General features: G+C 43.4%; 4 protein-coding genes across 4 annotated transcripts; all 4 read left to right on the plus strand.

Moving 5' to 3' along the window:
* Window positions 1–1,632: 1,632 nt before the first annotated feature.
* Window positions 1,633–76,709, plus strand: bcr (BCR activator of RhoGEF and GTPase). The gene is given in 24 exon segments (XM_062412727.1): window positions 1,633–4,046; window positions 4,048–4,103; window positions 44,177–44,361; window positions 50,095–50,199; window positions 50,774–50,959; window positions 55,777–55,884; window positions 57,496–57,556; window positions 57,682–57,734; window positions 58,403–58,543; window positions 65,622–65,743; window positions 66,235–66,400; window positions 66,597–66,716; window positions 66,974–67,049; window positions 67,284–67,388; window positions 67,681–67,755; window positions 68,404–68,501; window positions 69,710–69,841; window positions 72,631–72,690; window positions 72,984–73,093; window positions 73,373–73,512; window positions 74,177–74,311; window positions 74,398–74,503; window positions 75,281–75,443; window positions 75,536–76,709. Coding segments are annotated over 24 exon segments (4,146 nt in total). The 5' UTR covers window positions 1,633–2,493; the 3' UTR covers window positions 75,626–76,709.
* A 6,549-nt stretch (window positions 76,710–83,258) lies between these two features.
* adora2ab (adenosine A2a receptor b) lies at window positions 83,259–87,851 on the plus strand. The gene is made up of 4 exons (XM_062412277.1): window positions 83,259–83,882; window positions 83,982–84,113; window positions 85,180–85,283; window positions 85,799–87,851. Exons 1-4 carry the CDS (start codon window positions 83,683–83,685, stop codon window positions 86,761–86,763), a joined length of 1,401 nt encoding a protein of 466 aa, XP_062268261.1. The 5' UTR covers window positions 83,259–83,682; the 3' UTR covers window positions 86,764–87,851.
* Window positions 87,852–88,586: 735 nt separating this feature from the next.
* snrpd3l (small nuclear ribonucleoprotein D3 polypeptide, like) lies at window positions 88,587–91,309 on the plus strand. The gene is made up of 4 exons (XM_062413561.1): window positions 88,587–88,742; window positions 89,507–89,647; window positions 90,246–90,438; window positions 91,097–91,309. The coding sequence occupies exons 2-4, from the start codon at window positions 89,522–89,524 to the stop codon at window positions 91,159–91,161; spliced, it is 384 nt and encodes a 127-aa protein (XP_062269545.1). The 5' UTR covers window positions 88,587–88,742; window positions 89,507–89,521; the 3' UTR covers window positions 91,162–91,309.
* Window positions 91,310–92,239: 930 nt separating this feature from the next.
* On the plus strand, window positions 92,240–107,492 carry LOC133975275 (calcium/calmodulin-dependent protein kinase kinase 2). The gene is made up of 17 exons (XM_062413184.1): window positions 92,240–92,508; window positions 96,097–96,371; window positions 96,619–96,960; window positions 98,514–98,561; window positions 99,514–99,567; window positions 100,810–100,861; window positions 100,963–101,096; window positions 101,562–101,598; window positions 101,820–101,841; window positions 101,977–102,065; window positions 102,938–103,137; window positions 103,249–103,302; window positions 103,741–103,814; window positions 103,956–104,043; window positions 104,215–104,346; window positions 104,531–104,634; window positions 105,929–107,492. Exons 2-17 carry the CDS (start codon window positions 96,150–96,152, stop codon window positions 105,999–106,001), a joined length of 1,725 nt encoding a protein of 574 aa, XP_062269168.1. The 5' UTR covers window positions 92,240–92,508; window positions 96,097–96,149; the 3' UTR covers window positions 106,002–107,492.
* The last annotated feature ends 7,513 nt before the right edge of the window (window positions 107,493–115,005 follow it).

Consider the following 115,005-nt stretch of genomic DNA (forward strand, 5'->3'; position numbering starts at 1 on the left):
TGAACTTGACTGTGCTCTACTTTAGTTTGAATATTTTCTTTCTTAATATTCCCCCCCCCCATCTCCTCTTTGTTAACTACTGTCGGCCGATCACTGAACCATTCACATAGATGAATAAGTCCTTTTCTGAATGGACGCTACAGACACTTTGATTCATTGGTAATCCTGCAATACAACAGTGTTTTCTTATTTCCTCTACATCATCATCATCACTATATATCTTTATCAACTGCTGTTAAACTGTGATCTAATGTGGGGGGGGCCTGTGCAGCTCCCTCAGCAACTCCTGGTCGAAGAACAATATTAACCATATGTAAAAAGACGATCATTATTAAAAGGTTAATAATGATTGTACATGCATTTCTGAGGTTGTGGTTTCAGGTAAATAAAACTATAGTATTTGATTCCTGTCTCTTTTGTTCTTTGTAGTTATGTCAATGATGCATCCTTGCATGGTCAATATTTAGTAACAGAGTAACATGTAATACACAAATACACATCTTAAAGATTTATTAATGGGTTTCAAGGGGACTGTGCACTTTTCTGCAGATCCGCATAAGAATCTGGAGTTTAAATATGGTTTTTATGAGGGGGCTATTGGGCCTCTAGTTATTGCAGCTATATTTATTAAGGGTTTTTAAGTGATGAACTTGGTTTAATCACAGGAAACAAAAAGCCACAAATGTAATAATACCCCAGTAGGTGGCAGCATTTGGCTAAATATACAGGACAGTCATATGATGCAATGACACACAGGTGTTTTTTAAAGTATACCAGAGGAATTAATATTGATTCTATTGATAGTTATTAGGAAAAATAGAATGTATCAGTGGAAACATGAAAATCATGAGAAATGGCAAATGGCGGCTTTTTCAAATAAATACTTTATTTGCCAGGGATGACTAACATTTGCTTGTATAATTAATAAGTGAATAATCAATTATAGCTGCTTTTCAATATGTATTATCTGGTGAATGAAAAGAAAGGATAGTGAAGAAAAGCAATGATAGTAAAATAATTAATATATAAGAATATGACAACTCAAAAGTACCAAAAAAGAATGAAGTTAGTCTGTTAGTTTAAGTGCATGAGCACTTGAACATACACGAACATGCAAATGGTATAACACATGTTGGCTACACATGTTCAGAAAAAAGGACAAAACAGCAACAAACCAACAACCATAACCAAAGGACTAAATTATGTATTAGTATTTATTTATATACTATACTATACTATAGTTACTAATATATTGAATCCACCAGATATTCCAGTTTGTAATTTATTTGTATACTGTTCACACTTAACTTCCATACAGTTGTTGATTGAAGCATAGTAACTATAAAGTAGGCAACTGCCTCTTTTGTAGGATACATGTTCCAGTTCACCCTCTGGACACGAATGCAGTTGGATGAGACGCACAGATCCATCACCGACATGGATAAAGAACAGACCTGAGATCTGCGGTCTTTTATTAAGAGCAGTTAAATCATCAGTTCATTGTCTTGACTGAAGAAGTTGATGGGGATGAATGGCTGCGTGTTTCAGGTGAGGGGGTGCGTGTGTCTCTTTAAACAGCGGACTCGCTGTCACGCTGGTCCCTCCCACTCCCTCACAGCCCCTCTGGCCGGAGATGGGAGCGCACACAGCGGCACCATCACGGCCGAAGACGCTGGAGAAACACAGAAAGGGAGAAAACCCAACCGGCACCACTAACACCAGTGCTGTGGAGGAACATGGGATAATGGAACAGATCGTCCCCCCCGCACCGGCTCCCTCCTCCGCGTGAAGACCCCGCGCCTCCGATGGTGTCGTCGCTCCGCGTTTTGCGCTTTTTCACGCGTCCTCCTTGAAGCGCTGCGGGTACAAAGGCGCCTTGGTCCCGAGGAGCAGCAGCGGCAGCGCCCGGGATTCATGGACAACATGGAGTGAAGCCTCCTCCTCCTCCTCCACCTTCACACGGGGACAGTGAGTCAACCAGGACTGATAGAAAAACACTTTCTCCTCTTTTCTCCCCCCCCCCCCCCCTGAGATCCACATCCCCCTGGTCACAAAGACACCAGCTGTCAAGAGATTTTCATTTAGATTTTTTTTTTTTTTACTCCTCCTCTGAAAGTGCCCTTTTTGTGGAATAATGCATGAGAAACACCAAGTTAGCTCCAGTTTGTTATTCCTCTGTCTGCGCCGCCCGTTCCCAGTGGTTCCAGTGACTGACCAGCCGGTTTCTCTTGTTCAGAATGGGATGTATTGTGGCGCCCGCGCAGCCCACGACAAGTGTCAGCGATTAGACAGTGTGTTGGTGGACGGGTTTCCTCAAGGCCTGCTCTGAACACGGCCCCTGCTCTGCTGCTGGAGCTGGACATTGTTATTGGGAAGGACTCAGTGTTGGACAGGGACAATCTGCGTGTGTCCTTGGCACCTTCCCTCCCTCCCTCCCTCCCCTTCTGCGTGAGTCGGGGGGGATCGTTCTCAGGAAGAGATTGGTGGAACAATATGGTGGAACCCGTTGGATTCATGGAGGCGTGGAAAGCACAGTTCCCAGAGTCAGAGCCCCCCAAGATGGAGCTGAGGTCAGTAGGGGGCATCGAGCAGGAGCTGGAGAGGTGCAAGGCGTCCATCAGGCGTCTGGAGCAGGAGGTGAACAAGGAGCGATTCCGCATGATCTACCTGCAGACCCTCCTGGCCAAAGAGAGGAAGAGCTACGACAAGCAGCGGTGGGGCTTCAGGAAGACGCCGCTGAGCGAGGGGATGGACCCCGCAGCCACACAGGGTGCGGAGTCCCAACAGCCACACATGCAGGAGACTGGTGGGGTTGGAATAGGAGTTGGTGGTGGATGTTATGGCGGCGGTGGTGGTGTTGTAGGTGGTGGTGGGTCCACCATGGAGAGGACTCGCTACCAGCCTCTTGGAGATGGTACAGGCAGGACCAAACCGAGACCTCCACCTGCCAGAAAGTCAGCGTCCCACGGAGACGGACTGGAGTCGGCGTTTGACGTGCCCCAGCAGGTTGAGTCCACATCCTGCGACAACCTGGACGGCCTCTCGCCCTCCAAGCAGAGAGGCGGCGTCTCGGTCTCTCCCCGCAGGCCCACCCTTCCACCCCCAGACAAAGATCTGCCCACTGATCCCAAGGACAAGCTTGGCATGGGTCTTGGTGTGGCAGCTCTTAGATCCAACTTTGAGAGGATCAAACGGGCCAACTCTCACTCTTCAGGGGATGTAGCGAAGGGTCAGGAGAAGCAACTACCGCCACCACCGCCGCCATTTTACACTAACATGGAATTCCACCACGAGAGGGGTCTGGTAAGGGTCAATGACCGTGAAGTCTCTGACAAGATCAGCTCCCTGGGCAGCCAGGCCATGCAGATGGAGCGAAAGAGATCTCTCCACTCCCTCCCAGGTAACCTGGCTACTGTAGCTGGGGAGCTCCGTGCGAGGCCTGTGTACAGAGGACGTTCCACTGAGAGCACCTGCGGCTACGACGCAGAATATGAAGATGGAGAGCCCAATCAGAGACAAAGGGCCAATGGGGGCAAACCTCCGCCCCCGCCTTGGCAGCCCTCTGACTTCCAGGCATACTCCAGTGTCTATGTTGGTGGGGTGATGATGGGCGAAGGTGGGGTTGGAGGTGGTACCGGGGTCACGATGAGAGACCATGGGGTAGGAGACGACCACCTCCTGACCTGGCCACGCCGCTCCTACTCCCCAGGTAGTTTTGAAGATGTCGGTGGAGGCGGCGGCTACACGCCGGACTGCAGCTCCAACGAGAACCTGACGTCCAGCGAGGAGGACTTCTCCTCTGGCCAGTCGAGCCACGTCTCACCCAGCCCCACCACGGCCTTCCGTCGGCCCTTCAGAGAGAAGAGCCGCTCGCCGTCCCAGAACTCCCAGAACTCCCAGCACTCGTTGGACAGCAGCAGCCCGCCGACGCCGCAGTCCCAGAAGCGGCATCACCGGCAGCAGGGAGGCCACGTGGTCATGTCTGAGGCCACTATTGTGAGTGTGCGCAAGACCGGTCAGATCTGGCCACCTGCTGCGCATCATGACCCTCCTGCCCCACGGCAGAACATCCCACGACAGCAGTTTCCATGGAGACCACCTAGGTGAGTGCTGCATCCCGTCTTTAATCTTTTTGCTGAGAGCAAGTGGGCCTGGAGCACAAAGGACGCTGCCGAGCCCACACAGAAAAAAAGAGTGTGCCTGGTTGTGTGTGTGTGGAGGAAGGAAAAATGAATGAAAGCTTGAGGGATGCTGGGACAAGTTTAATTTACTCATACAGGAATGATTTTGGTGTTGATTCTTTAGCATTTTTAGCCTCTTCCCTTTGAAAACCACAAAAAGACAAATGTTCTAGTGACTGATTCTGTGTGCATGAGTGTGTTTGTGAGTGTGCACATAGACGAGCAGCGCTGTGTGTCCTTTGGAAGGCCTCGCGTGGGAGACAGATGAAAGATCCTCCTCTGCTTATTCCTGGAATGTCAGTCGGGTGGGTGAACAATAAATGTGGTCAGGTTGAGTGGAAGCTGCAGGTCTAGCCTTTCTCAGACGACCCCTGTGGCTTCCGAGTGTGGAATTCAAATCACAGGTGGCGTCTTCCTGTCCGTCTCGAGTTCGACAAAGCAGAAGACGTCCGCCTGCACCTCGAGCCAAAACTATTAATTTGCTTATGTAACAGACCGGGACAAAGGAATCCCACTGTAATCTCTCCAACAATTACCTGCACTGTCCCTGACCACTAGATTGCAGCCTCTCAGCCACCTGTAATAGAACAGCAGCGACATTATCAGATAGATGTGTGCATACTGGGAGTTTGAGACATGGTCACTGGCTGCCCTGGCTGCCAGGCTCACTCACAACAACAGCGGAGTGTGTTGTGTTCAAGATCCACATAAGGAGGGCTTAGTTTACTGTAAAACCTCAGTGAAGTTTCCATTGTTGAGGCTTTGCCAGCTCACCAGAGCCAAAACTGCACATTGCTCGGGCGGTTCAGATATTTGACATTCTGTTTTTAGACATGGAATGATGTTTACCAAGATGCCGGTTTGCAGTGGTAATGCAGGTTTTGGTCGGTTTTCTTTCAGTGGTCTTAAGAAACACTTAAATTCAAATGACTTCTAAAACCTTCTTCTTCTGACTGTCTTTCACGATGTTATGATATTTAACGCTTTATTACTTTTGTGTTTCAACCCCTTCTCAGCACTTTAGCCAACTGCGGTTGTCTCACACGTGCTATATAGATAAACTTTGATTTGACTTGACTGGCTATGGAAGGGAGTAGAAGTGTTTTAGCGGCCCTGCTATACTGTAACAGATTTGGTGCTGGCGCCCTGCTTGAGCAGACAGGCAGCGGGGTGCTGGCATCACACACCTGCTCTGGTGCCAGGATGGACTGGAAAGGAGGGAAGAGGAAGTCAGAAAGGGGAGGGAAGAGGAAGTCAGAAGCAGAGAGAGAGAGAGAGAGAGAGAGAGAGAGAGAATTGGAGGATTAGAAGTAGAAACTCAAACATGAAAAATGGACAGAAAGAAAAAGGGGATCTGTTGATATGTTTTCACTCCGGACATATGTACCTGTAAAATGAAGTGACAGCTGACCTCAGGCCTTATTTCCACCCTGTACTGTTGGTATTACTGTCACCATTCTGGGCAGCATTACTTTCTGCAACCTGAAACCGCTCATTGCCTAAATATCCTGAGCAGCGGAGGTCTCTGCGCATCTATAATTCATTTATTTGACACGGTGGCCCTGGTGGAATCAGCTAAAATGCTTTTTCCAGACTGGACACTCTGGTGAAAGTGCAGCTTCTCATCCTGTCTGGAAAACCAACTCCTCTCTGCGGTGAATGCGAAAAGCCATCTTCCATTTTAATTACCATTCCCTTCCCCGGGAGGCAAACACCATCAGCCATCGCTAACATTCGTCGTGCTGACAACAAATAAGATTGTTCTGATGTGTGTGTGTGTGTGTACAGCAGCAGCGCGAGTCCCCAGGAAAATGGCTAGCTAATTCCCCAGCTGCTATGTTTAGGATTATCGCTGCACTGTCTGCTCTCTTTGTTTTAACATCTTTTCCACAACAATGAGCCCTGTGGGGAGCGAGGCGAGCCGGAAGAGCCGGGACAGAGATGGAGGATGGGGCTGGGGGGTGTAGAGAGGGATGCACTTAGTGGGATAATCTGGAATTTGAGCATAGGAAGTGAAAATGTTTCGACACCCTGCAGAGCGGGTCTTGTTTTGTAGTTGGGGTTTAAGCTGAGGGCAGATGGGTGCGATGCAGACAGTGAAAGTGATGATGATGATGATGATGAGTTGTTGTTTTGAAGCCCAGGTGGTTGGTGGTGTGTGTGTGTGTGTGTGTGTGTGTTTGTGCCAGCCAGCCAGCCGGAGGAGAGACAGACGAGGGATGGGGAGCCAAGAGTGTGTTTTTGCTGGGCGATCGAGGATGATGATGATAATAATGGAGAGTGGGTCGGTGTTGTGCGAGGGAGGCAGAGTGCAAGGCAGAGAGCTGTCGTTTCTCGCTTCACTGGTCAGGGACGCGGGGGCTGCGGAGAAGCACAGATGGGAAGAACTCTCCCGTTGCGTAACAGAAATGCACAGACGCACAAAGACACACACACACACACACAAAAACATACACATGCTTGAGTTTTGCTCGTATACCTGGAGGCTGCTTTACCTTCAGCGATAGTTGCGGGCGGATGGATGCTCGCGTTGTAGCTGGAGATGGGACGTTACAGCCGGGTGCAAGAAGGGAAATGTTTCATGCCATTTGTCGACCAGAGTCTGAAGACGCCTCTGGAGGAGTCACGCCATCTCCGGCTTCCAGGATCAGATGTTTCCCTTCTGAGATTATCAGGCCTTGTGTGACTGCGACAGAAGTACAGAATGACAAAATGAATGAAAGACTCAAATAAAGATGCCTCCAGTGACTTCAGTGGGAAAGCGGAGCCGCTCGGTGAGTTAAATCGAAACAGGTTTTGTAGGCGAGAAACCTTCAGCTGCCAACTTCCCGCTTTTGATCTGGATTGAAGAAACACGAGCGCGAGTATTTGATCACACGCGCCTAGACGACTGACAAGTCTGTCTCACATCTCCTCCTCGTCTTTCCTGCAAGTAAACCTCTGAATTTGTGTAGAAATAAAATGTAGAACATTGAAATTGATTCTTTTTAAAGAAGGGCAAAAGTTCACAGAGAATAAAACTCATCCTCTGAAGCTCATAGCGATGTTAGCAGAACTGCCCCGTGGCCACACACAAACTTGCTGAGAGTTTGAGTTGCGATCAGTCAGCTGAAGAAAGGCGGCTTTCACTGCCTTCTGAATGGAATTGGGTGGCAACCGAAAATGCCAAGTCTCTCCGTAATGCCGTTTCCATTGATTCATGTGAAGAGAAAACTGGTGAATACCTGTGGGTTTGTGTCTCAGAGGGCAGGGATGCCAGAGCAGGACAGGCCCGGGAAAGCTTCAATGGTTTGATTGTCCAAGACCTCCACCTCCTTAAGCTGGGACCCGTCAGCAGCTCTAATTTTAGACAAGTAAAAACTCCGTCACTCTCTGTCCGTCCTCTCTGGGCCTGGGGTTATTTATCTCTTCTTTTTCATAAATGAAGGATGTTTTAGTTTTAAAATATCATATAAATGCAGAATAGCTTTATTATCTCATCAGTAGTGTTGGTATTAAAAATACATAGTCATAGTTAGCCATGATTTCAGCGGCGTTTGAATTCATTTGAATTTATTTTAAGTAGCTGAGACAGTTGCAGCAGCATACGTTCACACTACGATACACTGAACTCTAATGGCTTTTACCTGGCAAACAAATTGTAAAGTAGGAATAGGTTGATACCAAGTAGGCTATATACACCTATATGCTAAGTGTAATCGCTGGCTAACGGAGCCAACTGTTAGCTAACATTAGCTTGCCAATAAAAACCCTGTTTAGTGCTAAAAGTAAAATACATAAGATGGAATGTGGCTGAAGTAAAGTAAGAAGATTTTAAATATAATTTCACAATAACATTAATATAACCAGTAGTAATAGTTAGCTTGGTTAGCATAATCTGACATTCTAAACAACATGAATACCATACTAACTCTGAAACTCGCATCCTTAATGATGGAACCTGCCTCATATTGAAATACGTTGTTGAAACAAAGGTTTTAAGCAACTTCAAAGTCTATAAACCAACATTTCTTTCAACTATATTCAGCCCACTTTTAACCCCTGTGTCTTTTGCCCTGAAAATCGTCAAATCAAAGCACGCTGGGAGGGCGTGCATGTGTCACTGTATGAATTATAGCATGTGTCGGAGAAGACAAACAACAGTCACTGTGAAAAGGGCTTGGTTCCCCTGAGGAACCTTTGCACATCAAATCTGATGATGATGATAATATCGCTGTGTGTTTTTCTAAATATATTTGTAGCCACGGAGGAAATCATTATCATTGAGTGTTTGTTAGTGGAGGTGACGGTCTGTACCAGGCTGTGTGTGTCTTGTTTCCCTCTGAGCCCTGTGTCAAACCCTGTGTGTCGTGTCCCTTGCCTTGAGTGATTCAGCGTGTATTTCCATGTGTGTTAATTTGTGCAGAGGATGAAGAGGAAGGATGGGTACAGCCCACGAGACACTGACACACATTTTGTTGTTGGTACCTCTGGCCACATGTTTTACAGTCGTTCGGCGTGGCACAATGACCCCATTTTCACACTGAGCGTGGGGGGGGGGGCTAAAAAGGCTCCTTCATACTGCGCTGTTCGAGTGAGTTTGCCGGGGAAAGCCTGGGTTACCTCAGCCGGCACACAGGAGCTGCAGGCTCATAGTCAGGCCCTGAATGGTGGAGAGGAGAGAAGGGGGGATAAGAAGAAGGGGTGAAAGGAGGAGAGAGAGGGGGGTGAGGGGGGTTGTGTCTGCCTTTTTCTTGCCAGCTGGGCGCTTGGCTTGGCCTTTCACTTGGCCGGTGTAACCTGCTCGGACCAATGACAAAACAATCCCTTTGCTCCTTGGATCAGTTATGGAGGAAGAAAAAGTTCCTGAGAATGTAAAAAGCCTGTTTACTAATTTAGTGGTTGAGCTATTTTCATTATATACACTCTATAATATATTACATCTCTAGTATGCAGGGGTTGGTCTTGAACATTCACAGTTCCTGCCGTCCTTTAGTTATTACTCAACCTTGTATAGTTGACCATAGTAGTTGACTTAACTAACAGTATAAACAATATAAAATGCTACTTGGATCGATCACATCTATTCACCAGGTCCATTATATTATATATGCAACACTAGAATAGAACTTAATAGAGCAAAAGACCCATTTAAATTCACTCCATCTGGATTTTGTATTTGGCAAGATGAGGGAGTTATTTTATTATTAGTTTTCTCAGAGCATCTCTGTGGTCCGATGCTTCTCTTGTTTCTGCAGTAGAGGTCCAACCTCTCACAACCTGCTGGTGTGGCAGCCCATGAATCTCAAACTGTCTCTCTTTAAAGACCGGACGGGATTATGTTTTATCCACTGTCCATTAGTTTGAGGCCTGGGGTCAGTTTTGGACACCAGGTGAACGGAAGCAGATTGGATGATCATTACTGGACCTTACTGGACCAGACAGACATTTATGGACATAAACATAAACACTCACGGCCTTCCTTAGGGTAATTTTACTCTTCCCTGCTTCTGTTTATTTCTTCTCCTTTTCTCTGTGTGTGTGCTTTTATGTTTCCTCTGCCAAGCACCCGGCCACAATCTTTCCTCTGGTGACCAACTGCTCTTGTTAAAATAAAACGACAAAAAATAAAAAAAGGTTGGAAAAATCCTGTACATAATTCTGGTGACTTGTCCCCCCTCACTGCTGTAACTTTGAAGAGCGGCCATCTTGGCTCTGTGCAGCGCGGTGCTCTGAGTTCGCCCTCTGGATTGGCTGCAGTGCACGGAAACTGTGCTAGTTAGCGTCCACAGCTAACCGCTCACCACAGGCCTTTGGCCCTGCAGTGTAAGTGCTTGCTGCTGTGTGTTCTCTGGTTTTCTACATGTTCTAGGTTAGATGATTGGGTTGTTAATCACAGCCAGCTCTCCAAGGGACTGGGTTAAAGTCAGGGGGTGGGGGGTGGAAAGAAAGACCTGGTTTCTGGTTAAGACCACAAGGAAATATGGCGTCTGTGATGATTAATGTCAACATGACACCACCCGGCACTTGGGGCTGTGCAGAGCTGCCTTCTGCTTCATTCGTCCAGATTCACTGACACTCGTGTCTGCACATTAGAGAGACACCACCTACTTTACATGTCATTTGACTAAATAAACAGGAAGCAGTATGCAGCCTGAACAGTTGTATGGTTTCTGTCCTTCTATCTAAGGAAATTAGTCAGGTGGTTTTGAACAGAAAGCCCTTGTTACAAGATGTTACATTTTTACAGATCTGAATATTAACCACATCCGACCGTGCATCGTGGGAAGTGTGGGATCCTGTTGGTTTTACTTCGTTTGACTTGTTAGCCCCTTAACTTATAGATGTGCAATAATTGAGTGCTCATTTATTACCAAAATAATATAAAAGATATAATATGACGTATTGCTGTTGTCTTAACAAGTCTAGAGATGTTCAGATACCATTTTACCTCTCAGATACTGATCATGTCATTTCTCGGGAAAAGAAAACTTTTTAATTGACTTTAAAGACCCAGCATTTTCTTTAGTATCACTGGAATTTCCATTGCCTGTATTAGAACATCGCTAATTAATATCTTGAATACAGTGTATCTAGAACACACAGGAAATAAACATTCACTGATATCCTAGTGAAAGCAAACAAGACTCTGGGTTGCAGTTTAGATTCAGGAGGCTCCGCTAATAATTCAACATTTCTTCTTCATGATTACCGTGCACTTGGAGGCTTATGGCATAAACGTATATAATTGAAAGCCTGGTGATATTTTTACAGGATTAAAAGGCATCACAAACCTGTCTAGTCATGCAAACATAAACAAGCCTTAATCTCCCCTCTTTCGTCTGGGAATTAAAAGCTGGCCAACAATCAGATTACCATTAGTGTTTTTTTTATTTTTATTCTCCCCCTCATGTAGCACAGCTCACATCCGACTGCACTCATTACTGCACTAATGCATGATGTCCTATATATTACACATTAGGATTATCATCACTCACGAACCAGCGCTGTCATGTGTGCATGTTCCACAGCGCGTTTGCACATGTGAGGTTGACAAAACAAAGGGTTGATCGGACGAGATTAGCTTTGATTGCACTAAATTGAGTTGATAAAAAAACAGGAAAATAACTTCCACTTCACTTCCTTCCTCCTCTTTTATCCCTCTCATCCTACTCTCTCCTATTTTCTTTCTTTCTCCGTCTTCTCCCTCTCCATTCAACTGCCCCATTCTTCCAGCTGCTTCCAGTTTCCCTTGCTTGCAGCCAATTAGAAGTCTTCACCTTTCCCTCTTTGTTTCCCCGGGTTTCCCTCCAAGCGAGGGGAAGAGATCAAAGTCCCAGCCCCCTTCCTCAAGCAGCCTCTCTCTCTGTAATTGTCCAATAGGGGTTTAACCGACGAATGCCTATAAAACAACACAATCGATGCCAAATGTCTCCTTGTTACAGAGCAGTGTAGAGCAGGTGCAGACTCGGCCGATTCTCTGAGAGTCTCTCCCATCTTTTAGTTTGCTCTCTCTCTCCCCCTCCAGCTGTTCCTGCAAGTCTGCATGCCTGTATTTCCTTCTCCTGTCCGTCCATATGTTCGGCCTGCGCAGATGTAGTGTTTGTGTGAGAAGACACCGACTGTTAAAAGCTTATAATTCTTCGGAAAATTGGTTTAGTTGACTATAATGGAGTTAACCTCAGCTTACTGTCAGTGCTGAGGATTGCGGCTCACTAGGGGTTAAGCTGCACGTAGGATGTAGTGTTGTTCTCTGTCCTTGACTTCATGAATGTCCTTGAAATCTTGTCTTCAGGCTTATAATGCAACGCTAAATGCTAAATGGACTGAATTTATATAGAGTTTTATCTTGTGTACTTCTCGGAGGGCTTTACAGTACAAGCTACATTCACCCATTCACATGCCCACACAATCTGGAGTTCAATCTGAACTGGAGGAACCAGGGATCCATCCACCAACCTTCTGGATAGTGGACGACCCGTGCTACCTCCTGCCCGGCGCAAATAATCTTATTCAAATCCCACGAAATTAACTGAATTCCAAAGCGTGAGATATCAAGAGGCAAAATTCTGAAAAATATAATCACCTGTACTGAGAGATGTAGGGTATTTGTTACAGAAAAAAACCCTGATTATTATGTTATATGCAATAATGTTGACTAAAAGTTGTTAAGGAGATTTATTTGGTGATAAATGTTAATAAAATTTCAAATTTGCATCCCCTGGATGTTAACTGGCTTCTAAATGGAAACCAGAGCTTTGTTGTGTGTCCATTCAACCCTAGTTGGCCATAGATTACAGACTAATACTAAATAAATCCAGATGATGATCAAACATTTCCTTGTTTAATACTTCTGAAATATCCAGTGTGGCTACTTCCTCTTGTTATTTTATTGTTGTGCCCTGCAGGAACACACTGCCTCCTGTGGGCTCATATACATGCTATGGGCTAATCAAATCTCTCTCTCTCATTTTCTTTCTCTCTATCTGATAGTGTGTGTGTCTGTCTCTGTGTGTGTATGATAGTGTGTGTCCGTTACCTTCCTTCCTTCAGGCTCTTTGTTATTGGACTGTGTCTGCACTGGGCAGCAGGGATAGGTTTCTCAATAAATGGCAGTTGTTAAGGGCTGCGCAGGCTATCAAAGGTAGAGGTGTGTGTGTACAGTATATAGTAGTGTAGATTCTATATAACTAGTGAGCTGCTGAATGAGGAAGCTATACTGTAAGAGAAACACACGCTCTAACTGTCCGCTGCAGTCTGGAGTGGAGGAGGAAGAAAAGCTCTAGTGATGGGTTAGACCCTGGTTTTGAGGAAGAGCGGAATCTGTAGAATTTGTTACACTGTCACCAGATGTTAAAAGAAGTTTGATTTCCATAATGCCTCTCTCTCCGGCTCGGGCTCCTTTTTATTGTCTGTTATTTGTTGAGCCGCTTGTTGCAGAGGGACTGGATAACCGTAGGCTCCTGGGGAATATCAGATTTCATGTTGCGATGGGCCTCCCCTCCCCTTCCTCCACTCTCCTCTCCTCCCTGCATGCCCTTCGGTAACGTCCCTCCTTCTGTGATATGTCTTTTATGTCACTTAATATCCTTTTCTCTATCCCCCTGACCATTTCCCTCTCTCTCTCGCTCGGTCTCTTCCTGCCTCTTTCACTCAGCAGTGTTCAGCCTGGAGCGCACTGTACAACATAAAGGCTGATTTTAAGCCCAATTTGGCCATGACAACTGATTTTCAAGTTTATGGAGAGACGACACTTGTCTAGAAAATATCAGACACATCACAGCGGATGGTCTCTCTCTCTCTCTCTCTCTCTCTCTCTCTCTCTCTCTCTCTCTCTCTCTCTCTCTCTCTGTCTCTCTCTCTCTCCGTTATCTCCAGGATTTTAATTTGCTGCCTCTCAGCTCGGGCACAATCACGATTAGTGAAACGTGGATGTGAGGGATGTGAATGGGAATTCAGCAATCTGCAAAAATCTGTCATTTAAACGTGAGATGCTGGCGCCTTTTCACGCTCAGTCGGAATTTTGAAAGCCTTTTGTCCGCAGCCGCATTGTCCCGCGCTGTCTTTCTGTTTCAGTCCATTGTTAGCCCTCTTTTCTTCTGACAGGCGGCAGAATCCAAGCCAGCAGCTCTTGGCCTGATTCTCCTCCTACGTACCTTCCCGGGAGCAAACAACAGAGACGAGAATTTTCACTGTCATTGCTTTTTTCCAGCTCAACCTGTAGCATTTAGCCAAGGGCTTAAAACACACCTTTTTTTTGTGCAAAAAATTATTTGCACAACTCTTACATGTAGCGGAGGCTCACTGGGCTTAAGAACCACTTTCAGAGTTATGCGGTTATCTGGTTAGTCCTGAAATCTCCAAGTCCTCATTGGAAACCTTGTGCAAACAGCCCTGACTGCAAGATAACAAAGCAATACTGAAGGCGTGTGATGTTTGCTGTGGGCTGATGTGAGCACATGTTTGTGTTATTAGCACTTAAAAAAACAAGACCAGGAGCGCTAGAAATGAACATTAAACCCTCGGCACAACAAAGTCTCCAACTGACTTTATTCAATATGTTTCTCTGTGTAAAAGAAAGAGAGATGAAGCTGTTTGGGAATGTAGGAGGAAGAGAACATGAAGTGATTCCACATGTGCTTCTTCTGTGGTGGGATTTCCTTCCTCTGTGGTGTCCACGTGGTCCAAATAGTCATATCTACCTACGATCTGCCTTCGCATTCCACGAATGTCTGTCTTTCTGTGGCTTGTATGTCTTGCACCCGGGGAAGGGCCGTGTTGAAATTGGAAATGTGATCATGATATAAACAGGTAAACAGCTCCTTGAAGTCGGTGGGGGGCGGGGCAGCCTGTAGGCCCAGTTAAACACATCGTCTTCTACATCCTCAACTGGTGTATTCAGAGCGATGATGACTGATTCTCCAGTTCTGGGATCCGTGTACTGTGTCAACCTTCTCTTAACTTTGAATAAACAGGTGAACAGCCTTTTGTGCAGCAGCGGCGACGCAGCCTCAGGCATCGATCGACCGAGTCCTGCAGCCGACCTTTACTCGCTGTGGCTCCATTACTGCAGGTCACTTTTTACAGTTTCAGACAGAAAGCTACAGCCACTGGTTTAAGAAGCTGTTTATCTGTTATCTCCCTCCTCCTCTCATTCTTTGTCAGCTCTGTTTTCTTTCTCCAGTGTTCCAATTCGACATTTCTCCCTGTGTCACTGTCGCTGCAGCTCTCTCGCTCTCTCTCTCTCTCTCTCTCTCTCTCTCTCTCTCTCTCTCTCTCTCTCTCTCTCTCTCTCTCTCTCTCTCTCTCTCTCTCTCTCGGCCCACTTTACAGACCTATAAATGGCAGAGCACGCTCAGAGCAAAGTGGCAGCGATTGGCTGGAAGTGACAACCCAAGAAGTACTTTCTCTTGTCACATCTGCGAGGAGGACGCACAGTAGCTTGCGGCGTTGAATTTCACTGCATGAGGACTTGTGAAGATTAAATTCCAAACTCCAGCCTCATTTCTTCTACACACACGTTTGAATAATGTCGACATTTCCCTAATTCCCTCTAAATACTGTGTGTCTCTGTTGTACACCACTTCTCCAGCTCTGCCTCTCCTACACAAACACACAGAAAATGCAAAAAGGGAGATTTATGAGTAAACTTAGCATCTCATACACACGCAGAGCTGAATATGTTCCCACTAATTGACTGTTGAATTTAGATAAAAGGGCACGTTTGCCTGCTTTGCACACACCACTCTGCCCCCCCGTCTAATCCCTGCCTCTGTCATCCATTATTGATGCTGCAGCCCACTTGTTGCAAAACTGGATCCTGACTGTCGTGACACGGGGCGTCATATTCCCCCACTCACATGAACACCATCACACAAACATGCACATGCAGGTACACACAGTGACACACACCCTATGTGATGTGTAAACCAATATCGGTATAGACTGATGGAATCATGGAGGCTTGTGTAGTAAGCTGAGAAGTCTTACTTCATGGCAGCTGTATTTCCTTATCTATGATCCATTTTTAAAACCTTTCCTTTATTTCCGCTGCGCCTCCGACCGCAGCTCTTTACAGATTTTAAATCAAGATGAATAATGAATTAAAGTTGAATTAAACTAAAGTAGAGTCAAGAGTTCTGATGTCAAAAGTCCTGCAACACAAGTATCTATATGGAATTTCACTCTGTACAGGTGCAGCCTCTCATGTGTGTTTACCATGCAAACACTGGATCCTGTTCCTCCACTTGGTGACTCAAGGATTTGTCATTTGCTCCCAAACAGCAAGAAAAATCTGCAGCATGTGAGCTTTGACTCTAAACACTGCAGCGCTAAGCCCATGCAGCAACTTTCATGAGTCACATAATCTCAAATATGTGAAACCCAGGTCTGACTAACTGTGTTTCTTTCACATCGCTATATATATATATATATATATGCATCTCTGATGGTGTTAAGAATTACCATTGCTTTTCCTACATTATTTGGTATTAGATTTCATGCAGAGACTGTTTGAACTCCAAACTGAAAATAGTCTTATGTGGAACCACTCCGCTCCTGAGAGTCATCATGAAAGCAGATGATGACCAGTATTCACAGCAGTGTAAACAACACTACAGTGGGTCGGGCTATAGGCTCAGTCACATGGCTCCGTCTGTCACATGTAATTCAGGTTAGTCACTTATCAAGTGGAATAGAAACAAATGACCATAAGCCTGAATATATCTGTTTTGCACAGACGGCCAATCCTGCTTTTGTCAGTTGGACCCTTTTGTAGCGTGACAAATCTCAATTAACTCTCAGGTTTTATTTTCTGATTAGATTTAATTGTGAGTGAAGATGGGCTTTTCATCTCATCTTTTTTTCATTGGAGGACAGTTTTGAATCGAATGTTTCCACCGACTACTGCAGTGTTCACATTCTAGTAGATAGTCAAGCCAAAGTAAACAAACTCGACCTGATCCTGAACAGCGTTTCAAAATGCTTGTCCGAACCCGGCTCAGCTCCGGTATCCGCCCTCTCCCACAGTGAGATATTGATTTAATGATACTGATTAAACATCTTGAAATAAGACAACGTGTGACCTGACGTCTGAAGAGAGCAGCACGGTCTCTATTTAAATAATCCTCCAGGGGATGAAGAGCAGCCGCAGTGCTACGACTCATGATTGACACGGCGTCAGGATTGGACAATGGCCAGAGGACAAGGTGTCTCAAGGAATCCCTGTGTGTCACCAGAGACGGCGTAACTCACACTCACACACAATCGCCACAGAAAACATCACACCCAGCGCTATTTACTCGACACACACTTCCCCCTGCTTCAGGCCTTGTCATTGGATCTTGCTGTTAATGCAGAGAAAGAGAAAACTGCACTTTACTAGTTCCGTACCAGTGCAAACACACTCAGTGTCAACAATAGATCTGACATCAGTGGAGATGCTGTCTTTGCTGTTTGAAAGCTGCTTCTCTCATTCCGCTCTGTGCTATAGGCCACAGAGGGACGCCACTCCCTGATGTTAATGTTGGTTCATATGTTGGTTGAAATGTGTTGTGTTTCCTGTGTGTGTGTGTGTCTGTGTGAGTGTGTGTGCGTGTGGTTTTGCCAGTTTTTCCTTGAGGGTGTGAACAGAGAAGCATTTATAAGGGGACCTGCGGTGACCACAGTCTGCTCCGCGGCAGACGAGAGTGAAATGATTTCATTATTCAGAGATATTCATAAATCTATTGATTACTTAAGTGGATCCTTGATGAGGTCGCCCCATCAGAAGACCTCCATAAATCTTTGAGCAGAAGATGGCTGAACCCCCCCCGAGGGAGATCCTGATGCTGCAGTGAGGCAGCCATGTTTGCGGTGGCGACTGAGACAAGGTGCTTTTTGCCTGGTGGACGTCCTTCCCTCACTGCTCCAGTGTTGCAGCTCTGCAACGAAAACAAAGCCGAGCAAGTAACTGGTGATAGTCAGCACCAGAGCCTGAAAGAAATAGAGTTGTGTTGGCCAATACTGATACAGACATAAGGGAGTAAAGAATATATATCAGCAGATAAATATAAAAAGGCAAAAAAACAAGATGTCATCATCCAGCCACGGAGAGGAGGCCTCCACAGAACCAAGCAGATGCCTCGACCCTGTGGGAACTCGTAGTGGGAAACTTCCAGTGTTTGTACGCTGACATAATTGACTGTAATAAATTGAATTATCCTGCCAGGTTAGAAATGGCTTCAGTGAGAAAACACCACGCGCTCTCACAGAGTAAGATTCACCTCTGGCAGACGCATCGTGGCATCTTCACGGCCTCACTTCTTCCACTGAGGGAAACAGATGTGTTTGTTTTATTGAAGTGTGTGTGTATTTGGGTGAGAACTCAAGTGAGAGTTTCTAAGTACTCGCATGTTTCCGAATCTGTCCAAAAGCTGCATGCAGCCGGGTGGCTGCTGAGAATCACAGAGGTGTCTCCCTGTCTGTCTCTCTGTGTGAAAAACTGGAGCCTTGTGACTGATAATTACACAACTTGACGCGGTTACGCTCTTAAAAGTCTGGGACACAGTGCGGCCTCTTGTCTTTCCTGGAGACCCAGATAAGTCACAGTCAGAAGGAAGTTAGCGTCTTCAGCCGCTGTGATGTGATGACACTGCAACGTGTTACCAGAGGGATTTAAATCAAATCCTTCACATTCGGTTGGATTGCTCGAAATAGCGCTCCAGAGCTTTAGCGAGATGTAGATGACTGTTCAGCCTCCGCCCACACCTCCCTGAACCCCAACTGGGATGAGTGGAAAAATGAATATATTAGAGTTTTAAACGCATTCTTCGGAAACATAAACACAAAGTTTGAGGCCGACACGCACCTCTTGCCATGACGCTGCACTGCCAGCCACTGCCACACAAAAACTGGTCCTGTATTTCCAGCTAATTTCCCCAGAAACCTTCCTCATGATTTCATGAAAAATTGGCCAGTGCTCAGCTGTAAATTACCAGCACATCTCCTGGAGAGGATGACGCAGATTGGTTTCAGCCCAGAGGCCTTTGTTGAAGATTCGATTAAGTTTCGGGCAAATATCAGCTAATTATTTTATGAAATCATGAGTCTTCAGGAAATTGGCTGCAAAATAAGGGACCTAAAGAAAACAGAATTTTTGAAATAACACAAGAGATGCAGAACAATTAGGACAGAGAGACACTGGGTTCAAACTTGGAAATCTTTCTTTCTTAGTTAAGGTTCATTCAGGATTGAAAGAATTCATAGAAATGCAACAGTCTACGTGCTATGACTTTTCATTTTGTTTTATCCTTTTATAAAGTCTATCCGTCATTGCATTGTGACACTTCCAGTTCCAACATGTTGCTGCTGTAACTGCACTGTTGACAAATGATGGCGCTCAGTGTTTTTCATAGAAAATTACAACCACTCCGCCATGAGGCTGTTCTCAAAGAAGTCCATAAAATGTGTGTGTGTGTGTGTGTGTGTGTGTGTGTGTGTGTGTGTGTGTGTGTGTGTGTGTGTGTGTGTGTGTGTGTGTGTGTGTGTGTGTGTGTGTGTGTGTGTGTGTGTGTGTGTGTGTGTGTGTGTGTGTGTGTGTGTGTGTGTGTGTGTGTGTGTGTGTGTGTGTGTGTGTGTGTGTGTGTGTGTGTGTGTGTGTGCAAGTCAGCGGCAGAGAATGCTTCTTGTTAGATGTGATTAGCTTCCATCGACCCCCCCCCCCCCCCAGTCAATGCTGTTTGCCCTGCTTTCGGTCGGCCCTGTCAGTCAGTCTGATCAAAGGCCCGGTAAAGAAAAGCAGTCATTGTGGATTGATTGTCAGTTGCACACACACAGACACACACAGAGACACACAAAACCTGCTGGAAACCACCGGGATGCCTCGGACGTGTTGAGAGTAAGTGCAAATCAGCCTGGCTCCGTCTTGGCTCGAGTTTCGAAACTAAAGTGGCGTGTTTCCAGAAATACTGCGGGAGAATTACATCCCTCCTCTGTCGGCTGGAGCGTTGATCACAGTTACTAAATCGCTGCCTCCCGTGACCGTGCCTGTGTGTGTTAGAGGCTGAGAGATGATTTGTGGGAGACGTCTTCAGAGCCCGTCTGAGAAATGCTCTGTGATACAAAAAAAAAAAAAAATTGGCCTGAAGCTAATTCGAATAGTTGCAACTGAGATTATGTTTTATGTCACGTTGATGTACTGTACTTTTTTTTTTTGATTTTTTTGGCTGAAAGACCAATTTAAAAAGCAGCGTCACTTGGAACAGACAATAATATATAGACTCCTTAATTTCCAGTTGCTTTCTCTGCCCCCTACCTGGAAGCTTCTCTGTGTTTCTTCTTTATAGTTCTCTGTCACTGTGCTTTTAAATTCATGTCCCAGTTGAGGCTCTTATGTAACTGAATTAGCTGGCGATGTAGCGTTTCATTTTTCATGTGCTGAGTCGGTGATCACAGACGAGCTGGCTTATGTCTCCTCTCTCCAGCCGAGCAGAAAGATCTCAGCATCAAACTGCAGAGAAGACCGGCCATTTTTCTGAAATTTCCCAGAGGGGCTGTGTGTGAGAAGGCAAATGTCCGAGTCAGTTGCTGAGTGAGCCCGTGTGTGTGTGTGTGTGTGTTGATGACGTCTCCTACATGTGACTAACGCGAAACTGGAATAATACACATATCTTAGGGCAATAATGGCCGACACTTATCTATACGTCATGTCCCGCCTCCTGCTGCTCTATCCAGATATCACCCCTCGTCTGGATGTTTCTGACATTTTCCAGTTCATGTGAACACTTCTGACCTGGAAAATCTCCTGCTGTGTTCTTCGTATGTTAAAAGCGAATCTCTTTCTTGACATTTTCTATCTGAAAAAAGCTTAACACACACCTAACTTCGCGTTTTCCTCCTTTCTTAATGCTCTACGTTCTATGACATCTCCATTCTATACGGTATAGGTCTATATTTAGCTTTCAGTGAAGAGTAATGTTGTCATCCTATCATCCGTGTGTGTGTGTGTGTGTGCATGCGTTAATGCATGGGACGTAATAAGACATGTTAGAGGTTTTGCAGAAGGTCTGAAAGACAAGACACTTTTAGCAGCACTTGTAAGAATGACACATCTGGAACATATCAATCCATCAGAGTAAATGGTAAAAGCTTTAGAGGTTAAAGTGAGTATAATCGTGGCCACATCCAGGTTAAAGTGTTTTCATATTCAGGTGGATAGATGGGTATTGACGCTGGGCCACTTTCTGTTGCCATTTTGGTTCCAAGGCCGGACCTATGGGGAGAAGGAGTGCCAGTAAAAATCCATTACCTCTCCAAAGAGAAAAGTGCCATCTCACTGCTTAGACTTATTTTTAACTGACTCAGATGTGGAAGCAGGGTGAAATGTGAGTGGAGATGATGAGCAGAAATTATTCAAGGCATCTGTGGTGAGAAAGGGTTTTTCAAACTAAAATATGACTGAAACAAACTCTGATTTAATATCGAAATGCTGACCACGTTTTCAGTATAACACAATGTGTATAACAATGTGTATAAAGGCAATAAAAGCAAATTAGCTGTGACGAAAACATTGACTTTATATTATCACCTGGTAAATTGGCTCAGTGAAGCTATTGTTCATAGTGTTCATTTCTATCTATAGTAGGAGAAAGGGAAGAAGACGCTCATCCATCTTTGTTTATACTGGTGCTGAGGGAATTTGCACAGTCATTCATCAAGACCCCTTCCAGACAAGGGAAGATAGACAACCTAGTAATTGTCCACAAGTAGATCCCCATGCCTATTTCTACTTTCTCTCTTTTGTTTTGTTTGGACTCCGGGACAAGTGTCGGAAATGTATTTGTAAATCTTTACGAGTCTGCCGCTGCTTGCTGCAATACAGTGTTGAGTGCAAAGTTAGCATGACCCATAACCAGAGGAGCCACAGTTATGAGAATAACACCCAGACTGACAAATACCACACGGACACTTTGCCACTGCTTCGGTCAATCTGAATTTATTTCAAAAATCTTGAAGTCATCACTCTGTTTAATTAGTGAACCGCAAGCATTTATTTTAATGTCTCCACTTTCAGATGGTTTTAAAGTGAAAAGCAGATTTGGTGCAGCGAATAACAACTCACAAACGTGACATCATTCTGAGGATTTAATGACTTTCATAGAATATAACGTCTTCTGAAGAAAGCTAAAGACTTTAGAGTCTGGCCAGTGATGGAGCATTAATGTGGATATTTTTATACGGCTGTTTATTTGTGGTGGAGGCTGGACGACAGCAGAGATGCTACTACTGCGTCTTTAAATCCAGCATATATATAGTTATATATATTTTGACACTGATATCCCAGTCGCTCCGTTTGTCAGCACAAAGCTCATTCATGGATGTTGGGCTGGAACATGTGAGCGAGGGGACAACAAGGGCTGGGATGTAACATATTAACTTGCGTGTGGGTGGGTGCATGACTTCATCTGTGTTCACTGGAATTAGAAGAAGTCCATTTTCAATATGTGTCATTCCAAGGCGTGGAACATCAGCTGACACACAGGAAAAAGAGGGCAAAGACGATTTTTAAATAAACTCACCGGGTGAGTAATGAAGAAATGGCCATAAAAGGCTCGCAGCCATACGAGCGACCGCCACAAGAACAAGTGCTCTGGAGTATTTTCAGGCTGGGCCACACAACAAGAGCACAGTTAATTTTGCTCTGGAGGCAAAGCCCTTTTCGAGCATATGTGAGGCATGTGCCCTTTTGGTGATTCACATGAAATGAGCCTGGGTCCCAGATGGCTGTTTCAGACAATCTGGATAATGCAGGTACTAATTTGGGTCTTAGTCACATCTGTTGGAGAGCGGCGGTGGCTCGTTTCATATTGCTCTGGATAGTTAGCTACACTCTGACGTGCACCCTCTAAAGTGCTGTTGTATGTGGGTTCAAGAGAACTGAAGTGTCCTCGTCTCAGAGAGAGAAACTGCAGCTGCGTATTTACCTAATCTTTATCTTAAGCCCTGCCTCCTCCATGTTAGCAGATGGGACATGGGCCAAGCTGAAAAGCCGAACCTTTCTGTCATTTTAGGCACGTCTTAAGTTCAAGATTTCCTGTTTTTGACAAGATTGGCTTTAATAAGTTGTTTGGTACTGACATTTTAAAGCGTGTGTATCAGCAGCACCTCAATACTGCAGCTCCACACCTCGATCACCACGACGCACACGAAAACGAGAAATGATGGCACCCTTATCCTGGATATTTTGGCTTCATTCTTTTTTGTACAATGGAAGAAAGGGTAGTCATGTCGTCCATCTTTATATACAGTCAATATGAGCTCAGACAACAACAGATTGGACAAAGTTATACATTTTACAGTGTGTGTGTGTGTGTGTATGGTTGTGTTGGTGTGTGCACAGGTATGATAAAAGAGACTTTGGGGGCCGCAGACAGGTTGTCAGGGCCCCCCCTGAAATCGCTGTGAGACCTGTGTGCCTGTGTTATTGATGACTTCAATTAGAGGCTGGATCACCCAGAGAAGAACGCTCACACTCTCACCCTGCCGCGCCCGTTTATTATTCCTGCACACCATCTCTCTCTCTCCGGGGTTAACACCGCCCTCAGGTCACACTCAGGCTGCACAGATAAATGCTGAATGTTGCTGAGGAGGCAGAAAACGACTGGGAGAAGAAATGTACACGATAAAAAGGGTCATCCGTTAACTTGTTACTGGTTTTGATTATCGACTATTGAATTTGCTGAAATAATTAGTTAAAATAACCAAGAAGAAAATCTAGGTGGTTTGAAAATGTCCCCTTGTGCTCTTCTCACATTTTTTGGGACATTTTATAGATGAAACTATAAATATCAAAATCAAATCAACAATTAATCAAAACAATGATCTGTATATCTGCCGATACTGGAGAACGATCATCAGTTGCAGTTGATGACCAATTGCTGTTGTAAGATCGACCGAAGCCGCAGTGATTGTAGAGCTGGAGAAGGTTGACAGGGCACATCTGAAATAGATTCAGAGATGCAGTGAGAGGTGAAGAAGAACTGAAGCACATGATGCTTTCCCACGCCCCTCCCCTATCTCTGCCGACATGCACATCTTCTCCTCCTCTCTCTCCCTCACACATACACACACACACACACACACACACACACACACACACACTTAAACACACACACACTTACACACTCACATGGTTACGGGTGACTTGCAGATCATTGCGGTGTGCAGTTGCAGTATCACCGGTCTACTCACAGTGAAAAGTGGGTCACTGGAGGGTCTTGTCCCGTTTTTTTTTTCGGGAGCCATTATTGGTTCTCACTCGAGTGTGGCGAGGCCCCACCGTCCTTTGTCTCCCGTCTCAATGGATAATGGTTTCTCTCTCTCTGTCTCTCTCTCTACCCCTCTCTCCCTCTCTCTGTGTCCGTCCTTGACCACTGGTTGACTCAGTATTGCCTCAGGCTCATTGCCAACAGCTCGCAGCTCCGTGCTAAAAGGTTACTTACTTTGGCCCATGCAGCTGAGGAGCGTGTGAGATGTTAGTGCACTGACAACAGTGTGTTAGATTGTGTGTGAGCCTATCGACTTACATGGGTTTATTTTCCAATTTGGCAGAGTTTTTGATATTATTGTTAATATAATTATTTGTTTTTTGTTGCGTATCTCTTCATACTTTTGTAAGTTTTTATTATTATTAAAGTATGAATAATGGCAGAGTTCTCATATTGAACGTGATAAAGTGGCAACTGAATACATAATAGAGCCATTTATCAAATGCAGCACTAATTGAGGTTGCATGTTAATTATGAAATATTGTCTTAAATGCATTAATTTAACTTAATGCAAAATAAAGTTTTCTTCTCTACTTTAAAGTAAATGTCAGTAGAAACTGCAGCTGCACAGTAGTAACTGAACGTCATGTGTTGTCATGTTGCCCACTGTGTCAGGCTGAAACTGTGCAGATGTAATTGACGGATTCTGATGATAACAGTGATGCCTGTGTAGTGACCTGGTGGGATGAAAGCTGTCATGGCTCAGTGATTTGTTATACTTCTATCCCTCCTTCTTTTATTCCTGCTCTGGAGTGGTGGAGCAGTGGACGTAGTTATAGCTTCTCTCTGAGACAGAAGTGTTACTCACAAAACCACAAGTATAAATACTGCATGTCCTTATACTTCTGTCACTAATTTGTGTTAACTGTTTCCAGGCACACAGCTGAGCGGCTGTTTTCCTACATGCATCCTCACACAGCCTGTCTGATAGGTCTAATGACACACAAACACACTCCCCTCACACTCTGACATGTGTGTTTGTGTGAGTTTAAGGGGCCCTGGTCTCTGTGTCGCGCTGCTATCTCAACAGTAGCACCATGTTATCTGCTTCTGCTCATTGTCAGTGAGACAGCTCTCCTGCGGTGCCATAATAAGGTTGAACTATAGGGGGTGTTTTTGTGGCTTCGGGCTCACAGACCTGCTCTCGGGTTGAATACTTCACTTCAAACTTGACACAAAACCCTTTTAGTTTTTTGGCTTCGATTCATGAAATATTCATGTGGAGCAGAGACACAGAGTCTGTCTGGCTTTGTGCTCCTCTGCCTGTAGTCGTCTGCCTCAATCATTGTCCAGTTTGTTTCTGTGTTGTGGTGTATAGTGATTAAGGTGCGTGTCTGTGGTCTTTCTGGGTGTGTGTGTTTCTTGTTTAATCTCTATGAACCAAGGGACTAGATTTTGCGATCCGAGGCTTTATTGTTTCCATTTTCCAGTTTGACCAATCACGTTTGAGCAGGCTGTGGTTGCCCGAAGGCAAACAGCCCGAGTGGAGGGTAAAATTAATTAATTTATCTCCATTCATTCGTTTGTAGATGGGTGTTAATACAAATGAGTCAAGAAACCGTTAACTTTAGTGGACTCGTCAGACTATGATCTTGGTTCTAATATCCATTGTCAAACACTGGAAAATCCTAAATTATTGGCGGTTGCCCCCAGAAGCAAATTCAGCTACAGACGATTTTAGTGTCGTTAAAAAAGCCTGGTTTCAAAAACCTCATGAGGTAATTTATCCCTATCTGCTGGCTTACTGTAGATTATTCAGACTCATAATAGGTTCTGCAGGAAATCTTCAAAGAAATGATGTAATAAAAAGGAAAATAAACACCAGACTCCAAATCTGATCCTTAAACCAAAACCAGAAAAGACAGAAATTTGACGAGGGCTTCATGAGACATGAAAATAATCATCCACACTTTAACATTTCAACACCTCTAGAGCAGACATCCTGTGGTGTTTTTTGTGGTTGGAGTTGTGTTTCTCTTCTTCTGTCTGCCTTGATATGTTTGTGTGTGTGTGTAATATTAGGTGTGTGTGTAATATTAACTCAAACAATGTGTGTTGTGACTCATTGTGTCTGCTGAGGGTTTGTCTTTCTCGCCCCAGCAGAGGGTAACAATATGGTTTAGTCAGCCACAGATGGAAGCTGCTGTTTATTTTTTAAAGGTCAAACTCCTGTTTTCTTTTTTCTATTTGCACCAGTTTGACGGTTATGATGGAAATACACAACGATACGAAGGTAATGCAGGAAGCTGTGGCTTGGGAGGTAGAGTGGGCCGTCCACCAATCGGGAGATGTGTGGTTTCCGCGTGTTGGAGTGTTCTTGGGCATCGGCGTGCGAGCGTGGGTGTAGAAGATCTGCTGCATGAATGTGACCTGTCGTGTAAAGCGCTTCGAGTGGTTGTTATATAAATCCACTCCATTTACCATTTGCATCGCATCACATGGAGCATATGTGAGACATTTAGAGCATCGCACAACCGTCAGGAGAAAGAGGTAAAACCACAAAAGGCTGAAGGGCAATGGTATGACGCCATCTTGGATCACTTGGTGGCTTCAGGATTAGACATTGAACTGTTCCGTTGACGTCTGATGCAGAAAACTGTGAAGAGTAAAACAAAATTTCACTCAGGATTGACCTTTTGGAACATTTGCATGTTCCTGCGTTGTCCAATCCCTTCCCTGTTTACTACACAGAGAGCCTCGTGTGTGTGTGGCTGTAAACGATGGCATTTGATCATTTGAACAGAACAACAGCTTCGATGTCAGTTCCATACTAACAACACATGTACAAAAACCAGAACATGCATATAAATAGGGGTGTAACAGAAATACACATATGCGTTCTTGTTCCTTCCTCGCTCCATCAGTCAGACGCTCTGGCGGACACATTAGCGCAGCACATGACGCCCACAGGGGAGTAGTTGTATTTTTGGCCCTGCAGAGTTGAGCTCAGGACCTTTGGGAGCCTTGTGCCTCAATTTGTTTTTGTTCTTATGAGGTCACAGCTCCACCTCCAGCCAACTCGGAAATTTGTTTAGATTTTCTACACCCAAATGAACGATCGCTGCAAGATGGCTTCCCTGTCTTTTCAAATTTCAGAATTCACAGACTTTGTTTTCAGACTCTTGCTTGACAGCGTCCATCCATCACTTGAGGGAGCTGTGATGGCCGGGTTAGGGGCAGGAAGGCCAAAATGTCAGAGTTGAGAAAAGGTCCAAACAAAAAGGAGCAGGCCCTGCGGTATTCACACCAGTCGATGTGCCTTTGCGCCTGGCGATTGAAGTGTGAATTCTGCATCAGACAAAATAAATGCAGGATGAATCGGACCCAGATATTCTATTCTGTTCAGAATCGGACTGTACACGGATCCCACTGTATCACCACCCATCCATCCAGCCGTCTGTTCATCGGCCCATCATCCGTTCTCCTCGGTGTCCTCTCGCTCCACTGCTGCTGAACACAACACGAGACTGAGCCCGAGTCCAGCTCCTCTCTAATTAACATCTGGCTGAGCTCATCATAATGATGTGATGCTGTGCTTGGGTTGCATAATGACTTTTCCATCATCATCATCATTATCATCCTCATCATCAACTCTTGTATTTACACGCACAAACACACCAGACAAGCAGGGCTGTCAGAAAACTATACTTGATTTAGTTTAGTTCCTCCTCAGTCTGTCATGTACTCAGTTGACCTGTCTCACTCTGAGTTTTATCGTCTGTTCTTCTCTGATGTACAAGGGAGCCGATGGATTAGAAGTTATCAGAAGTTCTAGAGGAAAATGAAGGATAAGTTTGTCGTAGTGAGATTGAAATGCTCCAGAGAATTTGAAAAACGGCGGTCATCATCAACGTCAAAATTCTGATGATTGGAATTAATGTGATCTGTGAGGAAACGTATGACAGAGGTGTTATTTCACACAGCAGCCATTGCATTGGAATGTGATAAGATCGGCCAGACCAGCTCCAGAGCGGCTCTGGTTCACATCACCAGCGAGATCTAGGCCTGGTTTAGTCCATGTTTATTTGAGTGACACATAATCAGATACGTTTATAGGTACGTCTTGCTAAAATAGTGTAACAGATCCCACCTTCATGAATGTTGACATAGACCTCACAGTTTGTGGTGTTGCAGTAAGTGTTTGGATTCCAGGACAGCAAGACGATGGGTTTTCAGTTAAGAAGCAGCATTTTCAGTTTGTTTCTGCTGCAATTTTGTTCTTCACTCCATGAGACCACACACACACACACACACACACACACACACACACACACACAGAGAGCGGTGAGCAGACTTGATTCATCATCAGATGCCTCCCAGGGATGATGACAAAATGACTCCTTTGTTCTTCCTCTGTACGTCCCTGTCTGTCTTCTTTTTTGGGTCATATGGAGTTTAATGTTTCTGTGTGTCTGTGTGTCGATGAGGAAGTTGGCATTTGAAATAGTCGGGCTGGTATAAAACATCTGGCCGGGGGGGGGGGGGGGGGGGGGGGGTGTGTGTGTGTGTGTGTGTGTGTGTGTGTGTGTGTGTGTGTGTGTGTGTGTGTGTGTGTGTGTGTGTGTGTGTGTGTGTGTGTGTGTGTGTGTGTGTGTGTGTGTGTGTGTGTGTGTGTGTCAAAGTGGCGCACACGTACGCATTAGACTTGATAGATCGCTGTCATGTGTCCTTGTGGTGCATATGAAGTCATGCTTGTGTGGGTACGTGCGTGTGTGTGTGTGTGTGTGTTTGTTTGTGTGTGTCCCTCCCTTGCCGTGTCCTTGCTATGTAATAAGCATGTGGGACGGCGGCCCTTTGCACATCTGTCTGGTGGTGGGCAAGAAACCGTGCAGTGCTGCTGTGCACCATTTCCACCACCTGCTGTCCCACCCCCCACCTCATCTGCACTCCCAGTCACTTTACACACACACACACACACGCAAAACATGCATGCATCAAAAGAGGTTGTGTCCACGCAGTTTGAAAAAACCAACACGCACATGTCAGAATGAGTACATGCTGTGCTTTCATTATGTTTCCTCTCACTGTATTTAGATTTATAATTTTTGATATTTTTTGATTTACCAATCCAGGCTTGATATATGATTTACCCAGAGTGGCAGAAATGTGATAGAGCACGGTTTTATTACTTTTGCAGCAGCTTATCATAAAATGCTTGTTATTGCATTATTTGACTCAGAACATTTGCTACATCAGAGCAAAACCAATATTATCTTTCTGATTTCCTGTAGGAATATAGAAGCTGTAAAAGTGCTTGTATTCCTTACCGGTGCACTACGGTGAAGTGTCGACTTGTGGGCGTGCGCGCGGCTCGACAACCTGTCCACGCTCTCCCCTCCCTGCTCGCAGCGCGGCTCCTGTTACATAAGCAGGCTAACATTACCCTCGCTGGGCCGCTGTAAACCGGCACCTCAATATCTGTTATCGCCCCAGAGAAATGAAAGGAGAGTGGAGGCAGGGGAAAGTAATGAAATGATTAGCGGAAAGATATCAGAGAAGGGGAGGTGTGAGCGATGGAGAGAGAGAAAGAATCAGAGGTGAAGATGGAGATTCAGCGAGGAAACGTGGCCTCCGTTCCTCCCGAGTATGATTCTTCTTTTTAGAAAACTGTTATGATAGTTTTGAATGACAGTCGGCTGCCTTCGTGGCCACGTCTGTAGTTTTTTCTGGTAGCCCCGATCGGGCTCCGTGAAAGGTCTCCTCTTGAATCTCTCAATTACCATCCAGCAGAGAAACACAGTAAAGGGATTAATCCTTCAATCTGTGTCTCCCGTGCGCACCAGGTCCATCGGAGTGTTTCCTTTCTAAACACATTCTTTTTAACCCAAATTGAATATATCATTCCTCCCTCGAGGCGCCAGAGAAGAAAGACTCTAATTCACACTGCCTCCCTCACTGTCTCTCTCTTAGTAGTTAATGCATGTGAGAAGCTGCTATCTCGTCTCATCTGTCTCCTCCCTGTTTTTTCTCTCGCTAACTTTCTATCAAACCACCTTTTCATTGCTGTCTGTCGCTTTTTCTGTTTTCGCAATTTAGGACCCGACAGATTCGCAGTGATTTCTGTGGACTTTTATTTATGTAGGCTCAAACTGCATGGTGCAAAGCTGTTCAAGATGCAAATACTACAAAACTAACCCCTTATAAAGATTTACTCTATACGTGATGAAACGTCATTCTTCTCTTGTTTACTTTTACTCTCTCACTGCAACTTTTCCGACATTTATCTGGATTACATACGTCTACGAGGTCTGGCTGTCAGCGTGGATGGGGAAAACTTTATGGGCGAGCAAATAAGAAAGGATGCAGCAAAGAGCGCATGTTATTAAAAGAAGTGTAAAGTTTTTTTTGGTTAATTATGAATATCTGGCAAGACAAATTCGAATTTACAGACCCCCACAGTCTAGATTGTTCTAATAATATAATGGGATATATACTGCTTTGACATATACGACCCAAGCAACCTTCAGCGATGAAATAACAAGATAAAGAGATAGGGTGGCCTGTGTGTCGCCTGAGGTGAAACCCAGGACAAGAAGTCCAGAAAGGACTTGCTGCTGCTCATTAAGCTTATTACTGGGAGAGCGACGTAATAAATTAGGAATCCAATTATCAAATCAACATTTTTACTCACACCTCTCGTGAAGTTAAAGTTGACAGGGGGATATCTGGTCTATATCTTATGGGAATTTGGCCCCTGGAACATTTGATGGATAAACAGGGAAATCAACTGATGGAGCAGTTATTCCTTTTTGTGCTCTCTTTTCCATTTAGATCTGAAGATGTGGTTAAGACGTGTTTACTGCTGACAGATTAATTCATCTTTATTTGAAACATTTAAACGGATTGATTTAGATTCATACTGATGTCTTGATTTGAGGAAATGGAAGGAGAGTTGATGGTTGGATAGAAACTGATGCTCTTCTCGAGATTTTTATTTGAAGATAAATGCATGTATATATGTACGTAGGGTAGCCTTTGCTTTGCTTTATCACACTGGCAGGATTGCAAACTGTGTTTTCCCAGGTGTCTATTTGTTTTCCTTTTTGAACATGTTACCTATGTGACTCTGTGTTTGTGTGTAGTTGTTAGGTAGCAGTGTGACATTGGGTTGTTGTTATGAGTCCTGTCCTTGTGACAGAGCCATAGAGGGCAGTGAGCTTGCATGTGTTTCCAGAGGGAAGCAGATAAAGGGCACACACACACTCACTGGTCCAGCCATAGTTTCCTGTGTATGTCTATGCAAGAGGAGGTCCTGTTGCCAAGGAGACCAGGCCAGGGCTGAAAGCATCCAATAAACACCTGGGAGGATTTAGGAGTGGAAGTGAGGGGCGGGGAGAGGTGGCTTGATTCAAACAACCCTGTTTATCGTATCATGTGCATCTAAGAAGAGATCATATTTAACATGAGGTAGGCCTGGCCACCTACCTGATGGTACATCACATGCGTCCTGTGAAATCCATCAAGAATCCTTTATCTTGAACAAGAACTGATCATTTGTACACCTCAGCACCAGTGACAGCTAGTGGTCAGAGGCATTATGTTTGCAGGTCGTCCATCTGTCCATTGTTGTGAACATGATATCTCAAGAACTCCTCAATGGAATCCTCTCAAACTTGGTACCGACGTTCACTTGGATTCACGGATGAACTGATTCGAATTTGGTGGTCAAAGGTCAGAGTCAGTGTGACCTCATGAACCCTTTTTTGGTGGAGGCCTACAACTGCAAGGTGTTGATTGTACAGTAGAAATTGTACAAATTGTTTTGCCTGGTTGACGATGCTGCAGGAAAGACAGGACAGAGATACAGCCACCCTTCAGGACAGTGGGGAGATCTAACATGGGATCCAATAACAATCTGGCTCCACATGACTAAGTCCCAGAGGAGGCTGTGGTGAGAACAGCCCATAACCTTCAAGAGACGGCAGCAGCCAGACAGCCAGAGGAATAGAGATAATTGAAATGACTGTCTGTCTGTGTAGGCACAGATTCTTTTCCTCTTTTTTCTTTTTCTAATCTGCCTAATTATTCAGTGTCCTCATTTTGTGAAGCGCGAGAGATTCATGTTCACATGGAGAGAGAGAGAGAGAGAAGCCGAGAGTCTCCGAAATGGTTTTGGATGTGCAGATAACTTCGATTATCTCACGAGTGTGTATTCAATCAGGCGCTCTGTGTGTGTGTGAGGGGGCGAGGCATATATTGTGTGTGTCTGTGTGTGTGTGTGTAGGTTTTAGAGTCATTATGGGAATATGTGAGTGGCTGGTTCAGGTAATTGATGCTGGGACGCTTGAAACTGGCAGACAGTCAGACTGGCCCAGTGCCAGTGTAAAGAGGCAGGAGGAGGAGGAGGAGGAGGAGAAGATTAGTGAAGAGCAGATACAGGCCACAGAAATTCCATGGCAACCAGATCGGGTGAGATATGCATTAAGAGGATTTTTTACCTTATGGTGGAATGTAGTCTCACATTTGTCTGTCCTCTTTTGTTGTCTGTTTTGAATGATGTATGTTCACGTTAACATTCACGGGTCAAGAGCTGATCTGATTCATATCAATAAACACACGGCGAGGCAGGAAGACGCAGGTTAGATCCTCGTGTGCTTAGGGAACCAGGTATGATGAGCATAAACCAAATATCAGTGTCAATGTGATCAACCATTCGTTAGACATTCACATTCATTCCTTCTGGTTGTATTTGTTGAGTAGCATGACTAAAAGCCTCTTCTGCATCGTGACAGGTTTTACCTAATCAAAAGTGAAATGCTCTTCCTGTTGGATGTGGGTAACCCAGGCAACAGTTCTCTCTATGGTCGGTTTAGTGCTGACTCGTGTCGCTCAGACTCGTGTCGCTCAGACTCGTGTCCCTCAGACTCGTGTCCCTCAGACTCGTGTCCCTCAGACTCGTGTCCCTCAGACTTGTGTCCCTCAGACTCCTGTCCCTCAGACTCCTGTCCCTCAGACTCATGTCCCTCAGACTCCTGTCCCTCAGACTCCTGTCCCTCAGACTCCTGTCCCTCAGACTCATGTCCCTCAGACTCCTGTCCCTCGGCCGGCTGCGGCACAAAGCAGCAGTTTATTGCCCTGAGCAGCGACGATATGTTTGACCAGAGATTAGGCCGGTTGTGGCCCTTTGTGCTCGCTTTGCTGTTTGTCGGTGATAAGCGCTGCTGCAGGCCGCGCTGATGTCTGCGCCGAGAGATGCGGGGAGAGGGGACGCAGTGAAGGTAAACTGAGCCACCCACTTTTTATCCTTCTACTAAATTTCATTGGAATCACTCACATAATCCTGCTAACAAGAAAACCATCACAGACAAAATCATAACCTCCTTGTCAGAAGTAATAAGATTTCATTGAGAAATTAATACAATATGTAAAATTCTCAGTTTGACTAATGATATCTCCTCACGTGCAGAATGTACATTTAGTTTCCCACTGCCTAGTCATAGCAATGATTGAGTGTCAAATGTATAAGAATCATTGGCTACTGCATTATTCTTATGGATCCAGAGTTTGGGAGACAGGTGTCAGACGCTCTGGTTTGTCAGAGACAAGCTCAGCAGCAGGAGCACAATATAACCTGTGTTACAGGAATCGGGGGATTGCACTAGAGGTGATGTAATGTGCCTCAGAGCCCCGAACACACATTCAGTGAATGTCAGGCGGCTGTGTGAAGGATATGAAATGATTGAAGAACATCTGAGCCGGTTGCTCTCTACTCTTGCTGAGGATTTTGAAGCGCACTGTCCTGCACTGGAGAGAAAAATGGCGTCACTTCACGCTGGTGCTGCTTTCGGAAAACCACTTCTTACTGGAGATGTAACCACTGTTCCTCAGCCTCCAGCTGGCTGATGGTAGCTGCTGCGCTGCCAGACGGTGTTTCCATTATGCATGACTCTTGGAGCTCTGAGCCGCCTAAACGGTACATACCATAATCCCATAAATACACAAGTCAAACCACTGCGCCTTATAGAAAGTGCTGCACAAAAACAACTCTGCATATGTAGAACGGCAGAATGAACAAATCATTTTTTAATCATATGGTCTTTAGTCGGATGCTCCGTAGGCTGGGAAATGTACAGAAAATTGGGTTTGCTTTTCACATGTGAAGAATGCAACAGGAGATTGTCCAAGTCAGACGAGTTCACAACAACAGGAACTTTCAGGCGAGGGGGGGTGGGCGGCTGGGTAGAGCAGCAGGAGGCAGGACATGACAGAAATTCCAACAGAGTCTCTTTACCCTCTTTACCCCTGTAACTTCAAACGTCTGTGTTGGCCCTTATTGCTAAAAGCTCTAGAATCTTTACTGGCGCTGACATCTTTGTCAGCGTCTTCTACGTGCGTGCTCCTCCTCTTCACCCTGAGTTATTCTCATTGTTCCATCATCATATCTGTGGGTGTGAATTTTCCGGACATTTAATTATAGGTCGCCTGCAGGAATAGTTTCAGAAAATGTCCTCGGAGCAACTTACTCAGACATTTGCATTTTCACACACAGCCCCTCTGGAGGATTCCAGGAAAGTGTGCAGACTTCTGTGTATGTCTGCAAACAGCTGTAGTGGAACCAGACGCTTTTTCCATTACTTGCTGTCACAGTTACAATCAAATTTACAGGAAACACTTATTGTTTTAGTAATTGTATTATTGCATGTGTGTGCAATTCTGAAGGTGATGAGGCACAAATAAAACTGAACGATAATCCATTTTGACCAAAAAGACTTGTCAATGGTGATTAGAACCCCTGCTGAACATATGTCTGTCAGTCAGACGGATAATTTACCTTTTATTTGTGGCCTGTCATTGATCATCACTCAATCCTTCATCTCTTTCAAATCTCACATCAGATCCAGGGGTTAAATTGGAAATAAGAAATCATTCAGTAAGTTTCAGTCCTTCTTTGAAAACTGTCGGTGTCGTTCACGGGCGAAGACAGAGATGAAACTTGAAGGGCGGTTATCCTGATGTGAGACGTCCAGGCTTCAGGGTTAAATCAATATTGAGATGACATTTAGAAAGTGTAATGCGTTGGAAATTAAAAGGGCACTATTTATAACAACTCTGCCATTAAGAAAAGTATTAACTGGCTTTTAGTTTGGTCGTCTGGAGGCTCTCATGGAAAACAAACAATCCCCAGCCGGGGGAGATCCGCCCCCTTCACGTCATATTCGTGCATCATAATCCTCCTCGGCAGCTCACGCCCACATTCGATCGCTCCCACAGAACTATTTTAATTTTAATTTAAAGACCTGCCCATATCGTTTGCAGCTGATGAGTTGTTTCAAGCCACGTCGTGATTTTAAGAGCTGATAATATAAGGAGAGGTATGTGTTGTCAATATCCTTTAGGAGCCGGTATGCATTTCTGTGGCCGGTGTTTTTTATTGATTGAAGCAGCAATACTGTTTGCTAATTGGATTTCAGCTCCCCTGCTCCAGGCGGATACACAAATGCACACACACACAGACACACAGTACCACCACACGATCTTTGCCTCCTCCAGTTCGCTCCTCCAATGCGTTAACCTCCGACCTCTGACCTCTGCCCCGCCCGCAGCCCGGACCGCCTCCAGCCACAGACACATGAAAACACTTCCCACCTGTGATTGGGTGTTAGCATGTTGTTGAACCTTTCGGTGTATTTTGTTTGTCATTTCATCAGGATTGAAATGTCGGTCCGATGAATCGTCCATCACTTTGTGTCAGACTCAAATGTCTCAGCAACTAAAACTGACAACCACTATTGCTCACATTAAATGGCCTCGCACCCAAATACCTCTCAGGCTTATTGACCTGGTTCGTGCCCTCTTGACTGTTAAGTTCAGCGGAGGGAGCAGTGCTGGTTACTCCCGGGTCTCACCTCGTAACCTCACTTTTGCTGTCAGCGCACCCACTTTATGGAAATCCTTTTCTCTAGCTGTGTCTTACTCCCTTTTCACAACTACTCTTTTTGTTGAAGGATTCACAAATGGCCTTGGTTTGTAACACACATTCTAAGCTTATTCTACAAAAATGATAAATTCTTCTCTTTGTTTGACAAAAGTTGTCATCGTGTTTGTTTACTGTCGCGGCAAGGTTTTCGATAACCAAAATATAACGGCACCCAGAAAGTTTATAACTCCACCAAGGCTAGCGCCAAGAAAGTGGAATGAAGTAGTCCTGAATCTGCCTGTTTATCTGGATGCACTAGATAATGGGTTCCTCCTCGGGTCACGCTCCACATCTGCACACAATCAGACAAACAAATTGCAATGAAAGCAAAACCTCCTCGTTGGAAAAAATAGGACTTTACGACATTATTCAAACTGTTCCTGTTCAGACTTGGGCCTGAAAGATGTTAACACATGCAATACTCCCAAGTTTAACTTCAAGTGATCCGCAGATAAATGATGAATGCATCCCTGTCGGCTACATTTGTTCTATTTATACTGAGCACGTTAGATCATTTAAAACCCACACATTACTGGTGATGAGCCTCTGAGTGTGTTGCCGTTATAACCATGGAGATCTAAGTGCCAGGCAGCGTCGGTGTGGATGAATTAATGAGGCTGCCCAGAAAGACACCCGACGGTTGCGGTGCTCCAGACGCATTAAAGAGAATGTCAGAGGGCTGCGGGTTCGGCTCTCAAGATTTACCGCTGCGGTGAGATCGCTGACCGACTCCTTTGAGAGGCCGGCAGACGGCTGCAGCAGAGGGAGGAGATGCTGAGGAAAGATAGTGCCGAGAAGATAAGAGAAGGAAACAAAGCTTCCGTGCACAATTTGAGGGGAACACAGTCTCCACTGAACACCATCCATCCCTCCTCCACTCCAAAATTCCATCGGTCTTATCGTTTGCTGACTTTTAACAACGTAAAAGCCGAGTAACCTTTCTATTTTTTTTGCATTTCCATCTACGCCTGTAGAAAACCACCGTCTAATGAGTGTCGGCCATGTTCCAGAGCGGAGCTGGTAATTTAGCATGCTGTATTATTAATCAGAGTCTCCGTGTGATTTTGCAGCAATTTGAACGCTGATTTCCCCCCATAATGCTTCAGGGGTCGGAGTAATGAGTCTCCTTCCTAATGACTTTAGCAGTTGACGGAGAAGACAGGACAGGCGCTTATGGAATCAAAGGTTTTTGTCTGGCAGGATGAGGGCACAGTGGCATGTTGTGTGTGTGTGTGTGTGTCTATTCAGTGTGTGTCCACATGCTCAACACACACTCTTGATCAAAAGAAGCAGAGAGAATGTGGAAGCCGTAGGGTGAGATCTAGAAAGCGGTGGGTACAGAGGGGGATGTAAAACACACACCACCCAGGGAAGCTGACAAAACCCACAGCATAAGGCTGCTCGTCATCCTGTCTGACAGACTTTGTGACCGTCCGTGTGATCGGTTGTGTAATCATCTCCTCGTCCACGTCTTCATTTTCTGCTGTAATTAAGCTTAAAGTCTGTGTGTGAATCAGTTCCCCCTGTATACATCCGCTACCTGCCTGTCAGCTTTCATCTTTCCCTCCGTCTCTTTTCATCTGTTTTTCCTTTTTACCAGACCGTCTGTCTTCCCTTGTTTTCCTAGTCTCCCACGTTTGAACGCTTCCCCACATTTTAAACCTAGAGAATGTGACAGTGATGCCGTGTCCGCTGGCAGAAAACTCCTGGAAACTTATCAGCATAAGACTCGAGCAACAAAGAAGTGAAACGCACTGAAATCAGTAGTTAAACAACTGGTCAGTCAGTCAACAGGAAATTTAATCTAGATTGACTCATCATCGGGTCCAGCTTCAAATGTCAGGGTATGTTGCTTTTCTCGGTGTTAGATTGTTTCAAACTGAACATCTCTGTGGATTTTTGCTTTATTTATCTGAAGATGTTGTGGTGAAAAGCAATATTATAGCAACAGTACCCTGCAAGTATTTTCAACATATACAAGTAAAGAGAAGATGGGGACCTCTGCTCACAACTACTTTATCAAAGCCCTGAAACAATGCAGATCCATCGTCAATTATAGAATTAGAACACGTTGAATCCAAACAGTGTTGTGAGAAAATCCACATGCTGTGTGATTGTAGCACCCGAGACGTTCACTTGATATCTCTCTAAGCAGCAGCAGCAGGCGGCCTGGCTGTCACATCACATACTTGTTTATTATTCCGTTGACAGATATTTATGACACAGAGAAACGTAGACAAACAGTTTGCATCTGTTCCCGTGGGCCGTTTAGGAAAACTCACCAAACCGTGCAACCACGACAATAGCTCATATCACGAGTGTGGGCATGGTGGAGCCACATGGTAAACACAGCGGCTCTGCAGGTACACATGTACACGTCCCTCTGATCGCCTCGCTGTTCCCTCCTCCTCCCATAGTGTGATTTCAGGCTGCGCTCCTTCCTGTGTCGCTTCTCTTTCTCTCATCCCTCCGTCCTTCAATGAAGAGATTACATCACTGCAGGGGGCGCTGTTTTTTTTCTTTTTTTTTCTTTTTAAAGGAACAGTATCTTTAAGTTGGCCTTCATCCCAGCTTTATAACTGAAACCCGCTGCTGCTGCTGGTTGTGGTGGTGCTGGGTCGAAATCCACAGAGAGTAGCTTTGCTGAGGCAAAGAGATTACCTCCAGGAAACAAATTGGTTTATTATGATTTCTCAGCTCCAGTATGTTAATAATGCCAGGAAGGGGGAGCAGGGAGTTTACCGGCAGATGGACGTCAGGCCGCTGTGATTGCTGGTTTGATCAGTAAGAGGAATATGTGATTAATGGAGTGCATTTGAAAAGGGAGATGATGAAAGTTGGTGTCATCATGCATGATGGTGTGTGTGTGTGTGTGTGTGGTCCATTTGGCTTTCAAATGCAAAGACACGTAAAAATTAACTCATAAAATAAAACTAGAGGAGAGCATATAACTCATCTCACCATTTTAAAAGCAGTTTTCGATTAATTAATTTCTGATTGCAGTTTTAATTGGGTTCCTCCTCGGGCCATGTCCCACCCCTCCATGAAATTCCATGGAAATTAGCTTAGAAGCTTTTGCGTAATCCTGCCAAGCTGTCAAACAAACGCAGATGAAAACGTAATCAACTAACGTCAGGGGACACATTTACCTCTGCAAGTGATTTGTGTGGCTAAACAAACACTTAGTTACATGAAGTCCAAGTTTTCATCTTCAGCAGTTGTGTGAAGAACACCTTCAGGATTAGTCTAAATCTCGTGAGAAGCATTAAGCTTTGGGATCTGGCGACACAGAATGGCTTCCGGGAGGGATGCACCACTGTGACCGCAAAGTAAAAGCCGAGCATCCATCTACCGGGACTGTCTCTGCAGTCTGAGACACGTCTGAGAGGGTGACAGCAGCCGCCCCTTCCTGATTTAAAATTGCAGATATGGAGGAATTTAAGAATAGCACCACCCGTGCTCTATGTGGCGCCGCCTCCGCCCCTCTAATGACAAAATGGCGACATTTATCAAATTAACTGGTGTCAAGTGCCTGCACGGTCGCTGGAGGATTATGGGAGGAAAGGCTGTGTTGAAGTTCATTTGATGGCATGTCTGACCCCCCCCCCCCCCCATCCCCAGCGATGCAGCGGCTGAGGCATCACTTTAATTTCCAGAGCTTTTTCCACTTTCACTTGCCTGCCAGCCCCCCCGCCCCCTGTCCCCTGTGCTAAATTGTCTCTAGATTGGATATTTAGGGGATGGGGGGAACTCAGGGGATGCTCTCTCTTCCCCTCGCAGCGACTCTCACCCCACTTCCCCCTCTTCATCCCGGTTTACACTTACAGTAACACACTGCATATAAATATGACACCATTTATTCGAAGGCCAGAAAAAATAAAGATTGCAGCATTATTCAAAGTAGAAAGCTCCAGCTTCTTTATCTGCACCATCCAGATTTGGCCTCCTCAGTACGATTAGCCTTCTCAAATCCACTGTGCCCCACTAGCCCTCTGTATGTGAGTCAGATTTATGGAGGGGGAGCTGGAGGAAGCCATTAAAAGGCACCGTTTCGATCTCTGATTACTTTCTCCTCTCTCTCTCTCTACAAATAGCTGGATTAAGAAAGAGGGCTCTGTTGTAGCGTAACATTAGCATCCTATGGGCTGGGTGGGGCTTTAAGGTAAAGGCGTGTGAATGCATTTGTAGGTGTGTATGTGTGTGGGTGTGTTTGTGTGTGTGTGTGTGTGTGTGTGTGAGGGAGGGAGAGAAAGCTAGAGGTTGGGTTATATTGGCAGTGTTAGGATGACAGGCCTCCACCCAGAGTCCAATAAAGGCGTCAGCAGCCTGGGCAGATTTATGGCGGCCGTGCTGAGTGGAGAGCATGATGGGGGATGGAGCGGCAGCGAGCTCACTATCGAGGATATCTTACACCTCCTTAGGGAGTCTCTCTCTCTCGCTCCCTCTCTCTCTCTAATTTCAGAGCTCTAATTCTGTCGCATTGTCTCTATTATCTCTCCCTCCATTGTAATTTATGATTTTCTTTATCATTGTCGACATTTTTCATAATTATTTCAGACTTAAATGTGAAATATTTTTTTTATCCCCTGTTTTTATAAAACAAATGTAACCCCTCCTTTCCTTCAGCACCACACAAAGCGATTCAGAGCTTTAGGAAACAGTTGTTTCCTTTGTCTGTTTTCCACCGAGCTCTTTATCTCAACTAAACTCAGACGAGCTGTGTTGAGTGTGTTGAATGGCCTTTTACAAACGGAACAAAGACTGAAGTGTAAAAACATTTTAGTTGTCACATCTGAAATGCCGAAAAAAGCCTGAACCAAGGTTCATGTCTTTGTTATGTTGTTAGGGAGCAGATTTAAGACTTACCTTTTTACCTTCCCTATACTCGACATTGATTGGTTTAATGACCAGTGGGCGTTTGAGGTGGCTATTGTGTTTGCGCTTTTTTAAATAAACTGCATAAAGAATGTTGTCTGTCAGTAGAGAAATCGAAAGAAGTAGTTTACATCGTCTTGGGCCGTTGATCCCAGGCTCCTTTCACATTATGTGTCTGTCTGACCCAAACAAAGCAGATGTGAAAGATCCCTCAGAGTAGTAAGCAGACAGGCAGAGGCTTAGTGGCTGTTTCCCTGAGCTCCCGGCTTTTATACTGGGAAAAGCAAACAGTTGCACTGGTCCAGCTTGTCAACAAAGAGTCGAGCGCTATCAATCCTCTAATTGAACCATCAGCAAGAAACTGAGTATTAAGCTTGTTGAACATTGTCGAAACAATACTTGAAACCTTTTGTATTCTGTTAAGTGGGACATCCCGTCAACAGATGAGCGTCACATGACACCCTGGCAGCCGCCCTCTACCCCGGCCTGTGATATTGTTTTGGAAAGACCCTTGTGTTGCCCTGGCAGCATCATGAGCAGCAGCTTTTCCCGGTACGATTGTAATTTTTCCACCTGCAGCAGGAAAAAAGGACCTGTCCCCTCCCAAACGCTGTTTCCATGTAACCACTTCACAGAAGTGTGCGTGTGTGTGTGTGTGCGTGTCTCTCGTATGTATGCATGAGGAAGAGGACGATGCTGATGTGTGAGCTGCATGAGGATGAGGAGGATGAGGCCACAAATCAACGAGCGAGCAGCAGCGTTCAAAGAAAGAATGTGAGAGGCAGACGGAGAGAGAGAGGCGACGTTAGAAGCGGCGTCTGGGCCGAGATGGGGTCAGGCGTGGACACACTGAAGCTCAGTGTTTGACGACCACAGGCTATAGTGACCCATTAACTTAACCTGTGACGCTCAGCCCCTCCCCCACTGGAAACTGCTGGTCATGCACAGACTCATGCTCAATATTGGCCTACATCCATAAAGTAATAGGATGGTTCAAAGATAAAGATGAGCACAATAGCAGGCAGGTCTATTTGCAGGTCACACCACTTATTGTGTATTAGTGTTTATATTAATCCCTAATTTGTTCATTCATTAGATTTCTCTTGTTTTATTTGTAAAAAGCAGACACACACCAAAGCTTTTTCAGCTTCTGGCTTTTGTGTGTTTTTGTTCCGTGGAGACATCAGTTCCCCAGAAGACGCTCGGTTTAGTCAGAGTCGGAGCTGTGGTGATTCATTTGGCATTTCACGCAGCCTCAGTTTATCTGCAGTTTATCATTATTATTCATGACAGTGTTTTTTTAGGCTTAGAACTCTGCCCCCCCCCCCAACCAGAAGACCGTTGCGTACTGAAAATTATTGTTTGGATGTTCAATATTTTTGTCCTAAAGGCTGTGTGTGGGCTTTAAAGGCATTTCACACACACATACACATACACACACACACACACACACACACACACACACACACACACACACAGATACACACATCTCCAGTGTGTTTGTGGTGACAGCATTTTTCCAAAGCAGGGTGGTATGACGATTACAGTCAGTCCTGTAGTTCTTGAATGAATCTTTGGAGGAGTTTTTAAACATGAGCTTGAGAGGGTGAATTCCGTTATGGAGGTGGGTTCAGGAATAGAAATAAAAAAAGGAAAAAGAAAAACACACGCCTGGATGGCACCCACTCGTTTCCCACTTGTGTTTTTCACATCGATTCCCTGGAAACTTTATAGATCATACATGTGACAAATGTGTTTTATTTTGTAAGCATGTTGCAACAAGCTATATCAATATTAGATTAGATTACTCTCCGGAGTCTAAGATGCAACAAAGAAGAGACTTGATAAATACAAGTGTTAATATTAACACAAGGGTCTGGAAATACCCCAAAATGTCAGCATATGTGCAAAATAACAGCAGCGTCACACGCTATGAATAAAAATGAATGGAGAATGTGTAGTACTCTACTCAGTTTGGTTTGCTGCAAGGTTTGGCATTGAGCTAGGACATTGTTTACACACACACAAACACACACACACACACACACACAAACACACACACACACTAACATGAAGAGAGCCCATGTTGGTCTTTGCCAGGCAGGTTGCCAACGGTCGGGCGGGCACAGTGGGCATCTCCCACCCACAGGCAGCAGCGAGTACACGGAGCAAGCAGTGGGTGGGCTGAAGGTCAGTTGGGGCCCGGACACACTGGCATTGTTCTCTCTCTCTCTCTCTCTCTCTCTCTCTCTCTCTCTCTCTCTCTCTCTCTCTCTCTCTCTCTCTCTCTCTCTCTCTCTCTCTCCCCCTTACCCCCTGACCTTTGACCTTAGGAGCATATGTCTGTGTGTGTGTGAGGGTGTCAACCAAATATGAATGAATGGATTTATGGATGCAATAGAGGCAGAAGAGATCCAGAACTGAAGTAGATGTCAGCTGAGCGTGTTTTAAAGTAAACTGGCGTGAACTGGACAGCGCTGGTTGGTGTGTGTGTGTTTGTGTTCATCTCTGGCATGTTATTGGTCTGAGTCAGCTTTGAGGAGGCCCGGCTCTCGTCTCTGTTGAATGTTGAAGTGGGGGGAGATGAGCAGAAAGCTCTTCTGTGACGTGCAGAGATTTTATGATGTCTTCCCCTCAGCTGTTGCACACCAGATTCCCAGAACCGCTGACTGCACCCTCTCCTCCCGGTAGCTGAACTGTTCTACTCGTCATGTTTAGCGGAAGTCACTGGTTGAACTTTGAACAAAATCGATTCAATCTGTTTCTCTCCACCTCCCGTTTTAATGAGCAGCCCTTGTAATCATAGTCTGGACCCCTCTGTGACAGTAGAGCTGCTGTTTCCCCACAGACACCGGGCCTGTCACAGAAGCAGGTCAGAGTGCGGTTTGCCGAAAATTTCCCTAGAGGTGCTGCACTCGGATCTGAAATGATTCGAACCTTGACCCAGTTTGTTGTCGGGCCTTTTCAAGTGCTCCCTCTCTTGTTGAGCGTTGTGTGAGTTTTTTTTTTGCTTATGAATGCATGAACAAAGATGCAGGGGGGAAACTCATTTGGTGTGCCCCAGTTTCCAGAGCTGCTTTAATTAGCCAAATTAATTCTGCAGCACGTGACGAACTTCTGTGCATGCAGCTTCACTGTGATCCTGCCCAGCGGTGCATCAGGATGTCAGGTTAAATCAGAATAAACTTAACACGAGCAAAAAATATGAAAATATGAAAAATGTCAGCAAATATCAGTATTACAGTATCTCACCTTTGTTAAAACTGAGTACAGCACAGAAAGCTTCACAATAAGCATGAATTTGGTGATTTGCAAGTTGAGTAAAGTCTAAATGAGTATCTGAACTTAATACAGTTGCTGTATATCGATGTACCTGATTCATGGACACTAACTGATGGTTTCTTCCTCTCTTCTCACAGATGGTCACTTCACCGGGACCCCCCCCTCATACGGTTACGATGCAGACCGCGCCGAGGAGCAGCGGCGGCACCACGACATCCTGCCGTACATCGATGACTCGCCGTCGTCTTCGCCGCACCTCAGCTCCAAGAGCCGCAGCAGCCGGGACACCCTCTCCTCGGGGTCGCTGGAGTCCTCCAAATCGGTCTGTATGACATCCCACCGCCCAGTGTATCATGTCAGTGATGTAAAGATGAAGCAAATCAGCTATTAAACGACTTAAAATCAATATATTGTTTTCCCTAAATAATAATATAATATGATATATTTCACATTTCTATGGCTGGTATCACTATTCACTGGCTTATACGTTGACCTCAAAACAGTCCAGGAAGTATGCTAATCTATTCTTACAGCAATCCTAAGCCATCAGAGGCTGTCAATTGATGAGAAATCAAATCTGCCATTAAAGAGGATTGATAAAGCACAATTTCTCCCGCCATTATAACCTCAGAACCAGTCGTCCGGGGAAGAAACTCATCCCCTGTAAGAGTCTGGCTTTCTCTCATCCAGGGTATTAGGCAGCATTACCTATCACCTCCATCACCCCTGTCACTGCCTTCATCCTCTTACCCTCCTTCCTTCGTTCTCTCTTGTCTGCAGAGGGAAAAGCGGTGATCTATGACGTCTGGCACACATACGCACGGCTGCACACATGCGCACATACAAACACTTGCACACACACACACACACACACACAACCCCAGAGTCAGCAAAGATGAGAATGGTCTTGAATGCTACAGCCAGGATCTATTTCACGCTACATACACGTATATGTATTATTTATACGTATGTATCCATCCATCCATTCACGTCTGCTTAGGCAAGATAGAATGGTGTTCCAGATTTCCCGGTCCCCAGCCTAGATTTTCAGCTCCTCCTGGGGGATCCTAAAGCGTTCCCAGTCCAGATGGGATTTGTAGTCCCTCCAGTGAGTTCTGGGTCTACCCCTGGGTCTTCTCCCACCTGGGTGTACCGAATAAAATTCCAAAACTCGTCCTGATAACACGCCTGAGCTACCTCACTTTGCCTTCAAATCTCCTTGCTCTACTTCTACGGCTGAGCTCAGGAACCCATTTCAGCTGCTTGTATTCACGCTCTCGTTCTGTAGGTCACCACCAAGAGCTCACAGCACAGCCCCCTCTCCACCACACCAGTGCGGTCCTTACCTATTTATTTTTTTTTACCATAAATCAGCCACATTTCTTTTTTATTTCTACAATTTCCCAGTTGCCCTCGTCGTTGAGTCATTATTTTCTGCCCCATAGACGTGTTTGCAGGTAGCTGCTGAACGTGCTCCAGCCATATGTTGGATTAGAATGGAGGGGTATCATGGGAGAATGTAATAAGCTAATACTGATCCTCTCCACTGTGCCCTTGGTGGAAGTAATCGCATCAGTGGTCACGAAGCGGTATCAGTTACTCAGCCCCCTCAGTCTCTGCTCTCTGTCTGAGCAGGAGAGCCAGCCAGCGCCTGTCAATCTGATGGATGGCTCGCATCTGCCAATAAACGATGAATCACTTGACTGCACCCCGACCTTTGACCTGTGAGCTCGGGAACTCTCACTGATTTTAATCTCTTTGCATGCATGTTAACACACACACACTGTCAGGATGTCATTTCTGCCTGAGTTTGCACAACCAGTGTCTTGTCTTGTGTTCATGTTTTTTTGTCAGGATGATGAATTTGTTGAAGAGGATTTGCTGAGTAAACTCAAGTTCTGAGGCAGAAACCACGAGGGGTGGGGGTGGGTGGGTGTGTGTGTGTGTGTGTGTGTGTGTGTGTGTGTGTGTGTGTGTGTGTGTGTGTGTGTGTGTGTGTGTGTGTGTGTGTGTGTGTGTGTGTGTGTGTGTGTGTGTCTGTGTGTCTGTGTGTCTGTGTGTGTGTGTGTGTGTGTGTGTGTCTGTGTGTCTGTGTTAAGGGTTGACAGAAGCAGCGCCGGACGATCCCAACAATGAATTCATCAGTGAATTCTCCAGGCAGCTAGACAGGCTTTCGATAACTGCCAAGAAAATGGAGTTACCGTCGTCCTTGATCTGCCCTTGGCCCGCCCCCTCATCCAACAGCGTCCCAGCCTGCCGCTCTAATTGATGAGTCAGAGACCAGACGGGCTCTGATTGGCTTAGAGGGAGCTGACGCTTCTATGACGTCACTTTGATGAGTCATCACCATCAGCGGGACTGCTGCTGATCTAATTTTCCTCAGCGGATCGTGTTCTCTCATAATAATCCGACTCCTTCCCGCACTGGGGGGGGTCGGTGATTGGAAGTCAGCTACTGTCGTGTGTGACGCCTGTGCTGTGATATGTTCTTTTATAACAATCTGTCAGACACACTGACCACATCTTTCACCAACACACGCTTTTCTATTCATAGTACATTTTGAGACGTATGGTACTTGAAGGCCACTCAAGGACAACCAGAGACCGCTCTATTTGTGTAATCACCAAGTAGAAGAAGAGGAGAGAGAAGAGAAACAACGTTAGGACTATCAGAACTTCCCTGTTTCTTTGGATAGTCCACGATAGTTTCACGACCAATGGCAGGAAGTTGAGACGACATTAAAAGTTAGAAAAAGAAGCAGGAGCGATTCGCAGGATTGTTTTTTGATTTGGCCTCGGATGATGTAATCTTGGAACAATGACGATGTTCATTTCACTGGTAATAAAACTAAAAAAGATTTTACAGTGGCGATGATATCAAGGAAGTGAACCGGATCAGTAATTTTCTCCATTCAATTGGAAAGTCTTTTTTTCTATGCACTTTCCTCAAAAACAGTAGTGAATACAACAGACAAGCCCTAACCCCCCACATCCACATGACCCCCCCCCCACCACCCTTACCGACATTAAGGCCACAACCAGAGGGAGGCAATTTCCTTTTCTACTAAGTCAGCACTAAACGTCCATCTGACCAACTTCACCGGATTAGGAGGCTCAGTGAGATGAAAATCTGCCTCGTTGTAATCTATCACGTCTGTAATGAAGCTTCGGTGCTTGCACAGCATGCTGTCTTATAATTAAAAGCGTGGCGTGATGCAGCATCGCAGGCAATCCGATATGTCGAGCACCTCAGGCAGACATGGCTCCGTCAACATGCAAGAATCAAACACCCGGAGGAAACCTGGTTTTCTCCTCTAGGATCATTCGGAAAAAGGCTCCTTTACGGTCGTGCTGAGTCGGGAAGCGATCTCGTTAGATATTTCACAAAGAGACGGGGGGGCAGAGCAGGCGGCTAAACAGATTAGAATTCACAAACTGAACATTTAAAAGGGTTAATAAAGTGTGGAACAAGCTCACTTCCATCCCCTCCAACCTGAGAGGAGGAAGGAGAGACGGCGATGGAGAATAATGTTGTTATTCTATCTCTGCCTCCTGAGCAACAACGGCAGGCTGTTCCAATAAACACTGTTTGTATTGATCCCCGTGAAACCTCCTGGAAACATCATCCGCGCATAAACAAATCAGAAGCAAACTGGATACACTAAACTGTGTTCCTCCGCTGAGGGGCTTTGTTGACGCCGAATGGGGTTTAAATGTGAAATACTAGATTTTATTATGCGAGGACAGAGACACACAAACCTAAATTCGACTAAATTCTACTTCGAGCAGGGAAATTGTGTTTTTGTTTTAACTTTTTTGATGACGGAGAAACAAATGCAGACAGACAAGCCTTCAGTGTGATCCCAGAGAGGGGCTCATTAGATGCAACGGCGATGAATAAAAGATGATATGTCTGGAGATGTGGGTCCTTCCTTGGGGAGTCGTCTGGGGGTCTGAGAGGATGAGTACACACTTTATGACTCCCGTCTCCCCTCCTGCAGCTCAGTAACATGCGGCCGTTTCCTCCTTTTCTTTTGTGATGCTTGAAATGGACGCTCATGTGTCTCATGTACTTCTAGTGAGGGTCAAAGTGACACATGCACATGCTGATACTTGTAGCTCAGTATTTTCCATTCATTTTTGATTCATTTACAAACATTCAGGGGGCTCCGTTCGCTCCCCGAGGCTTTCCTCTCTTTCGAAGTCAGCAGAGACAAACGGATTTAAAGCTGCTGCAATCCAACGTAACACATTTAAAAGCATTCATAAATCATAGAAATATGACTTTTTTACTCCCAGTGCCCTTTTTTTTGCAATACAGAAAACTTTGCTGCTCTGCCTCACCATAATACGCAAACCAAAGCATTTTTTAGAGAGGATACTGATGTTATTACCAGCGCAGATCCATAATGATGCATAATACACGTGTGTCACAATCAATCCCTTCATCCTTCACGTATGAAAGAAAAAGACAGAGGGAGAAAGAAAATGCAAATAGTTCATGTCTCTCAGTGAAGGGAACTATTTAAGATGAGGAAAGATAAAGAGGAGAATCCGCAAATCCCATTCCACTTTTGGTCTGTCTGATATCTTTAAATTTGTATTAATAAATCAAGTAATGTCTCGTTATTATCTTTGGCTGAGATGGTGAGAAAACTAGAGCCGAGTGCGGCGTCTATGAATTATGTTCCAGCTCTCTTTTACATGACTCCATTACGCAACCTGGTCCAAGCAGCACAGAGCTGCCATCGTAAAGGATTGATGGTTATTAAACTGTAATCACGACGTGTACAGTTTGAGTGCTGTTTGTAATTGTTCACAATATCTTCCGTCGAGTCGCTGGAATTAAATCTGAATTTATGACGTGCCGGCTCGCGTGAGGCTTTTAAATCATGTTTTTTGGCCAACAGGTTATTTAGTCGTTTGGCCCCGTGCAAACACTGAGGCCGTAAAAAACCCTGGACTGGGTTTCATAATCCTCGGGGCCAGAATCTGCTTATGCAGTGGCCTCGGAAACATTAACCTTCTCTCACTTAAATAAATGCATAAAACCCACAGGCATCCAGCCCGTAAAAAGACTGCCCATCTTTTTATGATGTGTATTTATAATATGTTGGAAACTCTGCAGAGTCCAGAGTCTCAAATATGGTAATTCTCTACTTTTATTATTTTTTTATTTATGTAACTTTTATTATAAAACAAGGTATTTGATGACATCACCTTTGGCTCAAGGGAATTGTCATTAGAATTTTTCACTTTTTGCGGCATTTTAAGACTGAGCCGAGCTTTTAATCTGAAAAATAAATAGAAAGTTCTCCATTTGACCTTTATCATATCGCCTTTGTTTTACCCCATCTCAATTCCAGACAGTCAAACACAGGCTGAATGAAGCCTGGCCCTCTACCTCTTCTTCATGTCTGCCCTCTTTCCACTCTTTATCCTCTCTTAATTATCCTTTATCTAATTTAAGTCTCAATCTTTTCCTCTCCTCCTCCTCACCCTTCCTCCCAATTTTCCTTCTCTCTTTCCTCCTCCTCATGGCCTGAGGGGCCGGATGCTTCAGCGTACCAACCCTGGACTCGGTGTGTGTCAGTGTACGAGTGTGTGTGCACCCTCACTTGGCACTGCCACATTCTCTCAGACACACACACACATATTTATAAGTCAACCCTGTTCCCACAGGAGACCCTGCCTGTTGGAGTTATTTCAGACTTGGTGGTTAAACAAGACAGCCCGAGGAATCTCTGTCTGTCTCTCTGTTTTCTTTCATGTCCGCACTCCTCCGTGAGCTTTGACTGGGCTGAGGGGAGGAAACCGGGGAGGATGACTAGCAGGTGCAATTGTTGCCGTTTGATTCTCCAGACTGCAGCGCTCACGAGCGGAAAAACCTGCAGGAGTTTCAAACAAGTCGTATTAGAGGTTCTTGAAATGAGCAGATTTAAGGGATAACGCGATGCTTTGAATGTTGTTTCATGTCGTGTTCCAGTTTGAAAACAGTTAACAATGTTCCTGGATGTTGTTGTAACGCTATGTGTTTTTCTGTGTGTTTGTTGCAGACTGAATGTGACCTGGAGAAAGGTTTGGAGATGAGGAAGTGGGTCCTGTCTGGGATCTTGAACACAGAGGAATCGTACCTCAGTCACCTGGAGGCTCTGCTGCTGGTGAGAACTCACACAAGCTGCTCTTTTACAGATATTCAATGTGAGAACGGAAATGTCAGAGTTGGTTGGTCCGGACATTTTCTGGAACTTTTCCAGAAATTTATGATTGCTCAAGGGTAGATCACTCACTTGTTTGTCTTTGGTGCCACTTGTCATATCTAGAAATATAATTGCTTCTGCCTCTGTGGCCACAAGTAGAAATAAATGCTAATGGCCCGTTTAATGTCCCTTTAGTTCTTGACTCAGTTGCTTCATAGATGCTGCCATCGTTATCTTTCTTCTGGCAACGGATTAAATGACTCGGTGGGATATTCATAGTTTCATGGCAAACAACTTTACTGTTTTGATTCTCCCACTAACAGGAACACAACTCAGAATAAACACAAATGGTTTAAATGTGTGCTTAAAAGCAACATGCTCACACCTGCAACTTCTTTTTGCTTTTGTGATCGAATCATTATTCTGTACTTGAAGCCTGAGTCATTCTGTAAAGGACTTAAAGTTCACCCACACTTGCACTGTATGCAAAGAGCCTGTGTCACATCTGTCGTCTCTACTGTTGGTTCTTCCCCAGCCCATGAAGCCTCTGAAGGCTGCAGCCACGACGTCGCAGCCCGTGCTCACCGTGGCCCAGATAGAAACCATCTTCTTCAAAGTGCCTGAGCTGTACGAGATCCACAAGGAGTTCTACGACGGACTCCTGCCCCGCGTGCAGCAGTGGAGCCACCACCAGAGAGTCGGGGACCTCTTCCAGAAACTGGTGAGGGGGGAACGGAGAGAGATGTGGGGTTTGGTTTTCGGGACATTTGAGGTTGTAATGGGAAGTTACCCCTGATACAAGTGACAAGGGGACACTCAAAACACACCTATCACATTAATGTCATTTCTAGAATCGGGAGGCTTTCCATCAGCTAATTCAATAAACCAATAAAAAAAATGTCGATTAGATTTTTGTAGTGATTCTTTTCCTTTATCATGTTAAATCCGGACAAATTAAATCTGAATTGTCGTTCTCTTCCCATTTCCCCCCCTCTTCTTTCTCTCGCTCTCTCTCCTTTCCTTTCTGGTCGTTTCTGCCAAACACGTCCGAGCCAAACGTACACTGGGTCTATTTAATCATTTTCACAATGGGTCAATTAACCCACAATGAATCATTTGTTAGTTCCGTCCTAAATATTCTCCCCCTCTCTCCCGCCAGCGTCTCCTTCACTCTCCCTCTCTCTCTTTTCTGTCTTTTTCCCCCTCAGATTCACATGTGCTCGAACACACACACACACACACACACACACACACACACACACACACACACACACACACACACACACACAGACACTTACACATAGAGGGAGGTGCATGCATGTTTCACAATGCCGCCTTTCTGAGTCCATCACTCCACTGTGTGCTTTGTGTCTTGAAGAAGCTGCTATAAATAGGAGCCTCTCTCTTTCACTCTCGCTCTCTTAGTAACGTATCCCATCAGCCTTTTCTTCCCTGGGGACTCACCTTGCAGTCCACCGGGCACAATATAAATTTGTGTTTTTTAAACAAATACTTTATTTAGATGCTCGTTTATATATTTTCTTTCTAAAAACTGCTCCTCGGTCACAATAAACTGCTCTTGGTTCCCGGGAAACAGATTTCATGGTTCTAATATGGGTGGTGAATAAATAGTGAGCAGAGTGGCTGGAGTCTGTGAACAGTGCATGAGAGCTATTGTTGTTGAAGCTTTATTTAGGAGATGGAGTGAAAATCGGCTTCGTCTGGTGCTCGGGTGAATGTACGAGAGCCCATTTCCTTTGTCTGCTTTTAGCCATTACGTCAGCCTGACAAAGACATGCCTTTTTTGTACCCGCTGTATTTACACTTTTTCTATCGGTATCAACAATCTGGCTGTGGTTGTCACTCCACACACACACACACACAATCACACAGACACACTAGTGCATCCCACAGTCTCTGTCCCATTTCTTCCCTCCAGACAGTAGATAATAAAAGCCTGGATGAGAAGACGCTGAACCTACACAAAAAAAAAGAAGCAAAATGTTCCACGTCAGTCTTTCTTTTAGGAGGTGGAGACGGAGGGAGGAAGAGATCGGAGCAGAGGAGGAGATACGGGCAAAGAATGGAGGGGGGGGTTTAGGCTGAAAGAGGATGAGAGGGTATCCGAGTAGATTTCGGCTGCTGTGACTCTGATAGAGCCGTCTCGCCGTGACGCTGAAGTCTGCGAGACAAGTTCTTTTAGGAATCGTGAGACATCAGAGCAGGAGACGAGAGTGGGAAAAGAGGAAGAGGCAAAGCGCTGGTGACGGGTTACGAGCGTGAGTGTCGGGGAGAATCGTTTGAAGGCTGGAAATTGTGCTAAATCAAACATGTGCGCCTGGTTCTCCTAAACACTTGGTACTCAGCGAAGAGGTGAAGGTTTTACACCTCAGAGACAGACGGAGATAAACTGACTGTTGCTCTGCAGAGATTAACGACCAAGGATGCTCGTGGATATGTGGAGGAAGAAGGAAACCTACTGATCCTTTGTTTGGCCTCACAACCATTTGCGCTGTATTTATTTAGTGTGTGTGTGTGTGTTGGAGGAAATACGAGTACTTGGATTATCTGTGTTCCGAAGCTTTAACATCAATGATCGGGAGAACACAGGATGTCTAAATCTAAGGCTAGACGTACACCGTACCACATACCACACCACCAAGTCACATTTTGGATAGAGATGCCTTCAATTCCTAATTCTGGATCTGTAACTCCTAGTTTCAGCTTCACCGTCTCTTTCTCTGCTTTCCAGGCAAAAAACGTCATAATGTATTTGCCAAGTATTTGAGAATGAATATCTGCTCGACTCATTCACAAAGCAAGCGGCTAAATTCATCCCCAGCCGTGGTGCGTCATGAGGCTGCTCTTCCTAATGTTGTTTTCCACACAGAGTCTCACTACAAGACAAATCCCCAACTGAGAAATCCAAACACCCCGACACGTTCTTTCATCACCTAAAGCCATTTTTTTGCTTTCTCACACATTGCAGCCGCAGCCGAACGCTCGGTAAAGCCTTCACGCCGTCTCGTGCCGCTCGGTGGACGCGGCTGGCAGACGCGCTCTCACACAGTCGAACTGTCACGCTCTGAATGGTGCAGATTGTGTGGCCCAGGGCGGGACACAGGATTGTGAAAATTTCTCCACTATTCTTTTTTTCCACCACTTTTTACCTCTCCCTGGAAGCACTTGATCCATTTTGAGACGATTTTGATGCATGAAATTCACAAGCCAATATTTTAGGGTGACCATTTCTGCTGTTTGTTTCTTTCTTATTTCAGATGTACGACACACACACATAGTCAAACTGCCGGCAGTAACACAATAAGTGCAAATGTTGTTTCGAAAACTTCAGGTCATGTAAGGAAGGTTAGGGTCTGCCTCAAAATAGTTAAGATAGGAATGAATGAGCTCAGTTGTGGATAGTTATAGTCATTGTTTTATAGATGTGGGCCATTAATGATAATAACAACAATGATATACTATTAATATTAATAGTAGAATTGTCGAATGCAAGGTTCAAAGGGAGGCAAAGAATCAAGGCAAAGAAATTCTGCAATAATGAGAGCAATAGAATTCTCAAACACAAATAGACATGATGATGAACTATATCAATGAGTTAAAAAAAAATAGTTAAAAATAAGTTTTACATAAAATATGAATTTACACAATTAAATTCACTAGATCCCTTTTTCATCAGATCTGCATGACATTTGAATACAATCATAAACATGCCTGATGTTAATCACCCTAAGAAATCCCCCCCCCCCCCCCCCCCCCCCCCCCCCCCCCCCATCTTGTTGAACAAAGTTGCAAAAAAATAAATCCTGGATCCGGACCAGAACTCAGATGGGCTCTTCTGGGGTCGTGGCCACCCCTCTCCACAAACTGTGATGAATATCGCTTTAGGCCCTTTTTGAGGAATTCCTGCAAACAAACCAATAAACGCCTACGAAAACACAATCTCCTCGCTCTGTGGGGTCATGATGGACTGAATTCCTGAGCTCCGCCAAAAAAATTATACCTTCACACTGGCTCATGGTTACCCTAAAAGGTCTGACGTGTTATTAGTAAGGTCACAGAGAGCTTTAAAGCTGGTAATTCGATGCACTCGTGTGTCCGCTACACTCAGGTGAGAGTTTCGGAGCTATTTCCTTTCAGAGGTTCGGGTGAAACTCCACATTACACACAAAGCCCACGTCTCCGCTGCTGCAGCCCCTCGTCCTCTGGCTTTTGTTCAGGAGGATTGACTGTCCTTTTGTTTGCCGTGGAGATGGATCTCAGCGCTGGCAGGCAGCGTTTGCCGGAATCTGACTCACCCGCGCAGCTTTCCAAAACGTGCTTTCATAGCCTCTGTTTCACCGATCATTAATTACTCACCCCGGCACAGTGCGGGTCCCCCTCGGTTTCCAAGGCGACGGGCCCAGCCGGCGAAGGGTACCGCGGTTCCTGTGCTGTTGTTGTTGTTGTTGTTGTTACAGCGATCTGTGTTGTGCTTCTGCTGGTGGTGTCGGCGGATCGTCTGGAGGTCACAGTTCCCCAGACGCAGCGCACTGGACTGAATCTTCTTTTTCCATCACGAAAAGACAAGGATTATTCATCTCGTATTGAAATTTGTGATAATCTTAAAGTTTGAGCTTCATATTGTCGATAGTTAAGATTCAGAAAACAACAAAACGTGCAGAAATAAAGTGCCTCACTCGTCAAAGAAGTTAAAAAGAAGCTTGAGGTGTTTGCACTAACTGAGTATGAAGAGAGGGCTGTGAATCCATCTGTCTGATTGTTACCTCTGTGGTCTCTCAGTTTCAGAGCAGGACTTTGATGGATTTCAAGTTTCGGTTTTTGAATGCTCTCACTCAAATAGCCCCTGCTGGTGTTTGGATTTGCTTGTGCTCAAGCTGTGTGCTCGCACTCTATTATATTTTGGTACCTGGGCAGATTTCTTTGCTTTGAGGCCTGTGTGAAGCGGTAGCGCTCGGATTTCTCTTCTGCACTTGGATTTTTCTCAAACAAATGAAATGCCAGGTGTAGTGATGACAAATGGCATCGTCCCGCCCCTCATTGTCAGTGCATTAGCTTTACTTCTTTAGGAAGGACTCATTAGGGCCGATACATTAAGCTGCTTCCTGCATTCCCCCCTTTAGAATAAAATGAATAATTATACTGATGATACTCTGAGTGCCCCTGAAGTCTCAAATACATTTATTTCACAATACTGTAAAGACTCATCACTGTTAAGAAAGCAAATATCTACAGCAGCATTAGTGTTGCAGTTGAGTAGTAAAGGGATGAAGAGGTGGAAGATAAGATTAGGAATAAGTGATGAAGGCTGTTTGAATTTGAAGTTTTTTTTTATTTATCTGTTAATATACAGAGACTGACTTTGACCATAATGAATAGAGAGTGATGGACAGGTCTGCTCTTTAATTTTTTAACTGGACCTCAGTCGAGGGTTGAATTTACCATCAAACATCTTAACATCTCCTGACTGTTCTTTACATTAACACCATGTCTCTGTTTCCCTGTCTCTCTCTCCATCAGGCCAGCCAACTCGGAGTTTACCGAGCGTTTGTGGACAACTACGAGCTGGCCGTGGAGACGGCGGAGAAGTGCTGCCAGGCGAACACACAGTTTGCAGAAATCTCCGAGGTAAGTCGGGCGGGAGGGAGAACACCAGAGAAAGCGGTGCCGAGCGGTGATAGTCACGTGTGTGTTTATTGAAAGCGATACCGTAAATGTGGGTGAAGGCATTAGACCGAAACTTAACGGTTCAGTGTTGTTGCAAAGTTGTCGCTCTGATCTCTTTGAGTTATGGGATCACTGTAGCACCGTGTCAAATCAGTCAGTCAGACACTTAACCCCTGCATACCGGCAAATTATCCAATCCACTTTCACCAGGGTTTCTTCTGTCTTTGATGTATGAAGCAATGCTGTGTCTAATTTAGATACAAGTTAAGTAGAGTTCACTTTAACATTCATCACAGGAGAATATTTGAACCAAATTTACCCCAAAATGTTGTTTAAAAGTATTTGATAGTTCTACACACTCATAAGAGAAACACACTGTTACCTAATCACACAAACACAGTGTTATATATGATAGAAGTATATAGGAACAGTTTCAGAGTTGTGCTGTATAGAGAGAGTCTCTTACAGCTCTTTTTACTTTGTACCTGATGTACTGTACTTTCAGAACACTATCCCATTATTCACCCACGCAGCTTTTATCATCTCACTGCATTTAAATCTGAATGTTCTGCTCAGTATTTCTGCACAAGCATAGCCAGGGGCCATTTACTCTGTATGTGTGTTATTATTATTTATCTGCTACACATGCATTTAAATCCAGAAAATGGTACAACACTGAGGCTGGTGGTTGGTATTTTCTGTCTCAGCTTCCTACTCACGTCCGACCAGGAGAATTTGAGCTCAGTATTGCACCAGTCAGTGTATTCGTACACAGTCAGTGTATTCGTACACAGACTGTAGACGAGCCGTGACGGCTTAATAAACTTATCTTTTCCCCAAACACAAGAGCTGCGGTGGCTCGGAACAATTTCTTGTCTCGCGGACAAACACTTATTCTCTTGCCTCAAATCGAGTTTTGGATGCTGATATAACAAAACTGGCCCTGGTTTAAACTGGTTATCGACCTTCTCACTGGTGTTGTATTCAACTGGGAAAACACAAACTGCATATTCTGTAAAAAAGAGTTCAGATTCATCCTTGTAGAAATATTCTTACAGCATTAACTCTGTATTTGAAATATAAAATGCACATTAAAGTTGCAAATGTTCACCTCTTTATTAATTTAGCTCAGTGGGATAAAAATAAAATTCAGTTGTAGCAAGAGTGTGACGACAAACTCTTTGGGCTCTTGTGCCGTTTCTCCCCCAACGTTTTCCAGCATGTGGCACATCTCTGATACACCATCCATCTTCGTCTATGTTTTATGAGGGCAACCGGTTAGCATCGACGCTGGGGTCTACACGCAGCCTGGGGAATTCATCATGGACGCTTGTTAATGGTCCGAGTAATGATGCATGACTCTGAACCATCTGAGCAAGATGGTGGAGGTGGGGGGAAAGCTGCTGAGGATGGCATAATTAGTTTTAAAGTGGGTGACCTCATAGCTCCAGCAAAGATAATAACCTGGTCGTGTTTTTGCATATTTTAACTGTACCGAACAGGTTTTAATGACGGTTTATAAAAAGGTTTTTTCTATCTCAATGTCTGGACTTTACTTTTGTCTCCAAACAGAACCTGAAGGTGAGGAGCCCCAAAGACTGCAAGGACCAGACGGGCAAGAACTCACTAGAGGGTCAGTCACTGTGCCGGGTTTTACTTCTGCCAATATTCAAATATCATGTAAAATCAAATATGTATGTATATATAAATCTGTGATATAAACAATTGAGTCTGATTTCTCTTCTTTCTATTCTACAGCTTTACTATATAAACCAGTGGACAGAGTAACACGTAGCACATTGGTACTTCATGTAAGTAAAAGTGTTCCTTTATAATGTTATTCCAAAAACCCTGTTGTGTTTTATGATTTCTCTCAGAAATTGACACAGATTTCCATCTCCCAAAAAATAGACAGTACCCACCTTAGGCTCTGTAAACAGATTCAGATTAAATACAATTTCAATGCTGAGTTTTATAAGATACAGTGAGGCTATAGATCAAAAATGGCTTTTTGTAAAGCCACCATGGGATGTGAACATTTATTTATTCCAAGTTTCATGTGTTTCGTACTTTTAACAGAGAAGAACGCAAACAACTTTTGATTGTTCTACTTCCTGTGTAAACTTCTTGTTTCAGTCTCAGTTTTGAGATTTACTGAAAATGCAAAAACATCTGTCTTAATACTTTGCGTGACCGTTTATTGCTCCAACCTAGGGCTTAGTTTATTGCATTTATAAAAAAGTAATAACCTGTAAGTTCTGTTTTCAGACCTGACATCACAGGTCTGAAACCTCTTACATCTCAGTGAGAGGTTGACTGAACCGTTTGTGCATCAAAGGACTTAAATGGGAAAAAAAGACGAACATGCTTGAATATCCCATGTTGTAACTTTTAGTTGCACATACATATAAATGTGTGCTTTTAGCTCAATTTGCTGCTTTTGAGAGTTAATACTTCTTCCTCACTCCTGTTCATGCAGGACTTACTCAAACACACGCCCACGAGCCACCCGGACCACGCTCTGCTGCAGGACGCTCTGCGCATCTCCCAGAACTTCCTGTCGAGCATCAATGAGGAGACGACACCCCGGCGCCAGTCTATGACCGTCAAGAAGGGAGAGGTGAGATTTACAAAGCAGAACAAGCCCCACTTTGCAGGGGACATAATATGGAGCATTGGCTCCAGGTTACTGAAAGACCTGATTGGAGAAATGTGTTTGTTTTTTCTCTGGGCAGGACAGTTGTCTATCATCTCGGTAACATGCTACATAAAATACATTCAACCTTACATCACAAAAACCAAACTCTACAACTTTAATGAATTTGGTCTCACTGGCTTTAAAGGAAACTGCTTGTGGTTAGTGCACTAACCAGACGGTTGGCGGTTCAATGCCCGGCTTCTCCAGTCTGAACACTCAATGCCTAAGGGCAAGACACTCAACCCCCAAATTGCCCCTGACCACTGTGCCAGGAATGTGTGAATTATTGGGCAGCTGTGGTTAAGGAGGTAGAGCGGGTCATCCACCAACCAGAGGTTTGAATACCAGTCTCCCCCATATGTCAAAGTGTCCTTGGGCAAGATACTGAACCCAAGACTGTTCGTGCTGCACACAGATACACTGTGTGTGTGTGTGTTTGTGTGTGTGTGTGTGTGTGTGTGTGTGTGTGTGTGTGTGTGTGTGTGTGTGTGTGTGTGTGTGTGTGTGTGTGTGTGTGTGTGTGTGTGTGTGTGTGTGTGTGTGTGTGTGTGTGTGTGTGTGTGTGTGTGTGTGTGTGTGTGTGTGTGAGAATGGCAAAACCTAATATGGCTACATTCTATATACAAAATGGTCATTATAACAAAACATCTAAAATCCCCCCCCCCCCCCCATGATTCTACAGACAGTTGATGCTTACCTTGTAGATCAAATTTGTTCCCAACATTTCATCAGTTTAGGTCTCATGCAGGTTGCTGAGCATGATGATGTCATGACCCCGCCCCTCTAAAAAGACCTTGAAGTCACCGTGAGATGACAGTGTGACGGCGGAGGGGCCACCAATCTGCAGCCTAAAGCAGAGCCCATGCCCTTATATGGTTATCCATGGGTTGCGTAGTTGAGGGTGATTCTCTGTTTGCGCTGCGTCTCTCACTGGCCCCACCATCGCTCCATCTCCCGAGTGCAAACACACACACGCACACACACATGCACACACACACTCTTACACCCTACCCCCCACTGTCTCTCTCATCCCCGGAGATGACTTGACGCACATGAGTGGATGCGTCTTGATTGATAGCTTGCGTGACACTGCCGTACATAATGCCTTGTAATGAGCCACCGGTCGGCTCTGACTGGCAGATTCCGTGTTAATTATTCATAAACGGAGAAGAGGAGCGAGCGAGCGTAAAGGCTCCGTCAGCTCCACCCTCTGCCCACCGGGGGGTCATTACCGCACCCATACACACACACACACACACACACACAAACACTCTTTCCTACTCTCTGTTCCATTCACCCACTCTCTTTCTCTGGCTCTTGTTTGCCTCTGAACGGGCACACACTTCCTCACACACACACATACACCGTTGTTGTGCTTCTATCTTAGCAAGGACACTCACAGGTAATATGCATTTGCCAGACCCTTTCCCCTAATTAGCCATCAGAAGTAAATACCTCAACCTCAACCTAATTCGAACCCTAACCCCAAAACCAAGTCATGAAAAATCGAGGACCCACCGGTCAAAATCTCCTCCATCCGTAACGGTCTATGCTCAAAATTGTCCTCACAAATATTTAAGTACAAGTACACACACACACACACACTTGCCATCTATCCCCGCAGGCCCCACTTCCATCCCAGTCTGGCCAAACCTCCACACCAGTCATCAAATATTTACGATGGATACATGAAAGCAGCACATGGAAATCAATGGGCCTCATTATATCGTACCTCTCCATAGACAGGAGTGTATAACGTGCCCCGGGTTTTTGTCAGCGTTTCACCGACTGAGCTGCAACATGTTAGACGCTTGAAAGGACAACAGTCATTACCTAGAGAAGAAGAGGAGCTCCTGTTGTGTATCCAACGGTGAAGAAGAATCTTAACGACACCGAGTAGAGCACATCGCTGTTTAAGTACCTAGAATTACACAAAACAATCAAGTAAAGTGAGATCCCAGGTTTTACCAGGTTGTCTGTACACATCCGCTTCAGAGCAGAGTTTGTCACGGAACTTTCTATGTGCCTAGATATCTGAAGAGCGACTCAGGCCTCTGATAACACTGATGGTTTAACTCTGTGTGATGGAAAATGTCAACACATACTTTATTAGCTTCAGGATTTCAGTGAGCAAACTGACAAACTTTTTATTGAAATATTATTCATTAATTTGGCACTTCTGTGAATTATTGGTCGGCGGCACCTAAGGGTTTTTAAAATATCTCTGAATCTCCTAGCACTGGTTTGGTATTGAGTTTATTGAGAGTATTGCGAGTTCATCTTTAAGAATAGAAAGGTGCTTGGTAGAGCTCATTCCTCTGCCAGGGCCCAACAGTCCCTTATAAAACCACATTTAAATTCTCTGGAATCCAGATTTGTTTCGGGGGGGGGGGGGGGGTTTCATCATGATTCATTAATTATTCTCTGAGAAAATGATGAAAAAATGCTTCGATCCACACCAAATTTGAACTGGTTCTTCCCTGACACATACTGCATCCTCCTACTAAGTTTCATGTAATCCTGCTTCAAAATGTTGATGAAAATAATGAAATAAATATAAAATAATAATAACAAACCTGGGAAAAGTTTGAAGTTCAATGCTCTGCAGTAAGCAATGATCTTTTTCGATTATGCAATCGTTGCAGAAGAGGCAAAAACAATCTTATACTCTCATCCTCCATGTGAACACACAAGCATGTAACCTGTTGTGTGTTCAGTGGAAGCATGCAGGAGCTGTGAAGCACAAGTGGCCCCCAGAGGCCCCCAGAGGCCCCAAGCCCTGCCACATGATGGGAGGGGACAAACAGAAGCTGCTTTATATAAAAGCAAACGATGGCGCTGCCTAAATCTCAAATCACTGAGCCTTGTTTGCCTTTGGGATAGAAACGGTGCTGATGGGAGTGTGTGTGTGTGTTTCAAGTATAAATCGCCTGCACCACTTTCATCCGTCTGCACATCTTCCTTCCACTGTATCAGTACAAATCCCCATACACACACATACACAACAGCAAAACCCACAACGCAGAGATGCCCCTTCGAGCATGCGTTCTAAATATAAACACGTATCTTTGGTAAATTCATGCCATTACTCGTGCACACGCTCCGAGCGAGGCTCCTGCAGGAGATGGTCAATATTTAATCTGCGCTCTGTGCTGTCAGAGCGCTCTGCCTCACGTCTCCCCTCTTCCACTCCGCTGCTGCTGCTGCTGATGTTCCGGTCAGCTGTTAAGAGAAATATAGAAAGTCACGTTTCCCCATAACTGGCTGTTCCACACTGTTATCTGATGCGCTGGTTTATTGAAGATGGCTTTTCCCCGGAAGCCGAGCGAATCCGCTGCATAAGCACATTTTTAATTCATCAGATTACTGATTTAGAAACGGGCATCAACTAGATTACATTAAGCATGCATCCAAAAATATAACAATGAAACTGAAATAGTGCCTCATGTTCCCCTCAAATTAAAACACATTTATAGCTCAGCTACATTTCTCAGCTACATGTTGGTGGTGGTTTCAGGTTTCCAAGGATAGATAAGAACTAAACTAATCTGTAGATATTCAGCACTTCACCACTAGAATAAACTCATGTGAACAGAGCTTTTTGCTTTATTGAATAATTCCTCATAGATCCTAGATCTGCAGTTCAGCTTCCAATCCAATAAAGAACGCTCCTAGAGTCTCGATTCGGGTTTAAACCTCTGCTCAGCACTTTCAGCGGAAGGACCTGAACGTGCAGATAAACCAGATTCTTCAGTCTCACTGTTTACTTGTGTCCTGTCTCGCTTCATCCCTCATCACCACTCACACACCGTTAAGACGCCCGTAAATCCCTAATCTAGCTGTTATCCCTCCTGTTATCTCATCTCTTTATCGTGCGATCAATGGACGAGGGGATTACCCCTGATGCTTGTGGGGCAGCGGGTCACTTCAAGCCCAACCCGCTCACCTGAACGAGGAAAAACAAATCCAACATGGCTCCCAAAAGAGCATCAGTCATTCTTTTACTGTCCCTCCCTTCAGCTGATTCTGCTGACCCCTTCATTGTAATCTGCACGAGTCAGCGTGAGGTGCCTCCTCTGCAATAACCCGACCTAATCTACTGCTGTACTTTCTGTCCCATAATCCAATCAATGGTCTGGTCCAGTCCGAGGATTTGCTGCTGACTCGTCATGATTTTCACAGGAGATTTGGGCTTGTTGGAAAACAATGTAGATTCTGAGCGTAAGGTTCCAGATTCGAATCTCCGTTGTGGTATCTGAGAGGAAAGCGTTCTTTCTCTGAACTGGAAGATTAACTCCATATTAGAAGTTGCACTTTGCTCTGTGGCCAAAATGTTTGCTTCTGGCACTGAGAGTGACACCGGGTCACATGTACCAGGCCCTGGGTTGAGGGAAGGTCCAACAGGCTCCTCTAACCTTTCATTAATCTGCAATAATTTGTAAAAGAAAATACATATTCCCTGTGTTGCTTTGGAGATCATCTTATTCCATGGACGAGTATCACACTGCTGGGACCAGAGCTAATGTATGGACTCAATAGTAGATTAGACTACAAATTATACCTGTGTCTTCCAGGTCTGAATCTGTAACTTGATAATAAAGCCTTATGTGTGGAGGTTGACATGTTGGGGTTTTTAAGAAACTGGCCCAGCTAGAAAAAAGTAAACTCAACCATAGATCAGATGTTTTGTTGTACACTGATGGTGCAGTGGTGCTTTTAACTGGTATGTATTACTTCATAGTATGTTATAACACAGTATTCCTAAAGTTCAATTTAATAATAACATGCTACAGCTCTAAGAGTAGCAGTTTGACTGCTGCACAGTGAACATGCTATATATAGAGTGAAATCACATGACTCATGTCATTGAAGTCATAAAACCTTGGTAATCGCCTGAATGATGAAGCTGTACTGGGGAAACTTAGCAGACGTGTTTGTGTTGCTACACACACTGGATCAGGACATCGCAGCAGCAGATGAGCCACCGCGCAAAAGAAGCAATGATTTAAAAGCGTCTTTCAGTTTTCTGATGTGGAATTTCATCATCGACAAATGAGGCATCCCAGTTGCCACTGGTGACAAATACCAGACACACCGAGAGCCACTCGTCTGGATGTTCTCCCATCACAAGATGCCAGGTTTCATTATGTAGTTATGAATAATTAGATCCCCTCCCATTGGAAATAAATTCCTGTTGTATTTCATTTTGAAGATCAGAGTGCGATTGCAATCAGCTGTAAGCTCTTTGTGTGAGTCCATGAGGAGATGCCTCAACGACAGCTCGGAGCACAGGAGCTGCGCTGGCGAAGTATCACGTGGTTTCGGTATCTACAGGAAGAAAACTGCACTATGACAACAATCCCACTGGGAGCATCTCTCTCTTTCTCTCTCTCTCTCCCTGGCTTCTTCTCTCTGTTTCCTTTCCCCTCTCTGACACATGATCTCTTTCATTGCCCCGTCTCCCTCACTTTCCCCTCGCCCTCTCCGTCGTGCACAAACACTGAGCGTCACAGCAGGATCCTCCTCTTTCTTTCCAGCAGATGTCCGGTCAGGTTTTGTAAGCACAGAGAGCTCTCCTGCAGTTTGCATCAGCTCCACTTCAACGTGTTCTGCCAGTGACAGCATCTCTGTGTTTGTGAAGGAAGGGGGGGGGGGGCTCCATGAGGAAATCAGGGACGAGGTGTCCTGTGGAGAAATATAATGTAAAGTAGTTAAAAGTGCATTAAGAAGTTTTTTTTTTATTTGTTCTGCCAGGCCAGCAGAAGTAGATGGACTGTAAAATCCTAAATGTCTGCATTTTGTTAACGTTATAGCCCATTAGCTGTCGAGCCTCTCGTCTGGTAATGTTCACTCTTTAACGTTACAAGTCTGTAAAGTTAAACTAAATTAAATTCATTGCCATCTATTGTATCTTTTATTCCAACAACTTGATTTGGAATTAAAACAAACTATAAGGTAAATCATCCTCAAATAAATGGTTTGTACAGTTAACAAAACTATTTAGTAGGATTTGTGCAAACCTAAGAATAAACATAAGTGCTAAAATAGATTAAAATGTTTGTATAATGTCCTAACCTTCTCAGTGTGTGATACAAATAAAGTACACGTCATTTTATTCTCTCGTTTTTACAGTCAAGTTCTCAGACTTAAACGTTTTATGGCCCTTAACACAAACAAAACCAATGTTGTGATAATTTAGAAAAATTAACCGTTTTATAATTGAGCTGTGGTTTGACACGTGACTCCACCCTGTGTTTTTAATACTGTACAATGATTCCTGCTTTGGCAAATCACATCACTGCCCCCTTTTGGCCACATTTAAAATTGCACACATGATTACATAGTCTGACGTCAGGTTCCAGAGATCACTCTTCCTCTCCCTCGTCCCCCTCATTCATTCCTCTGTGAGCTGGAAATGAATGGTTATGTCAGGATGTGACAAAGGATGTTTTTATCAGGTTATCAATGTTATTTAACGCTTAAAACCACCCGACACCTTTTCTGTAATAATGTGGTTGTTATTCAATAAATGGAAATAGGTTGCACATGAGCTTTGTCACTAACGATTGAGTGGAGCGGACGTTTTTTGATGAATCTTTACCTTCTCTCCCTCCTTGTGTTCTCCGCCTTGTTCTCCTCCAGATTCCACTCTGTTAGAACAGGGTTGGGGACTGTGGAGGAGGAGGAGGGGGAGGAGGAGAGGAGGAGGAGGAGGAGAGGAGGAGGGGGGATAAAGCTTTTGGATGCAGCCGCAACACAAAGACTCTGAAAACTAACTGTGTCCTCTCCACAGAATAAAGCAGATTTCCGACTGTGACTCACAAAAATGCTTCGTCACTAACATTATAGCTTGCTTTCCCCATTTTAGAGACCTGCGTATTAAAATATGAATGTTTGACCTTTATTGGTATGTTTCTTTTTTCCACTGCTGTTGTGATATTAGCACCAAAACCTCAGTGTTCCTGACCCGGCACATTGTGTTTGTGTGTCTTCCCCACAGAACAGGCAGCTGCTGAGGGACAGTTTCATGGTGGAGTTGGTGGAAGGAGCCAGGAAGCTGCGACACGTCTTCCTCTTCACGGATCTGCTGCTCTGCGCCAAACTGAAAAAGCAGATCGGGGGGTAAGAAACGAGACAGTGAAATCCAACATACACACAGATTGTGGTCGTGGTTAGGCATCGGAAAATGTGACTGCATATCTTAAATCTTTTATCATAACAAAAACCTTTGGATTTTCGGGAATTATTAACTTTCCTAAATCTAATAAAAACTACTCTAACAACTGAATAAATAAATCTCAATTCCACCGACAGGATTTCATTATCTCATTAAAAGAGGATTTTCCTCAAGGTCCTCAATTGATGTTTTTATGATCCATAATCATTTAACGAGGTTAAATGTCTCTCTGGCATTGTTGCCAAGAATTGTTGCCCACAATTAGGCCATTTATCCCTTTACACTGTCGCCTTCATCCCCCAGACTCGTCATCGTTTTAATCCCTATTTATCAATCGACTCCTCCTTTTATACCTGCTTCATATTCCTCTCTTCTTTTTACTTGTCTCTCCTCACATATCCCCTGTCTTTTTCCCCGTCTCCTCTTGCCACTGCAGAAAAAGCCAGCAGTACGACAGCAAGTGGTACATCCCCCTGACGGAACTGACCTTCCAGGGTCCGGAGGAGACCGAACCACTCGCCATCCCCCAGGTCCCCGATGAGGAGCTTGATGTCATGAAGGTCAAGATCTCACACCTCCGCAGTGAGATTCAGAGAGAGAAGGTAAAGTGGATACACAGTGAAAGAGCTGAGAGGGTGTTCAAAGAGCGTGTTTCAATTGAAGCTGTTCAGGAATGAAGAAGAAAGAAAACAGTGCAGTGTAAAATGAAACACAATAATTGTGGGTTTATCAATTTTCAGGTTCCAAGGTTTTCTGCATAAATGTATGTATGAACAGTTTTCTCCTGTGTGATTGCAGAGAGCCAACAAGGGTTCAAAGGTCATCGACCGGCTCAGGAAGAAGTTGTCCGAACAGGAGTCTCTTCTCCTGCTGACATCTCCGAGCTTGCCGATCCGCGTCTACAACAAGAACGGAAAGGTGATGACGCTCTCTGTCTTTAACTGATGGCTCTGTTAGTCCCATTTTCTGTAATATTCCCTTGTTAATCTTCCCAAACATTAGTAAATGATCCTCTCAAATCACCATGAACGAGAATATATATCTACAGATTTCAAATTTGGACTTAATTCATTTGTCCAAAATAAAACGTGTCCTTTTTAATGTTCCAACCTGCTTCTCTCCAGACTATTAGCCATTGAAATAACAGCCTTTGTCTCTGTGTGTTTGTATTTCAGGGTTACAGCTTCCTGATTTCATCTGACTACGAGCGTGCCGAGTGGAAGGAGCTAATCAAAGAGCAGCAGAAGAAATGTACGTGTCCCAGAAATGTCACGTTGAAACATTGTTCAATTCAAACCAGGATTTTTTTTTTTTTTGATTTGAAAAAAAATCCTGGGCACTTGATACTTTTTACTACTCCAGATAAGCAACTTATAATCAAAGAACCTTGAAATAGACAACAATGTTTTGGACAGAGAAAACCAACAGTTTCTCTTTGTTAAATGTAATCTAATTTATATTCTAAATTCCTTTTCTTTTCTTAAGGTGTTAAAACATCTTCCTTGACGTCCATGGAGCTACAAATCTTGACCAACTCCTGTGTCAAGCTACAGACCGTTCACCACATTCCACTCAGCATCAATAAAGAAGGTACGTTACTTATGTTTATATAATTCACAGTTGTTTTCATGCGTAAATACTGTTTTCCTTAAATCATTTTGTAAATAAGTCTTAAATGGTGTTTACTGTTTTCCATCTCTGTTGTAAATGATGCAGATGAGGATGAAAAGTACAAAGAGATTAAAGCCACATGTCAAAATCTGATTCTGCTCCAAAACAAACAGAGATCTGCATGTTTTTCTAATCCCCCCCCCCCTCACTCTCATTTTCTCTCCCTCCCTCTGTCTCTCTCTCTCTCGCTGCTCGCTGACGGTTTTTCCAGAGGACGAATCCTCCGGCCTCTGCGGGTTCCTGAATGTAATCGTCCACTCTGCCTCCGGCCTCAAACAGAGCTTAAGTGAGTCACTCACCTTTAGCCTGGATGTGAACAACAGAAAATAACCATCAGAAGGATAAATGAGTTCCTGTAGAGAACTCAGCTTTAATGTGGAAAATAATGACCAGCAGTATTTCTTTGTCCCATAAAATGTTATTTCATTTTAGGTTCAACTCTAAAGAATCATGATGTGAACAACTGGAAAACCTGTAGGAATTTACATTTATTAGAATGTCTTATGCTGCTGATGCATGAACATTACATTATGGATATGGGACAGGTCGGGAACTGACGGGCTGGGCCAGGTTCACATCAAACTGTTCAAATGCTATTCGGGTTCAAGTTGGGTTCAATCACATTGGTTGGGTTGTTTTCTGGATTTTTTTTAACACTACATGGATTCGAACACAAAAAACTGGATGCCTGTTGGGTTTGATCACAGTGTCTGGACCATCTGCATGATTTTCCTACTACCCTGGGTTTTATTTGGGTTTAGACACAAACAAAGAGGATTCTTTTCGGTTCGGGTTGGACTCTGGTTAGTTTCCCCTCGTGGCGCGGTCGGGTTCAGACATAAAATGGTGGCCCAGGCCAAACTCTTCGGCCTGTTCAGTTACAGCAGTGATTTACAGCATGTCTGATCGTTTGAAATACTTTCTTCCCTGTCAGATCTCTACTGCACATTGGAGGTGGATGCCTTTGGCTTCTTTGCAAGTAAAGCCAAGACGAGAGTGTATCGATACACCACTGAACCCAAATGGAACGAGGTAAGAGACTGTGACTCTATAATTTTTCCAGTTGGATCTACACTGGGACTCAGTAGAGCGCAAACCTCCACTAAGGCCCAACAGTCCTATTAAACTCAATCAAGCTCTATCAAAGTTTAACACTCCTCGATATCCGTCCCCTGAATCTGTCTGAATTCCGTGATTACATTACATTACATGTCATTTAGCTGACGCTTTTATCCAAAGCGACTTACATTTTTAGAACACTCATCATTTTATGAGGGGCCATCTAGGGGTTCAGTATCTTGCCAAGGACACTTAGGCATGCAGATGGGATAGAGTGGGATTCGAACCGGCAACCTTCTTGTTGCAGAGCACCCGCTCTATCCCCTAGGCCACGCTCTCCCCTAGGGGGGTAGTTTTCGAAGTGATAACTTCGAAAACTACACCCTTTCTCACAATGTCAAAGTAAGTTAAAAAGAATTCTTCAATTTCCACCAAAATTGAATCGGTTAGAAAAGTTATTTGTGTATAATATTGCTCAGAGACAGACAGACAGGGCGAAAACATAATGTCCTTGGTGGAGGTAATAAGAAGCTTCTGGCAGAGTCCTGGTGCAGATGATGCTGCTTCTCATGTATCTGACATCTTGTACTGTAAATCAATTAGCCGTCCATCCAAAGAGGTCTAACAGAACGCACATGGAGCATCTGGGGCCCCTGCAAACACACACACACACACACACACTGATGACACAGCTGGATGTGGAAGGCTGGCACGGCAGAGGAAGAGGAGCTCTGAGACACAATCAGCGGACGGCTTCATTGGCAGCACAGCTCGTTTTCCGTCATGACCCCGAAGACTCTGCGAGGATTTTGTTCAGCGAAGTGGAAATAATATCGGCTAATGAGGAGCTGCTGGTGATGACTCACATCTGTCCACATGCTAAGTGAACCAACACAGTGTGGGCCCGGGAACAATGTGCAAACCATATGCCGAGCGCTCCCGTACATAATTACAGGGAATGTTGGTCAGCTGTGCTCTGCGGTGGAATGTCGGCATTCAAATAAAGGGGAGACGCTGCTTCTTTTTCTTTCCTCGGGGGTTTAATTTCAGTCTGTCATTATCTTGGTCGTTCTTGTTATTCCTGTTTCTGCGCCTGTCATATTATTGCAGAATAACGTCCTCACCGCTAGTTGTTGTTGTTTTTCTCCTCCTCCTCTTCCTCTTCTTCTTCCTCCCGACAGGAGTTTGAGATTGACCTGGAGGGCTCTCAGACCCTGAGGCTGCTCTGCTACGAGAAGTGCTACAACAAGACCAAGCAGAACAAAGAGGATGGAGAGGGCTCAGACCGCATCATGGGGAAAGGACAGATCCCGGTATGACATTACGTCACTCTCTCTCTCTCTCTCTGTTCCCCCCCACCACCATCTTCCATTCAGCAGACGCATTATGATTTATCACAGATCGGCAGTTATGTCACCGTCTCTGCCACAAAGCATGAAATCCATATTATTGCTCGGTGAGCCTTGTGACAATTGGCCGATTAGATTCATTACCCAAATGAGTAATGGACGGCGAGGGGTCGGTTAAATGGAGAACAGTCTGTGGGTTTAATCTGAACGTCGTAAAGTGATCATGTGCGACTCTGCTCAGTTCAGATTTACACACTGAAGAGAGGGAGGGTGCAGCGTTTTTTGATAGAGTGACACAAATCGTTACTCTTCTGTCATATTGCTGCCAGGGTTTTGGTGTTTAAAACATTCATCAAGGTTAGCGATTAAATCCCGGGCTGCACAGGTGGAGATGAAATCACTATTGTCAGATTTATCTGTCCATTAGAATTAAAATGATCTAGGAATAGACCCTGACAAAACTGTAACTGCACTGTATTTAAAAATTGTTTTTAAGGTCTAATCGCATTTTACGCTTCAAGCATTCCATCCCACACCATCCGCTGAAAGTGGAGACGTCAGGGGTTCGCTATCGTTACCCAAAGACACTTAGGAATGCAGGCTGAAGGTGCCGGGGATCGAAACCACTGACCTTCTGGTTGGTGGACGACCCTCCCGAGCAACAGCCGCCCCCAAAAAAACAACTCGGACGCTGTCGGGTTCATGAGCTTGACAGGGTGGATAGTTGCAGGTTGATAGCATGTGATTAGGTTCCTGACATGACGCCAGGCTGCAGGATAACGCCTGTGTCACTCAGCACAAAAGACAGATACAGCAGAGAGAGACACAAAGATTCAGCAGGAAACACGGCAACTCCGCTTTGATCCTGTGCCACTGAAAACATCCTTCTCTTACTCCTACACCCACAGCAGGGCACGGGTGTGTGTTTCGATGTGTGTGTGGGTGTGTTGATTTGCTGTAAACTCCTTTGCTGCACACACTTTTAAAAAATGCTCACGTCTGCACCTTTTTCATATGAGTTTGAATTAATTACTCATAAAACAATAGTGTAACTATTATCTACCTGATGTCTCATAATGCACACACACACACTGAATTCAGGTCTAATTGTCGACCACATCTTCACACAGCTCCTCTTTGCTTAGCAAACCCTGAGTAACGGTCACATGCTCCACCTAGTGGTTCCTTTGTTTATCCCCCCCCCCCCTCTACAGACGGATGATGTCATTCTAAACCAAGCACCCAGAGCGGTGAGAAAGTTGCTCAGCAGGATTGTCACAAATCGGGGGCGAGAAGCAGCCACTCCTTCTCTTCAGCAGAATCCGCAGTGGCTGTTAAATCCCACGTTTCACCAATAATACCCCGTGAATTTAAAGCATGAGGATAATCTGTTATTTGCTCTGAGTTAAATTCTCCAGTTGAGTCCGAAATTATTTTAGCAGATTATTGTTATTGTTCTTTTTTTCCCCCTCACTCGTCCTCCTGGTCCTTTGTTTGTTATTCTTCTCTCCATCTCAACAAGCTTTTGTCTTTTCTCATCTTTTCACACATAAACTGTCCCGGCTCATGCGTTTGTTTTAATTTCAGCCGTCGGATTTCAGGTTTCACAGATATGTTTAAATATAATTATTTTCACGTTGTTAAACAGCTCTCTGAACCTCTCGACCGCTCCAGCACCGGAGGAGAAATAACAACGTCTGTCGGCTCAAAACTTGAGCTTTTTTTAAACATTTTTATCAGGAAGCAAGTGGAGATCGTTTGGCTCTGCTGTTGTTTTTTGTGGAATGTAATTCTTTTGTAGATAAAACGGCTCAAACCAAAGAGCGAAAGATTCAATTATGATAAACACAATCCAGCTTTGCAAGCAACCAGATGGGGCTTAGCCTCGGTAAACATACAACATACAGTGTTGTGCGTCTGTGTGTGTTTGTTTGCGTGCTCTGTCGATTTTCATTGTGAATTTAGCCTCTTTCAATAAATGATAGTTATTACATTGTGTTTCTAAAAACACAGTAAAGAGACAGGAAGTGGCTCCATAGTAAAATCACCTCTGAAAACATTCCACTACAATAGAGGAAAGACTGTTCCTGTTGATGCAGTGGTAACTTAATGCTCTGCTATGTTGACACAACTGAGGCTGTACAGAAATAGGGCGAGGGGTAGGAGAAGATAAGTTCACTTAACAAAGAAAACAAACAGTAAGAATTCATGTAGCTGGGGGGGGGGGGTGAGAATATAGTGAGATATGTCCTTAAGAGGTCAAGTAACATTTATTTGAAGCTAAAATTCCTTTTATACGATTAGATCCATACCAAAATAGAACTAGAATGGCACATATATGCCCCTTGTGGTTATTCTTGGGATACATTTTCATGAAGATCAATAAAAATGTTAAAAACTTTGTGGGGGTAAAAACTTTGATCTGCCCCCTGACACAGATCCTCACCAAATGTGTAAAGGGTCCTTCCCTGGCCCACACCACTTCCTTCCTGTTAATCCGTTCAGTAGATTTTGTGTGACCCTGCTGACTATCTCTTATCCCTCATGACGCCGATGATGATCAACACTCCCCAGGTTTACAGATAATATGAAATGTCACAAACATTCAAAACAACTTTCAAATGATGACTCGAGTGGATCAACTGCTGTGACCTTTATCTCAGCATGTATGCGTCCTTCTGTGCTTGTAATGAAATGTGTTTACACAGATGTTCAAATTAAATATATTCTCCCTTTGTGTTCCCTCCACTCAGCTGGACCCTCAGACTCTCCAAGGCAAAGACTGGCAGAGAACAGTTATTCCCATGAACGGGGTGAGTCCGTCACCTTCTGATTTCCTGTCCTTCCTCTCCTCGCTGATCAGCAGTAGTCAAATCCGAGAGTCGTCTGCCGTCTCAAAGCTACTCGCATTAGGCATCGCTGCTGCTGCACATTTGTCGCACAAAGCGCAGAGAGAGATTGTAAACTCTTTCCAGGATGTGGTTTAGCGGTTGATTTGTCTGTTAAGTCTACACCTGGTTTTAAACATGCGAGGATTTCTTCCAGATGATTGAAAACTGTAGCAGATGGATCTCCGGGCCTCTCTCACTCTGTAAACCTGTTTCAGATCGAGGTGAAACTCTCCATAAAGTTCACCAGCCGAGAGTTCAGCCTGAAGAGGATGCCCTCGCGGAAACCGATGGGTGTGTTTGGAGTCAAGATCTCCACAGTGACCAGGTGAGATGTTCCTCAGGGCTCGATTTTAGGCCTCCTGCTTTTGCATGCAGGGTTATCTTTTTTTTATATTTCCTCCACGTAATCTACATCATCTTCTGCCTTAGACCGTTACTTATCAAGACAAGAATCAACAGCCAACAGGCTCAACGTGACCATGTTTATAGACATTTCACACAGAACCACAAACATCCCACCTACTTGGCAATAAACACGAATCTAAGTGTTTTCTATAGTGTTTGATTGTTGTTGTTAACAATTGTGTTTCTTTTTCTCATCTAGACGAGAGCGCTCCAAGGTGCCCTACATTGTCCGGCAGTGCCTAGAGGAGATTGAAAGGAGGGGTATGGAGGAGGTGGGCATCTACCGAGTGTCGGGGGTGGCCACTGATATTCAGGCCCTGAAGACGGCCTTCGATACCAGTGAGTAGAGCCTTCATCTAAATTCAGTTTGCACAGGTTTATTATAAGAAAACTTGAGAATTGAAATCGGCTTCATACATTTGAAGCGCTGCCATTTGAAAACATGTAAAATCCAGATATTCTTTTTCACATTTTACGATTCCTAAGTAAAACAACATTTCTACGGAATTAAACAAATATAATGTGACATGATATTTGATTCACTCGTTCTAAGAGCTTCAAACCTTCATTTGTGATACGTTTTTATAACTGTGCAATATCCACAATGCATTTGCAAACATTGTGACTGTCTTTACTGTAACTGCCACGCGTTTCCAGGGAAGGGAAAGCTGAGAGGATATATTGATCATCGCTGCCAGGATCTCTCTCTCTAATCTTTCTCTCTGTGTTGATCAGGCGATCAGTATCACAGCTCTGTGAGTTTGTGATGATGAGGCGTTTCCTCTGGTGTGAGATGATTAACAAAGACCAACTTGTTTATGAACTCACGTTTGCATTGAGTGCGAGTGTTTTAACTAACGAACGTACAGCACCTTTTGTGAACTGGGTGAAGTTTGACAGTTCTTTGCGGCATGGTGACTGCCTGCTTGTGCCGAGGAGCTTTCCCTGCCTTGAATTCTTCCTCTGTCGTTCTCGTCCTCACGTTTTTTGTCGCCTCCTGCAGATAATAAAGACGTGTCAGTGATGATGAGCGAGATGGACGTCAACGCCATCGCCGGGACCTTGAAGCTGTACTTCAGAGAGCTGCCGGAGCCGCTCTTCACGGATGACCTCTATCCCAACTTCGCAGGTGGCATCAGTAAGTCCACGAGCTGTCCACCAAGCCCCTCACCGCTTCTAAACGTCATCTACAGGATTATAAAAAAACTATTTCTTTTCTTTCAGCTCTGTCTGATAGTGTTGCCAAAGAGAGCTGCATGTTGAACCTACTGCTGTCGCTGCCAGAGCCCAACCTGGTCACATTTCTATTCCTTTTGGATCACATGAAGAGGTACACAACTCAACACACAACATGCATCTGTAACATGTACAAATAAATATGTTCTGCACAAAACTACGGCAAATAGTGACATCTTTTTCTCCCAGTGATAAATTGTAAATAATATGTGCAGCATTCTCTCTGTTGCGGCTCTCATTGTATTCAAGCTAATGCAGTAACTATTGTGGGATGCTGCAACTGTAAAATGTCCTCTGGTTGCCATGGTGACTTTCTACAACAAGAGACGCAAACGTTATGTGAGCACAAACAATACGTACAAAGTGCATCCGTTTAAAAGCTTTACAGGAGTATGTGCCGGATGGTTAAAGGTTACGGCTCGATAATAGAGAAGATTTCCATTTTGATAATGTCCTGGAACAAGCAGGAGATTCAGACATTTAAGGTCACAAGAAGGAAATATTTGATAATTTGCCTGAAAATCTCTTTGTCCCAGAGTCTTTTTTCACCAACTAGTAGGTCAATATCGAAATAGTTTAAATAAAGTTAAATAAAGCAAAGAATTGCAGCAGATCCTCATAGTGGAGAAGCTTTGAATAGCAAATTTCAACTTCTGATTTATAGATCAATTAAATGATTAAATAATAAAAGCATTGTTTCATTTTCTGTCCTCGGACATTCGATTTCACCACGAGCAGATAAATAAACTGTCCTTTTCTATCCCGGCTATCCACTTCTGCAGGAATTTACATGTTTAGCATCTCTGACATGCACGCTGAACACACAGCTCCATCACTGATTAACTCCTCTGTCTTCCTCTTTCCCCCTCAGGGTGGCAGAGAAGGAATGCGTCAACAAGATGTCACTCCACAACCTGGCGACCGTGTTCGGGCCGACCTTGCTGAGGCCTTCTGAGAAGGACAGCAAGATCCCAGCGAACCCCACGCAGCCCATCAGCATGGGCGACAGCTGGTCACTGGAAGTTATGGCACAGGTGAGGCTCGCGGATCCGCTCTCTCTTAGAATTTGGTGAAGTTTTACCTGGTGATTTACAAGTGGCTCTTTTTTGTGGTTGCTCCCTTGCAGGTACAGGTGCTGCTGTATTTCCTCCAGCTGGAGACCATCCCCACCCCGGACAGTAAACGACAGAGCATCCTCTTCTCCACTGAAGTATAGAGCAAACACCGGCTGTGACACCATAAAGGAGAGAAACGGACGAGATGGACCTTGGCTCAAACTGAGCCTGTAGTAGTATGTTGTTTTTTTTAATGACCAGATTCCGTTAGGCTCTTGCAGCTGGTTAAGGATTGTCTGTGGCGATGCCCGCTCCTCTTGAACACAAGAGGGCGTCGTTGAGCCTCTGAAGCTCAGTGTGCGGTCCTCTGTCTTCATACTGCTCATGTTTAGTATGACTCCATGTTTCCTCAGTGATGTTGTGGGTGTGTCTGACATCTACTGTTTCTCCACGTTGCCCTTTGTCGGACTCAGCATTGAAGTGAGGCGAAAAAACACGTCTTTCCTGAGTCGTGGGACAAGCTCGCCAACATATCACAACCTCCATGTATCTTTGTGTTTGGGCATTGTTCTCTATCTGTGTTTTCTGTTTTGGGACAATCATCCACGTCAAGGCTCTCACAAAACATGTCTATTCGTCTCAGAAGTCCTTCCACGTCCACGTTGAGGAAAATTCTACTTGTGTCTTACATGATCTCAGTGCTTTGTGTCCGACGAGACGCAGGGACACATTTGCCGCGTCACTGGCTTTTTTCTTTGTGGTACAAAAGCAGACACCTACAATGTTCAAATGTTTACAGCGTAAACAAAACCTGTTCAGAGTCGGAACAAGGCGACTCGAAGAAGGACTGTAAAACAGAAGAGGAACACGAAGACTCGAAATAACCTGCAACCTGACTGCCAGCGGTTTGTCTGACCACAAAGATTTTTCCCTACTTGTGTTGTTTGTGTCTCCAGGTAGTCTTCAGCGTAAATACCCAGGAAGCAATATATTTTCTAACATAAGAGTCGTCTGTGTTCATATCCCTGCTGAGGAAATGTCCTTCTTATTGTAACATAGGACCTCTTTGCCAAATTCCCATGTTGTTTGTTTGTTTCTAGGCAAAAAGGAAGCAGTTGTATTTACAGTTACAGTTTGTACATAATCTTTACAAAGAAAATAAGTTTTTTTTGTTAAACAATTTAATCATTGTTGCTATTACTGTAATTTATTTTCGGGCCTGGGGGATAAATTGGTTTGTTTTTATGTGAACTTTGTTTGGGGGTTTGATTAATGAAGTGGTAGGTCTTAGCCTTGACTTTAAGTCTTGCAGTAAATAAGCAGGATTTAGCCTTGATCTTATAGAAACTACTCAACTGTTCAGTCCAGCTGATCTATTACTCATTTATCATGAAGGCGACACACACACACACACACACACACACACACACACACACACACACACACACACACACACACCTATATGTTGTAGTTACATACTGTCTGCTGCTGAGGAAAAGGCACAAGCTCTTTAACTGCTGGGTGTTCCTCAGCAGATCGTCCAGAGACCATGGTCTGTCTAGTTTCGACATTATGCAATGTCATAAAACACACACAGACACACGCACACACACACACACACACACACAAACATATATGACATTGTCTATTAATTATTAATCTGTGGCTGCAGACGTGCACTCATGCAATGTTAGAACTACTGTATTTATTACAATTCAAGTGACCTGAGCACTCAGCATTTATGTGCATTGAAGAGCATATCTGTTGGTTTAATGAAGGAATCTCATTTTTATTTAATTTAATTTCTCTTGGCACTCATATGTTCTGACAACTGTTCATCCCCATTCTCCATCCTGTTGAGCCTGTAGACGTCCCTAATGGCCGAGTTAAAGAAAAGCTCTGTTTTTATTTGACACTAAAACAACATATCTGTATCCTTGATTTAACATGCAGGCATGTTTCTGTTCTCTTTTCTCTGTCTTCTTGTTGCTCTGTTTACAAACGTGTCCTCACACACTTGGCTTTGGGACGCTGTTAACTCACGAGGATCCGGTTTATCTCAGCCTGTCACTATCTGGCCCATTTAAGGATACACGTCACGATTCGATTCCCATATATACAATATCATAGGCATGAAGCTCAAAACCATCTGATCATATTACTGGATCTTTAAAGGGCTCGTAAGGTATCGCAAGGCAGAGGCAAGTACGTTTTAACATGAATGTCTGTAGACTTTTAATGGCGAGAAGAGTCTTTCCTCTTTGGATACATATCAATGTTAAAAAACCTGATGCCCAAAAGATGTTTATGTCGCCTTTCTCTTTAGATTTGACAGAAAACTCCATCACTCTATCATCCCCATGAAAAGCGGTTGAGGTTTGTTTCTGGAAGTGTCCATGCGTTCATTCCAGGCCCAGTTGTGTGCATCTTTAACACTGCCACTGTGCACCTCCACCAACTCCGGCCTGTGTAGCATGCTCACACTCAAACCCTTGTCTATATTTGAGGGATGAACCCACTGCTCATCAGTTCCTCCGTCCGTGCATCACCTTTTAGAAACGAGTCCCGATTGCCTACACTCGTCTGCCCTATCGTGCCTCGACACTCCTCCTTTGGTTTGAGCGCCTGTGGTCAAAGGAATGTCAGCGAGTGTGCGCTGACGCCCGGAGACGCCGCTCGGTCTCCCGTTGCCTTTGCTGAGGGCGGCCACACACCTCTCACTTCTTAAACAAGGAGCTAAGACAGGACCTTAAGCTTAAGCACGGTCTTAGCTCGTATTGTAAACGCCTGCCACCCTCGCTGGACTGTGATGCTGTAAAACACAAACTGTGTCAGTCGGAAAGGGGCGAGGGACAGAGTCTCCTGCCCGTTACAGTATGTTTCTTTTAGCTCTTAAAAAGTGTCAGCTCCTTTAATGCCTTTTTATTTGTATTTATTAACCTAGTTTGCTATATGAAGGTCTACTGGATCTATTTATTTATGATATTATGTCATGGGAAACTGAATTAATGTTAGAAAAATGGTCTTTTATGTGGGGGGGGGGTGGGGGAATAAGTCTTATGTTGCAGTCTGCTTATCGAACATCCTGTTAGAAGTTATGTCGGAATTGCAACCCCCCTAAAAACCTTTTCTAACCCCCCCCCCCCCCCCCCCCCCCCTGCATCATCAACATTGTCCTCTGTAGTAATTTGTGTCGTACAACAGACTGGCCACTGTGATTGTTTAGCTATCTGGCTTTTAGAGAACAGCAGGTGCAAGTTCCTGTCGATTAAAAAATGGTAGATTCAAAACTTCTCCTTCTTCTCCACAGCGTTGTATAATATGTATTATACTAGAGAGTACATATTTGGGTTTTTCGGCTTTTATTTATTGTGGCGTCCTTTGGCTTTTGATGAAGATGTTACAGTTGATTGAGCTGGTAGCCTCTAGACTCTTTGAAAAGCCAAACTGTCGGTATATGGTAGAAGAGGGAAAAAAAAGTCCTATATTACTCTAAAATCTGATTTTGTTTTATTTTTTGGTCTGTTGCTTGTCAGTGTATCTGCATGTACCCTCCATAACACGGTTCCCTCCATAACCTCGGTTCTGTACAAAGTCCACATGGCAAAAGAAAGGTTTACTTTTTCTGTGCAATGGCCTGAAACTATGGAACATATTGCTCTATATGAAAGTTACAAAGATTTTGCGTTTATTGTACATGGCAAACGGAAATGATCTCAACATTTTCATACAATTGATGCTAATAATTTGAAATGACCCTGTGCAGCCACCATACTCTGATACGTTGACCTCTGTGGGGGAAAATGCTTGTTTCTCTTCTGTTCAACTTTGAACCGTAAAAGCTGAGGACGAGACTTGCTGACCAACCACAAACTCTTGTTCCCTGTTGAATATTCAATGTTCTGCTTGTAGAACTGTAAAAAGGAAAACTGTATTCTGAGGGCAAACATGTTTGGAAGGCATTTGCAGCCTATGTTTGTACACAAAAATGTTAAATAAAATCTCCTGTATCAAGATCAAATGGTACGTTTTTCATTTTCTTCATTTGCTTTAGAGAGAGAACGACTAAAGCTGAAGCTGGAGCCGACAGGGACTGGTCCAAATATTCACAATGAACTCTCATTCAAAGAACAGTGCAGAGCTGTGGCTGAGCAAAGAGAACAAATTTGAAATGAAAGATAAAAACAAATTTAATTATTCTAAATATTTAAACTTGTCTGGAAATGCTGTATTTTTACCCATTTTGTTATATAAATAAAAATAATCTGAACATTCAGATTTAGACACTAATAAAATGTATGTATTTACCTCTTTCACATAATTTGATGTTAACAAATAACATTAAAATCACACTCAACATATCTGCCAGGGAAATTTCCTTTACGTTAAACTGAGTCATGCAAGCACTGGGTAGAATGACGAATGGACTTTGTTAATCACGACAGTATGAAGTTTTGATGACTGATGTGATGCAGTGGGCTTCTAGCAGAGGGCATTGTGGGTAAATCTAGTTCTCATAGGAGTCACCTCAGGCAGCATCTGCACATTACACTGGAGCATCTGATTCTTTACACAGCTTAAAGACATGAGTCAACATTTGGACGTGCATCCTCTGTAAAGGTGCATGTGAAACTAAAAATACTAAAAGAACATGGAACTAATTTCAATGGGTTTTATAGGGCTTATTAAACCAGAGAGCTGTAATATAAAAACACTCGCATCACAAAGGGTGAGAGTGATCACTCAGCTCCAACGCTCTGCAGACACACTAAATATAAAATCATATCGTTGGGGAAGTGGGAAATGCCAACAAATGTATGATTAGATGATTATCTGAAATAAGGAACATGCAGCCATCGACACGTGGTCGAGGGTGGAGGGCTCTGAGTGTGTGCCTGTGTGCGTGTGTGTGTGTTACTGTGTTTCAAGTATAAGTCTTGTTGTGGTGACCTAAATCTCTTTACATTGGGGCCAAAAAAGTCCCCATAAGGTTAGTTATTCAGTTTAAGGTATAGACATGTTTAGAGGTTTAGGCTAAGGTTAGATTAAGGTTAAGGGTTAGGGTTACACATGTAAAAACCAGGGATACGGTTCCAATAAGGAACTCATTTATTTCAACTAAATTAAATTTATTGTATTTATTTTCTTTTCTTTTTACTTCATCTGTCATCCCTCAACTAGTCAACGTTTGAGTCACTAGTTATTTCCATATCTTCATACGCCACTGTTTACGAGAAGCAACCCCCCCGCCCCCGCCCTCCTCCACTCACTCCTACACACACAGAGAGAGAGAGAGAGAGAGAGAGAGAGAGGCGTGTTCTCCTGGTGTGCACCTTCAAACTTCACAGACCAGCAGCAGCAGCATCGTGTCAGAGGATTTACAGCTTTTTTGCTATTTCTTATATTCACTTTGTTTCCACACATTAAAGTTTTGTTATCATCCGGATGGAAAGACTTTTGTTTTCACCCCAACAATCAGGTAAGAAGATCAATATAGTTGTTATGGCTCGTTTATAATGTTTAAAATATGTCAGATCAGCTTTGGATCATCTTCTAACACGAGGGGAAACGTTTCTAGTAAAAGGAGCGTTTTATAAATGATATATAATCAAACTATATTAATCTATTGTTATTCTTAAATTTGTCCCGTAATAACAATGATACTAATAACAATACATAAGCATTTCTTTGTGATTTCGGTGGAGCTGTGCTGCTCCATTGATTGACAGGCTAGTGACAGGTCCCCTCCTGCAGGATGTTTATTTTCTTATCACTTCCTCCAAGGCCTCTGAGCACATACTGTATATCAATCCTCATATTAATGGAGAGGGGGGTGGGGGGGGCAGTTGTATCCAAAGCAGCCAACTGGAAGAAGGTCAAACAAGAACGCTGAGCATGTGATGGCTTAAAGTGCGGGTGATGACCTGTAAACCCGCAGCACTGTGATTCCCTTTGTTTTTTTTCGTTTGCTGTGCAGGTTCAGAAATGTTTTCATCCTACAAACTGCAAAGTGACGATTTGTGCACATTTGCCTTATTTTGTACATTTGTCTTACACTTTCGGTGGGGGGGAGAGTTAATACAGACAAATACACACATCATTTAATGTAATACAGTTATTTCTTGGTAAAAGTTAAAAACATCCAGTAGATTTACATTTGTTAAGTTTCATAATATTCTTATTCATCGTCAAATCGTCAAATCAAGTAGATTTTCCAAACCTGCTGGATAAACCCTGAATTCCTCCGGGCTGATGTGAGCAGATCTCAGCCGAAAACAATAGAGGAAACAAGAAAAGTGGGACTTTGGCCAATCGGGACCATGAGCAGTGAGTCACACGGTTAAATGTCATCAAAAGAGGTCGATTTGAACAATGTATGATAAGTGACAAGAAACGAAGAAAACACTTTTAACAAGCTTTGATCAAGTGAGAGTCTGAGAGAGGAAATGAGAGTTTCCATCCCTCATGTTTTTAGGTTTTATATTAGAATAACTGAATTGAAACTGAATTTGGCCGATATATTATCCCCACAGCTGTTCATCAGTCATAGGGACTTCGAGTTGAACTTGTCAGGCGTCCACTGGAAGCGAGTCCATCGGTGTTCAGTGATCGAGCAGCAGGAACAAACGTCTGAGCATCTCCAGGCCTCAGGATGATACATGTGAAGACAGGTAGAACTAGCTTGTGCAGTTGTATTAAAAGAGTTTTGCCTCATCAACAATCCATCCCTCCGTCCATTTGTACCACCTATCCTTTGAGCGTCTTTGGGTGAGAGGCGGGGGGGGCACCCTGCTCACCAGCATATCACCGGACCAATCCTCATCATTACCACCTTAATCTACGGTAACGTGGGGACTGAATAAACACTGGATTGGGAATTCCTGCTCTGTGACATACGCTAACGTGAGGCACCAAAATAGATCACTAACATTTAATCTTGTTGAATCTTATCTTGTCAAATGTTTCGGACCTCAGACATCGGCAGGAACTTTGTCTCATGTTTGCAGATTGTAGTTTTTTTCATCGTCGTTTATAAAGTTTCCCTTTCGGCTTGTTTCTGCTCTGTGGATTTCTAAAAGATGTCCTTTATTATATCATAGCAATAGTAGGAAGTTCCTTTTTTCAAACTTAAGTGCAGAAGAAAAAATAATAGTTGAGCATTTTTTACTATCATTATTACTGTTATTAGTAATAGTAGCAGTAGTAGTGTTTTAGATGATGATGCGCATTAACAACGCTTAGTTATGGTCACTGAGAAATCACATAGCGTGTCGGATCACATCATCTGGACCAGAACTAAACTAACTGGCACATTTTTCAACTCTTGCAATGTCTCATAAAATGTTATTTAGAGTTCAAAGATCATTTCAATCATTTCAATCTACTGGAGAGAACTTATATTATAATAACAATCATAACAATAATGATAATAAGACGTCTGTCTCACTTACTCCCCTCAGCTGTTGTGCACTGATGAACTGAACAACTTGACCTACATCTCATTCAAACTCTTCATCTCCGCGAAGGCCCTCGGGGGTTGAGCCCCTGTTTGTGATAACACACTAATCTGCTTACAGTACAGAGGAATTCAGCTAAATACCCTGAGAAAACACAGCAGGGATAGTTTTACAGCTTTCCCGTAATGGTGCAATGGCTCCTCAAATTCGGAGGTGCCTCACTTTGGGTAATTATCAGTGATTTTTGGAAGAATATGATGTCAGTGGTGGGAATGATTAGCGTGTGGAAGGGTTTCGGGAAACTGGAATAAAAGGTGCATTGTTGGATTGTCTGCTTTGGCCCTGTGCGGAGAATAAATTGTCCCCTGCTGTCCACCAGAGATAGATGGCTCTTCTGACCTGGTGTGTGGTGACCTGCAATCTGTTTGTTCAGGCTCCACCACTGAGATTGTGTTCTCCCTCTTCCTCTCGTTTCTCGACAGGCCACCACTCTTAATTTGCTTTAGCTGTTGTGCAAAAGTCAATGCTCCCGCCACCATCTGTGACAAAGTCAACCGAGCTCTAAGGGGAAGGCTGACAGACGGGCGTGTGAAGATAAAAGGTACGAGTGAAGTCAGACCTCAGACGTGATGTTTGTGTTGGGAACTTCCTGTCTTGGCCGTGCCCCTGCGACACAATCACTCTTCCATTAAGCTGTTTGGCAAACAGCTTAGTGAGTGGGATGACAGCGCCAAGAAAGCAGAGCAGACGAAGAACTCACCATGCTGAAGACTGACCAGCTGGTCTACATTGTCCTGGAGCTGGTGATCGCCTGCCTGGCTGTTGCTGGAAACATCCTGGTGTGCTGGGCCGTCTGCCTCAACTCCAACCTGCAGAGCATCACCAACTTCTTTCTGGTGTCCCTGGCTGTGGCTGATATCGCTGTAGGGCTGCTGGCAATTCCCTTCGCCATCAGCATCAGGTACCATTTCATTTTTACACACCAAAACCCCCGGACTGATTTGGTCCAACAACTCACTAGATTTTAATACACTCCTGAACCTGTGATATTTTCTTGCAGTACCGGCTTCTGTGCAAACTTCTACGGCTGCTTGTTCATCGCCTGCTTCGTGCTCGTGCTCACCCAGAGCTCCATCTTCAGCCTTCTGGCCATCGCTGTGGACCGCTACATTGCCATCAAGAACCCGCTCAGGTGAGGGGAGAAGTAAAAGGTCAACTCCACTGAAACCTGAAACAGAGACGGAGACTTCCACAGTGTCACGTATTCCATAATCAGGGCACTTTTCAAAGTTGTCTGCAACTGTATGAAATTTGAACCAGTTTTTGCTTTTTGGACAAGAAAACTTTAGGGGTATTTTTCTGGGTCGTGCCCCACACCTCCAGCAAATTTCATGGAAATCAGTTGAGTAGATCTTGCGTCGTCCTTCTACGTATCAAGCAAACCCAGTGTTCAGACAGAGATATGTATCTCCACCCGGCCTTACTGGGTTCCTATTTTCATGCTGCTGTAAATATTAAAACAAGCTGAAGACAAATTTTCCTCCATGTAAATCACCACCATTCAAATAACATTGTAAGATAGCCCAATCGCTTTCCAGCTGATAACAAAAACAAATCCAAAGGTTGTTTAGTCGCCGCTGTGTTACTCCTGGCATGAGAGGATATTTCATTGAGTAAAGCCCTGCAGGTCATACATTTGCATGAGCAGCTGCATAACAGCTCCTGCATCCTTATGTGTGCTCACAGATGACAGCAAACCAATCATGCATCAGAGGTTGACATAGCTTTATATGTATACTTTACATATATATACAGTATATATATATATATGTACGCTTTCCCACTTCCTCCCACTATCCTGAAGTGAAGCTAAAATATCCTGCCACCATTTAGATTCAGCAAATAACAATCTGGGACCGTCGATACACGCTTCAGTTTGAATCTTTCCGTAATGACATTCCAGCCCCATTTCAATAGCATCAAGTAACTAATTCCAATTAAACTCAGCTAATGTAGATTTTCCAGTAATGGCAGCACTCCCATACACTGTCTTCTTTATCTAAAAAGCAGTAAAAAAAAATAGAGAAAAGCAGGACAACTAATGTCTTTCCTATTTTGTTAAATTAATAATTCCCACACGCTTGGATGCACAAACATTTTATCCTCATTTGAATCACCTCATATTGATTTTACTGCACATACGATCATAATGAAGTTAGATAAGGCAGCTGACCCGTATAAGTGTGTTCTCCTCTCAGGTACAACAGCCTGGTGACAGGGCAGAGGGCGAAGGCCATCATCACCCTGTGCTGGGTCCTCTCCGTGGGCATCGGCCTGACTCCGATGCTGGGCTGGAACACAGGTGGGCCATTCATTTAGAGCAATGTGAACACATGATTCCAATGCCTCAGAAATTGTAGAAAAAATGTGAAATCAAACACTGTTTCTCTGGTTTCTGAGAAGATAGTTTAATGTCTGAGTTTTGACTTGTGTTTGTTTCATTGTCAGTTGTCGGAAGCAATGAGATCTGAAAATCTTTATTTCCAACCACATCCTCTTTTAAGCCACAACAACTCATTTCTAGAACTATTGTATTCAGGATGAACAGTAACACAGGATGTGGGAGAAAAGCATTAAATAGACACTTGGGTAAAACTGCACAAATCCATTAGTGGTATTGAATTACTAGAGAAAAGGGCTCGAGTTCATAAATGAAGACGGCATGTTTCTACTCGTGTCAATCTTTCTAACTCACAGCACAGATGATAACTGAGGAGAACACAGGTAAACAGTCGAATTTTGGGTCTAAATCCCAAACGGTGCTTGGTCACTGTTGCCATGATTAAACAAAAAATCCCCCCTGTCTCTGTTGCACAGGTTTGGACTCCAAAACCGCCGGCAACACAAACAGTAGCTGCCCAAATAGCCTGTGCGAGTGTCTGTTCGAAGGAGTGGTCACCATGGACTACATGGTCTATTTCAACTTCTTTTGCTGTGTGCTGCTGCCTCTGCTGGTCATGCTGGTCATCTATGCCAACATCTTCCTGGCCGCGCAGCACCAGCTCAGGATGATTGGTTTCAAAGCCTCGCACATGCCCGTTCTTGCAGTGATAACCTCGGCTTCGAGCTCACCTCGCTCCACCCTGCAGAAGGAGGTGCACGCTGCCAAGTCACTGTCCATCATTGTGGGGATGTTTGCCTTTTGCTGGCTTCCAGTGCACATCATCAACTGCTTCAACCACATGTGTCCCGACTGCGAACGCCCACACATCTGGGTGATGAACATCGCCATCATCCTCTCCCATGCTAACTCCGTTATGAATCCCTTCATCTATGCCTATCGCATTCGGGAGTTCAGGGAGACCTTCCGGAGGATCCTGTCCCAGCACATCCTGGGGCATGGGGATATGCATGGGCTTGGCGATGGCAGAGGTGCTGGAAGCAGCAGGAGCAGCATCGTCAGGACTTCTTCCTCTTCCCGCACCAGTAAAGAGTCATCGTGTGCAACTGTAGTAAACAGTTACATCCTAGACCCTGGTTCCAAGCAAACCAAAGCTAACCAGGAGGCCTCTTGCCACTGGACCACGAAGTTAGACTCTGCATCAGGTGGCCAAACACCCAACTTTCACCAAATAAGCAACAGTTCACTAACACAGCAGCTGCCATGCATCATGGGATTTGCTGCGCAGGAAGGAAAAGAGTCAGACACATATCTCGGGGGAACAACAGATGATTCGGAGCTGAGAAACAATGAGAGTGGTATTACTTTTGTGAATGTTCATGCCGGCTTCTTAAAACAGATGGACTGCACATGCTCTGCAGAGCTTCCAGAAGTCTCATGACAAAGACATTAAAGAATATAAACTGTATTTATACTGCCGGCAAATATATAACATTCTGCAAATAACACGAAGGATGAACAAAGCAGATCGATAGCAGCAGTAGAGCTGTATTTCCTCTTTTTGTTGTGATATCTTGTTTTGCTTTGTTACTTTGTTCTCAGCACCGATCTCTGATTTGGATCAAATCTACAAGAAAACAAAGAAATGTGTAATGCTTAAATTCTCCCATGTTTTTTTTAGGTGTCTTTTAAACAATTTGCATCTTGGATTGTATAAAAGTACTTTCAACTGACCTGGATCCACTGTATATGTGTTTTTAAAACATTTATATGATAAAGTTGCATTATTTTGTACATGGTCATCTGTGTTATTTTTACTCACTAGAGGACTAAATATGTATTTAATTCACAGTAGGTCACTTTGTAATGAGGTTTTTTCAAGATAATTGTGACTATTGGACTGAGTGATATGAGGCGAGCGTGGGGGAAACAACGATGTTTGACAGGTATTTCAAGGCGAGCACTATCTCTTGTTTATAGATCTGTTGAAGACTCATTTCTCAAACTGCTGGATGGCCACAGAACACCTGATGATGCTGGTTTGATAACTGCCCGGCAACACGTGTCTGTTGCTGCCTCAACAACAACTAAGTGACTGATGATTCAAAGGCACTGATGTCAACGAGCCAGTGACCACACACCCAAAACAAAGCTTGCTTGGTCTATCCAAATATCAGCCCATATGCTTGTAACACACACACACATACGCACGGCCACAGACGACTCTGCGGGAGGTGTTTACAGAGCGGCCCGACTGCTGACGCCAGTCAATGGGCCTAATGCAATGGAAATCAAATGAAGGTTCATTTGATGATGTCTTTTATTATGCCATTATGCCTTCGCTCTCCTCATTTAGAGGCCCTTTCACTGCAGGGCATTAAGCGACACTTGTGTGCTTTACATAAATCCAGGAAGAGGCATACATGGGTATGTTTCTAGCTCACGCACTGTGTATTTATTTGTTTTTAAATATATACATATCAGTTGTTTGTTACACTTTGTGGCATTTTACAGCAGTATGCAAATCAATAAAGCCATCTCTTTTGATGTTGTACGCATAGTTTTTTGTACTATTCAAATCTGAGTCACTTGTTTTGTATAAATAAAAGTGAATAAATACACAAAGCACTGTCCTGTATCACAGACCGCAATATTTGTCATGTGATTACAGGCTCCAGCAGGATTTATGAGAGGACGATTTCCAGTAGAAATACAATCAAACAATAGGGGAGGAAGTACTCAAACATTTGACTTAAAAAGTACAAAGAAATAGACAAAAAGTTAATAAAGTAAAAGTACATTAACTTTTTATACTTGAGTAAAAGCTATTTAAACATAACGTTTTAGGAGTACTTGCCGAGGGAAACCTACATCAGTAACTTTGCCTACTGTATTTAGTTTGATGCAATAATAGTTCACACTCTGTCATTAATCAAGAATGATATGCTTTGTAAAAAGGGATATTTGCTGATATGTAGATGTGCAAAAGTGGAAAGTACCTTATACCTGAAAATGAATCTACTTAAGTAAAGTACATAAACATGAAAAATATACTCAGGCAAATTAACAAAGTAAATGTACACGTTAATCCAATTGGCCTTTTTCTAGGACACCATTTAATTTATAAACTACTAAATAGTAAGTATGTGCTGCTTTGTATAAAACTGCAGTTGTGACCACAGATGTCACAGGAATCATCAACATAAGACAAACGTTGCTCCTTTGTTTTTATCCAGAGCTCAAACATACAAGTCCCATGATGCAACACGGGTTCCATTCCACCGGAAGTACTTCGCTTGCCTTTCGTTGCATTGTGGGTAAGCGGAAGAAGGCTCAAAAAGAGACGCGAAAGCGACAAGAGCACGTTGCAGAGACAAGAACTAAACCACAAAGAAAATCAGTTTCCAGAGCAGAATCCAGGTAAACGTTTTATTGGCTTTTATAAATTGGTGTAATCACGTTGCTTAGCTTAAACAGCGGTGGTGTTTCGCCTTGTGGCGCACTGCACCTTATTCATTCACGGAGCCAACATGGCTCCGGCTATTATCTGCGCTCTTAATTTCAAACGTACACACACCGTACGTTTGAAATTCAAATGTTGGAAAATGGAACTCCAATCCTGTTGAATGTTACTTTTTAGGTTGTAGCAGCAACTAACTTCATATAATATGTGGAGAGCTTACCCTCTGGTTCGGTACACTGCGTTTTTCATACATTAGCCTAGGCGGCTAACGCTGCTAATTTAGCTAGCAGGTAACTCCCCATTGCCTCTGCGATTACACACGTCTTATGGTTATCTAACTTGAAGTTCATTGATCTTAAACTACTTTACACAATAATATGAACCATCTCACTAATGTTTACATCTGTGGTCCCCACCTCACATGGTTTAATTTGTAGTCGCAGCACTAGAGATGCTAATGCTACTAATGGAGTCGCACAACACATTATTTTGACCGAGCCAGTTCCTGGTTTCTTAACTTCTAAACATATCAAAAATAAATAATGTTTTGCTGTCCAATTTAAGCTAGCTACAAGAAACTCTTTCAGCCCAGCATCAACTTATCATTTTAAATAGTTGTACATTGGAGAGGATGGAATGGTGCGAGTTGACATCTTAGTATTGGTGGGATTATAATGGTAACAGCCCGTTTTAACAGGCTCTTTCAATACTTGTGTTTCAGGATCACAGTTGAAAAATGTCTATCGGCGTACCAATCAAGGTTCTGCATGAAGCAGAGGGACACATCGTGACCTGTGAGACCAACACTGGAGAGGTGTACAGGGGCAAGCTGATCGAGGCCGAGGACAACATGAACTGCCAGGTTGGTCTTGAACACTATAAATAATGAATAAATAAGGCCACAGCGACTTATTTTCACTTATGTTCTGTTCCTTTGGGATGTAAGCTGGTTAAAATCAGCTTTGCTACAACAGTCAAACTATTTTTATTCAGTTCTGGTTTTACAGAAAGTAATGCCCATAAAGTTGATAATTTCACGTAATGTTTTTAAGGTGAAAATTTGCACTGTACCCCATTTCCAATGAACTTTTCAGCAGGTGCTGCTAAGTGGTTCACTTATTTCTTTACGATCTTTCATCTGTTTTCTACTCTTGTCTAAATCAATGTATTTGAAGCTTTTTTGGCTTTACTTGATATATTCTATAATCCAAGTTGTCAACCAGTTCAGGTGGATGGGAATAAATGAGCAGAGCTGTGAAAGACTAGAATTGTGAATCACTAATTCAACAGAATGGCTTGGATTGTTAATTATTTTGAATTTTTATTACAATTTAATTCAAACTTTTTTCTTGTGCATAATTTTAGACCAAAATACACAACTCACTATGACACGTTAAAAATTGTAAGCTGTGATTTAACCTGCATGCAGCTGAAATATAATCTTTCTTTCATTGCTACAGATGTCAAATATCACAGTGACTTACCGTGATGGCAGGGTGGCGCAGTTGGAGCAAGTCTACATTCGTGGCAGCAAAATCCGCTTCCTGATTTTACCAGACATGTTAAAGAATGCACCGATGTTAAAGAGTATGAAGAACAAGAACCAAGGATCTGGTGCAGGAAGGGGAAAGGCGGCTATTCTCAAAGCACAAGGTGAGAGGGAAGATTTATTTATCAGACTCATGGTGATTTTTGGCCTAGTACAATTTAAGTCAGGGTTTATCCTTCATAGAAAATTCCGAGAAGGTTGATAACTAAACGATTGTGTAGCTTCTCTACGATGTTACCGTAACTAGAGGGGGAGGTGACTGTGCCACACACAGACGCCGCTGCTCACTTCTCTCTCAGCCAGGCACACAACATGTAATCAGGTTAAAACAACAGAATTTGTTAACGTAGATATGTATGGTGAGCTGGAGGAGAGAGCAGCTAGTGCTCTGCTAGGTTTGAGCTGAGTTGGCAGTGTGCAGCAGGAATGAGCCCGAAAGAGGAGCAGCAGATTATTGACAGAGCCGGTTAAAAACTGGAACCTTTTCACTGTTCACGTGTATGAACAGCCTCCAAGTGAACACTGTAGGCTGCGTTAGTGGAGCTGTGCATGGCTCTCTGGGTGTCTGGGTAACGATTATATAAAATCGGACTTGTCTCAACATCTGAAGAAAACCAGTTGGGTTAAAGTATTTAATTAATATCGTCACTAGCTTTTATTTATAAACTTATTTCTGTGACCACTTTCCCAAATGAGTGACGCACTGTCAATTTGAATTATCTTTGTTTTTATTGAAATGTTATCTTGTCTTTTCGTCTGCAGTGGCAGCTCGAGGCAGAGGCCGCGGTGGAATGGGAAGAGGAAACATCTTCCAGAAGAGGCGATAATTGCGACATCTGTGTTTAAGATTTTTACATTGTATAGTCTTTTTGATTTTTGTCTTCTTTGGATTGGATATCTTGGATATTGTTGCAGTCCTGTTTGCAGATCACTGCTTTGATTTCATTTTTTATGAAAATAAACCTGTCAATTTGATGTGTTGCTCTGTTTGTATTTTTATAACATTAAAAACAACAGGAGCTGAACAAAAGTGCTTTACAATCATGTTAACGAAAGGTAACGCAAATATGGATCAAATGATGAGCAAGGCAGTGATCTGTTACTGATCAATTGTGATTTGGAGAGGGTAGAGACAGACAGGTCATATTAATTAAAAAAAAAAAAGATAAATAGGACTGAAGAATTTGCAATGGTTCTTAACTGGTAGCTACCAGTCTCAACACGGTTGACCTATTATCCATATTTATAGTAAGTCATTGGACCACTGTGACATCCGAGTCACCTCAACCGTTACAGTCATTCATCCACTTAATTGCTATAAAGCTGAGTGAGAGGCCAGAGTACAAAGCTGGAACAAACTGTAATCTAAACCAAACGCTATAAATAAAATAGTAGGTAAACAGTTTACAATACAACATTAAAAAAGGAATATAATAACTAATAAAACCAATACAACAAACTAGTGAATTATTAAATACAGTGGAATAAACTATAGAACTGCGACCTAAACAAATTGTGTATTGTTAGAAAATAACTCCAATAACAGAAGCTCTAGCCCTAACAGGTGGGAGGACATATAAGGTGAACTAACTTGAACACAGTAAAAAGTAATTATGATAAGATAACTACCACATATATTTAAAAAAAAAAAAAAAAATAGGTACATAGTCATAATTATAATACGCCCATGATGTGATTCACATCTTTTGTGTATGTTGTGTTAAATATGGAGTATCCAGCTGTTTTCTAGTTCCTCTAAATCCCAAATAAGCCTCGAGGTAAAAAAAAAAAATAGAAGCAGCAGCTACTCCCTGATCCGGCACCAGGGGGAGCCAGTCTCCCGCAAAGAGCCTGTGGCATTAATCGTGCAGATGAAACGTTTTTATTCTGAGGTCGTGATCTGAACGAGCAGGAGAAGAAGACCAAGCAGCTGCCATTAGCACTTCCTGTCTGGATCTACAGTTTTTATTTCATATTTATTCTGTAGCTCCGTGTGAGGGACTCGACCCGTGTTCTCAGCCCGGTTCCTGCATCCCTCCCTCGGTCAGGGCTCCGCTCCGCTCCCCCGCACAGCAGCTAGCTACCCGCGGTGCCACAGCCGCTGCTCGCCCCGCAGCGAAGAGGGAACAAGGTGCCCCTAACCCGGGACTTGAATTCTTCATAAACACGCTAAGGTAAGAGTTTAATATATCACAGCAGGTGTTGGGAGGTTTATTGTCTTTTTTTTTTTTTTAAATCGTTTCTCAGCCAGCAGCATCTCTGACTCCTGCCCGACAACATCTGCATCTTGACAGATGAGGCACAGCCGCTAACGTTAGCTTAGCTGTAAGGTAGCCTGCACCTCCCTCCCCGGTGGGTTTCTCCTCCTGCTCCTCGGTAGTTTCTGGATCATCGCTGACAACTGTTCGCTTTAACGTGAGGGAAATGAAAACCCGCCATTACAGCCCCGTTAGAGCCAAACCTCCATAATGTGAGAGGGAACCAAAGAGTCGCTTGTTAGTGTTCGAGTTGACGATGCGATTTAAACTCTTTTATGATTTGTCAACACTGGGTCGTTTACTTGCCTTTACCTTCTGACTTCACCTGGTGTTTCCCCCTTTTGAAAAAATGTGTTCTCACCATCATGGAATTCACTAATGATCTTCAACAGGAGCTCAAACAATGACTGGTTAATTATTAAAATGTCTGAACACAGTATTGAGGTTTACTTGATCTCACGTTGGACTCAAGCCTCTTCTGTTTTTGTGCATTGTACATTTATCCAAATTGTTGTCTGTAGAGTGATTTGAGCCACAGAGATGAATTTGGTAAACACACCCTGACAGCTGATTGAGATGTACCAGTTTATAAAAGAACTGAAAAGAAAAAGATGACATGTAAATCATATATCCTTTAGTTTAGTTGATGAGGTAATGATTAGTTGATCTATTGGTTTACAAAACAAAAATCACTCAATTACAATTGTCAAAGAAAATAGTTAAATATTTTTGGGCTTAGAATGAAATCTGAAAAGGTGACCTTGAGTTGTGGGATATCAGGATTATATATTTTTACTCATTTCAGATTAAATAAAGAAAATAAATTGCAGCTATAGTTCTGGATGATATGACCAAACATGTAATCGTGTCGATATCAATAACTATCATGATAGTGACTGTCATATTTCTTTCAATTGTTTGTTTTTGCTCCTGGGTGAAGGTTGTAGTTATAAACTCTTCTGTAACAGCGTTCAATGAAAAACAGTTGAGATCAATAATGTGCTGTATCTCCTCACTGTGCGTACACCACTCAGGAAGTAAGCGGTAAAGGGAAATGTATTGAGCCGTTGTTACGTTTCTACTGATGGAAGTTGTGTTGTGATTGATTTTAATGCCGAGCCCCAGTTGCAGCCCTGATATCCACTGTGACTGTGTCTGTCTCGGAGTTCATAACAAGAACAACAAGTCCAAACAGTGTTTCTTGAAAATGCTAAACCTTGCAGTGAAATATGTTAGATTCTCGGTAAAATCCAGCCGTGATTGTGCGACAACACAGCAGTCTAGTTAGTCAAGGAGGCTCATCCCTCCATTTACAGCAGCTTATCTCTTGCGCGGCCCCGCAGATCGCTGACAGGGTTGCCCTGTTGATCTTTTAATGAAGCCGGGGATCCTCCTCTGCTCCAGATGGCCCTGTGTCGTACTTGTACGTCTGTAGGACCGTGTCTGTGTTGTTATTAATGCTCTACATGGCTTGGACCCCCGCAAGCTCTGATAAGCCCTCCCTCCTCCTCCTCCTGCCCAGATAGTGAAGGTCAGATCATGTGACTTTTGTTATCATAAGAGGCGCAGTATGGCATCTGGAGCCGGGCAGCATCTGTTGATGTATCGTCCGGCTCAAATCCAAATGCTTGTACTTCATTGAGCTGCTGCGATCACAAGGGATCAGGGAAGTTCGGGGCTTTAGCGGTTTGGTTATCCCTGATCTACAGTGTCTTTGTCTAGGAACTTTAGAGACATCGCACAATACGCTGTTTCAGGGCACAAAGGCTTTTAGAACTTCAGTGCCAGGATCTATGAATTTAATATTTCAAATATTTCGCAGAAAGCTCAGGTTTGAGTTTATGATGAAATACCTAACACTGTAAAACAAATTAACATGAGCTACCTGTAAGTCTTGTTCTCAGCTAATACGTTACAAGTGGTTGTAGTTGTTAGGCTACCGTTGGTTTGAAGTTTTAAAAACTCCTCCCAAATTATTGTCTCGACACCGAATCATCAGCAGAAACCATTTATACCGGCAGCTTCTTTTAAATCTGCATAGCATGACAATGATTGTTGTCATTACACAGCCACAGATAAAACTGACCCATGTCCAAACCCTGTAGAAAGAGGTTTGCACTGATATTATAATGTAATAACTTTACACCATTACCAATGTAGGCGCTTCCCTGAAACACCTCAATGTGTCAGGAAACAGGTCGTACCATCTGTCATAGATCGAAGTAGGACACGCTTGGTCTCTTCAGTGGGTATAAAAAGCATGTTGTCTCCGGTGTGTTGCCAGGTTTAACTGAGGTCATGCACGTGTGTTGTTTCTGAAATCCCCTGACGCCAAGTTCTCCTACACATATTGTGTTGCTTCAATAGCAGCACGCTAACTACCTTCTAGAGCATATTGTGTGTGTTTTAAGATTAAACAGGGAAACTCATAAATGTCAGATACGTTTGGATCTTGAGGAAGAGAATATATCATCTCTGCCAGTGATGAGCACATAGGCTGTGATATGCTGTGGAGTACTTCTATAAATGTATATGTGAAATGTACAGTATATGTGAAATGGACGAGCCAGTGGAGAACACAAAGAAGTAGCTTTGTGCCCAGGAGACAGTTGTGCTCGACATGAGTCTCTTTGTGTGTAGTGATGATTCTCTTACATCACCATATATATCGTAAGCAGTCGATGGAGGAAGCGAGGTCACCTGGAGTGGGTGTTTCTTCCCACGCACTGTCCTTGTCCTGAACCCTGCCGGAGTCTTATTTTTCTTAATGCTTCCATTTGTTTTTTTCCGGCATCTGTGAGATTTGCTCAGCTCCCACACACTTCCTCCGCCGCAGCCACAATCCTGTCAAGACCGTGACAAAAATCAAGGAAAATGTCTTTCTGTTTTTCTCACCATCTTTTCCTCCACTCTCTCCGTTCCTCTCGAAAATAATAGGCAGATAATAGGCTGAGTGAACTCGGAGATGGAAATGGCCCTCCTGGAATTACACAAAAAGGGTTTTGTTTAGATGCTGTTCAGATAATAATTACCAGTGTTGCATAAGTGACGTCAAACGCAGGCCGACGCGTCAAATCTGTCCACTTAGAGCTGAACTTTGTGTTACTCGATGTGTTTGCATGCATTAATTAGCACTTAACAGAGCGTGTGGAAAAAGCCCAGACTCCCCAGATGCTTCAAATGGAGCCGTTAGAGAATACAATATTTTTAGCCTTTTATTTAAGATGCATGTATTTGCTTTGATTGCACGTAAGATTTCCATCCATTTGGATTACACAGTTTTAACATGTAGACAAATGAAAGAGTAAGAATTATATAGACTGATTATATAAAGACGTACTAATAAAGCTACTGCTTTTAAAGGTTGTTTTTTAAGTAGACAAATAAATCAGGAAGCTCCATTATTAATGTAGCTGTGTCCCAGACCTTTGTACCTCCAGTTATTAAAGCAGGAAATACCTGAATTTGTTTTCTTACTCCCCGTTGTCTGCTCGTGTGTCGTAGGAACCACTCTCCTGGGGGTTCCCATCTGATGGAGCAGTGCTTGTCTGCCCACCATGTTTCCTTGTCACGTAAGCCCCTGGCCCTCTGCTGAGCCCATGGCCTCCTGCGGCAGTCATGCACCCCAGGATCAGCCCTCACAGCCCCTCCCTGACCTGCTGTGCAGCTGTCCCGCTCCACCTTTGAACACCACCCCTCAGACGCCATCCCCGGACCCCATGGAGTCCCTCATAGTGATCACGGAGTACGAACCCAGCAGGCCGACTGGGGAGGAGGAGGTAAGAGGAAACACGCCTTGTTACACCTCGTCTCCCAGAGATGTGTCTCTTTGGACTTCTGGCTTTGTGCTCATATTTTTGTAGAGGTAATTTCAGATAATCTTAAATAGGGGCACTTTGCAGATATGATTTTTAGACCATGTAGACCAAATACAGAGGCTTTGTTTATTTTGATGCTTGAGTTTGAATAATGACAAAGTACCAAGTGGAAAGACAATTTCAACAAATTCACTGTTTGACGTCTCAGGTAGAAGATATGGACAGTTCTGAGACGCCCGAGCCGGCTTCCTCTGTGGCGGCGCCCTTCCCAACCTCGTCCTGCGACCTGCTGTCCCACACAGTTTGCCGGTCGGCGTCCCTGCTCCCCCAGACCCAAGAGCAAAGGGGAAGACTGAACATGTCAGACAGGAAACTATCTCTGCAGGAGCGCTCGCAAAGCGTGGCATCGCCCTGCAGCTCCCCGGGACTCAACGGGCGCTACATTTACCCATCGTTACCGTACTCGCCCATCACATCACCCCACTCTTCTCCACGGTTTCTCCGCCGACCCACTGTGGAGTCCCACAGTGTCTCTATCACAGACCTCCAGGTATGATCGAGATTTGAGGCTTACAGAGTTCCTGTGGTATGCATTTGATGTTTTAGTTGATTTTACCGTTTGAAATCAACAAAATCAACATTTTTCATCCAATATCAGCAGTTTTCTGGGATATCTGTTAGAAATCCTCAAAAATAACCAAAATATAGTTGCATCCAGTATGACTGTAGTTGTAATTCTATAATTTATTGTCCCGGGAAACCAACTGACCTGTGTATCCCCTCAGGTCTTTACTCTGCTTAATGCATTACACATGAATGAACAAACTAACTCATGTTCACACAGAGCCAGGCTCTTCCAGAGGCGCTCCCCCTGAACATCTGTTACTTTATCAAAATATCAGTATCGCTCTTGTCGGAAAGTAAACAGGACTGCGTGTGCATTTGTCTTGAAAGCAGCAGCACAGTGGTTAAAGACTGAACTGATATGAAGGTAAGGTTTTACAGTCTCACTAGATGTAGGAATGACTGTAGCTGTGATCCCTGTTGTATGTACTGTAGGTGCAGAATCTTATAGACATCTGCTACAGTAGCTGGAATTCACCTTATCACTTGATGTAGGAATGAAAAATGCACATGAAGGTTAATTAGGTGAAATGACTGTAATGCTCTGTAATGAATGTGTCATGACAAGTCCGTTGATAATTGAAATTCTCTAAATTCTCTATACTCACTTCATCTTACCATCCTCCTGGAAACATACAAATATTGGAATCCTCTGGAAACCAACAGTCAAATAAATGACATTTAGACGTGTGCCTTAAATGAGGAATTGGTTTAGTCACCGCATTTCTATTTTGTATGAATCATTCTCTGCAGGCTGGGTTATGTGTGTTCACAGCACTTAGTGTTTCGAATGAACACCACTCTTCACCGTAGAATGATGGTAGACTACACTGGTGCTTGACCGAATAGTTTCCTCTGATCACTACAGAATATATTACAAATCTATTAGGGCCATGTAGCACATCCGGTCTCTGGAATCCCAGGCACACTGCAGGATTAGATTAGTCTTTACTGTCACTGTTGATGAGATGCTCTCTGATTCAATCTGGATTTATTAAAGAGGAATTCTGCCCTATGATTACAAATGTGTGTATGTAAATTAATGGTACTTTCAATGTCGCAGCTGCCCCATTATATTACACCGATGCTGCTGTGGTGTGGCTGCTTGTGGAGGTGATCTACTGAGCCGATACCGAAAGTTTTAGTAAATATCATTGATTTACACACGCACATTAATTAACATTGGGCCCAGGTAAAATAAATACAGGAATAGTTTTTTTAAGGTGAAGTTTCTGCTTCAAATGAATCGTATAAAATCAGGAATAGAAAGGGGACAGAACATGCAATTTGTGTTGAGTCAGAATCCTTGGGGCCGTGATAAGCAAACAGCTGTTGGTTGAAGGGAAGTTAAATGAACCAGAAGTGGGACACTCATGATTTAAATGCATCTAGGTGCTAAAATATGATTCAATTTTTAAAAGGAAACGATTTTCTCCTCCTCTCTTTTCTCTTTCCTCTCTCTCTCTGTCTCTCTTCAAGGACTGTGTTCAACTTAACCAGTATAAGCTGAAGGATGAGATCGGAAAGGTACCATCACAGACAACACACAGATTGGTCCCTTTCACTGACTCTTCCATTTCCCTCTCCCTGCCGCCCACTGCATGTCTGTCAAGTAGTCCACATCATCGAGGACTCACAGTCACAGTCCCTGATATCCTGTCTCGCGCTTGTCCTCATTTCCCAAACTCTTTGCAAACTACCAGGCCATGGGAGAGTTGGAAGATGGATGAGAGGCTGGTATAAATAGCGCTCTCTGAGGATTGTGCAAGGCCTAGTGGATACGAGTGTGTGTGAGCAAGTGGGAGTGTGTAGTTGTAGTTATGGATTGTGGGTTTAATAAGGCATAATGTATATATTTGTGTGTTTCCCCGTGTAAGTAGGTAGGTAGGTATGTAAACATGTTTGTGTTCTTGTTCAACTGAGACCAATAGAGCCTTACCAGGCTTGTTGGAGAGGTTTCTGTTATCAGATCATCTTTGGGACTGAAGGATCAGCTCTGTGCTGCTTCTCCAATCTGCTCCCCCAGCAGGAAATGATCCTGCCAACCCCCCTCCTCCTCTCTGTGTATGTTTTGTGCATGAATTTTTGCACACAGGCTACTAATTGGACCTAGTTTTTATCCAGAATATCGTGTGTGTCTGTGTGTGTGTGTGTGTGTGTGGGCAGGGGAGCTTGATAACACAAACCAGATCCAGTTTCCTTAATAAGCCTGAAATCAAAAATGAAAGAGAGAGGGAGAGATGATTTGAATGTGTGTGTTCTCACTTTGAAGCATCTGGTACTCTTTCAGTGTACACTGTCAGCCCACTCACTTCCATTCTCTCTCGATGGGTTTTTTATATTTTTTCCCCGTGTGTATTTCGAACGTTTGCTTTGCACATAGGGCGATATTTATTTTGTTTAAACATAAAGAATTGACAGCTGCTCAATGTCTCTTCACTGGGTTCTACTCTCTGTTAATTACTCTCTCTCGGACCAGGGCTCCTATGGTGTTGTGAAGCTGGCGTACAATGAGGACGACAACACATACTATGTGAGTTATTCATGCACATATACACACAGATGTGATTTCTCTCACTTCTCTCTCCTTCCCTATCACTACTCTCACACACACGCAGACAAAGAGAGAGGCATTGTGTCTGCCCCCCTCAATGGTGTGATTTCAAGTGAAACCTCCACATTTGGAAATGTCTCCCGTTAATTGTGCCTCTCTCGCTGAGCTGTAAAAACAAATCAGCTCAAGCTTTTCTGTTTGCTGCTCATGATTGTTGCTGCAGTTCTCATAAAGCTGTGTGATAATGACAAGGGGATTATTTTAATATTCCTTCCAAGTGACAAAGCCCCACATGTCGCAATCAGCGATAATAGTATTGCTGTGATAACTGCGGGTATTGAGGCTATCAAGAAAATTACATTTAAATTGGAAATTTTTAGGTATTCAGAAAATCTGCCCCAAAGAGGGAAAATATCCTTAAAAAATCCTGCTGTGTCGCATTGTCTCAGTTCACAATGGCTTCAATGGTTGTCACCAAATATGGTTAGAAAGACTTTTGATTCGTACCAGGCAAACATCTGCACGGCATGAGTGAGGGCGTTCCAGGTAGTTGCAGAATACCATCTGCTTTCACGTGGTATTAAAATCAATTTAGGATGTTGTGCAGTCATGCGTTGGAAGCAGCCACATCTGAGCTAGACAGGTGAGAAGAGCCTCAAGATCTTGCACCTAAAAAAGAGCAAATTTTATAATTTCTATCTCGAGATTATTGGTTTTTAACGATATCTATGTAATTATTAGTTAGTAACAATAATTACTAAGATAACAGGAAATAAAACATTTTGCAACCCTTTTAAAGTGCACATGTTCATTCAGAAAATATGCCAACATTTTACTTACTATTTGAAATCCAAACTCTCAGAGTTCATAAGGTCTCAAGATATTTCACAAACATTTTTATGTTGACATTTTCTGGAGCAAATTGCTTACAGGCCGGAAACGAGTCCATGCTTTTATAGCTTTCAGAATCTTTTTTCCCAGATGACCCTGGTCAGTGCACACAGCCACATGAACACAAACGATGTTCAAGGTGAAAAGATAAATCTTAATGCTCGGGGATGTTTATCTGTGGGTGTGAGTGGTTGCACTGCTGTAGCTTACTCTTTTTGTATTCCTCTCTCTTTGTTTTTTCTCTGGATCTCGTCCCCGATGTCTCTCCCACCTCCTCTCTCTTATCCTGTCCTCTCTCCAATTCTATCGCTCCCCCTCTCGCTCCTGTAGGCGATGAAGGTGTTGTCCAAGAGGAGGCTGATGAGGCAGGCAGGTTTCCCACGTAAGTCTAGAGCCAGCGGCAGATGGTTAACACAGCAGATAGCACTGTCCTATCAAAAGTCTCCAGCCTTCCTCACCTACTTTGTTTCTGTCCTCCAACAGGAAGACCTCCCCCTCGTGGAGCCAAAGCAGCCCCTGAGGGCCCCCCCCATCTCAAAGGACCCCTGGAGCGGGTCTATCAAGAGATTGCCATCCTGAAAAAGCTGGACCATTCCAATGTAGTAAAACTAGTGGAGGTAAGGTTAAAATGTGTTTATAGAGAGGTGAGAAGTGCAGGTGTAACAGTAGATTCAGAAAATCAACAATTCAAGAAATGATTTTTAAGAAGGAAAAACTCAAACTAATACAAACTGGCAAAATACAAACAGGCTTGTCATTGATTCTCTTCTCCTAAGGAGCTGAGAATCAAAGGTATACTGCCATTTTTATAATGGAACAATCTGAAGAGTGGCCTCAGTGGAGTGTCATGGAAAGAAAGAAAGACACAAATCAACACAACTAAATCTATTGAGAATTATTTAAATTTGCAATGGAGAAGTAAACTAACTGATTCTAACACATCTACACAGGACTGACTAAAAAACCTGCGGCCTTTTGAAAAAACTAAAATCCGAACTGCATTATACCAGCAAATACATTTTTACCAGACAAAAAAGATGAGTGTGTTCTCACAGTTTTCCTTCTCTTTGCTTCGGTGCCAGGTTTTGGACGACCCCAGCGAGGACCATCTGTACATGGGTACGTTAGGGCCAGTCCTCCAGCCTTTGGAACATTACACACACACACACACACACACACACACACACACACACACACACACACACACACACACACACACACACAGTCATGCATAAAGCAAATACAAAACAAGGTCATTTGAAAGGATGTTGTTTTTAGTTTTCTGTGTCTTGGTTACTAAAAATCTTTCATCCCTAACCTCATGTGTGTTTCTGTCACAGTGTTTGAGCTGGTGAAGAAAGGGTAAGCTAAGCCTCTTTTATATGGTGATGATTGTGGCTCTGGAGTGAGCTTAATCCCATTAGTTATGATTGCTAATTGTGTGAGTGTGTGTGTGTGTGTGTGTGTGTGTGTGCTGTCATGTATTCACGTATTCAGGGCTGTGATGGAGGTACCGACAGATGAACCTTTCAGCGAGGACCAGGCACGCTTCTACTTCCAGGATCTGCTCAGGGGAATTGAGTATTGTGAGTCGTCCAAATCAAACCTCCTGTTATTCTTCCCTAGCAGCCTGTGACAACGTTGTATAAAGCCAAGAATCGGGCGATTGGGGTTGTGTATCTGTCTTTCTTTCTTAGATGGCTTGTTATTTTACCACACACACTCTCCAAAATCGGGGGAATTAATAAACAATATAATCTTTAAAACACAAAACACTATGATTCAATGGTGAGCTGGTATCGATTCAGCTCAGATTCAGATTTCTTTTGATTTGCAGCATGAAATAAATGGGGGTGTCCGTGAACTACTTCAGCTCAGCCTCGGAGAATAAATACCAGATTGACACTTATTCTTTAAGTAGAGATACAGATATGCAACGCCTTTTTTTTCTTTTCTACATTTCAGAACAAAAGAATCCTGATGCAAAGCCCTAAATCATCTTAATGCACAGTAATATCCCTAAAATAGCTGTTATCAAGTCTCTAATAATTTTCTCGAATATTTTGTATTTTCATACAGCAAAGACACAGATTTGTAGATGAAAAAATGTAACATATAATTGTGGTGGCAAGATTAAGGCAGTTTAGTAAAAACATAAATTGCAAACAGATTAGTATGTATGATATGATTTAAGGTGGATTTACATATATTAAGAAATAATTACAGGTGTTCATGTTTGTTTATTTTTACCAGCAACTGCTTTAATGTTTATCCAACTTCCTTCTAATGCAAGATTACTTTGCATGGGTCAAGCTCAAATTAAAAATACTCAGAGGGTATCTTAAAAGTATCATCTTAAGATCCCCCTTACATCCCAGACTAGGTCCTGTCAGAGAATGTTTATCATCCTGCCATAATCAGATTTTTGCTAATGGGACCTTGTTTTCTGTTTCATCAGTACATTACCAGAGGATCATCCACAGGGACGTCAAACCCTCCAACCTGTTGGTGGGAGAAGACGGACACATCAAGATAGCAGACTTCGGAGTCAGTAACCAGTTTGAGGGAACCGATGCTCTTCTGACCAGCACAGTGGGAACTCCTGCTTTCCTGGCCCCCGAAGCTCTGTCAGAAACCAGGAACTACTTCTCTGGAAAGGTACTGAGCTCACTAGTGCCCTCTGTTGATGAATTTCAGAATTTGTTTGGGTGTGTAATGATGCACTGATATTATAATATATATCTTACAACATGTTTTTTTCCCATTAAGGCTTTGGATGTTTGGGCCATGGGAGTGACACTTTATTGTTTCGTCTTTGGAGTGGTGAGTCTGTGATATTGGTTGCTATTGCTGAGTTACTCCTCAATTACTCCTCAATCGGAGAGGCGGTGGTCTAGTGGCAGATACTTGGACTATGGGCAGAGAAGGTCTCTGGTTCGTCTCTGGTTCGTCTCCACGGAGCGACAACAAAAGACGAACCTGGATTGATCTGTCCAAAAATCCAAGAGTCTCCCTACCCTGTCTAGTGCCCCTGAGCAAGGCACCTTACTCCCCCAACATCTGCTCCCCGAGCACCGTACATGGTCGCTCACTGCTCTGTGTGTCCTGCACCAGATGGGTCAAAAGCAGAGATTAAATTTCACTACCTGCATGAGTGTGCCTTTGCATGTCTGTGCATGTGTTTGGGACAAATAAATGCATCTTAATCTTAATGACAATCTGCTGATCCCCCATTAAAATATACTGCTCTGTCATTCACAGTGTCCTTTTATGGATGAGCGCATCCTCAGTCTTCATCAGAAAATCAAGACACAGCCTGTGGTGTTACCTGAACAGTCAGTTCTTCTCCTCCTCCTCAATTTGTGATGTGTTTATTGTATTTAATGGCTGCTTGTTAAAGCTATAAATTAAATATACAATATGCATTTTAAATACAATTTTATATGATTAACATTTGATTTTCACTGTTTCAACAGAGCTGACATATCAGATGATCTCAAAGATTTGTTGCTGAAAATGTTGGATAAGAATCCAGAGACGAGGATATCAGTCACACAGATTAAGGTGAACTCTTCTTTTCGGCTCAGCTGGTTGTGTCCGATATTTGGGATTTAACCAAGTTTGAGATTCACACATAGAATGAAGGAAGTCACCTGATCGAAACATTTTTAAAATACTGCTGTGTCTGATGGATTTGTAAACATACATCTCATCTTGTCTTGTGCCTGTGTCCAGGTGCACCCGTGGGTTACAAGGCACGGTGCGGAGCCGCTTCCTCCAGAGGATGACAACTGCTGTCTGCTGATCGAGGTCACAGAGGAGGAGGTGGAGAATTCTGTGAAACACATCCCCAGCCTGGCTACAGTGGTGAGTTCAAGAACTTGTTTTTGTCTCTGTTTTTTTAGGTGCTGTTTGCTTAGAAAGCAATAATAAGCCTATTCCCCTAAGTATTACAATATGCATATTCTTGTGAGCCCAACCCCTTTGTTCTTAAACCAGACAGAAAGAAAGCGAAGCATGCTGTATTAATGTGTGTGTGGTTCTTCATCAGATCATGGTGAGAACTATGCTGAGGAAGCGTTCTTTTGGGAACCCGTTCGACCTGGGCCGCAAAGAGGAGCGCGGCAGCTTGGGTGCTCCAGGGCAGACGCTCATGTAAGGATTGTTCACAGCTTACAACAAAAACTAATGAAGGATTTGAAGTATTATTAGGAGTCAGAGTTCTCTGAGCAGTGTGCTGTCACCAACATAAAGTCACTAAGAGCTGTTGCCAGCTGTTTGTCAGGTAAACAGTTGTTATTTCTCTCCTCCCTCTCCTGCCCTGCAGGAAAGGCAGAGCAGGCAAAGTGAGATACTGCGACATACACTGTAAACAAAGAAGGTAAATACCTGGAGGAAAACATAGTGTTATTGTAGTAAAGTGGTAGCAACTGTACTTTAACACCCCTGGCATGATAGAAGCAGCAGCATTTCCCAATGTGGCTTCAGTGGGAAAATTCTCTCCTATTTAGAAGTGTGCAAACATCCTCTAGCATCTACCAGAATATTTACTTTATACTTCTGTATTTAGTATTTCTTATATTCTTCTATTTCTTAATTTAATGTAGGATGGTCAAAGCGAAATTTCACTCAAATTATATGAATTGTATGAACGGTGTTGTTGTGTTGACTTGTGTTAGATTATTAAGTATCAATGTGTTCCTGCAGGAAAAATATAATCTTAAAATATTAATATTTGCAGCAAAATTGTTCTCCATACTAAATTCATAAAGAGCCCAGAGCATCTATTTATCATGATAGGTTGATATTCATTCCTTGCATGAAGAGTCCTCACTTTTCCAAAAGCACATATCTGGGACTTAGTGTCCTCATGTTTGTCCTTGGAAAGAATCCCAGCTTTATTTTGCTGATTTCCCCCCTCGTGATTGAACGATGCTAGTTAACAGCTTGCCAGGTTTCCTTTGTGCCTGCTGCCCTGCATTACGTCATAATGAAGTGGTTAGTTTCATAACGTCTTTATGAAGATGGACAACGTGTCTTTACTCTCTCTCTATATCCAGAATTGAAGGTAAAATACCCCAGATATGAAGAGATAGATAGATACACTGCAAGCTCCTGTTAGCACACATGCTCCAACAATCACAAGACAGTCTCAGCTGTCAATCATGACCTTTCACCCCATCAACAAATAATCAAACATAACGAAAAACCAAACTGACTGAAAAATTTACTCTGGAACTAACATCAGTGACTTTTAGTTTGATCCATTTCCCATCTGCTAATATGGATGAGGCAGAGCTTATGACCTATACTGCAGATAGCCACCAGAGGGCAATCAAGACACGTAAGCTTCACATTCGAGGAGCCGACATGTTGTCTATCTTTATATACAGTCTGTAATTGGAGTCAGTTGCTGTAATTAAAGAGGTGTTTCTGATGTGACCTTCAGGAAGCAGGAGAGTGGGGATGGCATGAAGACTATGGACCTGCCCTACGTGGGAGAAGACGAGGCTCTTTCCTGATGACCAGGGTCCACAGTCCACCATGCCCCGCTGCACGACCCCCCTTTACTCACGCTTTTATACTGGCGGCCTACGCCCACATGCGTTTCCTGGTGGAGGTGAAGCGGCCGCAGAGAACAAAGAGAACCCGACGGATCTGAGGCACTTTGACGACCATTTGCTTGTTCTCCATTTTCCGAGGCTTTAAAGGGAGACTTGTCAAAACTCCCAGAGAGAATCCTCCTGAACATTGCACCTGTCTGCAGCTCTCATCGCCCAAACCAGTCTCCTCTCTTCTCACCCTGCATGCATGTATAGTCTGTGCATGCTTCGTCTCAGGCTTCAACTGTACAGCTTTGTGTTTTACTTGTAGTTTAGCCACTCGTGTTTCTCCTTGTCCTCACTTGACGATACTTTCAGGTAACGGGTGGCCGTGGATGACGGTTAATGGGGAGGGATGGTTGTATTTTCGCCATCACCTCAACCTGCTCTCCATTGGAGCAGGTTTTTATTGACGATGATTGTCTGGTTCGCTCTGCTTCAGAGCGGCAGGGCCCAGTTTTGTCAAATATTTTTCAGAGAACGACTCATCTGCACAGTTTTCCCCCAAAAAATGGAAAAAAGGGCAACGATAAAAATGTTTACGTCACTGAATGCATTTGTTTACTTTCCCAATGCAACATTGTATAAGCTATTTCTGAGCACTGGCAAGCACAGGACACACTTTGTTTGATGCAATTCTTTCTTATTTCAGTCTTACCACTGGCTCTTAATTGAGTCCATCATCTACTACAATCAGAGAGTAGAAAGCTTTAAAAACTGTTAATATGTTGCTTTGCAAGTTCATCATTGCTTTTCAATGGCTTAGATTTAAAGCTTTTGCTTCAGTGAGACTTTTCTCAAGTGAGCAGTCAAATATTTGTTGGTTTATGCTTGATATTTTAAGCTTGACAAAAACAGAATGTGTTGGAGCAACATTATTCTTTAGGCTTTTAAGTTTAAACCCAAAATTATTTCTCAGCTATTAATTGGACAAACATGCGCTCGTTGGCGGTTTCATACTGAAAAGAGAAAATCGTGACTCTCCAACCTCACGTTCAAACTGGGAAGGTTCTCACTTGTTTGGTTTTGTATCGTAAGAATCAGTGTTTTTTTTATTTAAACGCACATTTTCAGAACACCAAAAACACTTTAATTATATATAACGTTGTAAAGTGCAGTAACTTAAACAGACAAACCTTTAAACTATTTGTTTGTGTTAAATTACCAGAGCTGGTGCAGCATTTACGTTTTGAGATGGGAGGGCATAGAGCAGCTGCAGATGTGTCTTGTAAAAATCTATGCATATCTATTGAACTGTTATAAAGAAACTCTTATGTCATCGTTGATTGAAGGACTGGGCCAGTCTGCAAATATTTATATATAAACTAACTATCAAATATTTATATTTATTCTCATGTTTTTTCATTTTTGATGATCCCAAAGCAGTAAAATCAGCACATTTCCACTTTTGCTCCTTGTGTTTCCTCTTTGTTTGTCTTCATTTTCTCTGGCATTAGTGTAAAAGTAGAGATAGTCTCTGGATGTTAACATAGAAAAACGACAGAATATTGTTTGTAACATTTCAATGCTTCCACACATGAATAACTTCGGCACTTAAGTGTTGAATGTATATGAAAAGGGACTTTGGATTAATATATTTTGTACCTTACTACTTGCATGTCACTCTGAACTGTACCAAGTGTGTGTCTGTTGTGTGACTAGTACTATGCATATGGTGTGTCTCTCTCTGTGTGGTGCAGTGGTGTCGCTCTGTCAGGTTGTCACATGCAAACTCACTGGCTGGATCGGGACGGCTGCACGAGTTTGAATCATTCTCTTCACTTTTCTTTACTGGATATTTAATTCATGCTGCAAATAGAGATACGATTTAAATTGCCAAACTGGACTTTTTAAAACACACACACCCTTTCTGTTTATTATATTTGCATGATAAACAACGATAGCTAACAATATTTTAAAGCCTGTCATTAACTCAATTATTGCAGAATAGCCAAAAATGTATTTCAGACTTTGCAATGCCACCTCATTTAAATAGGCCTTCTACTCATAATTACACATTCTGAACTAAATGGAAGTTGCTGCAGATTCAGAATAAGCTTTTGATTTGAGTGAAATAAGGCAAGTTTACCTCTGGTGGGAATATTTCCCGTCCATGACCAACAGGAAGTGAGTGAAGGACAGTTGACGTCTAAATGCAGGGTGACGGTGCAAGCCACAAAAAAATGCGGTGTGATAGATATTTTATACATACTATTTAAATATTTAAAATTGTAGTTAACACAGTTTTTGAAAAAGGCTACAGTATGTGATTAACATTTATTGTTCACATGGTTTTGAATTCTGTGGTGTAATTCATTTTGCTAAAGAGCTCTGGGGGGGGGGGGGGGGGGTCTTCCCCCTGAATGCATGCCAATATACTATCACACTGTATTGTCATAGCATGTGAGGTCTTTGGCAACAAGACTGGACATTTAAATAAATTATTCCATAAATACTGTATCTCCATCATCATTTGAATAAAATATTATTGCCTTTGTAATGTTTGGGTCTTGATGTGATAATATTGGGCTTTGTTTATGAGCTTCCACAGTCACACCACAGGGGGGTGCTGTGTCCCACAACATATCAGAAGCTGTGGGATTCTCTGAATATCACATTTTGTTCCTTTTCTTTGACATGATGACGCATTTTCTATGTCTGCCATTGTTTTCCTGCAACATGACTGTAGCAGGGTTCTTTAATACGACTGTATTCATGTGATCTGTGCAGTGTTTTGAGAAAAAGTTGCTTGATTGTAATTGTATGTTTATGCAAGAGGAAATCTATTGTTTATTAATGTAGAGGATACAACCTCAGTGATTTGAACTGCAGTTTCTCTTATGGCCACTGGATGCAGCAGAAGTAATGATGCATTTTATTTACATGACATCTCATCTAAAAAAGACAAGTCCTGTTAAAATGTAAACAATTTATTTGTATAATTGGCCAGTACACACCAGTAATTACAATATCTGGTTTAAAACCTACTATCAGACACATACTGGCAGAAATAAATGATTATTTTCAGGTTCTCCATACTTTTTTAAATATTAAATGTTAATTTAGCTGCTGGATTCAGTGATGAAAGATTCATCAGGGGAGGGTTTGATTAACCTCCAAACCACAGATGAACGTTACATCTATATTAGCTGAATTTAAACCTTGAAATGGTAAAAATTGTGTAGGTGCATTGGGCAAACATCTAAATCCAAATGCTCAAATCTAAATCCAAAGAAAATGAATTTGCACTGAAAAGTTGCTGCCTGATTTATTATATTTAATGAAAAACTGCAGAAAATAGACTGACCTTAACAAAAGCATCGTTCATTCTACAAGCAGCATGAACACGATACATCAGCATAAAAATAATTCAAAGGGCAGGTTTAGAATTGGCCAGGTCTCCGTGGATACAGCCAATCACAAATTGGGACTCACTGCAGAACAATGCAATACACGATACACAATGTCATGTGAGACGCAGTGCAACTGCAGCTCAGAGGCCGTTCCGGGTCCTGAACTGGTGGGTTCTGGCCCCACTGGGTTCATAAGAGACCCTGAAACCCCAACGTCAGCAACTGAGAAGTGCTGATTGTTGACAGAATTGGAGCCTTCACGTGTCTCGCTTGTTTTATTGTTTACCTGCTGAAGGCCGCCCGGGGTAAGAGAAGAACAAAGAAAAATGCACTTTACCAACACAATAAAGGGCTTGTTCAGCGCTCTGTAAAATTGCATGCTTAGATCTCCTCCTGGAGGTGAGATGTTACAGCTCAGTGGTTTCCCCTTTTTCTCCATTAACCCACTTCAGTAAACTGCACATGCAGTCTCCCCAATTAAAGCTGCAAACTGTGGCTGCAGAGGGAAAGTTTGGGAAACACAGAACTAATGAAGCTGCTGTCAATGCTGTACTTGGGAAGATTAAAGAACAATGTGAAAAATGCTGCAGAGAACGTGAGACTGAACTCAAGAACTTGACATCAGTCATGGAAATCAAAGATGAATTTATGCAGATGGGATCTCAGTCTGCAAGCTGCTGCTGAATAGAAATGAACGACGTGAATCACCAACACTTCCTTAGACTCCGTTAGACTTCTCAGAGCAAAGTTTTGAGCAGAAAGCAAGAAATCTGGGAAAACACCAGGGACATTTTAAAGTAGTTTATAAACTCAAGATTATAGGGAAAGATATTTAGTCACTTTCAGAGAGGACAGGGACAAAACATACCTAATTTAAAAAATGAAATCTGCAGAAATTATGTGACACAATCTTATATATCATTTATGGTCCATGACTTTAATAATCTGTACCTTATTATTATGGTTTGTGAATTGCAATATGTTTTTGTAAAGCACTTTATTTACTTACATACAAACAATGTTCTTGTGTGTGTGTTCTTCTTCTTCTTGTTCTTGTTCTTGTTCTTGTTCTTGTTCTTCTTGTTCTTGTTCTTCTTCCTCTTAGTATATGTATTTGTATTTGTATTTGTATTATTACCTCAAAGGGAAATATTGTGTGTAAAACTAGGAAACACACAGACCTGAGGTTGTTTTCACAGCTAAAAAAAGCTCCACCCAGTTAATACTGTGGCGCTCAGATAACAACAAGTGACCCCTGAACATAAATCAAACGCACCCCTCGTGATTGGGCGGGAGATTTAAATGACCACTATGCTAATAATGCTAGCTAACACATCACTAATGGAAACATCGTTGGAAACTCCTTAACTTGACGTGAAGATGCTAACCTGCCGACAGCCATGTTGTATCACTACAGGACGTCTTTGTGAATGAATATCGGAGGAACTATGGACCCTGAACGCCTCTTACAGCCTCAGGGGCAAATACACCTGCTAGCTAACCCTGCTAAGATGCTAACCAGGTGAGCACATGTGAGCTTACGTCTCCGTTGTTGTGTGTTTACTTGTGTGGATACATTTTCTGCCTTTTTTCCCTCCTGTGAACTTGTGGCTGTGTGCGATATTAGCATTTGTAATGATTTGTTGGGATTGTTGTTCAGCGTGTGCTGCTTTAATGTTGCTCATTTCCATCGTGGAGAAGTAGGAATATTCATGATCTGAGTATTTTGGATTGTTGTGACCTGAATTAGCTTCGTGGCAAGTTCCACCCCCCCTCCCTCCCCCGTGATTACCCCTTTGATTTCAGAGGAAATGCATATTTAGATGAAGGCTCCATTATACATAATCGTTTGGTTGACTTCACGCTTGCCTTCCGCCATAATATCCAAACAGCTGATCTGTGGTGTGGTTATTTATTCCTGCATCTTCACTGAGCTGCAATAAAAGGCATAGTTCACATAAAAATGGAAATTCAATCATTATCTACTCACCATTTTGCCTATGAGGGTTTTTGAGTCACATATAGTCCTAAAATTACTTTCGGAGTCTCAGGGGTAAACCGTGCTGCAGCCAAAGTGACCCCTTCTTCAGACATAATGAAACAATAGAAAAACAACGAGAGAACGTGAACGCACCTCTAAGGGTTATAACAGAGGACATTTAGGCTTAGGACATGTTGTAATTGACGCCGTTTCGAGTCGATTATCAGGGCTTGTGGATAATGTTTTGCTAAATCTGGGGTCATTTACTCAAATTGTTTTGGATTTGGCTGCAACATTGTTTACCCCTGAAACTTCTGCAGTGCTTTGTGGACTGGAACACTTCACCCCCCCTCCATCTCATAGTGGTAAGTAGATAATGAGTGAATTCATTTTTCCTTCTCTCTCCCTTTAAGCCACTGATGGTGCACATACTGCTGCATCACACCACATAGTTTTTTAACAATAACAATAACCGGTATGTCTCAGGCAGATTGCTCGGTCTAGATATGTTTGCATCAGTAGAATCCCCTCATGGTGCTTCTTTGTGCTTTGCACAGTGCACAGAAGAGCTGGTGTCAGGCTCTGTCGCTCTTTTTGAGAGAGGAATTTAATTATCGTCACACTCCGGCAATACGGCTGTGTAAAGGGACTAGGTCAGAGCCCAGAAGCAAAACTATCAACTGTACTACGTGAGTACTACACTCAGTCCTGGGAAGTTTCCCCTTGTACTTGTCTTTAAGTTCCCACCAGGTGTCCCCTGTGCCTCCAGTGTTGTAGTAATATTCTAATAGTACGTTAGTAATAAAAAAAGTAAAAGCTGAAGTTTTATTTAGCTTTATCGACAAAGACTTGATACTGATTTCATGCCACCGCAAAAGTCCTTAGGAATTCATATGGATACCATGAATGTGTGAGATATTTCTGTCTGGACCCAAAATGAAGGACTCACCGACATCATCAGCCCGGCTCTGCTGACCCACTTCTCAAAGCAAAAGTGTCAACGGCGTCAAATTCCTTTATTCCTATTCCTATAAGATATCAAATTAACAACTATATTATTAGGAAACAATTTGTAAAGCAATAAAAACTTTCCATATTTAAGAGAAATGTATCTTCTCAGAGGTTTATTGTTACCACGCTGCCCTTTTCATCTGTCAACAACCATTTACCACAAAAGGACAAGAACAGCAAATGATGACCTTTACATCTTTCCCAAAATGCATTCACACTAATGTGGTCTCTAATGTGAGTTCACGCAGGAATACATTTTCCAGATTGGCTATTAAAGCTATAAAGTGGCCACCTTCGTCATTTACTCTCACGCCCTCTTATAGTTTCACCCCCAGCCTCGACAACAGCTCTAGCATCTTACCGTGCAGAGGACAAGACTCCTCGTGACCTTGTGCTGCGGCTGGTTAAACTTTTTTTTGCCAGGTGACCGTGTTGTTTTCATGCGCTGCCAAAAGACCACTTTGGTGATGCGGGGAATTGTTTTCTTGGCACACTTCTGGTCCCTTATCAATAACAATCAATCAGTGTTTGGATGCAGCAGCGTGTCTGAGTATTGTTGCTTTCGGTGGTCTCCCCTTCCACATCCAGTCATCTTACTAACAGATGTGTCCTACAGCATCATATTCATCAATGCTTAACCATGCATGGCCTCCTCGTACACTCTGCAGAGGTGCAATGCGGAGATGCTTTTTGACCTTGAAAGCCTCTGGAGAACGGCTTAAGATAAACTGGATGGGATCAAATTGGATAAAGGATAAAGCGGATTGCAGCTGAATATTAACTAATCGTGTGAGATGTTTGCAAACTCCATTTTGCATGTCTTAATTTCCCACTTTAATTCAGATGGAGGAGAGCGAAATGGAGATGGAGGTGAAACGCAGTGCACGAGAGGATCCAGAGTCACAGCAGATTATGGATACAGACGTTTCTGGGACAAGGCGATAAGGCTCCTTTAAAGTACATCTTCAGTGTAAGGACTTTCTTATCTTTATTTTTGCATCCTAAGTTTCACCTGAGACAAAATCATAAAAAGAAAAACACTGTTTTCGTATATTATCCTTCTCTCTTTCTCCTTGGGTTTCCAGTTCATTTCTGGCGCTGAGGCTGAACCGAGAGTTTTGTTCCTATTTGAGCGACAAGAAATGTGCATTTAACCACCTCTCTTCTTCATTTCAAACTATCCACCTTTCTCTCTTCTGCTATGGCTTTGCATAATCTCCGTACAATATAAAGCTACTTATACAACAGCCTGTCAAGGACCAGTTCATTTTAAGGAGAAATCTTAACACACAAATGCATCCAATCAGAATCTATTTTGTAGCTCTCTGCTGTGGCAATGTCCTCTTCTGCGGTTATACATGACGTGAACTGTATTCATGCCATTTTAAATTGGACAGGAGCAGTAACAGCAGTTGATTCCAGTGTGCGTGTTTTAAAAGACCATGTTAGTTGTCTGGTTTTATCAGCCGACATGATTCTATTATGTTGGACGTATGCTGCGTTGATGGGTTTAATGTCCAGTCATGTAAAACAGGGTAGCGGTGATGGATGGTGACGATAGGGGCTTCTTTTGGATAATTGGGGGAGTGAAAGTGATTGAAATGTGCAGGAACAGTATTTTTTTCTCTTAAGTCCTATCAAACCACAGCATTTCTGTCAGGTTTACACATTTTTTGTCAAAAAAAAAACAGATATCGGATATATAATCTCTATGAATAGATTCTGCATGTAAATATTGCTTTGCTTTAGATTCTGCATGTAAATATGCAGAATCTATTGGCTAGGAACAAGATTTGGGACCAGAATCCTTCCTGTTTGTGTTTTCTGCCAAGAAACATTTGACTTGTTGATCAAATAAACTGCTCTGACTAGTCTCCACTGGAAGCCCCCAAATACTGGCCTTTACCCTTGAGAGGCCAATTCTTATTTCCACGATAGGCTTGAGGTGTCAGAGAACTTGCTTTGCATATTTAATTCGCTCTCTAATCTAAAAATTATGCAAAAATACTTTCTTCAAACAATCTACACTTTTCTCTTATTCTCTTTGATTTTACCAATATTTGAAACGGCAAATAAAGCAACATAGACTGAGGCATGTTTGCATCTTTAATTCGATTTTGGGTGAAGACGAAAACAACAAAGCTCTCTCAAACTCCTGAGTCAGGGTGCTCTTCACATCATGGTCATTTCAGCACAATAAATCTTAACAAAACTTTAATAGCCATCGATTTCTGGAGAGGCCGCATGAGGTGTTCTTCTGTTTTCGCTATGGCACGAGACTTTTTCTTTTCAAAGAAGAAGTTCCTGAATCGACAGAATCCACCCAATCGCTGCATTGCTTTAACTGACCAGTGATCATTTCTCTGGTCAGAAAAATATTCCATTAAAACCCAGCAGCTGTTCAGGGCAACATCTTTGAAGAATCTGGCAGCTTAGCGCTTCTGCTGGAATTGAAATGGCTCAATGATGGCCTGTGTTGAATTTTAAATCTGTAGTGAAAACATGTAATGCGTGACTCAGGCTGAGAGAGCACTTGTCTGTGCCAGACAAACTGTAGGCAAGCGCTGCAATGTCAGAG

The sequence above is a fragment of the Platichthys flesus genome, chromosome 19 (genome assembly GCF_949316205.1).
Source record: "Platichthys flesus chromosome 19, fPlaFle2.1, whole genome shotgun sequence".
NCBI lineage: Eukaryota > Metazoa > Chordata > Actinopteri > Pleuronectiformes > Pleuronectidae > Platichthys > Platichthys flesus.

Bases quoted from the DNA above. Each gene is read 5' to 3' on its own strand.
- LOC133975275 (XM_062413184.1), top strand. From the start codon at position 96,150: ATGTTTCCTTGTCACGTAAGCCCCTGGCCCTCTGCTGAGCCCATGGCC. The intron at 96,961-98,513 runs GTATGATCGAGA...TCTCTCTTCAAG, and splicing joins TCTCTATCACAGACCTCCAG to GACTGTGTTCAACTTAACCA. The intron at 104,635-105,928 runs GTAAGGATTGTT...TGTGACCTTCAG, and splicing joins GCTCCAGGGCAGACGCTCAT to GAAGCAGGAGAGTGGGGATG.
- adora2ab (XM_062412277.1), top strand. From the start codon at position 83,683: ATGCTGAAGACTGACCAGCTGGTCTACATTGTCCTGGAGCTGGTGATC. The intron at 83,883-83,981 runs GTACCATTTCAT...ATTTTCTTGCAG, and splicing joins CCCTTCGCCATCAGCATCAG to TACCGGCTTCTGTGCAAACT. The intron at 85,284-85,798 runs GTGGGCCATTCA...TCTGTTGCACAG, and splicing joins GATGCTGGGCTGGAACACAG to GTTTGGACTCCAAAACCGCC.
- snrpd3l (XM_062413561.1), top strand. From the start codon at position 89,522: ATGTCTATCGGCGTACCAATCAAGGTTCTGCATGAAGCAGAGGGACAC. The intron at 89,648-90,245 runs GTTGGTCTTGAA...TCATTGCTACAG, and splicing joins AGGACAACATGAACTGCCAG to ATGTCAAATATCACAGTGAC. The intron at 90,439-91,096 runs GTGAGAGGGAAG...TTTCGTCTGCAG, and splicing joins GGCTATTCTCAAAGCACAAG to TGGCAGCTCGAGGCAGAGGC.